Source organism: Lampetra planeri, chromosome 3, assembly GCF_965212315.1.
Source record: "Lampetra planeri chromosome 3, kcLamPlan1.2.h2, whole genome shotgun sequence".
Classification (NCBI taxonomy): Eukaryota; Metazoa; Chordata; class Hyperoartia; order Petromyzontiformes; family Petromyzontidae; genus Lampetra; species Lampetra planeri.
Genome location: NC_136109.1, coordinates 30,068,324 through 30,198,683, shown reverse-complemented (window position 1 = coordinate 30,198,683; position 130,360 = coordinate 30,068,324). Strand labels below are relative to the sequence as shown.

The 130,360-nt window shown below is 48.6% G+C and overlaps 3 protein-coding genes across 5 annotated transcripts; 2 read left to right on the top strand and 1 right to left on the bottom strand.

Moving 5' to 3' along the window:
- The first annotated feature begins 22,528 nt into the window (after positions 1 to 22,528).
- On the top strand, positions 22,529 to 34,178 carry LOC144717264 (tetratricopeptide repeat protein 1-like). 2 transcript variants are annotated; one of them, XM_078592675.1, is made up of 9 exons: positions 22,529 to 22,634; positions 25,074 to 25,459; positions 26,408 to 26,503; positions 27,333 to 27,393; positions 28,257 to 28,369; positions 31,287 to 31,323; positions 31,509 to 31,657; positions 32,669 to 32,723; positions 33,356 to 34,178. In XM_078592675.1, the coding sequence occupies exons 2-9, from the start codon at positions 25,094 to 25,096 to the stop codon at positions 33,481 to 33,483; spliced, it is 1,005 nt and encodes a 334-aa protein (XP_078448801.1). In that variant the 5' UTR covers positions 22,529 to 22,634; positions 25,074 to 25,093; the 3' UTR covers positions 33,484 to 34,178. The 2 variants fall into 2 exon arrangements, with proteins under 2 accessions (XP_078448801.1, XP_078448802.1); XM_078592676.1 differs by having other exon boundaries at positions 22,577 to 22,658.
- Positions 34,179 to 41,846: 7,668 nt separating this feature from the next.
- PRUNE1 (prune exopolyphosphatase 1) lies at positions 41,847 to 106,804 on the bottom strand. Of its 2 annotated transcripts, XM_078592672.1 has the most exons (9): positions 105,798 to 106,804; positions 96,727 to 96,906; positions 91,988 to 92,196; positions 90,317 to 90,501; positions 89,017 to 89,175; positions 88,392 to 88,486; positions 62,337 to 62,510; positions 61,691 to 61,839; positions 41,847 to 43,092 (listed from the first exon to the last, which is right to left on the bottom strand). In XM_078592672.1, exons 1-9 carry the CDS (start codon positions 105,834 to 105,836, stop codon positions 42,945 to 42,947), a joined length of 1,338 nt encoding a protein of 445 aa, XP_078448798.1. In that variant the 5' UTR covers positions 105,837 to 106,804; the 3' UTR covers positions 41,847 to 42,944. The 2 variants fall into 2 exon arrangements, with proteins under 2 accessions (XP_078448798.1, XP_078448800.1); XM_078592674.1 differs by lacking the exon at positions 41,847 to 43,092 and having other exon boundaries at positions 60,501 to 61,839; positions 105,798 to 106,793.
- Positions 106,805 to 124,214: 17,410 nt separating this feature from the next.
- Positions 124,215 to 125,600, top strand: LOC144717261 (forkhead box protein B1-like). Its single transcript, XM_078592670.1, has one exon. The coding sequence runs from the start codon at positions 124,512 to 124,514 to the stop codon at positions 125,598 to 125,600; it is 1,089 nt and encodes a 362-aa protein (XP_078448796.1). The 5' UTR covers positions 124,215 to 124,511.
- The last annotated feature ends 4,760 nt before the right edge of the window (positions 125,601 to 130,360 follow it).

Genomic DNA, 130,360 nt, shown 5'->3' with positions numbered 1-130,360 from the left:
ACGAGCTGGTAATCCACAACACGAGCTGGTAATGCACATGAACGAGCTGGTAATCTACATGAACTAGCTGGTAATCCACAACACGAGCTGGTAATCCACATGGTCGAGCTGGTAATTCACATGAACGAGCTGGTAATCCACATTAACGAGCTGGTAATCCACAACACGAGCTGGTAATCCACAACACGAGCTGGTAATCCACAACACGAGCTGATAATTCACATGAACGAGCTGGTAATCCACAACACGAGCAGGTAATCCACATGGGCGAGTTGGTAATCCACAACACGAGCTGGTAATCCACAACACGAGCTGGTAATCCACAACACGAGCTGGTAATCCACATGAACGAGCTGGTAATCTACATGAACTTGCTGGTAATCCACAACACGAGCTGGTAATCCACATGGTCGAGCTGGTAATTCACATGAATGAGCTAGTAATCCACATTAAGGAGCTGGCAATCCACAACACGAGCTGGTAATCCACAACACAAGCTGGTAATTCACATGAACGAGCTGGTAATCCACAACACGAGCTGGTAATCCACAACACGAGCTGGTAATCCACATGGGCGAGTTGGTAATCCACAACACGAGCTGGTAATCCACAACACGAGCTGGTAATCCACATGCTCGAGCTGGTAATCCACATGAACGAGCTGGTAATCCACAACACGAGCTGGTAATCCACCTTGAGGAGCTGGTAATCCACAACACGAGCTGGTAATCCACAACACGAGCTGGTAATCCACAACACGAGCTGGTAATCCACATGCTCGAGCTGGTAATCCACATGAACGAGCTGGTAATCCACAACACGAGCTGGTAATCCACAACACGAGCTGGTGATCCACAATACGAGCTGGTAATCCACATGGTCGAGCTGGTAATCCACATGGGCGAGTTGGTAATCCACAACACGAGCTGGTGATCCACAACACGAGCTGGTAATCCACAACACGAGCTGGTAATCCACATGAACGAGCTGGTAATTCAAATGAACGAGCTGGTAATCCACATTGTCGAGCTGGTAATCCACAACACGAGCTGGTAATCCACAACACGAGCTGGTAATCCACAACACGAGCTGGTAATCCACATGAACGAGCTGGTAATTCAAATGAACGAGCTGGTAATCCACAACACGAGCTGGTAATCCACATGAACGAGCTGGTAATTCAAATGAACGAGCTGGTAATCCACAACACGAGCTGGTAATACACATGAACGAGCTGGTAATTCAAATGAACGAGCTGGTAATCCACAACACGAGCTGGTAATCCACATGAACGAGCTGGTAATCCACCTTGACGGGCTAGTAAGCCATATGGACCAGCTGGTGATCAATACTTCCAGACGAATTCAATGATGCAACAAGAAACACGTCCACGCGGTGCCCAGCCGAGCCACCACGACCGCCACCGCCTCATCGGCCCACGTGCCCAGCAAGACGGCGCTTTGCATGGGGTGTCCACCCCCGCCCCGCCCCCCACTGTCTACGACGCTCCCCGCCCTCAATCTCCCCCCACGTGACGCCTCGCTCCGCACGCGCCTTCCCATCGTTCTCCACCTGGCCTCTACTGCTCGGTGCGCCCTCCTTCATTACATCCACAGTGCCGCTTCCTTCATTATTATCTCTCTCCCTTTCTAATTTCTCACGGCACCTGTGTTCTTCATGTTTTAAAAGTATTTAGTAACTCCATGTAACGTGTATTTTCTATTCAATCTCCTACACTTCCATAATACTTCTTCTTGGTTCTTTCGGTAAAGTCACAAAGAAGGGAAGTAATAAAATAATAAAAATAAAACATAATAAAATAATTCTCACGAAGTTTCGGCCACAACGCAAGCAGCCGTCCTCAGGTGAAAACCAGGTCTGTCGAGGCGACAGCGTCTGAATGAAACAGCACCATGCTTGGAGCATATATTTAAGCTGGGTTGGAAGGGGGGGAAGGGCACCTTGACAAAATAATTTGCATATCAAGAGGAATTTTGCATATTTATGGGAAATGCAGGTATGTGATTAGTCCTACTTATGCCCGTGCATTATGCAGGATTAGCAGCATCAAAGGGAGGGGATATGGGAAATGCAGGTATGTGATTAGTACTACTTATGTCCGTGCATTATGCAGGATTAGCAGCATCAAAGGGAGGGGATAGGGGTAGCATTAATAAAGGGAAGGAGTGTTAATAGTATGAAGCTGCAGTAACTAAAACCACCACGTAAACAACTAAAGTATAAACTACATATTATCATCAGTATACTAAATATACTCTACAATAAGCTGAGTTACTAAACAGTAAGTAATACATTACAATTCTACGTCGTAAAAAATATAATATGCTTCCATCTAAACTTTATTCTCTTACACCACACGAGTCTACACCGTACTATATACTGCCATAGACAAACCCAACATTAAATTATATACTGTATTGCTATAAACCACCCTATACCTTATACATTGTAATATTACACTATGTATTATTCTACCCACCCTAATGTATATCACACTGCTGTATATTCACTATACAATTACGATACTATATATTACTTTGTACAATGTATTAAGCATATAAATTTTATACTATTTGTTATTATACACTGTACCATTGACCGTCGTGTGAAAGATACTAAGAGGAAGCAACAAAATATGTCAATGAGTAGTGAGGGGAATCTTGCAGCGGAGCAAAGAATCCATTCCCTGCGGAGAATACAATGCCAGTGAGTAGAACACGGTGACTTTCAGACCGTGTTCCACTCACTGGCATTGTATTCTCCGCAGGGAATGGATTCTTTGCTCCGCTGCAAGATTCCTTCCCTACTCTCCCATTGACATATTTTGTTGCTTCCTCTTAGTATCTTTCACACGACGGTCAATGGTACAGTGTATAACAACAAATAGTATAAAATGTATATGCTTAATACAATGTACAAAGTAATATATAGTATCGTTATTGTATAGTGAATATACAGCAGTGTGATATACATTAGGGTGGGTAGAATAATACATAGTGTAATATTACAATGTATAAGGTGGTTTATAGCAATACAGTATATAATTTAATGTTGTGTTTGTCTATGGCAGTATATAGTACGGTGTAGACTCGTGTGGTGTAAGAGAATAAAGTTTAGATGGAAGCATATTATATTTTTTACGACGTAGAATTGTAATGTATTACTGTTAGTAACTCAGCTTATTGTACAGTATATTTAGTATACTGATGATACTATGTAGTGTATACCTTAGTTGTTTACGTGGTGGTTTTAGTTACTGCAGCTACATACTATTAACACTCCTTCCCTTTATTAATACTACCCCTATCCCCTCCCTTTGATGCTGCTAATCCTGCATAATGCACGGGCATAAGTAGTACTAATCACATACCTGCATTTTCCATAAATATGCTAAATTCCTCTTGATATGCAAATTATTTTGTCAAGGCGCCCTTCCCCCCCTTCCAACCCAGCTTAAATATATGCTCCAAGCATGGTGCTGTTTCATTCAGACGCTGTCGCCTCGACAGACCTGGTTTTCACCTGAGGACGGCTGCTTGCGTTGTGGCCGAAACGTCATGAGAATTATTTTATTATGTTTTATTTTTATTATTGAATTAATTCCCTTCTACGTGACTTTACCGAAAGAACCAAGAAGATGAATCCCTGCAGTCACGAAAGCTTTAAATCGAAATTCCATAATAATGTGAGGGTGGGCACAAGCCGGCGTGAGTAGGTTAAACGTTGAGTTTTATAAGGGCACCACGGGGTGACCAGCCCCTCCCCACACAGCCCCACCCATCCCACCCTCACCCTCCCCACCCAGCCCCTCCCCACCCAGCCCCTCCCTACCTTGCCCCACCCAGCCCCTCCCCACCCAGCCCCACCCCTTCCACCCCCACCCAGCCCCTCCCTCCCCTCCCCACCCAGCCCCACCCCTCCCATTTTTGGATGCACGACGGACGGACACAATAATCCCCTGTGGGCTGGTGGAACCAGGTGGTTCCTACCAGTATTAATGCAGCATATTAAGGTGCAGCAATGCATTGTGTTAATTAATCTCTTTTTTTGTTGTCACACTTATTTTCGTTAAAATACGCATCTTTGCTTTTCTCAAAAGGCAAGGCACATGATGTGGGTGCCTTTCATCTTTTCCTTTAAATTCATTTACCGACTACTTCGTGCAAATAAAAAATAGCTTTTGTTAATCCATCATATAATAGTGCCATTCGCAACTAGACCCCCAACATCTATATATCGTACATATACTGGATATAAAATAAACTCCTTCAAAAAATGTTTTTAAAAAGTTGTTATTCACAACTTAGTTCAACTCACGGTCGAGAAGTACGCCAATGATGCGGCGCCTGCTCCCACATCAACGCCGACTTGTGTTAGTTGATGACTTCATAACTGCGTCTTGAATGTCCAACTTCTGTGCTTGTGTCGAGTGATGGCGGCCGTAACTCGTCCACGCTGCGCGTGCGCGCCTGAATCGCGCGGTGCCTGATTCTTGTGCAAGCTGATTCCACAGTTTAGGGACCGCAGCGTTTTTTTACCTGAAATTATGCCGATTTTGATACAGGCATGCATTTTCTCCGGATCTGAGTACGTGTGCAATATTTGGAATTGATTGGACAACAGGAAGTAGACTAAATTTGTATTTCAAGATTTTACCACGACAAACACAAGTGAATTTAAATAAACTCCTTAAGAAAAGTTTTTTTTAAACGGTTTTATTCACAACTTCGTTTAACTCACGGTCGAGAAGTATGTCAATGATGCGGCGCCTGCTCCCACATCAACGCTGACTTGAATAAATTAGTTATTCTATAAATGAATCTTCAATGTACAACTTTTGTGTTTGCGTGGAGTGAGGGTGCCCGTAACTCGTTGACACGGAGCGTGCGCGCCTGAGGCACGTGGCGTCTGCTTCTTGGGCGACGCGATTCGAGAGTTTAGGAACCGCAGAGTTTTTTACATACACAATATATATATAAATAATATAATAAGGCGTCCAAACAAAATGTTAATTGCTTTAAAGTAGCGAATTAATTGATGCCGATTTTGATACAGGCATGCATTGTCACCGGATCTGAGTACGTGTGCAACATTTGGAATTGATTGGACAACAGGAAGTAGACTAAATGTTGATTACAATATTTTGACCACGACACAGGAATCAAGTTAAGTGAAACCGCTGAAAACCCTCTACTGTGTACTGTAGTTGTGCATTTGTCCACACGAGGGAAAAACGTGACTTGTGTGGAACCTATAGCCCTGACCATAATCTGTAATGCTCATACAGCCACCTCAACCCTATGGCCTTGATTGAATTGAATAATTGGCTTGCATGCCACAACGATTGTTATAATTTCAGTTGCTATGCTTAAGTTATTTGAGAAAAGGGATTTTGAAGAAAAAAATGTCACCCCCCCCTATGCTATCCGATGTTTGCCTATGTTTTTAGTACAATTCAGGGACGTATAAATTGCAAATGCTTTTTGGGGGCTCATTTCACGATGGAAATGTTTTTTCAAACCCTCGGGACAATTTGTAGCTGACATATTTTGAAATCAGGAAATGTAAAAACTGACTTCCTGGACCTTTAGATTGTTCAGTAGTCAATGCCCAACAATCTTTGATCTGTCAATGAAAGCCTATGAAAGCCTATGAAAGCGAATGTCATTTTGAGCACAGAGCCCCCCTTTTTGGAAAACCATTCAACTCAATGGCTCAAATGCCACTGTTTTTGACTCGGGGGGCTTCATTGAGACAAGGGGTGACTCGGTTAACATCAGTGGAGTATATACAGATCTTCCAGACCATGTTTAAGTATGTTTTTCGTACAATTCTGGGACGCAGAAATTGCAAATGCTTTCGAAATGTTTTTCGTCAAGCCCCTGGACAATTGGTCGCCTCCATATTCTGCAATTAGGAAATGCAACAACTAGCTCTCCGTGTCTTGTGGTTGCAGTGTTATTGACAAGCAAAATAAGGGCTTTTAGCAATGTTTTGCAACAATTAAACTTTTCCAATGGAAAATTGCATTGAAAAATGGTCAACTTTACATCTTCATAACCCCTAAACCTAAACCTACCCCTAATGAAATTGGGTTAGTGTGTTGGTTTTTTTCTCGAGAAAAAAATATATTTGTATAATCACCCAATTTTAGTTTATATATAGCATAGTATGCCTCAAGGCATTGGAAGAATGAGCTTCTAATTGAAAATTTACACGTTAAAATTGTGGCTAATATTTTGCAAAAAAACACGTAGTACGTTTAATTTTACAGTTTTAGTTTCATACATCACGTAGTAAGACTAAGGCAAACAGAGGAATTCACAGTGGCAAGAATGTAACTACCTTGCCTGGTATACAGGAGGTCGTAGGTTCAACCCCGTCCCTCACACCTGCTGTATATTTGTAGTTAGAATGTTCTTGCCATGGTCGTGTGGCTTTTGCCCTCCACATGTGTTTAGTGTATTTGACTGCTATGTCGATTTTTCACGCAGAAAAAATATACATGTTAAATTTCCCAGTTTTTATTTTATGTACAGCATTGTAAGATAAAATTAAATGGAGGAATTCACTTCTCATTGACTCCTAACCCTAACCGTTAACCATAACCCTAACTAGGCTAACAGGGTATATGGATTATTTTGGGAGTCCCTATTCCATTTCCGGGAGCCCCACAACCACTTCCTTGGTATTCACATTTCCGGATGAGGAATCGGAACTCCTAGATTTGGAATTGGGATTCCTGCTTTGGACTTAGGACCTCCTAGGGTTGCAAGTGAGATGCCTCAAATATGCTTTTAAACGCGTTTCAGAGAGATGAGTTGAATCGTATATGGCGCGACTCTGTTGAGTAGAGTCGAAGGGCATCCACCACTTGCTTGTATGACTTGTGGAACCGGGGCGGCATTTTGCATTGAAATCGATGACGGGTGTGATTGTTGCCGATATGAAGCGCATTCTTGATTTGAAGCTTTCGTGACTGCAGGAATCCATCATCTTTGGTTCTATCGGTAAAGTCACGTAGGTAGAATTTTTATTTTATTTCTACCTACGTGACTTTACCGAAAGAACCAAAGAGTATTGAAGCGCACTGTTTGGGAATGCAGTGCGTTTCACTATTTTAGCACCAATGTTCACCAAATATTCAACGGTATAAACGCATGGGACAGCTTGGAATGTCAATGCAGTAGTTTGTAATTTGAAAATCCGTGAAGAAATAAAGAATTGCAGTGCAAATCAGCTGCAGAGTTTAGTTTTTTGACATGTTACGTCTGCTATCTGGTGGACATGTGCAGTGTAGGCCAACAGAGTACGCCAGCAGTTGCCGCTGTCAGGCGTCACCCGCGCATTCCCCGCAGTTGTGAGTCGCTGGTGCTGCGGCGTCCTGGCGTTAGTCCCAAGCTGGTTGGCTGCGATGAAGCCGTGAAGACGCCGCACAGTGACACTGCTGCTGTCACCGTGCCAAGCACTGCAGTTGTACCACGTGACCACACGGTGACGCTACAGCACCATGTTGGTTAAGTTGTTGAGCGAGTGTCCATGATGGTTAGGGTATTTAGCGAGTGTCCATGTTGGTTAGGTTATTTAGCGAGTGTTCATGATGGTTAGGTTATTTAGCGAGTGTCCATGAGGAGTAGGGTATTTAGCGAGTGTCCATAATGGTTAGGGTATTTAGCGAGTGTCCATGTTGGTTAGGTTATTTAGCGAGTGTCCATGATGGTTAGGTTATTTAGCGAGTGTCCATGAGGAGTAGGGTATTTAGCGAGTGTCCATAATGGTTAGGGTATTTCGCGAGTGTCCATAATGGTTAGGGTATATAACGAGTGTCCATGATGGTTAAGTTATTTAGCGAGTGTCCTTGATGGTTTGGTTATTTAGCGAGTGTCCGTGTTGGTTAGGTTATTTAGCGAGTGTCCATGTTGGTTAGGTTATTTAGCAAGTGTCCATGATGGTTAGGTTATTTAGCGAGTGTCCATGATGGTTAGGTTATTTAGCGAGTGTCCATGATGGTTAAGTTATTTAGCGAGTGTCCATGATGGGTAGGGTATTTAGCGAGTGTCCATGATGGTTATGTTATTTAGCGAGTGTCCATGATGTTTTGGTTATTTAGCGAGTATCCATGATGGTTAGGTTATTTAGCGAGTGTCCATGTTGGTTAGGTTATTTGGCGAGTGCCGTTGTTGACTAGGTTATTTAGCGAGTGTCCATGTTGGTTAGGTTATTTAGCGTGTGTCCATGCTGGTTAGGTTATTTAGCGAGTGTTCATGATGGTTAGGTTATTTAGCGAGTGTCCATGTTGGTTAGGTTATTTAGCGAATGTCCATGATGGGTAGGTTATTTAGCGAATGTCCATGATGGGTAGGGTATTTAGCGAGTGTTCATGATGGTTAGGTTATTTAGCGAATGTCCATGATAGGTAGGGTGTTTAGCGAGTGTCCATGATGGTTAGGTTATTTAGCGAGTGTCCTTGTTGGTTAGGATATTTAGCGAGTGTCCATGATGGTTAAGTTATTTAGCGAGTGTCCATGATGGGTAGGGTATTTAGCGAGTGTCCATGATGGTTATGTTATTTAGCGAGTATCCATGATGGTTAGGTTATTTAGCGAGTGTCCATGTTGGTTAGGTTATTTAACGAGTGTCGATGATGGTTAGGTTATTTAGCGAGTGTCCATGATGTTTTGGTTATTTAGCGAGTATCCATGATGGTTAGGTTATTTAGCTAGTGTCCATGTTGGTTAGGTTATTTAGCGAGTGTCCATGATGGTTAAGTTATTTAGCGAGTGTCCATGATGGGTAGGGTATTTAGCGAGTGTCCATGATGGTTATGTTATTTAGCGAGTGTCCATGTTGGTTAGGTTATTTAACGAGTGTCGATGATGGTTAGGTTATTTAGCGAGTGTCGATGATGGTTAGGTTATTTAGCGAGTGTCCATGATGGTTAGGTTATTTAGCTAGTGTCCATGTTGGTTAGGTTATTTAGCGATTGTCCATGATGGTTAAGTTATTTAGCGAGTGTCCATGATGGGTAGGGTATTTAGCGAGTGTCCATGATGGTTATGTTATTTAGCGAGTGTCCATGATGGTTAGGTTATTTAACGAGTGTCGATGATGGTTAGGTTATTTAGCGAGTTTCCATGATGTTTTGGTTATTTAGCGAGTATCCGTGATGGTTAGGTTATTTAGCGAGTGTCCATGTTGGTTAGGTTATTTAGCGAGTGTCCATGTTGGTTAGGTTATTTAGCGAGTGTCCTTGATGGTTTGGTTATTTAGCGAGTGTCCTTGTTGGTTAGGTTATTTAGCGAGTGTCCATGTTGGTTAGGTTATTTAGCAAGTGTCCATGATGGTTAGGTTATTTAGCGAGTGTCCATGATGGTTAGGTTATTTAGCGAGTGTCCATGATGGTTAAGTTATTTAGCGAGTGTCCATGATGGGTAGGGTATTTAGCGAGTGTCCATGATGGTTATGTTATTTAGCGAGTGTCCATGATGTTTTGGTTATTTAGCGAGTATCCATGATGGTTAGGTTATTTAGCGAGTGTCCATGTTGGTTAGGTTATTTGGCGAGTGCCGTTGTTGACTAGGTTATTTAGCGAGTGTCCATGTTGGTTAGGTTATTTAGCGTGTGTCCATGCTGGTTAGGTTATTTAGCGAGTGTTCATGATGGTTAGGTTATTTAGCGAGTGTCCATGTTGGTTAGGTTATTTAGCGAATGTCCATGATGGGTAGGTTATTTAGCGAATGTCCATGATGGGTAGGGTATTTAGCGAGTGTTCATGATGGTTAGGTTATTTAGCGAATGTCCATGATAGGTAGGGTGTTTAGCGAGTGTCCATGATGGTTAGGTTATTTAGCGAGTGTCCTTGTTGGTTAGGATATTTAGCGAGTGTCCATGATGGTTAAGTTATTTAGCGAGTGTCCATGATGGGTAGGGTATTTAGCGAGTGTCCATGATGGTTATGTTATTTAGCGAGTATCCATGATGGTTAGGTTATTTAGCGAGTGTCCATGTTGGTTAGGTTATTTAACGAGTGTCGATGATGGTTAGGTTATTTAGCGAGTGTCCATGATGTTTTGGTTATTTAGCGAGTATCCATGATGGTTAGGTTATTTAGCTAGTGTCCATGTTGGTTAGGTTATTTAGCGAGTGTCCATGATGGTTAAGTTATTTAGCGAGTGTCCATGATGGGTAGGGTATTTAGCGAGTGTCCATGATGGTTATGTTATTTAGCGAGTGTCCATGTTGGTTAGGTTATTTAACGAGTGTCGATGATGGTTAGGTTATTTAGCGAGTGTCGATGATGGTTAGGTTATTTAGCGAGTGTCCATGATGGTTAGGTTATTTAGCTAGTGTCCATGTTGGTTAGGTTATTTAGCGATTGTCCATGATGGTTAAGTTATTTAGCGAGTGTCCATGATGGGTAGGGTATTTAGCGAGTGTCCATGATGGTTATGTTATTTAGCGAGTGTCCATGATGGTTAGGTTATTTAACGAGTGTCGATGATGGTTAGGTTATTTAGCGAGTTTCCATGATGTTTTGGTTATTTAGCGAGTATCCGTGATGGTTAGGTTATTTAGCGAGTGTCCATGTTGGTTAGGTTATTTAGCGAGTGTCCATGTTGGTTAGGTTATTTAGCGAGTGTCCATGATGGTTAGGTTATTTAGCGAGTGTCCATGCTGGTTAGGTTTTTTGGCGAGTGCCCATGTTGGTTAGGTTATTTAGCGAGTGTCCATGTTGGTTAGGTTATTTAGCGAGTGTCCATGCTGGTTAGGTTATTTAGCGAGTGTCCATGTTGGTTAGGTTATTTAGCGAGTGTTCATGTTGGTTAGGTTATTTAGCGAGTGTCCATGTTGGTTAGGTTATTTAGCGAGTGTTCATGAATGTTAGGTTATTTAGCGAGTGTCCATGATGGTTAGGTTATTTAGCAAGTGTCCATGTTGGTTAGGTTATTTAGCGAGTGTCCATGCTGGTTAGGTTATTTAGCGAGTGTTCATGATGGTTAGATTATTTAGCGAGTGTCTATGATGGTTAGGTTATTTAGCGAGGGTCCATGTTGGTTAGGTTATTTAGCGAGTGTCCATGATGGTTAGGTTATTTAGCGAGTGTCCATGTTGGTTAGGTTATTTAGCGAGTGTCCATGATGGTTAGGTTATTTAGCGAGTGTCCATGATGGTTAGGTTATTTAGCGAGTGTCCATGTTCGTGTGTATGTTGAACTTCTTTCACACCGTACATACCGTACATCCCGTAACCCCTAACCCTAACCCATAACCATAACCTCTAACCATAACCCATAACCCTAACCCCTAACACTAAACCTAACATTGACTCTAATCCTCCCCAAATCCTACCCTAACCATAACCCCTAAACCCTGAACCTCATCCCCTAGCCCTAACCTCTAACTCTAACCCCTAACCCTAAACTCTAATGCTAACCCTAAGCCCTAACCCTAAATGACCCTAACCCTAAACCCTAACCCCTACTTCCAACCCCTAACATTCACCCTAACCCCTAACCCCAAACCCCTTGCCCTAACCCCTAACCTCTTCCTCTAACCTCTTACCTTAACCCCTAACCTTCACCCAAACCCTAACACAATTTTGTCCAAAAACGGCATAGATTAGTATGACAATTTGCTTTTTGGCTAAAAAAGGTGTGCCGATTTTCTGTGAGTTGAAAATGTATCGTGAAATGTTTAATTTTGTACGTAATATGTAGAATACTACAGCAAACACAATGGAGGAATGCACTTGTTGTTGAAAAATAAAGCTATGGGAATTTGGCTCATTTTGGACATAAACAGCACAGGTTAGTATGTCGTTTTTTTTGGGACGTGAACATTTAGTCCTAAAATTTTCCACTTTTAATCTAATACATAGCATACTAAGGGTAAATACAATGGATGAATTAACTTTTGTCCAAAAATAAAACTGTAAAAATTTGGCCAATTGTGGCCAAAAACGGCAGAGGTTAGTATGCCTATTTTCTTTTTGTGGGACGTAAAATTTTCATTGTAAAATTTTCCACTTTTAATCTAATACATAGCATAATAAGGCTAAATACAATAGAGGAATGAACTATTGTCCAAAAATAAAGCTGTGAAAGTTTGGCCAAAAACGGCATAGGTTAGTATGCCGATTTTCTTTTTTTTACTTGAAAATGTCATGGTGAAATTTCCAACTTTTTAACGTAATATATAGGATATATAAGGCTAAACAACTCCGAGGATTGCACTTTTGTTGAAAAAGAAAGCTGTAAAAATTTGGCCAATATTGGCCAAAAACGGCATAGGTTAGTATACCGATTTGCTTCTCTTTTACATGAAATGTTCATGGTGAAATATCCCACTTGTAATGCAATATACAGTATAACATACTAATGCTAAACAAAAAGGAGGAATTCACTTTTTCTTGGAAAATGTAGCAGTTGCCGCTGTCAGACGTCACCCCGTGCGTTCCCCGCAGTTGTGAGTCGCTGCTGCTGCGGCGTCATGGCGTTAGTCCCAAGCACGGTTGGCTGCGATGAAGCCGTGAAGACACCGCACAGTGACACTGCTGCTGTCACCGCGCCAGGCACTGCAGTGGTACCACGTGACCACACGGTGGCGCTACAGCACCTAGTTGGTTAAGTTGTTGCCGAGTGTCCATGATGGTTAGGTTATTTAGCGAGTGTCCATGTTGGTTAGGTTACTTAGCGAGTGTCCATGTTGGTGTGTATGTTGAACTTCTTTCACACCGTACATAGCCAACCATGCTCCTCGGAGGTGCGGGGGAAGGACAACAACCTGAGCACAAAAAGCAGTTCTAAAGAAAATTTATTTTCAACCTAGATTTTAAAAATGCGTAGCTCCAGTGACTTCTAATATCGGAAGGAAAGACATTCCTGACGGCTGCAGAAGTGCATCTGAAAGCGTACAATGCATCGACCGTCTTTATTCGATGACTTGCCAGAAGCTGCAGCGAAGATAACCAGCGTTTGCGTGATGGTTTATGCTCTTTGATGATACCAGCAAGGTATTGGGGTTCACTTGTCGGCAAGCGCTTTGCATGTAATGAGGGCAACCTTATAATGTATGAGTTCGGCAACAGGAAGCCAATGCAGTTCGGTGAGCACTGGACAGACATGGTCGGATTTTGCAGTACCAGTCATGACGCCTGCCAAATAATTGTGTACACGCTGCAGCTTGTTGATGTTTTTGCCAGATGTGCCAGAGAGTACTAAGTCGGAAAAAATCAAACCCTGGCCCTATCCCTGAGCCTCAACCCTAACACCTAACCCTAACCCCTAACACTAACCCCTAACCTTAACCGCTAACCCTAACTAACCCTAACCGCTAACCGTAACCCTAAACCGTAACCCTAACCACTAACCCCTAACCGTAACCCTAACCTCTAACCCTAATCCCTAACCATAACTCCTAACCCTTACCCTAACCCAAACTATAACCCTAACCGCTAACCCCTAACCTTAACCCTAATCTTAACCCCAACCCTAAACTTAACCCCTAACCCTAACCCCTAACCCCTAACCTATCCCTAACAACCCTAACACCCCTAACCTTAAGCCTAAACCTAACCCCTAACCCTATTCAAATCCCTAACCCTAACCGCTAGCACTAACCCCTAACCCTAACCCTACCCCTGACCCTAACCCTTACCCTAACCCCTAACTCTAATCCCTAACCCTTTAACCCTAACCTTCTAACCCTCTAACCCAAACCCAAACCCTACCCCTAACCCCTAACTCTAAACCTTAACCAAGGAATGCACTTTTTATTGAATACAGCCTTAAAAAATCGTCCAATTTTTGCTTTGTTTTAATTCAAAATTTCATGGTGAAATTTCCCACTTTTACTGTAATATATAGGATACTCAGGCTAAACACAACCGTGGAATGCACTTTTTGTTTAAAAAGTAATACGATAAAATAAATAACCCTCACAGCCCTAACCCCTAACCCTAAACCTAACACCTAACCCTATTCATATCCCTAACCCTTAACCCTAATCCCGAGCCCCTAAGCCTAAACCTAACCCCTAACCCTATTCATATCCCTAACCCTAACCGCAAACACTAACCCCTAACCCTAACCCTAAACCCTAACTCTAAACCCTAACCCTAAACCCTAACCCCTAACCCCTTACCCTTAACCCTAACCCCTAACCCTAGCCCCTAACCCTAAACCTAACACCTAACCCTATTCAGATCCCTAACCCTAGCCCTTAACCCTAATCCCGAGCCCCTAAGCCTAAACCTAACCCCTAACCCTATTCATATCCCTAACCCTAACCGCAAACACTAACACCTAACCCTACCCCTAACCCTAAACCCTAACCCTAAACCCTAACCCTAACCCCTAACCCCTAACCCTTACCCTAAACCCTGACCCTAACCCTAAACCCTAACCCTAACCCCTAACCCTAACCCCTAACCCCTAACCCCTAACCCTAACCCCTAACCCTAACCCAAACCCAAACCCTAACCCCTAACCCCTAACCCTTCTACGTGACTTTACCGAAGGAACCAAGAAAATGCACTTGTTGAAAAATAAAGCTATGCAAATTTGGCTGTAAAAATTTGGCCAATTGTGACCAAAAACGGCATAGGTTAATGCCGATTTGCTTCTTTTTTTACATGAAATGTTCATGGTGAAATATCCTACGCCCCGGTTCCACAAGTCACACAAGCAAGTGGTGTGTAACCTTCGACTCTACCCGACAAAGTCACGCCATATACAATTCAACTCAACTCGCTGAGACGCGTTTAAAGGCATATCAATTAGGGTTTGGGAATAGGGTTAGGGTTAGGGTTACCGGTTAGGGTTATGGTTAGGGTGCGGGTTAGAGTTATGGTTAGGGGTTTAGGTTAGGGTTAGGAGTTAAGTTTAGGGTTAGGGGCTAGGGCTTCGGTTTAGGGGTTAGGGTTAGGGCTGAGGGTTAGGGTTGGGGTAGTTAGGATTAGGGCACCTATGCCGTTTTATGCCAAAATCAACCAAATTTTCATAGCTACATTTTCCAAGAAAAAGTGAATTCCTCCCTTTTGTTTAGCATTAGTATGCTATATATTGCATGAAAAATTTTGCATTGAAGTCAATGATGGGTGTGATTGTTGCCGATTTGAAGCGCACTGTTTGGGAATGCAGTGCGTTTCACTATTTCAGCACCGATGTTCACCAAATATGCAACGGTGTAAACGTATGGGACAGCTTGGGATGTCAATGCAATAGTTTGTTACTTGAAAATCCGTGAAGAAATAAAGAATTGCGGTGCAAATCGGCCGCAGAGTTAGTTTTTTTTACCCGGCGCTTGACGTGTTACGTGTGCCCTCTGGTGGACAAATGCAGTACCACAAGTCACGATTTACTACCACAAGCATTCAATTCGTGAAGTCTGCTATGTGGTGGACATGTGCAGTGTAGGCCAACACAGTTCGCCAGTAGTTGCCGCTGTCAGGCGTCACCCCGCGCGTTCCCCGCAGTTGTGAGTCGCTGCTGCGTCCTGGCGTTAGTCCCAAGCGCGGTTGGCTGCGATGAAGCCGTGAAGACGCCGCACAGTGACACTGCTGCTGTCACCGCGCCAGGCACTGCAGTTGTACCAGGTGACCACACGGTGGCGCTGCAGCACCACGTTGGTGAAGTTATTTTAGCGAGTGTCCATGTTGGTTAGGTTATTTAGCGAGTGTCCATGATGGTTAGGTTATTAGCGAGTGTCCATGTTGGTTAGGTTATTTAGCGTGTGTCCATGTTGCTTAGGTTACTTAGCGAGTGTCCATGTTGGTTCGGTTATTTAGCGAGTGTCCGTGTTGGTTAGGTTATTTCGCGAGTGTCCATGTTTCTTAGGTTATATAGCGAGTGTCCATGTTGGTTAGGTTATTTAGCGAGTGTCCATGTTGGTTAGGTTATTTAACGAGTGTCCAATGTTGGTTAGGTTATTTAGCGAGTGTCCCAGGTTGGTTAGGTTATTTAGCGAGTGTCCATGATGGTTAGGTTATTTAGCGAGTGTCCATGTTGGTTAGGTTATCTAGCGATTGTCCATGTTGGTTAGGTTACTTAGTGAGTGTCCATGTTGGTTAGGTTATTTAGCGAGTGTCCATGTTGGTTAGGTTATTTAGCGAGTGTCCATGATGGTTAGGTTATTTAGCGAGTGTCCATGTTGGTTAGGTTATTTAGCGAGTGTCCATGTTGGTTAGGTTATTTAGCGAGTGTCCATGTTGGTTAGGTTATTTGGCGAGTGCCCATGTTGGTTAGGTTATTTAGCGAGTGTCCATGTTGGTTAGGTTATTTAGCGAGTGTCCATGTTGGTTAGGTTATTTAGCGAGTGTCCATGTTGATTAGGTTATTTAGCGAGTGTCCATGATGGTTAGGTTATTTAGCGAGTGTCCATGATGCTTAGGTTATTTAGCGAGTGTCCATATTGGTTAGGCTATTTAGCGAGTGTCCATGTTGGTTAGGTTATCTAGCGAGTGCCCATGTTGGTTAGGTTATTTAGCGAGTGTCCATGTTTGTTAGGTTACTTAGCGAGTGTCCATGTTGGTTAGGTTATCTAGCGATTGTCCATGTTGGTTAGGTTACTTAGTGAGTGTCCATGTTGGTTAGGTTATTTAGCGAGTGTCCATGTTGGTTAGGTTATTTAGCGAGTGTCCATGATGGTTAGGTTATTTAGCGAGTGTCCATGTTGGTTAGGTTATTTAGCGAGTGTCCATGTTGGTTAGGTTATTTAGCGAGTGTCCATGTTGGTTAGGTTATTTGGCGAGTGCCCATGTTGGTTAGGTTATTTAGCGAGTGTCCATGTTGGTTAGGTTATTTAGCGAGTGTCCATGTTGGTTAGGTTATTTAGCGAGTGTCCATGTTGATTAGGTTATTTAGCGAGTGTCCATGATGGTTAGGTTATTTAGCGAGTGTCCATGATGCTTAGGTTATTTAGCGAGTGTCCATATTGGTTAGGGTACTTAGCGAGTGTCCATGTTGGTTAGGTTATCTAGCGAGTGCCCATCTTGGTTAGGTTATTTAGCGAGTGTCCATGTTTGTTAGGTTACTTAGCGAGTGTCCATGTTGGTTCGGTTATTTAGCGAGTGTCCATGTTGGTTAGGTTTTTAGCGAGTGTCCATGTTGCTTAGGTTACTTAGCGAGTGTCCATATTGGTTAGGCTACTTAGCGAGTGTCCATGTTGGTTAGGTTATTTAGCGAGTGCCCATGTTGGTTAGGTTATATAGCAAGTGTCCATGTTGGTTAGGTTATTTAGCGAGTGTCCATGTTGGTTAGGTTATTTAACGAGTGTCCAATGTTGGTTAGGTTATTTAGCGAGTGTCCCAGGTTGGTTAAGTTTTTTAGCGAGTGTCCATGATGGTTAGGTTATTTAGCGAGTGTCCATGTTGGTTAGGTTATTTAGCGAGTGTCCATGTTGCTTAGGTTATTTAGCGAGTGTCCATGATGGTTAGGTTATTTAGCGAGTGTCCATGTTGGTTAGGTTATTTAGCGAGTGTCCATGATGGTTAGGTTATTTAGTGAGTGTCCATGTTGGTTAGGTTATTTAGCGAGTGTCCATGATGGTTAGGTTATTTAGCGAGTGTCCATGTTGGTTAGGGTATTTAGCAGAGGTGTGGACTCGAGTCATGTGACTTGGACTCGAGTCAGACTCGAGTCATGAATTTGATGACTTGCGACTCGACTTGGACTTGCATAACAATGACTTTGTCCCACCTCTAAGATGTGGACTCGAGTCATGTGACTTGGACTCGAGTCAGACTCGAGTCATGAATTTGATGACTTGCGACTCGACTTGGACTTGCATAACAATGACTTTGTCCCACCTCTGGTATTTAGTGAGTGTCCATGTTGGTTAGGTTATTTAGCGAGTGTCCATGTTGGTTAGGTTATTTAGCGAGTGTCAATGTTGGTTAGGTTATCTAGCGAGTGCCCATGTTAGTTAGGTTATTTAGCTAGTGTCCATGTTGGTTAGGTTATTTAGCGATCGAGCAGGAGGCCTCCTCCCAGGATCCAGGTCCTATTCCTACCTCCACCACCAGAGGGCGCGGGACCAGGCCACGCACCGACCCAGCATCTCGGGCGGAAGGTCGTCTCTGAAACGTTGCCTGTTGGTGTTTTAAGGGTTATGGTTTTTTACGAATGTGTGGAGTTTAATGTAGTTCATAATAGAGGCTAGAACGGTTACAATGATGCACAAATCAACAGGGCATTGAATACTCTTTGGTTCTTTCGGTAAAGTCACGTAGTTAGAAATAAAATAAAACAAATCACGACGTTTCGATCGCAACACAAGCGGTCGTCATCAGGCAAAGAACCAAAGAGTTTGGATTCCTGCAGTCACGAAAGCTTCAAATCAGGGCATTGAATACCAAAACAAATAACACGAGCATTGAAACTGCCCAAGTAATTAAAACGATCAAAATACCGAACATTGCGGGAGTAACTGATAAATTAGCCAGATGTTTGGAAAAACATCCGAGTCAGATTTAGCACGGTACATAAAATACAGAATTTAATATCTGGAACAAAAGATGCATCACCGAAGCTATCAACAGAAAGTGTGTACAGGAGTAACTGCACGTGTGGTAAATGTTATTATGTTGGGCAAACAGGACGAATGATCAGCACGAGACTAAAAGAACATCAGAGAAATATTAAATTCTCCCAAATGTAACTGTCAGCAGTAGCAGAACACGCGTGCCAACAAGGACACTCAATTGATTTTTATAATTCTAGATTTGAAGCTTTCGTGACTGCAATGATTCATATTCTTAGGTTTTTTCAGTAAAGTCACGTAGGTAAAAACAATAAAAAAGTAAAATAAAATAAAAATAAAAATCACGACGTTTCGGAGGCAACACAAGCTTCCGTCTTTAGGTGGTACCGTCACAGCCACGACAGCTGTATCAAGTAAATGAGAGATTGCAGGAGCTACCACTCCGTTTATATAATGAGGATTACCGTTGGTCGGGCCCCACCACCTTCTCCAACCATTATATAAACGGAGTGGTAGCTCCTGCAATCTCTCATTTACTTGATACAGCTGTCGTGGCTGTGACGGTACCACCTGAAGACGGAAGCTTGTGTTGCCTCCGAAACGTCGTGATTTTTATTTTATTTTACTTTTTTAATGTTTTTACCTCCGTGACTTTACCGAAAAAACCTAAGAATATGATTTTTATAATGTTGAGTTTTGTGCAAAAGCATCTATTACTGGCCAAGACTAATTAGAGAATCTATCGAAATTGAAAGAAATCTAAATAACTTTAAGCATTCGGATAGCTACCGTCTTAGTGCTGCGTGGAAGCGAATCATAAAATAATACATTGTTTAAATGCTTGCCTACAAAGGGCAGCATACTTCAATAGGGATTACCGTTGGTCGGGCTATTTTAATAAACACAATAGACAGGAAGGACAAGTTGAAAGGGCTCGCATAATGCACACGCATAATGTACGTTGCCTCAGTAATCCCCCCTCCCCCATCATTGTGCAAGAGCACATCTACGCCTCTATATAAGGAAGGAAACAGTAAGACTTATTTACAAATCTGGCTGTCGCCTGATGAAGCTAGTTGTAATTACTGGCGGAACGTCGTAGTCAAATTGTTAATGTCGTGGCTTGGCTCTCCAACACACCGGTGTGCTGTACTAGTGACGAATTGGCCACATTCTGTTTACGTGACAACCCTTACTAGTTGGCTGTGTCGGGTGGTGGCGGGTTTTAACGACACATTTATATATTTACGCGATCTAACCCCAAAAAAAACCCTCTATTATGGATGATATTGGTCGCGAAAGCCCACTACGTGTCTTCATGTAGTTGACAACTGCGTTCGTGCACCGCTGTCAAGGCAGCTTCACCAAATAATCTGCATCCAGAGATTTGTCCACGAGAGGGCGGCGCTTGTCCGTGGAAGCCAGGCTCGAGCAAATCCGTTTAGGAGTGTGGTGCTAAACTAGGTCCTGAATGTAATAGAGTGGGTCCCTGCCAATAACATGGTGCAAGCGAGCCTGCACAGTGCTCGGCAATGATACATTACTGTAGCTATGCCAGTGTTGTTGCAAGCGAGCCTGCACAGTGCTAGGTACTGATACATTACTGTAGCTATGCCAGTGTTGTTGCAAGCGAGCCTGACTGCTGATGAGGCACGGAGTGTCGAAGTCTGGCCAGGCTGTTGCTCGTGTTGAATCAATGCACTCGCAGGAGGTCGTCCGGCTGACGAGATGAAACCACTCGCATTATTCATGTGGAGAGGCGACTGGAGAATGTCTTTCTTGCTCAGTTACTTTGTTCTTTGCAAGACAGCAGCTACAGTTATGCGTTTGTCCACAAGAGGGCATCACGTGACTTGTGTAGATCCACAAGTACATACAGAAATTTCAACCCTTTTCGCTTGCCCTGACCATTAACCTGGAATCCACATATCGCCATCTCAACCCTATAGCCCCAACCCTATTGATCTCCGCTCGTTACACGAAAATTTGGTCGTTTTGCGAAAACATTGGTGTAAATTCAAATGTATTGTTTTAGCGAGTTCTCATAGAAAGAAGACTTGTTAAGCAAGACACGCCTGCACAGTATCCTCGAGTAACCCTATATCCCTAGCCTATAATGCACATACAACCACCTCAACCCTATAGTCCTGACCCTATAGTCCGAACCCCGAACTCCGAATCCAGGGGTCGGCAACCTCCGGCTCCGGAGCCGCATTTGGCTCTTTAAGGACGTGACGTTCTTCACACGCATTGCGGCTCTTGAAATAGTGTTTTTTTACACTATATAAACAACCAAACAGCTTTTGTTTTACCGCAAAGACGGGGCTCAATGGGCGTGGCACAGGCAAGAGAAGAGCTGCACTGGTGTGGTACAGGAGGATGTGTAGTGGATTTGCTGATGACCCGGTACCAGTAGTGTCGAGATCAGCCTCTGTGGAGAAAGACATTTTTGAAGGACGCTACTGGGCATTGCCAGGCTAGGCGCACCTTGAGGCTACAGGGCCATTCGGAGGTATTTGTCTTCCAACAGCAGCGGCGGGCGAATGAGCGATGCTGACAAGGAGCGGCGCAGTGGGGAGCAGAGGTGGTGCATCTGCCAGTCATCCAAGTCAGAATCAGAATCTTTATTTAGACTTGAGGAATCCGATGAGCTATGAAGCTCTTTTTCACAGATGTCCAGTATGGGCGGGTCAGCAAGTTACATCAACGAACAATACAAAACCCGACAGGAGTGCACAATCGAGAAAAAGGTCATCAAGTTGGTCAACTCGTGACCTGCCAGCGAGCCTTCGAGCCTTCACGAGGCACCAAAGTGAGCGAGCCAGAGTCGCCGGGTCGCGAAGTGAGGGCAGCGCGCGGCACGGCGGGCTCACGGCTTGGGGGCCGCCGCGGTGGCTATGAGATGTTAACGACCTCGCCTGGTACACAGGAGGTCGTGGGTTCGATCCTGACACTGACGCCCGTATATTTGGAGTTTGCGTGTTTCACTCCCCGTGGTTGCGTGGATTTTTCTGTGGGTTCGCCGGTTTTTCCCTCCACATTTAGAAACATGCATTTCGAGTATTTGGCTGCTATTAATTTCCATATGCTAAGCCACTTTGTTGAACTATAATTTGTGGCTAGGTCGCTTCTGAAAAAGAGCTGTTTTGTATATCACAGTGGGCCTTACCTGGTAGAATGAAACAAAACAGTTTAGACACAGAGAGACGCACACGGTAAAGTGGGTGGGTGGGTGAGTCAGTGAGTTGGAATGTCGGCGACGTTTCGGGCAATGGGCTTTCTTCCGAGCACACAAGATGCTCTGCGTCATGAGGAAGGTGAGCTGCAAACATTGTATCGATAGTCCAATTTGAATGTGCAATTTTATTGAGGGACTGTGTATTGTCTTGCTGTGGCGTGGGGCTTTTGCTGTTGTTTTGCTGCCTTGCCAACGTTTGAATATATTGTTTTACATCAGAATGCATTGATATACCTTCGCAATTTGTACTTGATTTATTTTATTGACTTGCTTACCTTTCATATCCGTTGCACTCCTGTTGGGTTTGTATTGTTGTTGTAACTTTCTCACCTGACATTTGTGAAAAAAGAGCTTCATAGCTTATCGGATTCCTCCAATATCAACACATTCCTGCTGCGGAGGGAGCTGGTAGGAACGTTGTTTGGTTGCTCGGTCAATGGCCCGGGTCAACGGCGGCGTGGTGTATTCCGCAAATATGCCCGACTGTGAGGGCGGGCACAAGCCGGCGTGAGTAGGTTAAACGTTGAGTTTTATAAGGGCACCACGGGGTGACTAGCCCCTTCCTTCCCCACCCAGCCCCACCCTCTCCACCCAGCCCCTCCCCACCCTCCCCACCCAGCCCCTCCCCACCCTCCCCACCCAGCCCCTCCCTGCACGACGGACGGACACACTAATCCCCTGTGGGCTGGTGTAACCAGGAGGTTCCTACCAGTAGTCTGACTCTGAAGGGCTACTCTAGAAATAAAGCGGTAAAACCTCCGCTTTGACAACGCGTTAAGAGGCAAACTGACGCCGCATTACAATTACAAGGAGATTTCCGATCACGTGTCCCTTGTCCCGCTCCCTCATTGGTTCCGCGGGGCAGAAGTCGGGGCGCAGCGCGGCGCAGACGCGCGGTACGTGAGGTGGTGGTGGAGGCGGTGAGGCTCGACGTAGTGGTGGTGTTGTGTGTGTGTGGTGGTGTTGTGTGTGTGTGTGGTGGTGTGTGTGTGTGGTGGTGTTGTGTGCGTGGTGGTGTTGTGTGTGTGGTGGTGGTGTTGTGTGTGTGGTGGTGGTGTTGTATGTGTGGTGGTGGTGTTGTGTGTGTGGTGGTGGTGTTGTGTGTGTGTGGTGGTGTTGTGTGTGTGTGGTGGTGTTGTGTGTGTGGTGGTGTTGTGTGTGTGGTGGTGGTGTTGTGTGTGTGGTTGTGGTGTTGTGTGTGTGTGGTGGTGTTGTGTGTGTGGTGGTGGTGTTGTGTGTGTGGTGGTGGTGTTGTGTGTGTGTGGTGGTGTTGTGTGTGTGTGGTGGTGTTGTGTGTGTGGTGGTGGTATTGTGTGTGTGGTGGTGTTGTGTGTGTGTGGTGTTGTGTGTGTGTGGTGGTGTTGTGTGTGTGTGGTGGTGTTGTGTGTGTGGTGGTGGTGTTGTTGTGTGTGTGGTGGTGGTGTTGTGTGTGGTGGTGGTGTTGTGTGTGTGGGTGGTGTTGTGTGTGTGTGGTGGTGTTGTGTGTGTGGTGTTGTGTGTGGTGGTGGTGTTGTGTGTGTGGTGGTGTTGTGTGTGTGTGTGGTGGTGTTGTGTGTGTGTGGTGGTGTTGTGTGTGGTGTTGTGTGTGTGTGTGGTGGTGGTGTTGTGTGTGTGTGGTGGTGTTGTGTGTGTGGTGGTGTTGTGTGTGTGGTGGTGGTGTTGTGTGTGTGGTGGTGTTGTGTGTGTGGTGGTGTGTGTGTGTGGTGGTGTTGTGTGTGTGTGGTGGTGTTGTGTGTGTGTGGTGGTGTTGTGTGTGTGGTGTTGTGTGTGTGGTGTTGTGTGTGTGGTGTTGTGTGTGTGGTGGTGTTGTGTGTGGTGGTGGTGTTGTGTGTGTGGTGGTGTTGTGTGTGTGGTGTTGTGTGTGTGGTGTTGTGTGTGTGTGTGTGGTGGTGTTGTGTGTGTGTGGTGGTGTTGTGTGTGTGTGGTGGTGTTGTGTGTGTGTGTGGTGGTGTTTTGTGTGTGGTGGTGTTGTGTGTGTGTGGTGTTGTGTGTGTGGTGGTGTTGTGTGTGGTGGTGGTGTTGTGTGTGTGGTGGTGGTGGTGGTGTTGTGTGTGTGGTGGTGTTGTGTGTGTGGTGTTGTGTGTGGTGTTGTGTGTGTTGTGTGGTGGTGGTGTTGTGTGTGTGGTGCTGTGTGTGTGGAGGTGGTATTGTGTGTGTGGTGGTGGTGTTGTGTGTGTGGTGGTGGTGTTGTGTGTGTGGTGGTGGTGTTGTGTGTGTGGTGGTGTTGTGTGTGTGTTGTGTGGTGGTGTTGTTGTGTGTGTGTGTACGTGCTGTTGTGTGTGTGTGTGGTGGTGGTGTTGTGTGTGTATGAATGAATGAGGGGCGGTAGTGTAGCGGTTAGCGCGTTTTGCTCCGAACTCGGAAACCCGAGTTCGATTCCCGTTGACGGCCAATACCAGTGGCGATGATCTGAACCGGTCCTGGGCCTCCCTTAGGTCGACTCGGCCTCAATTGAGTACCGTCTGTGGTGTGTAAAAAGCATCGCCACTTGTCGGCTGTGGTGTTGGTCACGTGCCCCCTCGTGTACCATGACGCCCTTCATAGACACTCGCCAACAGCATTTCCCCCAAATCTATGATATTGTATTTGTAGTTTAACTTATTTCGTACCGTACGTAGCCAACCTTGGCAATCAAAGGTGTGTTCGTTAGTGGCGACTAGCGGTTGTTGTACGTGTTTGTAAATGTACATGTGTGTGTGTAAATGTACATGTTTGTGTATGTAAATGTGTGTATGCATGTAAATGTACATGTGTGTGTATGTATGTAAATGTACATGTGTGTATGTATGTAAATGTACATGTGTGTGTATGTATGTAAATGTGTGTGTATGGAGACAGTTTGCCCTTCATTAACGTAGGGCAGAGGGGCAACGCGCACAACAATGAGCAGAGCGCCGGACAGATGAAAGGTGGAAAGTTGTGCACAGTTGGTGCATCTGCCAGTCAACCAATGGCACCTCCTGGGTCTATCCCGTGCCAGCGAGCCTCGGGCACTTCACGTGGCCCTCAAAGTGCACCGGCACAGTCCAGTCGATGTGACACTGCCACCTGGTGACTGATGGTAGCTGTTGTTGCTCTGCCTTTTCAGGTCGTGTGGCGAGAGGCATTTGCATTGTTGATGGTGATGAGGCATGGCGATTGCAGTGGCAAAGAGTGCTGATGGAAAGTGATCAATACTGACTGGCGATGTTTTCAGTTTTGTGATGTCAAATTCCCATCGACTTACGTCACGTATTATCACCTCGTAGCCATGTTTGCGTACAGGGCCACTGCCTGCTACCTTGTCTCCAGTGCAATCCCTAATGCTACGCACGGTGTGTCTGCACCCAATGTAGTCTCGGTGTTGCCTTGACCAATGGAAGAGTACGAGTCGGACATTCAAGAGGAGGCATTTTACGACTGCTCTGCCTCATTAATGGAGGAAGAAAACGACTCGCGGGACGGCGCAGGACGTGACAAGGCCTTGACTGAGGAGGCTGCGGTGGGGATACCCGGTGGTAACGAGGTTGATGAGGTGGCAGCAGAGGAGGTGGGGGAGGGACCGGTGTTGCTGGACAGCTGCTTGGATGATGATTCAAACCATGGTGACATAGTGGGAGCGACGGGGAGCGGAGGGAGTTTGGAAAAAGAGCTTTGTTCAGACATGTTTTACAAGCGTGGGGATGAAGACGTGATCAAGGATGTGGAAAACAGTCAAGAGAGAATGAAAGAAAAATCAGAAGTGAGTTTGGATAAGGTGGTTGCTGTACATACAAGCTAAATGCAGAGTTTTAGAAAAAAAAGTAAAAATGTTAAAGATGAGTGAATCCATACTCCGTTGCAACTACAAAGTAACCACCATGCTGCTGCAGGTCACAACACCTCTTTATTATTCCTCCCCCTCACTGCACCATTTTCAAATTCCCTCCCATCGTTTATTTCCTCGACTTTGCTCAATTCAAGAAACGTGTTAAACCAGGCTGGTGAATGATTAAACAAGTGCAATGTTAACCTAATTGGTGAGAGGCTGGGTAGTGCTGATGCTGATGTGCCTGGATCATTTGTTGCTAGGCGCACTGCTGTATCAGCTCCACCAGCCATTGTCCCAAGACCTGCTCCGTGTTTGCGAACTTGATGAGTCAGTGGCGCTATGGCACTGCTGCCCCCAATGTGTAAGAGGGACTTAGGGCAGCTGCGCTGTCAGGTGAACTAACAGAAGTTCTATACAGATCCTTTCCTGCTTCTCTGGCTGATATAGGCCCTTTATATAGCAGGAGCTGAGCCAATAACCCAGCACCCCCTGGGCAATGAATGCCCTCTTGAGCAATATTGTGAGCATCGTTCCAATTTCACCATCCCTCAGCCCATTTGGTTGCCCCAGTTTCCAATCGATCATTCTCATGGCTTTACACAAGCCAACTTGTTTTTATTTTCTAAGTATAGAATCAGCTCGACAGGCACCATGTAACAGGTGCCTCACACCCTCTTAAAGCAACATGTTTTTTTGTTTAATTAATTTTGATAACTATATTTGCAAGTAATAAAGTATATCTTGCCAACACAAATGTGTCCTCTGAACCAGAGGTAAACGTTGACATGCCTGTGATTTTTAAGAATCTTCTTTCAACAACACTGGCCTTAAAATAAGTGAACATACTATACGTGTTGTGTGTTGCTGTGTGGAATGGAGGTGGTGGAGCCAGATGAAAGTGGAGATCTGGGAGAAGAATCTGATGCAGAATCTATTTTGGAGGAAGAGATGCGATTGAGCGATGAGGAAAAAGAGGTGAGACTAACACGGGGGTGACGAGGGTTCTGGGTTGTGTACACCGGAACACAGTTGTGTAACTGGTCTTGTGTTAATATTGTATTCAGTAACACAGTTGTGTAACTGGTCTTGTGTTAATATTGTATTCAGTAACACAGTTGTGTAACTGGTCTTGTGTTAATATTGTATTCAGGGACACAGTTGTGTAACTGGTCTTAATAATGTATTCAGGAACACAGTTGTGTAACTGGTCTTGTGTTAATATTGTATTCAGGAACACAGTTGTGTAACTGGTCTTGTGTTAATATTGTATTCAGTAACACAGTTGTGTAACTGGTCTTGTGTTAATATTGTATTCAGTAACACAGTTGTGTAACTGGTCTTGTGTTAATATTGTATTCAGGGACACAGTTGTGTAACTGGTCTTAATAATGTATTCAGGAACACAGTTGTGTAACTGGTCTTGTGTTAATATTGTATTCAGGAACACAGTTGTGTAACTGGTCTTGTGTTAATATTGTATTCAGTAACACAGTTGTGTAACTGGTCTTGTGTTAATATTGTATTCAGTAACACAGTTGTGTAACTGGTCTTGTGTTAATATTGTATTCAGGGACACAGTTGTGTAACTGGTCTTAATAATGTATTCAGGAACACAGTTGTGTAACTGGTCTTGTGTTAATATTGTATTCAGGAACACAGTTGTGTAACTGGTCTTGTGTTAATATTGTATTCAGGAACACAGTTGTGTAACTGGTCTTGTGTTAATAATGTATTCAGGAACACAGTTGTGTAACTGGTCTTGTGTTAATATTGTTTTCACTAACAGTAGTGTAACGGTCCACAGCGTCGCCGTGATGAGGCCATGATGCTCAAGGAAAGTGGCAACCAGCTATTCAAACAAGCAGGTAGGAGTGGTCACAGATGGAGCAAGACACCTCAATCGGTTTCCATTCGCCATCGTCAGTCATGATCAGTCAACTGTTGGACAAAGGCTTCCTTCAGTCGTCGTCACCTCTCACCATCTTGCAATTCAACATTCTATCGAGCACCTGTAGATGAACTGAATTAATTGATCCATCTCATCAGGGAACGTCTTCTCCGAAGTGTTTTTATTCTTGGCCGCCACTCCCATCATCATTCTTGACCATCGTCATTGTCCCTTCTAGCTATGACACATCCTACCCAAGCCCACTTTACTATTCTGTCCTGTTTGGATGCTACTTACCTATGTGTTAATGTCATCATGTTGTGCTCTCTATGTCTCTCAGTGTAAAACCAATTTTTTTTTTGTAAGACCAAAGATGCAAAATTAAAAATGTCTAGTGTAAACAACTGCAGGTGTTCAGCCTCTGAGCCACCTGGCTACCAACCACATTAAGTCAACGATTTTTACAACCGGCTCATAAAACGAGGCCATGTGTTTTCAGGTTTACAGTAATACCTCGATATACGAAGTAGATGCGGTCCTGGAGCTGTTTTTGTATATTCAAACTTCGTATATTGAATAACTTATAACGGTACTGAGGATGCGTTCCCAGCCTTTGTAACTTAACATGTCATACTATAAACACTTCATAACTTATTTCATTACTTACCATTCGTATTGTAAACAAAGACAATTTATATTAACATTTATATATTTTTGTACTGCATTAAAATTGTAAACTGACAGGAAGGAAACTGTTTACTGTAAAACAGGAGATTGCAGTCTTCGGTGCAGTCGTAGGGTTGCAATGCACTCACTCTAGATGTGTGTGTGTGTGACTAGAGTACCAACAGGCTGCAGATACGTACACACGTGCGCTCAAAGTTTGCCTGCGTGCCTATTCCAGCCACCGCGCCGTGCTCTACTCTAACCGCGCCGCCGCTCACCAAAAAATGGTTTGATACAACATGCAACGCGTTTGCGTACACACCGTACACACATAGTTACTGCCAGAGGAAACTGTATCTGAACAAATTTTGGTTGGGAACCGACTCTGCCCACCATTCCTCCGGAGAAGATGAGTACGGACATCCCTCAATATATGGAATGGATACTTTCTTGAAAAGTTGACCGTAAAGCCAAATTCCATATATCGAGCCCTATTTACCCATTGACTTCCATTATAGAACTGAAGATGCGTTCTTACGGAAATAAATTCGGCCCAAAGACGTAATAAAATCACACTTAAGAATGCAGAAAACCTTTTTGAAGCATGTACATAATGCAAAATAGATCTTTTTTTAATCAATATTAATAGTTCAAAATGAAGTGAAATAAAAACACCGTACCAAACTTACGCTCACGATAATTGCTTTCCAGTCTCTTTTTAATTTCTGCTGTAACTTGCACTTCATGGCCTCTGTAGACATCTTGACTTTACTGAATAACATTAAAAAGGGTGAAATCCTGCACAGTATAGTACCAGGCTCTTGTTGGTTCAACAAGAGCCTGGCACGGGGAGCGTGGGGAGTGAGCGCAGTGGGAAAGGCACGGGGAGCGTGGGGAGTGAGCGCAGTGGGAACGGCACGGGGAGCGTGGGGAGTGAGTGCAGTGGGAACGGCACGGGGAGCGTGGGGAGTGAGCGCAGTGGGAACGGCACGGGGAGAGTGGGGAGTGAGCGCAGTGGGAAAGGCACGGGGAGCGTGGGGAGTGAGCGCAGTAGGAACGGCACGGGGAGCGTGGGGAGTGAGCGCAGTGGGAACGGCATGGGGAGCGTGGGGAGTGAGCGCAGTAGGAACGGCACGGGGAGTGTGGGAGTGAGCGCAGTGGGAACGGCACGGGGAGCGTGGGGAGTGAGCGCAATAGGAACGGCACGGGGAGCGTGGGGAGTGAGCGCAGTAGGAACGGCACGGGGAGCGTGGGGAGTGAGCGCAGTAGGAACGGCACGGGGAGCGTGGGGAGTGAGCGCAGTGGGAACGGCACGGGGAGCGTGGGGAGTGAGCGCAGTAGGAACGGCACGGGGAGCGTGGGGAGTGAGCGCAGTAGGAACGGCACGGGGAGCGTGGGGAGTGAGCGCAGTAGGAACGGCACGGGGAGTGTGGGGAGTCGGCGCAGTGGGAACAGCACGGGGAGCGTGGGGAGTGAGCGCAGTAGGAACGGCACGGGGAGCGTGGGGAGTGAGCGCAGTGGGGACAGCACGGGGAGCGTGGGGAGTGAGCGCAGTAGGAACGGCACGGGGAGCGTGGGGAGTCGGCGCAGTGGGAACGGCACGGGGAGCGTGGGGAGTGAGCGCAGTAGGAACGGCACGGGGAGCGTGGGGAGTCGGCGCAGTGGGAACGGCACGGGGAGCGTGGGGAGTGAGCGCAGTGGGAACGGCACGGGGAGCGTGGGGAGTCGGCGCAGTGGGAACGGCACGGGGAGAGTGGGGAGTGAGCGCAGTGGGAACGGCACGGGGAGAGTGGGGAGTGAGCGCAGTAGGAACGGCACGGGGAGCGTGGGGAGTGAGCGCAGTGGGAACGGCACGGGGAGTGTGGGAGTGAGCGCAGTGGGAACGGCACGGGGAGCGTGGGGAGTGAGCGCAATAGGAACGGCACGGGGAGCGTGGGGAGTGAGCGCAGTAGGAACGGCACGGGGAGCGTGGGGAGTGAGCGCAGTAGGAACGGCACGGGGAGCGTGGGGAGTGAGCGCAGTAGGAACGGCACGGGGAGTGTGGGGAGTCGGCGCAGTGGGAACAGCACGGGGAGCGTGGGGAGTGAGCGCAGTAGGAACGGCACGGGGAGCGTGGGGAATGAGCGCAGTGGGGACAGCACGGGGAGCGTGGGGAGTGAGCGCAGTAGGAACGGCACGGGGAGCGTGGGGAGTCGGCGCAGTGGGAACGGCACGGGGAGCGTGGGGAGTGAGCGCAGTAGGAACGGCACGGGGAGCGTGGGGAGTCGGCGCAGTGGGAACGGCACGGGGAGCGTGGGGAGTGAGCGCAGTGGGAACGGCACGGGGAGCGTGGGGAGTCGGCGCAGTGGGAACGGCACGGGGAGAGTGGGGAGTGAGCGCAGTGGGAACGGCACGGGGAGAGTGGGGAGTGAGCGCAGTAGGAACGGCACGGGGAGCGTGGGGAGTGAGCGCAGTAGGAACGGCGTGGGGAGTGAGCGCAGTAGGAACGGCACGGGGAGCGTGGGGAGTGAGCGCAGTAGGAACGGCACGGGGAGCGTGGGGAGTGAGCGCAGTGGGAACGGCACGGGGAGCGTGGGGAGTGAGCGCAGTGGGAACGGCACGGGGAGCGTGGGGAGTGAGCGCAGTAGGAACGGCACGGGGAGCGTGGGGAGTGAGCGCAGTGGGAACGGCACGGGGAGCGTGGGGAGTGAGCGCAGTGGGAACGGCACGGGGAGCGTGGGGAGTGAGCGCAGTGGGAACGGCACGGGGAACGTGGGGAGTGAGCGCAGTGGGAACGGCACGGGGAGCGTGGGGAGTGAGCGCAGTGGGAACGGCACGGGGAGTGTGGGAGTGAGCGCAGTGGGAACGGCACGGGGAGTGTGGGGAGTGAGCGCAGTGGGAACAAATAATGATTTAGAGATTCAGAATTCTGTAAATGCGAATTTAACGTAATGTATCTCAAATGTGTTCTCTAATTTACGAGTGCAATTGCATGTTTTGAGTTGCCGTAAAACAAGGGATAAACCTACCACTTTGCGGGGATATCTAAGAGTGGTTGGCGTACGGATATACTTTGCCACCCATAGGAATGTGGAACTTATACCACTGGCTCAGGGCTATAAACAGGAGATAAGCACCAATGCCTCTGCTCATTTGAGCAGGAAATCACTTGACATTTTTTTACAGTAGCCTGAAGCAGATATGTACTTGCGCATATGTTCACAGGGCAACACGGACAAAGCCATTCAAGACTGTACCAAAGGTTTGTGAATGAAAATTTGTTAATTTCCATGATCGTGGCATTTCAACTGGAAACGATGTCTCGCCTCTCATATTTCATCGCAGCATGTAATGCATACCTATTGCTATAAAAGATGAATGAATTATATCACTTGTGTCTCCGGGGTTGCATGTGACACTATTTGTGTTCCCCGGCATTATGCATAGCGGTGGGGCTCGACCCCGGCTATGCACGAGCACGGGGTCGTCGAGCGGAGCTGTACGAGGCGAGCGACAAATTGGACGAGGCATTGGAGGATTACCGAGCGCTCCTTGTGCTGGAACCTACCCACGGCGCTGCGAGGGAAGCCTGCGTGGTATGTGCACACACTTGGGGTGTTAATCATTTAGCGTTTAGACGTTTCAGTATGAGCAAAGTCTGAAATAATTTTGATTTTGCTCAATGTTTAAAATATTTGTCAGAAGTGTGCTGTGTCCAGCGCCACCTACAGCACGTGACTTACAGCAAGGCATCACGAGCACCGTGGGTGGCCCTGTTTCGAAACTTTCGCTTTGTGTCTCCATGTTTGTCTCTCTTTTAAGTAAGTAAATGCTTAATAGTCTTGTATGTATGTTGAACTTTATTTGCACCATACGTAGCCAACCATGATAATCATCTAATGCAAAATTCGCAAGCACAAATACAATAAGGGGTCGCTCGTCCGCGTGGAGTAGCTCCTTGGCAGCAGCTTTGTGATTAGCGAGGGTTGGTGGATCACACTAATGTTGTGAAACTCCCTTCCCATAAACGTCGGGGTGCCATATCCTGGCTCGCCAGAAGGTGTTAGAGCAAATGTGACCTTCACCTGTTCCATCGCTATGGGATAGTGTTGCCCCTTGATACTTCTGGGTTTTCTTGGGGTGCTATGAGTTTCCTCCCTTATTGACGGAGTTCCAATTTAAGGACAGATCTTGGGCAGTTGTTGGCACTTGTTCTGGCTGCCACCCCCCTTGTCTATGGAAAAAAAAATTAACACCGCTCCAGAGCAAAAAGCAGGCAGGGAGGGTGTACGTGTCAAGCCGCCAACAAGGCTTGTAATGGCACAACAATCCATAGAAAATCATTCAAAATGAAAGCAAAATGTTTCTCTTGCTTTATTTCAGCTTTTTATGTCTCCTGCTTTAAAGGTTAATATATTGAATGGAAATTAGCATCTAGTACATATGTAGAGGTGTAATTGTGTATGGGCGCGGATGGCTAACAAACACAGGGGGCGTGGTTAGGGCCATACACAGAGGAGGTGCTAATACATACATACATGCACGTGAAATTCATCACCAACATACAGTATCTGTGTGTGGTTGCAATTACATGAATGTGTGTGCAGCGCTTACCAGAGCAAATCCATGTGAGGAATGAGAAGATGAAGGAGGAAATGCTGGGTGAGAACGCACACACAGCGCGCGCAGTGCTCGTCACATGAGGTGTGCTTGCTGTCATGAACATGCCCTGGTGTTTACGTCACTCACCAATTCACTCGTGGTCTGGCGCCCCGGTATCGCACTTCTATCCATACTACTGTGGTTACTGTTCCTGTGAATTGTAATTGTTGATTCCTCTGCCCACGTTGAGGACTCGGTCAACCAGTCACTGCCTATTTTGTCTCAACCACCACACTTTGTTCAACTACTATCCTGCAGGTCACAACAACACACGAACTCATTCACTCACTTGCCACACTGCAGGTCACAACACTTATCTCCGCTTCTTCCCTCACACTCTTCCACTTTAGGATTCCCTCCCATAGTCTCTTTTCCCAAAGTTCTTATAATAACCTTGCTCAATTGAAGAAACGTTCACTATTATCCATTACAACTCCACACCATCTCTGGCCTTTGTGCTATGTAGACGGGCCATTACCCAAATTGTTGCCAATACTATATTATTCCATTTAATATGGTGTTTATTGACAAATATGAGTTTTTATTGCAACTTGGATAGTGCTTTTTGTTGCTGGCTGCTTGACATTTGGGGCTGTACTCAACAACTGTTTTGGTTTGCCTCGTCTTCGCAGGCAAACTTAAGGACCTGGGAAATCTGCTTCTGCGGCCATTTGGTCTCTCCACTCAGAATTTTCAATTTCAGCAAGACCCAGACACCGGCTCCTATTCTGTGAACTTTAATCAGAACAAAAATAGCTAGAAGATTTAGCAGTAACAGCCAGCCATGTTGACGTTCGGCATGGTACACATGCATTTACAAGCAAAATACCATTGAAGACAAGTTGTCTTGATCGGTAATAGTGAGTTTAATGCTATTGGCATTTCTGAATTATTAAGCAGCTCCTCTAATTGTTGCTTTTCCACAACCACTGCAACAAGGCTCTGGAATCCAGTACCTCTTGTTCGAGAATCAGCAGCAGCACACGGCACTGGCATCATGTCCCAAATATTAAAGTGGTCACAATTCATAACGCTCTGTGGGGGATGAGTCCCTCTGCTCCTCCAACTGCCCCCTACCCATCCCCTACATGGCCAGCTCGGAGAGGCTTAGGAAGCAATCTAAATCAATATTTGCGTGGATCGTTTTACCCAGGATTAGTTCAAGCAAGCCTGGCTCTCCTGATGAGACCGTAAATATCGGACCAGGTGCAGAGTTTTGCTTGTATTGAACCAATGGGATGTGTGAAACGTACTTGTATTTTTATGTGGAGGGACAGATATTGGATAGAGGTGATTGTCTGCTTATTTATTGTTACATTCTCCACAACAATGCGAATTACTTCGTGTTAACCCAGGGTTAAGTTCAACTATTTGAAGCTAAAGATATTATTTTGTAATTTTATTTGTTTTAAACATGGCCCTGTGTGAAATAAACAAGATCTGCCATTGACCAAGTATTTGAGTTTCACGTTCATTATTGATACTTGATTATTTTTCATATGTGTCAGCTATGTATGTGTCGAACACCATGTACACCCTTGAAAACGGAATTGTTCCATATAGGGATTTTGCAGGTGAAACATTTAAAAAAGCAATTCACTAATGGTTCTGAGATCAGCCCGACTAAATGTGTGCTTCCTTAATCAAAGGTAGTTCCTGGGACCATTTTACAAGTGTGCTTAATGTTGGGTTTACGGGGCTGCCAATGGAAGCACGGCTCTGAGTAGCAGGTTCACAGACTAAGCAGCACCCTCTATGGTTGTGGAAACGTGGCACATGACCCTGGTTTATAAGTTTGGGTTCCTGTGATGGGCCCAGACAATTTTTCTTATATATGAATGTAATTTTTGTCTGTGTGTGTGTTCGCACACTTGCGAAGGATTTGGCTCTCAAAAGGGGTTTACATAAAAAATAATATATCCAGGTACCACGCCGTAAGCCCCGTGGTGAGCAAGCGCTATTCCGTTTTATCATCCCTCAACTTAAAAGTACTTAAATTAGCGATTTAGTGAGATTTATTTATTTATTACGCGCGCTCGACCATACCAACTCAAACGCCTTCGATGGGGGGGACGGACCCTACCAAGTCACGCGTTCAGTGGAGGTGAGGGGGACATTTTCTTTCACGTTAAAAATGCAATAAAATACACAAAACGCTCAGATAAATTATTCACAGTGTGATGTCCCCCCCAGCCCAATGCGTGCAGTTACTACTGTAGTAACGCTCACGACTCGTTCACACCGGAGTTGGAGGCACACTTGTTTATTTAACACCAACGTTGTGACATACACATTGAGGGGGTATCGGCCCCCTCACCCGTCTATCTGAGGACACACCTCTCTAGCTAACCCTAGCCTGCCTCTGAGTCCTCCACTAATGGGCTAGGGGAGGCTATCTTGGCCCGACACTGGTCAGTCGGGCCCGGTACCCAGAGTCCAGACCAGCACTGGCTCTGGCTCTGGTACCACGCCACTGGCTCGAGCCTGCGCGGTCCTGATAAGGACGGCGTACCAGGGGGAGTCCAGGGCTCTATCTCAGACGTCTTCCGCCTCCTCTTCTTTAGCTAAACATCACTCCCGAGCCCTTCGATACAATCCCCTTTTATACCCAACCCCTCCCTGAGGGGTGGGGCCCCGGGGGATCATAACGACCGAATCGACCCCCCAGGGTGTCTGGCGCGGACGTCGCAGAGGGCACCTGCTTGTGCACACATGTAGCCCCGCCTACTGTGTTTGTTTACCATAGGCTGCCATGCATAACGGGCTCTCTGTAACAGCCCTACATCACTCCCCCCCACATAGCATGCAGCCGTCCCGGCTGCCAACATACAAAATTTGACAATAAAGGTGCCTTCACCCCCTGACGTGTGCCTCACTATTTTTGAACCATAACAGGAACCAGAACAAGACACAACAACAAGATGAGAAACAACCCGTCGCACCCCCCCGAATAAATACGAATTCCGTAAAAAAACAGCTTATATACAACCAGCAGGGAACCCACCCCGCACACACAACAAACGGTGAACCCAACATATGTACATCCGAGGAGCGGGAAACACACCATCCACACAACAGCCAATAAACACAACAGCTATGTACACATTTTCCGGCCTCACAACAGTTTGCGCATTTTAGCGCGCGTCCTTGCAGCGGGCCCCTCACACGGGGTAACCCCGCGTGGCGGACCATCAGGTGGCGACTGTCCGTCTTGAGGTGAGCATTCCTCTGACTCCGCGTGACCCTCGGTATCCGCAGGAGGGGTGATCGGGCGTGAGCCCGTCACTCCTGATGCTCCTGAAGGTGGCACAGCCGGCAAGGCATTTGGTGAGAGCGACAGAGACGGACCCAGCAAGTCGGCCGACCCCCCACATGTTTGGCCACGCGCGTGTGAAGTGGGGTTGTGTACCGCAGCGAAGGGTTTTAATCTGGAGGGGTGCACGAACCATCGCCGCTTCCCCCACTTGATGCGCACGCACTGCGGACGTAACACCTCCACCACTTCCACAGGGCCCCGCCACGGCCGCACAAGTTTAGAGGAGGTTGCCAGTGGCACCTGGGGGCAGTGCAACCATGCCTTGTCCCCCGGCTTCCACTGCAGCATGTGCGCTCGACTCAATCTGAGGCGCTCATTTGCCTTCTGACGGAGGTCAGAGTTTTGCATTGCAGCATCCCGTGCCTCGGTCAATTTGTCCAGATTAAATTTAACGTGGTCAGCCAGATTAGTTTTTCCCTGCGGCACGGGGATCCGCAACTGGGCACGAACAGGCGGGTCTGGTTCTCGGCCGTACATGAGGTAAAAGGGAGAAAACCCCGTAGCCGCATGGGGTGCCATCCGGTACGCCGCCAAGACCCCCTGAATTTGTAGGTCCCAATCCGTTTGCGAGTCCGAAACTTGTTGTGATAACATGGACGAGATGGTGCGATGCAAACGTTCGACCATCCCGTCAGTTTGTGGGTGATATGGGGAGGTCCGAATTTTCTTTGTGCCCAGGAGATCGCAGACTTGTCTGAGTAGTTTACCGGAAAAATTTCTGCCCTGGTCGGTCAGCAGCCTCTCCGGAGCACCTTTGTCCAGGACATAACCCTGAACAAAGGCCTCCACGATGGCTGCTGCCGACTGGTTGGCCAAAGGCCAGGCCATAGGCCAGCGTGTAAAATACTCGACACCCGTCAACAAATATCTATTCCCTCTGGGGGTGGCGGGGAATGGTCCCAAAATGTCCAGAGCGACCAGCTCGTTTATCCTGGACACTTTGATCGATTGCAAGGGCGGGTTAGACTCCCGTGCCGGCGGTTTGCGTTGTGCACATTGAGGGCACGATCCCAACAAATCCCCCACATCCCTCGTCATGCCAGGCCAGTAAAAATCAAGTTGCAGCAAGGCGAGAGTCTTTTGGGTCCCCAGGTGTAGGAGGCGCTCATGAGCGGCCCATACCACCCTACCCCGCAACCCAGTAGGGACAACCAGCCGATGTCGACGTGACTTCCCGTCCCAATGCATTAGCAGACCTTGGCACATTTCCCATGCGTCGGAACCACCTCTTTTTCCCCCCGCCGCACCGCCAACGCGACGTCGCCACCCGAGGAGGGAGACATCCTCCATCTGGAGGCGCCCCCATTCAATGACGGGCAACCCCAACAGGGAATCTTTGCCCTGTTGTTCGATCGAATTAGGAACCATTGCATCGTCGTCGTTGGCGGCCGCCAAGACAGGTACCGATGTGTCCCCTGGAGGCCTGCAACGTCCAGACCCCAGGAGGCATGCACACTCGGAGGTGGTTGGCAAGCGTGACAGAGCGTCCGCGTTGGTGTGGCGAACGCCCTTACGGTATGTGGTTTGGAAATCGTAATCCTGGAGGACCTCCAACCATCGGGACAATTGTCCCGATGGCTGTTGAACCCTCAGGGCGTACTGCAGTGCCGCATGATCTGTGCGGACGGTGAAATGCCGACCGTACAGATATGGGCGATACTGTTGGACGAAATGGACAATTGCCAACAGTTCCCTACGGGTGACACAATACCGTTGCTCCGCTGGAGACAACACCCGACTGCCGTACGCAACCACATGTTCCACGCCGTCAACCACCTGGGAGAGCACGCCCCCAATACCCGTGTTGCTCGCATCGGTGTCGAGCAAGAACGGTTTTGAAAAATCAGGGTAAATCAGGGGAGGAGCGTTTACCAAAGCATCCCGAAGGGAGCAAAAAGCAGCCTCCTCCTCCTGACCCCAGCAAAACCGAACCCCTTTAGATGTTAAAGCATGTAGGGGTTTGGCGATAGTCGCAAAATTAGCGACGAAGCGTCTATAATACGACGCAAACCCAATAAAACTCCTAACCTCTCCCACTGAGGTGGGAGTCGGCCAGGAGCTTACACACTGCGTTTTGGCGGGATCGGTAGAAATACCTGAGCGCCCCACGATGTGCCCCAAATAACGCACCGACTCGCGTAACAAATGGCATTTTTGGGGCTTAAATTTCAAATTAGCAGCCCGCATCTTTAGGAAAACCGCCCGCAACCTCTGGAGATGTTCCTCAAAAGTTTTGCCAAAGACAATGACGTCATCCAAATAAATCAGGCACGACTCCCATTGCAATCCAGCCAAAACCAATTCCATCAACCGCTGGAAAGTTGCCGGCGCTGAGTGTAAGCCCATCGGCAACCGGTTGAATTGAAACAGGCCGTGCGGAGTACGGAAAGCAGTTTTAGGCTTTGAATCATCGTCCAGAGGAAGCTGCCAGAATCCCGAAAGTAAGTCCAATGTGGAGAAGAATCGCGCTCCCGCCAAGGCGTCAAGCGATTCGTCCATCCGTGGGAGCGGGTATGCGTCGGCAACCGTAATTTTATTAAGGCGCCGAAAGTCAACGCAAAACCGCAACGAACCGTCCTGCTTCTTAACCAGGACGATCGGCGCTCCCCAAGGGCTGTTGGAGGGAGAAATTATGTCGGCGGCTAGCATGTCATCAACAGCCGATTTGACATGGTCCTTTTCGGCGGGACTCAACCGAAAAGGATTTTGGCGTATTGGCGCGCTGTCACCCGTATCAATATGGTGACGCAGCAGATGAGTGCAGCCCAAATCGTATTTATCCCGACTGAAAACGTCGGAAAATTCCCTCAGTAGTGTCTTAAGACGTTGGCGCTCTAAATTTGACAGGTCCGTCGATCCCGCGCAAAGCGCCTCGAGCCACCCTTCATCGCTGTCTGAATGTGGTCGCGGTGCAGGGGCAGCGCCGACATGACTCGCGACGGGTTCCTCACAGGGCACCGGCGTTGCGTGAGCAAGCACGGTCCCCTGTGGGACCACCACCGTCTGCGAGCCCACATTGAGGACCGCGATGAAGGGTTCTCCATCCCCTCTCACTATGGTCTGGGCCGGGAGTAAATTAGGTCCACTGACCCCGGCCCTAGACGGTCCCAGCAAAACCCCTTGAGCCCCAATGCCCTTAGCGAAGGGCCGCCGAAGTCTCAAAGGAATTAACATTTGCGCCCCCGGAGGAACGCGCACCGTTCTATCTACGAACGCCGGCACCGTCGCGAACGCCGTCCGGCTCGTAGCGGGGGATGGCAAAAACGCCATGCGTCGGCCCGATGGGAGCTCAATGCATCCCTGGTCGATTAATATCCTAATCGGCATTTTGGCCAGGAAATCCGTCCCCAGCAGGCACGGAACCGCCAGCGAGGAGGAAACAAAAATCGGCCCAGATAATTTAATATCCCCGACACAAATTTGGGCTCGAATTTGTCCGATGATGCCAAGTGAACCCCCGTTAGCAGCAAAGAATGGCACGTTAACAGGCATCAAAGGACGGCTTTGGGCAGGGAGAATGTTATAAATCAACTCCGAAATAATGGTCGCCGATGCTCCTGTATCGACCAGGATGCGCACCTCGACCCCATCGATGTGACCCACAACGGCCGACGACCCTGACGACGCGGCTACAACCCGATGGGCCAACACGGACCACTGGCTGGGTTCAATCTGAGTACCCAGAGCGGTGCGTGTTGGTGCCATGGTACGCGATATTGGCCCCCCCTTCGCTGCGGTGTTTAAGTGTGCGACGGGCGTGTGCGTGGGCCAAACGTGAGGGGTGCCGCGACTCGCCGGATTATGATGGTGGAGCTTGTGACGAGGGCCGGCGTCCCGTTGAGGTGTCGTCCTGCGCTGCCCAGGAGAGCGGCACCCCGAGGCGACGTGGCCCCGGATGCCGCAGTTGTAACAGCGTGGAAGCGCTGGTGACGACGATGGATGTTGTAGACGGCTTGAACCGGCCCGGTCCTCCCGTACTCCCGCTCCATGCTGCCGTTGATGGTCGATGGCGCAAACCTCTTCCGCCGGGAGGGTGGCTGCAGCGACGGCACGCCCGCTCGCCACCTTGCTGGCCTTCCGTCGTTGAGAGGACAGGTTTGCGTGGAGAAGACGGGCCGCTTGGAGGGAGCACATCTCTGCATCGTCCTGTGCGACAATGACGATGTCTAAGTCGTCCGCCAGCAAAAGTATCTTCTCTGTCACCATGGCGTCGACACCCTCGTCATCCATTCGTGGAAAGGCCTCCTTCGCCAGTGCCAGGAGGCTTGTGCGGTACGCCAGGGGCGACTCCTTCGTCCCCCGCTGGCGATCGTAAAAGAGTTGGCGACAGTCCGATGGTGGACCATATACCGCCGACAGCACCTGCATCGCCTTCCGCAGCGTGGAGCGCCTCTCCTTCGAAGCCGATGTTAGAGTGGCGAGGGCGTCGCTGTCGAGAAGTGCTGGCAGCGCGCGGAGAGCCTCGGCGTCTGTCCACTGTGCCATCTCCTGGTGAGCGAGGAAGCGCCGCTGGAAGCCGCCCCAGTCGCCATCCTCGCCCACAAATTCCTTGAGTGGAGGTAGCCGCTGATGTAAGGCAGCGGCTGCAGAGGAAGAACGCACTCCCTCGTCCGCCTCACTCAAGTCAGCGTCGGCACGAACCAGCGATGGCATCGCCGGTCGCACCCGTGGTGACGTTCCGCCCGTTGGTGGTGACGCGGCAGGTACTGTACTCCCGCCGTTGGACGCGATGCTTAGAGCGGCCACGCCCTCAACAGCAGCTGCGGCGATGGCGGGAGTTTCAAAATGTTGCTCCGTGGAAATGGCGGGAAGGCGCTGTGATCGTCGGCTGCCGTTGCCCCGTGGCGGTCCCGCAGCCCCCAGCTGCGTGATGGTGTCGAGCATGGCGGCTGCGGCGTACAGCAGCTCGGTCAGCTTCGCGTGCGCCTCCCTCAGCCCCTCCATCGACGGCTCCCCTTCCTCCAGCTGCTGTGGCGTGGATGCGCCCAGCCCCGGCTGGTCGATGGCATCTTCAGCCGTCTCGGGCCCTCCGACTGCAGTGGTGTCTTCTGCCTCTGGTACCCCGACTCGAGTCGTCCGGCGTGTATCCATGTTCGTACTTTGTTTCACTTCTGACGCCAGATGTAGTAACGCTCACGACTCGTTCACACCGGAGTTGGAGGCACACTTGTTTATTTAACACCAACGTTGTGACATACACATTGAGGGGGTATCGGCCCCCTCACCCGTCTATCTGAGGACACACCTCTCTAGCTAACCCTAGCCTGCCTCTGAGTCCTCCACTAATGGGCTAGGGGAGGCTATCTTGGCCCGACACTGGTCAGTCGGGCCCGGTACCCAGAGTCCAGACCAGCACTGGCTCTGGCTCTGGTACCACGCCACTGGCTCGAGCCTGCGCGGTCCTGATAAGGACGGCGTACCAGGGGGAGTCCAGGGCTCTATCTCAGACGTCTTCCGCCTCCTCTTCTTTAGCTAAACATCACTCCCGAGCCCTTCGATACAATCCCCTTTTATACCCAACCCCTCCCTGAGGGGTGGGGCCCCGGGGGATCATAACGACCGAATCGACCCCCCAGGGTGTCTGGCGCGGACGTCGCAGAGGGCACCTGCTTGTGCACACATGTAGCCCCGCCTACTGTGTTTGTTTACCATAGGCTGCCATGCATAACGGGCTCTCTGTAACAGCCCTACACTACTATACACTTTAGGCCATAGATATTACTGCACAGCGGGCTGGCCAATCTAGGCGAGTCCGGAGGCTCTGTACGGGACTAGGCCTCACCACGGCGATGTACTATTTTCTTGTATCTTTCGCTAAATTCGCTTTGATAGAAACCAATTCAAATAATTACCTTCCAAATATTACATTTATGTTTTGTGCAGACAACTAATATTTCTATTTCTTGTTTCTTTCGCTAAACTCACGTACATAGAAACCTATTATTTTAATAATCACCTTGGAAATATAAAAATATTTTTTTTGTGTGTTGACAACGACTATTTATAAATTTACTTGGCAATTGTTACTATAGGGGTTGTTCGGGGGCGCTTTTGGCGCCCCGCGCAACCATTTACGGCCTTCGGCGAGGAAAGTCACGAAAATAATTGCACATGAACGACACATTCGCGCAAGCACCCAATGCCCCGTTTAGAAGTTTTAAAATGAAACATCTTTGAATTGAACAGGATGTTTTAAAAAGATGGGCCCGATTTAAAATCACTATCTCTGCAACCACGAACCGCCCATGAATGAAACTCTTACCACTTGAAAGGGCGGGGCATAGAGGGGGCGGGGCATAGAGTTTAAAATGATGACTGCTCGATGCCTCTCCCAGCGCACAAACAGCCCCTAGCCTCAGTCATTCGCAAGACACACAACGTTGGATAGGTCGCATGGGACCCCAAGACTTGGCGCTACACTCTTTGGCCCCCAAGATCCCCAGACATCACACCCTGCGACTTTTTCTTATGGGAATACGTCAAAGACCGTGTTTTTGTGCCACCATTTGCGACTAATCTGGATGACCTCAAAAACAAAATCACGGCAGCGGTGACTTCAGTGGAAGAAGACACTTTGAGAGGCGTTTGGGGCGAAATCAACTATTGTCTCGATGTTGTCCGTACAGCAGGTGGAGGGCACATAGAGCATTTATAAAAACTTGATGACTCATTAAACTGTTTGTAGCTTTTTGTGTAATTGTAACATGTTGCAATCGTGAAATATACTGCTTTGAAATTGTGTCCAATCTTTTGAAACACCCTGTATTATGTTTTTAAAATTGTATTTCATGAAAAGCTTATATCATTTTACATCTGGAAAACTTCATTGAATAGGACATTTCGTGTGAATTTTCTCTCGTCGTTAAGTAGATGGCCTTGCTGGGGGTTCGGCTCGACGTGGACCTTTACCTGTTTGGGATTGTGGGATCGAGATAAGGCGACAGAGCTGGCCGTGCGAGAAGACCACCGTCTGCAGATCGATTCCAACGTAATCGAACGTCTGTCCCTGCGCCTCCGTCGTTCATGCAGGAGCGCGTAGGTTTGCAGCGCCCCCTGCATGAAAACGACAGAAAGTGCAGCATTCATCACAGATAAAGTTTTGCGATTATATAAGAGTATCATTCAAGTGTCTAAGTCCTGGTGTGTGTGTGAGTACATGTGCGTGTCTGCGACGATGTTAGTGTGTCTGTACGTCCGTGTGTGTGTGCATAAGTCTATATGTGTGTGTGTGCGTGAGTCCATATGTGTGTGTGTCAGTCGATGTCTCTGTGTGTGTTAGTCAATGTGTGTGCGTGGTGTGTGTGTGTACACAACTAATATTTAGCTGCTAAATATTACAATATTAATGTGTGTCTATGTGCGTGTCTGCAACTGTGTGTGTGTACGGCCGTGTATCTGTGTATAAGTCGATGTGTGTGCGAGTCGATGTGTGTGTGCGTGAGTTCATATGTCTGCGTGTCAGTCGATGTGTGTGTGTTAGTCAATGTGTGTGCGTGTGTACACAACTAATATTTAACAACTAGGTTACATAATTTTACAATAATGTGTGTCTAAGTCCATGTGTGCGTGTGAGTCCATGTGCGTGTGCATCGATGTGTGTGTGTGGGTCGATGTGTGCTTATGACCGGCTCCAGTTTAACAGCAGAGGTCTCACTCCGAATCAGTCGAGCGGCAATATCTTTTCATCGGTTGCATAACGCTGTGTGGAAGCTACCGGGTCTGTCGCTCCGCACGAAGCTTCAGGTCTTCTCGGCCACAGTCATTCCCTCCCTTCTCTACGCTTGCGAAACGTGGACCCCCCTAATGGAGCATCTTCGCCGGTTGGAAACATTTAGGCTGGCCTGCCTACGATCCATCCTGGGTTTAACCAGGCTGGATTGTGTGAGGAGCTCACAAATTCTCGAAAAATCTGGGCAAAGTCCCATCGGTGAGCTCCTCCGGCAGGCAAGGCTGCGTTGGCTGGGTCATGTAGCCCGCATGCCCAGCTACCGCATGCCTAAACAGCTTTTGTTCGGCCAGATCGAGGGGGCTAAACGGGCACGGCATGGGCTAGAGAAATGGAGTGATGTGGTACAGGAGGACGTGGAGCTGAGTGGACTTGCCGATGACTGGTACCAGCGGTGTCAAGATCGGCCTTTGTGGAGGAGGCTCGTGAAGGACGCTACTGGGCAGTTGGAGGCAGTCGCCCTCCAACAACAACGGAGGGCGGAGGAGCGACGCTCACAACGAGCGGAGCGCTGGGTGGCTAAAGCACAGCAAGTTAGCACAGTAGGGGGCACAGGTGGTGCATCAGCCAGTCATCTCAGTCATCTCAGTCAGTCGACCTTTGACACTTGGGTCTGCCCCGTGACCTGCCAGCGGGCGTTCGACACTTCACGTGGCCTCAAGGTGCACATAGCCTGGCACAAGCGTCGTGGTGACGTCACCACCACTTAGTGGCGAATGGCGGTTGTTGTTGTTGTTGTGTGAGTCCACGTGTCAGTCGATGTGTGTGTGAGTTGATGTGTGTGTGTGTGTAAGTCAATATGTCTGCGTAGTGGAGCGGTTAGCGCGCTGCACTATTAACCTGGCGACCAGGGTTCGATTCCCACTCACGGCCAACACCAGTGACGATGATCTGAACCGGTCCTGGGTCTCCCCTAGGTCGACTCAGCCTCAAATGAGTACCTGGTGCGGTGTGTAAACATCGCCACTGGGGAGAAAAAGGCGGTCGGGCGTGGCGCTGACCACCCACCCCCTCATGTACCGTTCCGGCCTTCATAGTTTCTCGCTAACAGCACTTGCCCCTACAGTCTGCTAAGGCTATATGGGGGATCTGTGTCTTTGTGTGTGAGTCCATGTGTTAGTCGATGTGTATGTGTGAGTCGCGATGTGTGTGTGTGACTCACTGTGTGTGTGCAAGTCGATGTGTCTGTGTGTGGGTCGATGTATGGATGTGTGCGAGTCCATGTGTGTGTGTAGGTCGATGTGTGTGTGTAAGTCGATATTTCTGTGTGTGAGTCGATGTGTGTGTAAGTCCATGTGTGTGTGTGAGAGAGTCGCTGTGTGTGTGAGTCGATGTGTGTGTGTGGGTCCATGTGTGTGTGTAGGTCGATGTGTGTGTAGGTCGATGTCTGTGTATGTCGATGTGTGTGTGTGCGTAAGTTCATGTGTAGTAGGTTCAATTCAGGCGCACATTGGAACTTTGGAGGCAACACTATTTATTAGCTAAACACAACGGGTAACTCTTAACATTAGCAGGATAACGACATAGGGTGGTGGTAACCACCGTTCCTAACTTAGCGAACATACGGGGATACTACATTTCTGGACCGGAGACCGAGGATCGTAGATGGTGGCTTCATCCCAGAGTTGACCCAGCAGAACCGCACAGAACAGCCCCAGCTCTCCGTCCACGCCCCGCTTAGAACCACTCCGGCACCACCCCAGGCCATGCCTTCCTTCCCGATCCTTCGGGAAGGCCCGAACCCCAACCACGTGGACCCCCCTGGGGGCCCTGGCCCCCCTTTATCCGGTCACGTGTCCTGTTGGGTTCACGCAGAGTGTCACGGCCCGACACGACCCCCGTGACACCTGCCTGCAGCCCCCATTCTACTACACTACACATGTGTGTGTGTGTACGTCGATGTGTGTGTGTTAGTCCATATGTGTGTGTGTAGTTCGATGTGTGTGTGAGTCTATGTATGTGTGTGTTTAAGTCGATGTGTGCGTAAGTCGATGTGTGTGTAAGTCGATGTGTGTGTAAGTCGATGTGTGTGTGAGTCGCTGTGTGTGTAAGTCGATGTGTGTGTGTACATCGATGTGTGTGTAAGTCCATGTGTGTGTGTAGTTCGATGTGTGAGTCTATGGATGTGTGTAAGTCGATGTGTGTGTCGCTGTGTGTATGTCGATATTTGTGTGTATAAGTCGATGTGTGTGTGTGAGTCGATGTGTGTTTGAGTCCATATGCGTGTGCGTGACAGTCGCTGTGTTTGTGTGTGTAAGCCCATGTGTTTGTGTGCGTGAGTCGATGTGTGTGTGTGTGAGTCGATGTGTGTACGTTGATGTGTGTGTGCATCGATCTATGTGTGTTTCTGAGTTGATGTGTGTATGTGAAAGTCGATGTGTGTCAGTCGATGTGTGTGTGTGAGTCAATGTGTGTAAGTCGATGTGTGTGTGTGGCTCTATGTGCGTGTGTGAGTCCGGCAAAACAACCTCCTACCTTCCTCGCGGTGCCGGACGGGCAACACTGTCGTGGGCAGTGCTGTGTGGGGAGGTCCAATGCCCATTGGCCTCTCCCCTCATGGCGTCTGTGACCACCACAGTGGCTAAACGGGGGCTCTGGACGGGTGCGAGGGGCTAGTAACCCCTCCACCTTCAATTAATTACCACTAAACTACGATATAAACATAAACATGAAACAAATAAGCTTGTGCCTGAGGCCCTGGGGGGACAGGCTTTTATGACGTCTCCTGGCCAAACCCCATTTGGCGGAGCCAGGAGATTGAATCTTCACCCTCGGGGCTCCTCCAGAAACAACGAAAAACCATTGCGGATGGCCACGTGGAATGTTCGAACGCTCACTGCGGAGGAGAGGCTGACACTCCTTTGTCGGGAGCTGGACCGGTACCGCCTGGATCTCTGTGGCATTCAGGAGGTCCGGTGGACCGGTTCTGGCTCCTGCCACCATGATGGGTGGACAGTCCTCCACTCGGGGCAGGAGACTGCCAAACAACAGGGTGTGGCTCTTCTTCTGAACAAAAGAATGAAGGGGGTGTGGGAGCGTGGCGGTGAGGTGTGGGAAGCTGTAAGCCCCAGGATACTTTGGGCTCGCCTTCCCATCAACCCGAGGCAAGGAGTGGTGGTCGTGGTTACTTATGCCCCCACCGAAGACGAACATCCGTGGAGGGATGCAGGCAAAGCCGATGAGTCAGATGCCTTCTATGACCTCCTGTCACAGGTGCTGGCTAAAGTGGCCACTCGGGACAGAGTCATCTTGTTGGGTGACTTCAATGCCCGAGTTGGTCATGATGCTGGCACCTGGTCTGGAGTGATTGGAAGGCATGGGCCAGATCAGCTCAATAACAACGGTAGGAGGCTGCTAGATTTTTGTGCAGCCCATGGGCTTGTAATTACCAACACGCTCTTCCGGCATCGGCGCATCCACACAACATCATGGATGCATGCCGGGTCCAAGCAAGAACATCTGCTGGACTACATAGTGACGGACCAGCGGATGCGAGCCCATGTCCTTGACACCAGGACCTACCGTGGAGCTGATCTGCCCTCTGACCATCGACTAGTCATCTGTAAGATGCGCCTGCCATTCTTCCACTCCGGTGGTGGGTGTACACCCAGGACCCCATTCCAACCAAAAGTAGCCTGGTCTCAGTTAGCTGATGAAAGTTGCAAGCGAGAATTTCATCATCGCTTGCAGCTGGGGTTGGCATCATCCCCACTCCTCCTGATGTCGAGGGTAAATGGGCGAAGTTTAGGACTGACTCATGCAGCTGCAATGGCTGCTTTGGGTATGCGGTCCAGACCTCCCCAGAAACCCTGGCTGACAGAGGAGGTGTTCAGGTTAATTGAGAAAAGTGACAGGCCCACTCTCATCGGCTACAGCATCCCACATCAGAGAATGAGGTTTACCGCAGCCTTCGCTCGGAGGTTCGGAGAGCCGTAAGGCGCTGCAAGGATGGGTGGTGGTCGCGGGTTGCTGAGGAGATGGAGTCTGCCTCAGTGGCCCGCGATCACAAATCACTATTTAACTCCATCAAAAAAGTAACCTGCAGCGCCACACCTATTACCATCATTAGGGGAAAAAACGGTGATCCAATCTCTGACCCCCAGGAACAGGTTTGCAGATTTGCTGAGCATTTCTGTGAGGTCCTGGGGGAGGGAAAATCTCTCAGTCAGGAAAACATCATGGCACAAAGTGGGGATAACCCTGCTGAGGCTGCGGTGCCTCAAATAATGGAAGAGGTCACCCCCTGTGAGTGGCTGGCTGAGGTGCCATCTGTTGAGGAAGTACTGAAGGCGATCCGGAGTCTGAGACCAGGAAAGGCACTGGGCAGAGATGATCTCCCAAGCGAAATGCTGAGGGAGGGTGGCGTTTGTGCACAGACTGCCCTATATGACATCATAACAACAGTCTGGACCACTGGACGGGTTCCGCAGGATTGGAAGGATGCCCTGGTGGTCCCCCTCTTTAAGAAGGGGGACCGCACAGACTGTAACAACTACAGGGGAATCTCACTCCTCAGTGTGCCGGGAAAGGTCCTGGCAAGGATTATTCAACATCGCCTTGCTAGGCACGCTGAGGAGAGGCTTGCAGAACCCCAATGCGGTTTCAGGAAAGGGCGGTCCTGCACAGATGCCATATTTTCTGTCCGTCTGCTACAGCAGAGGTGTAGGGAATTCCAACAATATCTACATCTCTGCTTTATTGACCTGGTCAAGGCCTATGATACCATCAGTAGGCCTGGGCTCTGGGTTGTTCTTCGTGCTTTCGGAGTCCCTGACCCTCTGCTCACGATCATTAAGGACCTTCATGATGGTGAGCGGGCCCGGGTAAAACTACGTGGCCGGGAGTTGGAGCCTTTCCCTGTACACCTTGGGGTGCGACAGGGATGTCCTTTGGCTCCCACATTATTTAACATCTATTTCGACTGCGTAGTTCGTGAAGCCTTCAATAACTGTACCGGGGGAATTTCCATTTGGTACAGATATAATGGGAGGCAGATCGACGCCCGGGTGCAATCAAGGGATGGCTCCATATTGGTCAACCACGTTATGTATGCCGATGATTTGGTAATAGCTGCTCATTCAGAAGAGGAGTTGGAGACGCTGCTGCTGAGACTGGAGCGTGCCACTAAGAGGTGGAGCCTTACCATCAGCCCCACCAAAACTAAGCACCTGCCTGGGTATTTTGTACCATTGGACACTCCACCCCCACAACTCCCAATCGGTGATGGGGCAGTTGTGGAGAGAGTGGAGAGTTTCCCATACCTGGGCAGTGTGCTTATGAGCGGCTCCAGTTTATCAGCAGAGGTCTCACTCCGAATCAGTCGAGCGGCAATATCTTTTCATCGGTTGCGTAACGCTGTGTGGAAGCTACCTGGTTTGTCGCTCCGCACGAAGCTTCAGGTCTTCTCGGCCACGGTCATTCCCTCCCTTCTCTACGCTTGCGAAACATGGACCCCCCTAATGGAGCATCTTCGCCGGTTGGAAACATTTAGGCTGGCCTGCCTACGATCCATCCTGGGTTTAACCAGGCTGGATTGTGTGAGGAGCTCACAAATCCTTGAAAGATCTGGGCAAAGTCCCATCGGTGAGCTCCTCCGGCAGGCAAGGCTGCGTTGGCTGGGTCATGTAGCCCGCATGCCCAGCCACCGCATGCCTAAACAGCTTTTGTTCGGCCAGATCGAGGGGGCTAAACAGGCGCGGCACGGGCTAGAGAGGAGATGGAGTGATGTGGTGCAGGAGGACGTGGAGCTGAGTGGACTTGCCGATGACTGGTACCAGCGGTGTCAAGATCGGCCTTTGTGGAGGAGGCTCGTGAAGGACGCTACTGGGCAGTTGGAGGCAGTCGCCCTCCAACAACAACGGAGGAAGGAAGAGCGACGCTCACAACAACGAGCGGAGCGCCGGGTGGCTAAAGCACAGCAAGTTGGCACAGTAGGGGGCACAGGTGGTGCATCAGCCAGTCATCTCGGTCATCTCGGTCAGTCGACCCGTGGCACCTGGGTCTGCCCCGTAACCTCCTGCCAGCGGGCATTCGACACTTCACGTGGCCTCAAGGTGCACTTGGCCTGGCACAAGCGTCGTGGTGACGTCACCGCCACTTAGTGGCGAATGGCGGTTGTTGTTGTTGTGAGTCAATGTGTGTGTGCGTGAGTCTATGTGCGTCAGTCGATGTGTGTGTGTGTGTACGTCGATGTGTGTGTGTAAGTCTATATGTGCGTGTGTGTTGTTGGATGTGTGTGAGTCGATGTATGTTTGTTTAAGTTGATGCGTGTGTAAGTCGATGTGTGTGTGTGTGAGTCGCTGTGTGTGTGTGTGAGTCACTGTGTGTGTACGTCGATGTGTGTGTGTGTAAGTCGATGCGTGTGAGTATGTGTATGTTTGAGTCCATATGTGTGTGTAAGTCGATGTGCTTGTGTGTGTGTGGGTCGATGTCTTTGTGTGTAAGTCGATGTGTGTGTGTGCCTTTTTCGCCCGGGCAGCGCCGGGTGCTTCCTGCGAGTAATATGTAATTGTTGACCCAGGAAAGCCATACTGAATCCAAACACTTTTGGTGGTAATGTGTTTTACTTTCATACCGTATCTTGCACAGTTTAGATAGTCTCAGGCTGGTTGAGAAATATATCTGGGTGGTTTGCTGTGGAAAAGCTAGCGACCTGGCTAGACCCACAAGGCTGAACAATCATTGCGTGATCGCTAACGGTGCCATCGTGCAAATCTTTCCCAATGTACCAATGGAACTACAAGAGCAAACTCCATGTCCACTCAATTGGCAAATGCAGGGCAGTTTTAGAGCCACAACACAGTTAAATACTAGTTTTATAGGTAGACGTTCATAACCAATTTTCATGGTTTATAATTAGTTTATTTTGGGTTAAATGGTCATGTAGGTATTGTCAATGTTAACCATAAACCTCCGCCCGACAGATCCAATCATATCAAGTTGTCACGTGGGGCAAATATGCCGAGTGATTTGGTTGACCAACAAAACTAGAAAAGCCCAAGCAGAATGCTAACAATGCTTATATGACACTTTGCTGGAGATTACACCCAGCATCATCAAGCGTTTAACAAAAGCTCAGCTCTTGCATAAAAGAGCTTCCTGATGTGGGTCTTCAAAAGCTGAGCTGTTATTAAATGCCTGATGATGCTGGCTGTAATCTCCAGCTAAAGGTCGAATACAAATTGTAAACATTTTACTTTTTAATGTGGCACATTAGGAATGGATCACTCTTTTAAGTATGTCCTTGTGCAGCAAGGGAGCAAAGTGTGGTTCTGTGAAAGTCCTGATGGGCTGTGCAGTGCATCAATGCATGTGTGTACAGCAGCATGTGATGACTGAGTTGGGCCTGTAAGGTGGCTGGCAGGGTTATTGAATTGTAATGCGGGCATAAACGGCTTCGCGGATATGACGTCATGGGGGGGAGGAGTTAGGTCACGTGTGAGAGAGGGGTGAGGTCTTAAGGGAGAGATACCGGAAGAGACGGGGGAGTGTGGGAGACAGAGTTAGAGTGAGGCCACGCAGGGCGGAGGTCGAGGAGTGGCGAGATCGCCACACACACGGGGGAGTAAGACTTGGCACCGTCGGCCAGCGGTGACCAAGCGCGGAGGAACGACGGGCAGCGGTGGAGCTGCAGTGAGGGCAGCCGGAGGACTGCACAGGGGATCTGCAGCGGAGCTGCAGAGGTGTGGAGGCTACAGGAGCGAGAGCAGCTATGGAGCTGCCAAGGGGAGAGCTCTGAGCGAGGGCCGTGTGGGAAAAGTGTAAGAACCCGAATAAAGGACAACGGAGACAGACCCAGGATCGAGTCCTTTATTACACTGGTGTCAGAAGTGAAACGGCATGCCAAAACAGCTCAGAAGAAAGAATATTCCTGCGCCATCATCTGCTACATCATCCGACGATGACGACCTTCCTCGGGCGGTCGACCTGCCTGCGATGGAGGAGGAGATCCGTGCGGGAACAAGTGTGGGTCCGGGAGTCCAAGATGTCGCCGCGTCGGTGGACCCGTCTGCACCAGAGGACGCGGATTGGCGATGGAGGCAGATGGCGGCGCAGCTGGAGACGCTGAAAATCGTGCTCGCGCAATTGTGCGAGCTCGTCACGCCGAGGACGGCGTTGGGGAGAGCCGATGGAGGTCCGCAGGTCGCTGCCTTGCCTCCGCTGTCGGCGCCATTGGCCACGCGGCAAGAAGACGCCATCTTGGGCGTGGCAGGAGAAGAACGGCGGGAAGCCGCCATCTTGCGCTCTCCGCGGCGAGAGGCCGCCATCTTGAACACGTTGCGATGCGACGCCATTTTGAATATGCCGCCTGGTGAGTCATCGGCTGAGGACGGTGCAACAAGGAGTCGCAGTCGTCATCTCACGACCGTCAAAGAATTCTCCATCGGGGGCGATTGGAGTGCTTTCGCCTGCAGATTTCTGGCGGCGGTACGCTCAGCAAGGTGGACGGACGCTGAGGCATTGGAGATTTTACCGACTCTTCTCGATGACGAGTCGGTGAGATTCTTCCGCTCCATGAAGGCAGAGAAGAAGAAAACATTGAGAGGAGTTTTCGACGAGATGGCAGATGCATATGAGCCACCGGATGATGCTCATCGCCGGTTTGTTCAATGTCAGCGAGCACCCGAGGAGTCGCCGGTGGCATACAGGGGTGCGGTATTGGAGTTGGCCATGGCTGCATACCCGGAGACGGAGCCTGACCTGCTCGAACCTCTCATCTTGGGTAAGATGCTCGAGCTGTCCCGGGATTTGGGGATTCCTATGCCGGTGTGTGGCCACGAAAAGCTTAAATACTAGTTTTATAGGTAGACGTTCATAACCAATTTTCATGGTTTATAATTAGTTTATTTTGGGTTAAATGGTCATGTAGGTATTGTCAATGTTAACCATAAACCTCCGCCCGACAGATCCAATCATATCAAGTTGTCACGTGGGGCAAATATGCCGAGTGATTTGGTTGACCAACAAAACTAGAAAAGCCCAAGCAGAATGCTGACAATGCTTATATGACACTTTGCTGGAGATTACACCCAGCATCATCAAGCGTTTAACAAAAGCTCAGCTCTTGCATAAAAGAGCTTCCTGATGTGGGTCTTCAAAAGCTGAGCTGTTATTAAATGCCTGATGATGCTGGCTGTAATCTCCAGCTAAAGGTCGAATACAAATTGTAAACATTTTACTTTTTAATGTGGCACATTAGGAATGGATCACTCTTTTAAGTATGTCCTTGTGCAGCAAGGGAGCAAAGTGTGGTTCTGTGAAAGTCCTGATGGGCTGTGCAGTGCATCAATGCATGTGTGTACAGCAGCATGTACACACATGCATTGATGCACTGCCACAGAGATCCAGGCGGTACCGCCTGGATCTCTGTGGCATTCAGGAGGTCCGGTAGACCGGTTCTGGCTCCTGCCATCATGATGGGTGGACAGTCCTCCACTCGGGGCAGGAGACTGCCAAACAACAGGGTGTGGCTCTTCTTCTGAACAAAAGAATGAAGGGGGTGTGGGAGCGTGGCGGTGAGGTGTGGGAAGCTGTAAGCCCCAGGATACTTTGGGCTCGCCTTCCCATCAACCCGAGGCAAGGAGTGGTGGTCGTGGTTACTTATGCCCCCACCGAAGACGAACATCCGTGGAGGGATGCAGGCAAAGCCGATGAGTCAGATGCCTTCTATGACCTCCTGTCACAGGTGCTGGCTAAAGTGGCCACTCGGGACAGAGTCATCTTGTTGGGTGACTTCAATGCCCGAGTTGGTCATGATGCTGGCACCTGGTCTGGAGTGATTGGAAGGCATGGGCCAGATCAGCTCAATAACAACGGTAGGAGGCTGCTAGATTTTTGTGCAGCCCATGGGCTTGTAATTACCAACACGCTCTTCCGGCATCGGCGCATCCACACAACATCATGGATGCATGCCGGGTCCAAGCAAGAACATCTGCTGGACTACATAGTGACGGACCAGCGGATGCGAGCCCATGTCCTTGACACCAGGACCTATCGTGGAGCTGATCTGCCCTCTGACCATCGACTAGTCATCTGTAAGATGCGCCTGCCATTCTTCCACTCCGGTGGTGGGTGTACACCCAGGACCCCATTCCAACCAAAAGTAGCCTGGTCTCAGTTAGCTGATGAAAGTTGCAAGCGAGAATTTCATCATCACTTGCAGCTGGGGTTGGCATCATCCCCCACTCCTCCTGATGTCGAGGGTAAATGGGCGAAGTTTAGGACTGACTCATGCAGCTGCAATGGCTGCTTTGGGTATGCGGTCCAGACCTCCCCAGAAACCCTGGCTGACAGAGGAGGTGTTCAGGTTAATTGAGAAAAAGTGACAGGCCCACTCTCATCGGCTACAGCATCCCACATCAGAGAATGAGGTTTACCGCAGCCTTCGCTCGGAGGTTCGGAGAGCCGTAAGGCGCTGCAAGGATGGGTGGTGGTCGCGGGTTGCTGAGGAGATGGAGTCTGCCTCAGTGGCCCGCGATCACAAATCACTATTTAACTCCATCAAAAAAGTAACCTGCAGCGCCACACCTATTACCATCATTAGGGGAAAAAACGGTGATCCAATCTCTGACCCCCAGGAACAGGTTTGCAGATTTGCTGAGCATTTCTGTGAGGTCCTGGGGGAGGGAAAATCTCTCAGTCAGGAAAACATCATGGCACAAAGTGGGGATAACCCTGCTGAGGCTGCGGTGCCTCAAATAATGGAAGAGGTCACCCCCTGTGAGTGGCTGGCTGAGGTGCCATCTGTTGAGGAAGTACTGAAGGCGATCCGGAGTCTGAGACCAGGAAAGGCACTGGGCAGAGATGATCTCCCAAGCGAAATGCTGAGGGAGGGTGGCGTTTGTGCACAGAATGCCCTATATGACATCATAACAACAGTCTGGACCACTGGACGGGTTCCGCAGGATTGGAAGGATGCCCTGGTGGTCCCCCTCTTTAAGAAGGGGGACCGCACAGACTGTAACAACTACAGGGGAATCTCACTCCTCAGTGTGCCGGGAAAGGTCCTGGCAAGGATTATTCAACATCGCCTTGCTAGGCACGCTGAGGAGAGGCTTGCAGAACCCCAATGCGGTTTCAGGAAAGGGCGGTCCTGCACAGATGCCATATTTTCTGTCCGTCTGCTACAGCAGAGGTGTAGGGAATTCCAACAATATCTACATCTCTGCTTTATTGACCTGGTCAAGGCCTATGATACCATCAGTAGGCCTGGGCTCTGGGTTGTTCTTCGTGCTTTCGGAGTCCCTGACCCTCTGCTCACGATCATTAAGGACCTTCATGATGGTGAGCGGGCCCGGGTAAAACTACGTGGCCGGGAGTCGGAGCCTTTCCCTGTACACCTTGGGGTGCGACAGGGATGTCCTTTGGCTCCCACATTATTTAACATCTATTTCGACTGCGTAGTTCGTGAAGCCTTCAATAACTGTACCGGGGGAATTTCCATTTGGTACAGATATAATGGGAGGCAGATCGACGCCCGGGTGCAATCAAGGGATGGCTCCATATTGGTCAACCACGTTATGTATGCCGATGATTTGGTAATAGCTGCTCATTCAGAAGAGGAGTTGGAGACGCTGCTGCTGAGACTGGAGCGTGCCACTAAGAGGTGGAGCCTTACCATCAGCCCCACCAAAACTAAGCACCTGCCTGGGTATTTTGTACCATTGGACACTCCACCCCCACAACTCCCAATCGGTGATGGGGCAGTTGTGGAGAGAGTGGAGAGTTTCCCATACCTGGGCAGTGTGCTTATGAGCGGCTCCAGTTTATCAGCAGAGGTCTCACTCCGAATCAGTCGAGCGGCAATATCTTTTCATCGGTTGCGTAACGCTGTGTGGAAGCTACCTGGTTTGTCGCTCCGCACGAAGCTTCAGGTCTTCTCGGCCACGGTCATTCCCTCCCTTCTCTACGCTTGCGAAACATGGACCCCCCTAATGGAGCATCTTCGCCGGTTGGAAACATTTAGGCTGGCCTGCCTACGATCCATCCTGGGTTTAACCAGGCTGGATTGTGTGAGGAGCTCACAAATCCTTGAAAGATCTGGGCAAAGTCCCATCGGTGAGCTCCTCCAGCAGGCAAGGCTGCGTTGGCTGGGTCATGTAGCCCGCATGCCCAGCCACCGCATGCCTAAACAGCTTTTGTTCGGCCAGATCGAGGGGGCTAAACAGGCGCGGCACGGGCTAGAGAGGAGATGGAGTGATGTGGTGCAGGAGGACGTGGAGCTGAGTGGACTTGCCGATGACTGGTACCAGCGGTGTCAAGATCGGCCTTTGTGGAGGAGGCTCGTGAAGGACGCTACTGGGCAGTTGGAGGCAGTCGCCCTCCAACAACAACGGAGGAAGGAAGAGCGACGCTCACAACAACGAGCGGAGCGCCGGGTGGCTAAAGCACAGCAAGTTGGCACAGTAGGGGGCACAGGTGGTGCATCAGCCAGTCATCTCGGTCATCTCGGTCAGTCGACCCGTGGCACCTGGGTCTGCCCCGTAACCTCCTGCCAGCGGGCATTCGACACTTCACGTGGCCTCAAGGTGCACTTGGCCTGGCACAAGCGTCGTGGTGACGTCACCGCCACTTAGTGGCGAATGGCGGTTGTTGTTGTTGTGAGTCAATGTGTGTGTGCGTGAGTCTATGTGCGTCAGTCGATGTGTGTGTGTGTACGTCGATGTGTGTGTGTAAGTCTATATGTGCGTGTGTGTTGTTGGATGTGTGTGAGTCGATGTATGTTTGTTTAAGTTGATGCGTGTGTAAGTCGATGTGTGTGTGTGTGAGTCGCTGTGTGTGTGTGTGAGTCACTGTGTGTGTACGTCGATGTGTGTGTGTGTAAGTCGATGCGTGTGAGTATGTGTATGTTTGAGTCCATATGTGTGTGTAAGTCGATGTGCTTGTGTGTGTGTGGGTCGATGTCTTTGTGTGTAAGTCGATGTGTGTGTGTGCCTTTTTCGCCCGGGCAGCGCCGGGTGCTTCCTGCGAGTAATATGTAATTGTTGACCCAGGAAAGCCATACTGAATCCAAACACTTTTGGTGGTAATGTGTTTTACTTTCATACCGTATCTTGCACAGTTTAGATAGTCTCAGGCTGGTTGAGAAATATATCTGGGTGGTTTGCTGTGGAAAAGCTGGCGACCTGGCTAGACCCACAAGGCTGAACAATCATTGCGTGATCGCTAACGGTGCCATCGTGCAAATCTTTCCCAATGTACCAATGGAACTACAAGAGCAAACTCCATGTCCACTCAACTGGCAAATGCAGGGCAGTTTTAGAGCCACAACACAGTTAAATACTAGTTTTATAGGTAGACGTTCATAACCAATTTTCATGGTTTATAATTAGTTTATTTTGGGTTAAATGGTCATGTAGGTATTGTCAATGTTAACCATAAACCTCCGCCCGACAGATCCAATCATATCAAGTTGTCACGTGGGGCAAATATGCCGAGTGATTTGGTTGACCAACAAAACTAGAAAAGCCCAAGCAGAATGCTGACAATGCTTATATGACACTTTGCTGGAGATTACACCCAGCATCATCAAGCGTTTAACAAAAGCTCAGCTCTTGCATAAAAGAGCATCCTGATGTGGGTCTTCAAAAGCTGAGCTGTTATAAAATGCCTGATGATGCTGGCTGTAATCTCCAGCTAAAGGTCGAATACAAATTGTAAACATTTTACTTTTTAATGTGGCACATTAGGAATGGATCACTCTTTTAAGTATGTCCTTGTGCAGCAAGGGAGCAAAGTGTGGTTCTGTGAAAGTCCTGATGGGCTGTGCAGTGCATCAATGCATGTGTGTACAGCAGCATGTGATGACTGAGTTGGGCCTGTAAGGTGGCTGGCAGGGTTATTGAATTGTAATGCGGGCATAAACGGCTTCGCGGATATGACATCATGGGGGGGAGGAGTTAGGTCACGTGTGAGAGAGGGGTGAGGTCTTAAGGGAGAGATACCGGAAGAGACGGGGGAGTGTGGGAGACAGAGTTAGAGTGAGGCCACGCAGGGCGGAGGTCGAGGAGTGGCGAGATCGCCACACACACGGGGGAGTAAGACTTGGCACCGTCGGCCAGCGGTGACCAAGCGCGGAGGAACGACGGGCAGCGGTGGAGCTGCAGTGAGGGCAGCCGGAGGACTGCACAGGGGATCTGCAGCGGAGCTGCAGAGGTGTGGAGGCTACAGGAGCGAGAGCAGCTATGGAGCTGCCAAGGGGAGAGCTCTGAGCGAGGGCCGTGTGGGAAAAGTGTAAGAACCCGAATAAAGGACAACGGAGACAGACCCAGGATCGAGTCCTTTATTACACTGGTGTCAGAAGTGAAACGGCATGCCAAAACAGCTCAGAAGAAAGAATATTCCTGCGCCATCATCTGCTACATCATCCGACGATGACGACCTTCCTCGGGCGGTCGACCTGCCTGCGATGGAGGAGGAGATCCGTGCGGGAACAAGTGTGGGTCCGGGAGTCCAAGATGTCGCCGCGTCGGTGGACCCGTCTGCACCAGAGGACGCGGATTGGCGATGGAGGCAGATGGCGGCGCAGCTGGAGACGCTGAAAATCGTGCTCGCGCAATTGTGCGAGCTCGTCACGCCGAGGACGGCGTTGGGGAGAGCCGATGGAGGTCCGCAGGTCGCTGCCTTGCCTCCGCTGTCGGCGCCATTGGCCACGCGGCAAGAAGACGCCATCTTGGGCGTGGCAGGAGAAGAACGGCGGGAAGCCGCCATCTTGCGCTCTCCGCGGCGAGAGGCCGCCATCTTGAACACGTTGCGATGCGACGCCATTTTGAATATGCCGCCTGGTGAGTCATCGGCTGAGGACGGTGCAACAAGGAGTCGCAGTCGTCATCTCACGACCGTCAAAGAATTCTCCATCGGGGGCGATTGGAGTGCTTTCGCCTGCAGATTTCTGGCGGCGGTACGCTCAGCAAGGTGGACGGACGCTGAGGCATTGGAGATTTTACCGACTCTTCTCGATGACGAGTCGGTGAGATTCTTCCGCTCCATGAAGGCAGAGAAGAAGAAAACATTGAGAGGAGTTTTCGACGAGATGGCAGATGCATATGAGCCACCGGATGATGCTCATCGCCGGTTTGTTCAATGTCAGCGAGCACCCGAGGAGTCGCCGGTGGCAAACAGGGGTGCGGTATTGGAGTTGGCCATGGCTGCATACCCGGAGACGGAGCCTGACCTGCTCGAACCTCTCATCTTGGGTAAGATGCTCGAGCTGTCCCGGGATTTGGGGATTCCTGTTGCGGACATTGTCCGCAATGTTGTGTCACACCGTGAGTGAAAAACAATCGGATTGGGATTTGCATATCCCTGGGGTACTTTCGGCATACCGAATGACGCCGCATGCGGCTACAGGATATTCGCCGTTTTTCCTTATGTACGGTCGCGAGAACGTGCCGCCAATGGATGTGCAGTTGGGAATTGGAGTGAGGGGACCTGCTAAGCCTCTTCCTGATTACATTCGGGATACCGTTCGCCGGGTTACTGAGGCACGGGAGGGGGCCCGCATGGCTACTGCCAAAGCCCAGGCCCGGAACGAGCGGTGTGCTCGACGCTCGAAGGGGGAGTGCCCCTGGAAGGTGGGGGACATGGCCTGGCTCCATTGCCCGCAGGTGCGGCCAGGTACCTCTCCTAAATTACACAAACCATGGCAAGGGCCGGTCCGCCTCATCGAGGTTCCCAACCCACAGTCTGCACGTGTTCGGTTTGGATCTCGGCGTTGGTTCGTTCACACGTCGCGCTTGAAACCATATGTGGCCCCTCGAGACGATGCGTCATCTCCCGATGTTGCCTTGCCGGGGTCTGTGGCTGCCGACTCATCCTTGCCTGTGCCTGTTGACCTTGCAAGAGCACCTGTCGTGCCTTTTACAGACAAGCCGGCCGTGACATTGCTGGAGACAGGAGACTCTGCTCGGGGTGTGCCTACCACGGCTGCGGGGACTCCGAGCCCCGCCGCCCTTCCGACCCCGTCGCAGACACGATCGCGACGCACCCCCGACGCTGGGCCTTCAGGGACACGGGACCGGGACGTTGACGGGCCTCCAATAGCGACAGGAGGACTTCATCCTGTCGCTCCTAAAACCCCGTCACGTTCCCGGTCTGCAGGAGGGCCGCCGCCCGTCCGGGACGGCCCGGCGACCCGAACGCTCTCAAAGTCCCTTACATTTCGTTAAATTTTACTGTTGTGTTTTGTTGTTGTTGTTGTTATATTTATTGTATGCTTCGTTGTCCTTGAATGTGTGATGGTTGTGTTCGCTCGCATTACTTGTCTCGTTATTGTTCAGCCGAGGTCGGCTGGATTTTCTCTACGGGGGAGGGTGGTGTAATGCGGGCGTAAACGGCTTCGCGGATATGACGTCATGGGGGGGAGGAGTTAGGTCACGTGTGAGAGAGGGGTGAGGTCTTAAGGGAGAGATACCGGAAGAGACGGGGGAGTGTGGGAGACAGAGTTAGAGTGAGGCCACGCAGGGCGGAGGTCGAGGAGTGGCGAGATCGCCACACACACGGGGGAGTAAGACTTGGCACCGTCGGCCAGCGGTGACCAAGCGCGGAGGAACGACAGGCAGCGGTGGAGCTGCAGTGAGGGCAGCCGGAGGACTGCACAGGGGATCTGCAGCGGAGCTGCAGAGGTGTGGAGGCTACGGGAGCGAGAGCAGCTATGGAGCTGCCAAGGGGAGAGCTCTGAGCGAGGGCCGTGTGGGAAAAGTGTAAGAACCCGAATAAAGGACAACGGAGACAGACCCAGGATCGAGTCCTTTATTACAGAATGACCACGCGGATATACCAGTCACATGGTTAATGGCGACTCGGACGCAAGGCTGGTTGTAACACACGTGTTGTTGCATTTTACAGGTAAAGGACCCAAAGGTTGTTTTTGATCGTTATATAAATGTTCTAGACTTGTTCTAGACTTGTTCTAGACTTTAAGCCTTTGCTTTGAATTGTTAGTTTGTGATATATGCAATTAGAGGCGTTTTAGCACTGTGCATTGTAAAGGGATGACGCACTGTAATTAGTTACTGTCATTGTAATTCTCTGACTCTAATACTGTTTAGTCTATAACCATGCCCATGTACCCAGAGTATGACTACTTGCAATGCTATTGAGAATAGAACACATGTAAAGTAGTAAACTGTACAATGGTGAGATACAGTACGTATACTGTACACATACAGTACATATAATGGGTGTAATATACCGATATAAGTGGATGGTATAGATAGACATACAGCTTAGGATTAAAGTAATAGTCGAATAGTGATGTGCAAATGTGATTGTCAAAGACAAGGATGGTTTATCAGTAGTAGAATTGGGTTTAAGAGAAAGGGTTAATGAATAACCGTACGTGTAAACCAGTCACATGGTTAATGGCGACTCGGGCGCAAGGCTGGTTGTAACACACGTGTTGTTGCATTTTACAGAGTGACGGTGCTGTTCTTCCCAAGATTAATATTAACCACAATAAATAAATGTGCTTGCCCTCGATTTGGAGCACCTGCCCACGTCCTTCATTTCGAGTGTGCAACATTAACATTCCTCCAGTTTTGCTGATAAACCAAATCGATTGGCACATTTCCACCCATGTTACAACATAATTTGATTGGCTCTCCGGTGGTGGAGGGCTATATTAAAAAATGTACATACCAATACGATCTAACCCAAAATAAACTAATTATGAATCATGGTTAAACACAATACAGTATAATAAAACTGGCACTGTTTTAGGAAAGAAAAATAATAATAATAACACTAGTATTAAAGTGTGCATAGATATGTTCACAATATTGATTTATGTACTGGAAGAGGTATAACTTGGCAGTAAAACTTTGTCCGGCTTTAGTCTCTGGACAAGGTGGCAGCCCTGGTCCACCCCAACCAGCAGGAGCCAACGCGGTGTCTGCAAGGCGGCAGAGGGACGGCGACTGCTGCTACCTCTGCAGGAAGCCTGCGAGGATGGGCAGCACGTGCTTGCGGGTAGCAGAGTGTGTGCCTTGCTGGAAGCTGGACACCACGGGGCACCTGCTCTCCATCGCACGCAGCTGCAAGTCGGGGCTATCGGCCGCCTGCAATGCCCCACAGATCTACACGAAGAAAAACCATGAGTCGGTGAGAGAGAAACATCATAACATATATATGAAGTTTAATGTACAACTAGAGTGCATTATATATGAACCAGCGATGTATACCATCTAATTATGTATTTGATTTGTTTGGGTACGATGTTCATTGCATAAATGCATACTGTGTATGTTATAGATTTAACACATTAATAGATGTGTCAGTATGTGTTTGCCAAGTATGTGTGAACGGATACCATGGACACCCCTGAAAATGAAATGTTCCATCTCAAAGAGAAATTTCAGATGAAATATGTACACATATATTTCCCAACCAGGTGAGAACGAGAGCGACCAAGACCTTGACTCAGTCGTAAGAGTGACATTGGTCACCAAAATAAATCAAGCAAATATCACACAGGTCACTTGGCAAATGAGAAGATCCTAACCTCGCAAATTCCCAACTGGTTAGACTAACTCCACTTAAGACTACATTTGAATCTGCGGTTACCCAGACACACCTGCGCCTGCAGTGCTCCACAGCAGCTGTACACAGCCACCTGTCGAGAGGGCACGGGGCTCCCCTCCGGGAAGGAGACCGCCATGAGCACGAGTGCAGCGTAGCCATCAGCCGGACCCCGGGCCTGACAGAAAGCGCGCAAGTCTTCCTCCAGTTGCGCTCGCCCCAGGTATTCCTGTCGCAGAAGAGAAACCGACGGTTGGGAGAGGGGGCTCAGCTTTGGGAGGTGGGGGAAGTCCTATTCTCAATTAGAATGAAAAATGATTGCACCCGTTGCATAGCTTCCGTCTCGCAGTGCGCTCACCTACACGTAGCTCAATCTATTACTTGGCTGGTTATTAATCCTGGGCCAGGTGACTTTCCTGTGTGTCACTGTGCTGGCTGTGGGTCGTTTGTATCCCACTCCTGCCATAAATTTTCATTAAAGTCACCGGTAATCGACCGCCAACGGTGCTATTCCACACCGTGTGTGCATACGTGCGTTGTGTGCGTGTGACCGAATGAACGAACTCGTTTCATGTTTTGAAATTGAAGTGAAGCGAATAACATCAGCTGTCTGGCATACTGTGAACATTTCACAGGCCCAGTGCATTTCACAAATAAACTCAAAGAGCTGTCCTCTTCAAATTGCTATTAAAGTGGTGTTCAACATCTGTTTGCAGACCTAAACCTGTGGTGGAAATTCTGCATTTTATGGTGTGGGCGAGTCTATCCACAGGACAACCACTGTTGATTTCCCCACAAAGTGGTACTCATTCTATCACTCTGAGAGGGATGATGGGCTGACTTATCCCACAACCAGTATTTGAACCCACGACCTCCTGCATACCAGGTGCGGCTGACGACGGCACAAGCGTGGTTCACAGGTGTCCCGCGTGCAGGCGATGTCAGCGGGGTGATGCACATTCAGACAATTACAAGGGCTAGGTGTGACCCAGGTTTGACCCAGACAGTCCCTTGGGTTGCCAGTCAGTCCAGGACTTGGCATCTGCGTTCAGGTGCCAAAAGTTGATTTGTACCGTGACGGTATTGTGTTGTACTTTTCTACAGTATTCTTTACAATTTAAAAAGACCCAGCTGGCTGAGAAATATATCTGGGTTTGCTCTGTGGAAAAACTGGTGACCTGACCCACAAGGCTGAACAATCATTGCGTGATCACTCACCCCACCATCGTGCAAATGTCCTCTCCAAATGTACCAATCAAGTGCAAGAACACTCATTTGGCAAATCCTGGGCAGTTTCAAAGCCACAAGACAGTTAACATTGTATATTAAAATGTAATACTGTTTTAGTTAATATATATAACGACACCACTATTAAATCGTGAGTTGATATGTTTGCAATATTGACTTATTTACTGGAAAGAAATAAGAAATAACTGTAATAAAACAATGCTCAACTTTCACATCAACAGCCTAAATGCTCCAATTAAGCAGCATAACAGTACAATGATCAACGTGACTCCACGTCTCCGCAGCACCGAGTGCTCGTCTGGTATTAAAGAAACTTATTGTGAATCGGAGAGATGCACAGCATATGCTCGTTCCTACAGCGGTGACTCACAGCATGCATATGTAGAATGAGACGATGACAAACTACTTCAAGGAAGTTAAAATCTCGTTATTAATTTAATTTGACTCAATTTCTTAAATCCTCAGGAACCCAATTTGTCATTTTTACTGTAGCGCAACTTTCATTTTAACTGACGATATTAAAACCTTTCCCGGCATAGCATCATTCTGAATTTAATGGAGCCCATTAAAGTTGATTAGTAGGCCGAGCAGAAGAGGCTGGGTGAGCACAGTATCAGGCCAGCTGGGTCGCAGCAGCTACCAATGAATCACCTCCGCCCAAACCCAACAACACCCATCACCGCACCCCCACCGTACCCCCACCATACCCCCACCAACACCCCTACCCCTCAAATCAAAGCCAGCAAACTGTCAAAAGCAAACCGAGGATCTAAAATATCACTCATTCCCATCCACCACCAATAACACAGTCACTCCCATCCACCACCACCGCCCCTATTTAACATAACACTCACTCCCATCCACCACCAATAACACAATACTCCTCCAACCTAGCATCGCCACCACTATCTTAGCAAGAATCATTCCCATCCACCACTACTTAACACAACACACACTTACATCCACCACGACCACCTAACTCACACTCCCATGCACTACCAGTAATTAAAACATCACACGCTCACAGCCACACACTCCCATCCAAAACTGCTCAGAAAACACTATTGAGATCCTGGGATGAAATGCAAGCCCAAAAGCACAGCTCTCGAGCCAATTTGGCTTAGGGTTGACACGCTGCCAATGGAATGTAGGCTCAAGAGTCAGCCCCTTTTACAAACGGAGCCAGCACACTTTTTCGTGATTATTGCCTGGTATGGGTAGGTGCCCCTATATCAGTGTTGTTCATCGCAAGGCCCGCGGCCCACTGGCGGCCCCTGGTAGCTTTTAGTGCAGCACCTGGCGTGCGGCATCTGACAATACACAAATGTGAAAACACCCCATCATACTGTTAAACCCAATGGGGTTTCAAATGTATAGCGGTCCTCAAACTGATGTCTTATCTGCGAAATTGCCCCCCCTCTGAAAATGAGTGAAGAACACTGCCCTATACAGGATAGCTACTCTGCTCTTTAAGGCACTCACGCCTCTTCACCCCAGAAAGTCAATGCCGTGTTGAAGAAGAGAGATCATTGAACAAAGCATGAAAGATGGTAGAAACCAAGGACTGGCCCGAACGCAGGTATGTCGCTCGTAACATACAACATGCCACGTACAACATTGCTCATCACCCTGCCATACGAGGAAGAAGATGGCATTAAATACCTTAGCGTCCATTACTGAGCCCCTCCGGAGCCCTCCACTGAGACTAAAGCGCAGGCCACAGGTGACCTTGCCCAAGCTCGGCTACACATCGCTGCTTCCGCACGCCGTCTCGGTTTCACAACCCTAAACCATAGGCGTCTTGTCTGCTTGTTTGTTGTTACATATATTTTCCACAACGATGCTCATGATTGCTTTGTGTTATGTATAACAAGCATTTCGTCATCATAAGGAACCACTTGCTGACTGGGAAGAAAATGTGCTCCTAAGAGTAGTTCACCTGCACAGGTTGAGTGGTCGCCGTGTGGAGGTATCAAAAGGAAGGGAAGAGAGCGTTGCGCGCTCCTGCACCACCACTCGTCATAAACAGGTGTCGTTTAGGCGCGTCTTGTTATAACGAGCTCGTGCCATGTGTAGATTTGCGTCGATCTCGGACCCATTTTATCTCCGACTTAAAACAGTACAAGCATTAATGACAATAATGGGTGATGCAGTCAATGCCCTTGATTGGTGTCCACCCTAACCAACAATTTAGTCCACCATAACTATGGCTGTGGCATTCTTTGTGAAAAATATTGAGCAGTAAATCCAACAAATTACCTCTTTGTGGAACTTGGAATTCTCAAAGATCCACTTTTACATGTCTATATGTATATACAGTAGAACCTCGGAGATCGAACGCCCCAGAACTTGAACAATTCGGTGATCGAACACAGTTTTGGAACGAATTAAGTTCGATCTCCGAGGTACCACTGTATGTTGAACTTATTTCCAACCGAATTTGCCAACCACGCTAATCAGGGGTGCGGAAATTGAATAAAATATATATTTTTATAACAGAATTGGAATTTTGAATATTTGTATATAAAGGCACAATGCTTATGATATATACTAATCATTAAGATGATAAAAGCACAAGCAATACTGGTGAGGGCTGTGTCTGAATCAACAGACATGACTGTGATGCATGAGGCAGCGTTGTCATGGTCCCTGTCCTCACCAAGGCCTCCCTGGTGCACGGCCACTCACTCCCATCCCCATGCAGCATGTACAATATCTTTTCGCTTGTTTCGTGACGGGTACTGCAAGATCCGACCATGTCTGTCCGGTCCTCGCTGAGCTGCATTGGCTTCTGGTTGCCGATCGGATACATTGTAAGGTCGCACTCAGTGCACACAAAGTGCTTGCCACAAATGAACCACGACACCTCGCTGATCTCGTCAAGGAGCATAAACCATCATGCCAACTCTGGTTATCCTCGCAGCGGCTTTTGGCTAACGATTGCACAAAGATGGTCACTGCATCGCGAGCCTTCAGATTCGCTTCTGCAGCCATCTGGAATGCTCGTCCTTCCGATATTAGGAAGCCACTGGAGCTAAGCACTTTTAAAAGCAAAGTGAAAACTAATTTCTTTAGTACTACTTTTTGAGTCTAGTTTGTTGTCCTTCCCCCACACCTCCGAATAACACGGACAGTAGGCTACGTACGGTGCAAGAGAAACCCAACATACACGCATACAACAGCACGGCCACTCCAGTGTAGCCCCACGAATCCAGGCGCCTTTTAGAAGCCGCTCGTTATATTAACCACTAAATAATCGTCAGCATCTTAGTAGAGAATATAAGCAACAATAAATGAGCAAACAATTCACCTACCTCCCATATCTGTCCCTCCACAAGAAAAGATTAAGTATATTTTTACAGATCCCATCAGTCACATGTCCTGAGAGTGCATAATTTCAGCAGCATTGGTTATACACAAGCCAACTCTGGGCCCGGTTTGACATTCGAACTAATCCTGGATAAAACTATCCACACAAATATTTAGATTGCTTCCCAAGCCTCTCTGCCCTGGTCACGTAGGGGATGGGTAGAGGGCAGAAGGAGCAGGAAATTCTGACAATGGACCTCCTCTCTCACCACCCACTTATACGCTCAACATCTCTCTTCTTACCTTACATTTACACTGACACCATTTGTTTCAGCGTACATTTTTATATGTGCGTGCTTCTCTGTCTGTGCCCTTGGAGTGCACTGTGCATTTAAATGCTTACGGAAAAGAAGAAAATAGACACAAGCCGACTCTGGACCGGTTTCAACATTCAGTGCCTCATCAGCAGTCAGGCTTGCTTGGACCAATGGTGGTGAACTATCAGACATTCATAGGCAAGGATCCTCTGTTAGATGTCGGTCACAGTTCGACGCAAAACGAATGCACAACACAAAACAATCACTAGTGTCACTATGGAGAACATTTACATTGGCAATGATGCTTCAATGCTTTTTGAATGCAGTAATGTATCTAGCACACATCCAGGGCATTGAAATAATAAATAAGTCAACGTGATTTCACACTCAAAAGAGCATTGAGGTGGTGCTCATATCCCTGAGCCAGTGGTAGATATTCCACATTCATATGGTGGGCGCGAGTGTCTCCACTTTGAGTTGATTTGCCAGCGACTGATGATATTTCTTGTTTCTTTGTATCCGACTTGGATGCTCAGCAGTTGAGCAAGTGGCGAACAATCCGAAGGTTGTGAGTTAAAGTCCCGGCTGAAGGGTTGTTGATATTCACTACAAAGTGGTATATCTTTTATCGACCACACCGGGATTATGGACTAAGGAAATCCCCACTCCCAACATTCCGATTGATTGCAAGCCGCTCGCCCTACCGCTGAGCTACGTGGCCGGTTGCAATGAAACTATGGATAGAATTAATATCGGTGTTTCAATTTGCACGTCTTCCATATTTCACTAATGCTCAGAGTGGATGCTGTGCACCGGGATGTGGCTATTGCTGCTTGCTGTGTCGTCTCAAGAGCACTGTACAACCTCCCGGGGACACTGCTTTCCAGCAGCAGCTAACGAATGCTCATGCGTACAACTGAACTTCACAACACACATTTGTATTTCCAACTTTCCACACTTGCAAAAGTTCCTTGCCAGGAGATTAGTGGGATAATCAGCTTTTGTTGTGGTTATGTAATTAAGCCTAAAAGCATGAGGCCTTGTATCATGCTGTGTCTCAATTAAGCAGCTTTTTATAGGAATAATTTATGGTTTACATTACGGCGAACTCTGCACGGTTTGTAATGGTGGAATGTAATTAGCGAATGCAAATGAGGCAGGAACAACACGGCGGGCTGCGGGCGTAATGGTGCTGAGGGATGACGTACGGCCACACGCGCGCTCACGGCACTGCGTGTTTACCAGAGAGGGTGACAGCGGCACTCTCTCTTCTGCCACACACACACACACAGGCGTGCACACACACAGGTACGCACATATATACACAGGGACATTAATATACAATCAGATATGCACGCACATCTACATAAAGGAACATATTATTACGTACAACAAAGACCCGCGTTGTAGCCTTTATCTGACTGAAGGGGCAAGTGCTGCTAGCGATCATCTATTAAGGCCGGAACGGCATATGAGGGGGATGGGTGGCCAACACCACGCCCGGCCGCCTTTGTCTCCCCAGTGCTGATGTTTACACATCGCATTAGGTACTCATTTAAGGCTGAGTCGCCCTAGGGGAGAACCAGTTCCGATATTCCTTACCGATATTGGCTGTGAGCGGAAATCGAACTCGGGTCACCGGGTTTGTTGGCAGTGCGCTAACCACCACGCCACTACTATGTACATGCACAGGCACACAGGCGCACAGACACACACACAGGCAATTGCACACATACATGTATACACACATTGGAATAGATACATATATATTCGTGCATACACGAGATTGCACATACAGGCACACAAAAAGCACGCACATATAAACATATACATTAGATATACATGACGGTAAACATATCCATGTTGGCATAAAAACATTCATAATGGCACAAACATACTGCCACAATCCACGCTAAGGCACACAACCACGTGTATGCAGAGTAGTGTACACACATTCTTAAATGTATCCTCTAGCCAATGGACACACACGTGGAAGTGCACCCCCCACCACAACCCCACGCAGAGGAACATTTAAAAGCCTTTTTCTGGATTCACAATAGTTAACAGTGCGACAATGCATGTATTTGATACGCATAATAATACTGTGATATATTATTGACTTTTTTGTCAGAATTCGCAACCTTCTGTAAATGAGCTGTGGTGAAGGCCCTTGTATAATTATTCACAAGCTACAGGGAACCCATTGGTTGTCTATTAATCATCCCCAGCCTTGGGAATTTACAAAGGTAGGAAATGCATATTGATCCCCAATTAGGACTCTGCATATCCTTGTATGGCACCACTAATGGGATTTAAATGTTTGAGGTGTTTGTGGGAAAATTAAGTAGGCTGTATAATTTCTGGGGAGATGGGAGGGAGGAGGTAGGATGATTAAATATGCTTCCTTAATTTGAGGGTTCTGGTCGTGACCGAGTTTCAGGCACAATGCTTCTGGAGGCCCAGATGGCTCCAGAGACTCGCGGAGGGCAGCGCTGGCTCGAGGAAGGCGTCAAGTCAAGCGGTGGCCGTGCGGTGTCGACACACGTGCTGGGTTCGATACGACATGAAAGTTGAGTCGCCGGCAGCCGTTTTGGCATTAACAAAATAAATAAAATCAATACTGCCTCCTTCCCATATCTGTCCCCCCCCCACATTACCAAAAAAAAGACACATCCCATCAGCCACCACAGCCTTTTGGGAGTACATTATTTAATACGCATTGAATCGAGTAATATTTTTGTTATTTATATTCTCCACAATGACGCTCATGATTGTGTCGTGTTATCTACTTTCTGTTGCTGGGCTGTAGCACCGTGAATTATTCCTATCTTGGAAAATACCACGGGAACCCGACCAAAAGTGTTTGTTCCAAATATAAGCGGCAATCAAATTAACGTCGCTTCAGATGAAAGACGAGCAAACAACGGATCTCGCCAGACACCTTCTCGGTACACGTGTACACAACAAACGGCAGTGGCAGAACTTACGTGCCCACTCTTTGCAAATGATTCAGATCCTGTTAATGAGATTACTTCAAGATTCTTCACCATGAGTTGCCACGGCGGTGTCGTGGTGAGCACACCAGGTTTCCAATCTTAATTTTGGAGCTTTCGTGACTGCAGGAATTATTCTTTGGTTCTTTCGGTTAAGTAGATTTTTGTTGCTATAGTTAGATTTTTGTTGCTATTTCTGTTATGCCTGATGATGATTGCTTGTGTTGCAATCGAAACGTCGCTATTATTTTAATTTATTATTTTATCTTTAGACCAGGTTTCCAACCTAGATCACCAGTTCAATTACATCTCCTGGCAAAGCACTTGAAACATCGGGGCAAATGTCTTAAATCCCCCGTCACCACCCCGCCTGTCCACCCAGCACTATCAATGGATAAATGGGTACACCACAGTCAACTGGCAGGTCACGTGACAAGGATAAGTGTGGGTACACCCACTTCTTCCAAAGAGCAGACAACTACGATATAGACAGAGTTCACTCTAGATTTTAAGCTTTCGTGACTGCAAGGATTCATACTCTTAGGTTTTTTCGGTAGTCACATAGGTAAAAAATAATAAAATAAAAAAAGAACAAATTGAAATTTAGTTATTTTCATGTAGTTATTTTAATTTATTATTATTTAATTTTATTATTATTTTTTTACCTACGTGACTTTACCGAGTTCACTCTGGTGGAGGCTCACCCACAACCATATTGTTGAAATGTAAAATGTTAAATATTTTAGCAAGTAATATTAAGATATTAAATTAATTGCATAATATACCCACTGCACACACAGCTCAGCGAATCTCACAATAGAAAGTTCTTGAGTCAATCCCCAATCACATCCTGGCTGGGGATTGACTCATCCCACCCTGCAGGGTCAATTATATGAGTAATGTACCACTTTATGGAGAAGTCAACAGTGGTTGTCCTATGGATAGACTCACTTCCACCATGGAAATGTGGAATTTCCACCACTGGCTCAGGGCTGTAAACGGGAGATGAGCAATGCTTGTTCTCATTTGAGCAGGACATCACACATACCAACACAATGAATACACTTTGCTCAAATGTCTGTCATACAATGTTTATGTCTTTACAAGAAACGTCTACTTCAAAGTGTACCCACACGTTTCTGATCTCTTTACCAATGTATTTCAGTTGTTTTCTTGATACTGTCTTGACGGAAAACCCAGTCGGAATTTAAGTCAAAGCACACAAGTGGTAGAACGACATATACATTTCTCCTCCTATGCAGACTACATTGACTTGTAATTTCACTGTACAAAAATCTGGCATATGATACTTACTTTGCTCAAGTCGAGTAAAGGTGATTTCCTGCTCAAATTAGCATGGAGGTGGTTCTCACCTCCCATTTGCAGACCTGATCCAGTCGTAGGAACTTCCACATTTCTATGGCGGAGGCAAGTTTATCCATAGGATAACCACTATATTCTTGGTTCTTTCGGTAAAGTCACGTAGAAGGGAAATAATAAAGTATGTGAAAAAAAAGATTTATTTTATTATTTCCCTTCTACGTGACTTTACCGAAAGAACCAAGAATATGAATCCCTGCGGTCACGAAAGCTTTAAATCAAAAGGATAACCACTTAAATATACCCTGCCAAGCAAGGTGGTGCTCATTCAGACGCTGTCTTTCCAACAGACCTGTTCTTCACCTGAGGACGGCTGCTTGTGTTGTGGCTGAAACGTCGTGAGAATTGTATTTTATTATGTTTTATTATATTATTATTTCCCTTCTACGTGACTTTACCGAAAGAACCAAGAAGAGGATAACCACTGTTGATTTCCCTGCAAAGTAGGACTCACCCCCTGGAGGGACGGTGGGCTGAGTCAACCCCGGAACGAGGATTCAAACTTGCAACCTTCATATTGAGAGTTGCGCTCTCCACCGCTACACCACTGGGCTGGATTCCTCTGTTGCACCGACAGAAGTATGAAATACACAACCAACTTAAACTCCACACATTGGTGCCCCGACCCAGCGCCAACGCCTTGCGATGCCCCCGTGCGTGGGGACACACGTCAACCCCAAGTCAAACGCCCCTGTGCGACACTCAGCTTGGTGTCGTGAGTCCACAGCCGAGCCAAGGATCACTGTGTTTTGGTGACGATAGAGCATGTGCACATTTGATGCGACGGACACAAAGCTTGAGAGGGGAGTGTTTTTTTTAACAAGCTCAGCAAAGCTCGCTTGTCATGCAATCGGCGCGGCTGGGTGGCGACGTCGGCAGGAAATTTTAATTAGCCGAGGCGTCTGACCAGAGCCGGCTCCTGGCTCGTTACAAATGGGATGTTCCGGCAGAGCGGGCGTGATGAAGCAGCGTTTTCATGGCTCCCGACACCAGGTGTCAGCCAAGGGTAATGGATAATGGCAAATAAAAACTGACTCTAACCAGCTCATCATTTATGTTGCTTCTGCCACCCGTGCCTTCCATCACAGCCTGATAAAGTTATGTTGCTACAGATTAACAGTTAAAGAGGTTGCGACAGACATAATCAACGCCAGGCATGGGACGTCTGCGTGCCAAAGCCTCCACACGCTCATGCTGTGTGCTGTGTACACTTAAAGCACCAATATTTACAATTTAAGTTTTTCACGTTCGTACATCTGCAGGATATTATCATGAAAATATAACGATGCACAATATAACAACTATGGTTGCCACCTGTCTATAGACAGTTGTTTTAACATCAATGCCATAACCTGAACGGTCCAGGAATTGCCATCTGTGTGCCAGCAGCGTGGATTAATTTGATCTGAAATGTGGTGGCTTTGTGTTGTACTCGATTACAGTATATTGCACAGTGTGATAGACCTATTGTGAAGGTCGATCTGGGTTATCAACTCTAAGAGGCAAGACTTGAGATATGTCTGGGTTTAGTCGGCGGAAAAGGTGGCAACCCACGCTATAACTCACAGCCTCTACGATGCATAAAGATCTTCATCTTACCGCAGCAACGTCGCCAATCCTTCGCAATGCCACAGGAAATTGCGCTGCTACTGAGAGCAGGGGAGGAAGAGTGGGATAGGTCGGAGCAGGGGTGGGAGGTTGCTGTGAGAAGGGGTGCGGTGGGGGGGGCGGCTAGAGGCGGTGGGGATGAGCCCCACATGAGGGCGACGCGAGTGTCTGATCCATTCATCAGGCTCCGGGGGGAGACGCCGCGCTTCCCGCTGCGCGTCCCAGCCGTGAATTAATTACTGCACTTCGCAATCTCTAAATGTACCATTTAATACACACCGCCAGCGTAATTAAATCAGCCAGCCTGCGACCTTGATAACACTTCCTGTGGTAATTGATGAGGTGGCGTGTGTATTCCCCAAGGCTCCCCCCTCCCTCCTGGGGTGGGCATGAGTTAGCTGCGACAGACGGAGAAGGTCACGGCTAATCTGGAATCATCTCCAAGCCAGGAGCACAACTTCAAACTTTCGCCATCCGATTGCCATCGCTAATGCCCAGAGATGAGGATCATGCACCTGCTTCACTTTGCAGTGCTCTTTAACAAATAAAATAACTATTAACTTTTGTTAAAATCAATGCAAAGTCCACAAGTGCATTCTTTAAGTCCCATTAACAAATGTTAAAATGAAGCACAATCCGCAGCAGATTGCCATAGCTATGCCACATCACCTCCACATGGGCCATCATCACTACTCGCACACATACGTACATTTAACACTCAGTTCTCCTTGTTTCATATGGCCTATGCAGTGCATTATAGATTCACTTGCAAGTGATTAGCATGGTTGGCTACGTACGGTGCGCGAAAGAAGTTCAACATATATATATATATAATAGCTTCGTCTGAGAGTTGGTGCATCGCAGATACAACACCCCCACCACCACCACCACCTTCACATGGGGCAGTGCAAAGTTGTTTGGTCCATGGTTTGGAGTTCCACTTGCGCATTAGGGATCCGCATCTTCTGTGGTTTGCGCTGATCTGTTTGAACTCATTTCTTGAGAACATTTTTTGGGTTTAGTTTGTTCTCATTCCCCTTCACCTCTGATGAGTACGGTTGGCTATGTACGGTGTGAAAGAAGTTCAAGATACATACAAACATTGCTATTTTTTCTGCGTTATACTCAGAGCAACCCGACTTTGTCAGAAATCTCAATCTAGGGTGCTGCCACTCTGCTTATGCCTCCACGAGACTAGGAACTGATGTCAGTGGCAAGAGCAGTGAAGGTGGGCAGGTGAAGCTTGGGAAAGGCCATTAACTCAGATGACCCTGCAAGAGGAACATAAATCTGTCTCAAGACACGGGAGACAACTCCATAAACCAATGATACGGGTCAATGCAAACACCGAACGTATTAATGACATACTTACCACAGGGACACAGGAGGGGCATGAAGGAGTTTGGGGAGAGTGGGATGCATGCTATAAATCTGCTGCTTAAGCAACCAGATTTGGAAATGAAGCAGCGAGTTGAGGTACCGACCTGCCTCATCTACGTTGGCATTGAGGGTGACAAGTCAATTTCGTTTAACCAGGTGGTGAACTCGAGAGACCAGGATCAGTCTCATTTGCAAGACTCACTGGGATCACCGCAAATGACAAAAACATAAACATTGAGGACAACAATTAAGTAAATAAAAATTAGTTCAAAAACAACCACATACAAATCAGAGCAAAACAATCACGTTACAAATTTTAAACTATTATTGGTTCTTTCGGTAATGTCACGTAGAAGGGAAATAATAAAATAATAAAAAGAAAACAATACAATTCTCACAACGTTTCGATTGCAACACAAGCAATCATCAGGTGTGAAAAGCACAGAAAGAAAATTTGAAAAAAGTAGCGTTTTTTTCTTAATGTTGTGAGAATTGTATTGTTTTATTGTTATTGTTATTATTTCCCTTCTACATGACTTTACCGAAAGAACCAAGAATATGAATCCCTGCAGTCACGAAAGCTTTAAATCGAAATTTTAAACTGTTCACAATTATGAATCATTATTAAATAGAATATATTTCCTATACAAAAGATTGACTTAAACAAATTATTTCAGAAACTATTCAAAGTAAAACTGAATTACAAATCACTGACAATTTCCGCAAGCAGATGCAATGCATCAACATTACGCAACATCGCAGCAACATCTACTGAAAATTCCACTTCGGCGTAAAGGTGTGTGTATGTACACATTCACACAATGTCAGTATTCGTGTATTACTTGCTCACTAACCATAAATAATAACGCTTAAGTTTAGCAGAGCAACAAGGCACACACATAATCGGCACACTACTGGAGGCGACACTCAAGGTAATAAATGAGAATACAACCGGTCCCAGTGAAGCGCACGTGACAGGAAAAACTCACAAAATAAACACACGAACCCCAAGTCAAAGTGATATCTTGCTGAAATTAGCAGTTAGGCGGTGTAACGTCTCCCGTCTACAGCCCTAAACCAGTGGTGGAAAATCCGCATTCTTTTGATGGGGGCGGGTCTATCCATAGGACAGGCACTGTTGACACCCCACAAAGTGGGACTCATTTTATTATCGACTCCAGAGGGACAGTGACCAGGGGAAGTGATTCCTGGAACTGTTGTAGATACCATTATTGAGTCATTTTAATAAAAAAAAGTGTTATCAGTCCATTGTGGTCCATGAAAATGTGTCTTATGGTTGCCAGTTTTTCACAAGTCCAGATAATGCTCCACATGACGATTACAATTATTCTGGTGTTCTCGATTTGATTGAAAACAAACACTAAAATATACCATTTCCATGAGGAGAATCTCTACCCATTTGCAAATCCTTGTGATATGGCTCTGTATATATCCGTTCCTCCATATGAAAAAAAATTCACATCTCATTGGCCACACAGCCATCTGGAAGTACGTATTTTTTTGTTATCAGCATTAGTTCGACATTCAATGTCTAATCAGCAGTCAGGCTTGCTTTCACCAATGCTGGTGAAATGTCAGATGTTTACATACATATCCTCCCTCGATGTTAGACATGGGTCCTAGTGTCAAAACTAGGACACTCAATATTTTAACAATGTTAAATTATGAAGCCTCAATTACATGGAACGACAGTGTTTACCCTTCACTTATAAACCACCATCACCACCGGGATTCCCAGTTCAGGTTGGATCAATGCAGTGAGTGGTAAACATGAGCACGATTAACTACACTATGGGAACCTCATTTGCCAGTAAAAATATGATAATTGGTTCTTTACCCTTCTATCTGGCAACAAAACTGACACCTTTTTACAAGGAGTCATGTTTGAATAGACCGCAATACCTGCAGTCATAATACAAACAAAAGAACATAACTCTGATAATGTGCACTGTCCTTGAAGTTGATTGGTCCACACCCGAGACAGCTTTCCTTAGAGCCTAGTCTCACATGGGTTGGACCAGATGACGCCAAAAGGCGCACATGTAGATGCTTGCCCCGAGCTCTCATACTCTGATGGTGCATTGTCGTTGAGTTGTGCGCCTTTTGGCGTCATCTGGTCCAACCCATGTGAGACTAGGCTCTAAGGAAAGCTGTCTCGGGTGTGGACCAATCAACTTCAAGGACAGTGCACATTATCAGAGTTATGTTCTTTTGTTTGTATTATGACTGCAGGTATTGCGGTCTATTCAAACATGACTCCTTGTAAAAAGGTGTCAGTTTTGTTGCCAGATAGAAGGGTAAAGAACCAATTATCATGAGCACGATTCTCATTGATTTGATGCAAAAGTAACTCACGAGTTCAAACCCCCTTGACTATTCAATTAACTATTACAATTCAGAATCATGATTGGATTCAATCATCAATTACTTTGTTGCTGTGCTAGTGAATATAGTGTTTCTTCTCGTCTCTGCAGGACTTATGTAAACCAATGACATAATACATACAGATTGGAAATAATTGATTCTCACACACATGCTTTGATACACATGCTGAGTGCAAGGATAGCATATAATAGATTAATCAATGCATTGTTATAAAACAATTGTTATAAAACAATTCATTGTTATATGCTTCCAGAAATTCTAGATTTGAAGCTTTCGTGACTGCAAGGAATCATCTTCTTAGGTTTTTTCGGTAAAGTCACGTAGAAAGTAAAATAAAAAAAATAAAAAAATAAAAAAAAATAAAAAAAACGTCGTGATTTTTGTTTTTTTTATTTTACTTTCTACGTGACTTTACCGAAAAAACCTAAGAAGATGCTTCCAGAAAATTAAAAAATTTCCCCCAAAACTTTTAGGTTCATTGTTATAATCAATGTTTTTTTTTTTGCAACTTAAAACAATATTTAACTGAAGACTAAAGTGAAAGGTACAGCCTTAAATTGTAACTTTGTAGTCGGTTATCTTGGATGTAATTGTTATTTTTCTACTCATAATATTAAGAGTTTGTAAATCTCTAACATATTACGCATATCTCTGCTATTTCCGGCTGCTGTATGTGCCAAAGTTATACCTTGTTCGCTTTTGCAATTGCCATTTTCTTTGTTTCACATGGCCCCCCTTGAAAAACTGATATATTTTCTCAAACAGGTTTCACCCACATTCAAAAAAATATATTAATACATGCCATTATTAAATATGCATCCTTTAACATTTACACCAAAGCCATTGCATATGGACAAAGCACAAAGTGTGAGCAGCATCACAACTCTGAAACCCATACCGCAACAGAAGCTCCATCCATTTGTATTGAGATTTGAGATTGCAGCCCAAGTAGCGCCTCCCCTCTTTCACCTCCCTCCAACACCAATCGGATTTTCCCCGAGGACAACGGACATCTTCAAACAATCCTCGCACCTCACTACATGTCTCCCCACCCCCTGGCCTGTCTCCCACTCAGCTGCCTCCATTCCTTCTCCCCACCCTCAGGACAAGGGAAGCCTTCAAACATCCGGCTCAGTGCATTATTCCTCTGTAAAGCCATTCACTCCCGCGGGCGCAGAGATGCACCGTTGCTGCAAATGTTGTCTTGTGCACCTGTGTTGTTGTCTGTCTGTGTGGCGATGCCGTTAGATGCACAGACTTGGAGATGCTGATGTGGGAAGACACACATCTGTGTCCCCATGTCTGTATGCTGTGACCTATCTGTAAACCTGTGGTTCTACCCACAGCACATTGTAATTAACAATTAAATCCTTGCACAATCAAATATAGTGGTAATTGCTGCATGCTGTACAAAACCATACAAGGCAAGACAAAGGCCAACGTGATTTCTGCTCAAATCAGCATCGAGGCAGTGCTCTTTTCCTGTGTTCAGCCCTCAGCCAGCGGTGACAATCCCACATTCCTATACTGGTAGCGACAAGCGCTGTTAACTTCCCAACAAAGTAGTACTAATTGTGTAAACCTCGGAGGCACGATGGGCTGAGTCAACTCCCAACTAGGATTTTAACTCGAAACCTTCGACTTTTGAGCTGCTTGCTCTACTACTGAGCCTCTTCATCACTCTACTATCACTATTAACAGTCACAGTTCACATTCACTTCACTCGTTGATTTCTCCACCCATGTTCAGGGCTCGGGTCAACAAACACTGTTTTGTCTCATCCACACTGTGCTCAACCACCACCAAACAGCAGTCCCCTACTGACAGTGGGCTATGTATATGGAACTACAACTCTCCCACATGTGCCCTGTCCTCTTTGGTTGTCTATTAACTTGCTTCCCTTTCTCTAACAGCCATGCCACCCAGTGTTATCCATACATTCCTGTGTCCCAGCAGCAAGTCCCACACAAATCACCAGTTTGCCTTTATAGTGATGAGGGTTCAGCTTTCTGCTTTGTTTTCTATTTCTTAGAATGTTGCCACGATCTCTGCATTTTCTTGCAAGATCAGATCTCTCCACATACTCTTGTGGTTACAATTTTCATTAAAAGAATAAAATTGGCACTGTTATTGCCAAACTATAACGTGCACATCATGCATTAAATTAAATTAATATCGCACCCAGTCACACCCATAATACGTCAATAATTACATGATGCACACTACTGGTTCACATGCCATGCGCTCTAGCTGCAGCAGCTGCACACATCGCGTAGCGAGTGGAGCTGCACACATTACGTAGCGAGTGTGCGATCGCCGTCGCCAACTCCAGCTGCACGGATGCCTGGAAGAGGGGGTCAACACAATGGCTGTGCAAGTGCTGACAGCACTTCTTATCTGTGCTCACAAAGTCAAGGTCACAGTGATCTCCTGCTGCTCAAATGGGCACTAAGGCGGTGCTCATCTCCTGTTTATAGCCCTGCAGAGCCAGTGGTTGAAATTCCACCATCCTATGGCAGGGGCAAGCCCATCCATACGATAACCACTTTGATATTCGTTTAACCGACTCCGGAGGGAAAGATGATGGGCTGAGATGACCCCCCAGCCAGAATTCGAACTCGGTGTTCTTTTAAAAAAACTCATGAAGGAGTTTGTCAAACATCTTTACTGGTAATGATCATTGAAACTCATTTGAGACTTTGCTGGGTGAAGAAAATGATATTATTATTTCGTTTTAACACTGTATTAAATATTTATTCATCAATGTTTCAAATTATAAGGCAATGTTAATGACAAAAGTGGTGAATTAAGCATTTCGGCCTGTGCATGTCCACCACTGCTGAAACAGTTCTTTAGGTTTTACATGCAGCTAACATGATATCCGTTCCTCTGCAAACATGTGTGCTAATGGGTATTGTGAGGAACGGTCGTGTAGCAGTTAGCACCCTGCGCTACGGCCCGAGTTTGATTACAGCTCATGGCCACCAAATCCAGTGACAATTATCTGAACCAGTCCTGGGCCTCCCCTAGATCGACTCAGACTCAAATGAGTACCTGGTGTGATCTGTAAACATTTCCACAAGGGAGACAAAGAAGGCTGAGTATGGTACTTGCCATTCACCCCCTATTGTTCTGTGCCAGCCTTCATAGGTGCGACCTAATGACAATTACACCAACAGTCTATTAAGGCTACATGGGGGATCTTTGTTTTGTTGTACAGAACTGTTACTGACAGACATCATAAACACTGCAGTATAGATGATTTCTAGCATATTAACTGTAACCGGTCAGTAACTGGCATATGGATGGACTCGCCCCTGCCATATGAATGTAAAATGTTCACTGCTGCCTCCACAGGGCTGTGAATGGGGGTTCAGCACCACCTCAATGCTCATTTGAGCAGGAAATCACTTTGACTTTTTGAACGGTCACAAATGTTAGTTTTATTAGCCCCGATGCTTCCAACAACTACAGTACAACAAAAAGTTTTTACAATGAAAAAAATATAAACACGGCACACAATGAGAACTTCTTCTAATCAGCTATTTTGCCGATGTGTGTGTGTGGCCAAATTCGGCATCTCGGAGTGAATAATGCTGTTTAATCTCCCGTGCACTAAACAATGTCCCCGGGCTCCGCGGCCGCACACTACGGCAGGCAGGCCGCGTGACAGCAGGACGCTCTTCAAAGAAAAAAATCCCCAAATAATGATGCGTGACACTCTGTGTGACGAGTTGTGCATGGCGCTCGCATTGTACACAGACAACCACAACTTGTATCTAATCCCATCAGTGGCGACACGCCGCTCAGGTGTAAACTTGCAGCCGCCCTGTGTGCAGATTTACGGCGCAGCTGAGTTTTTTTAGGTCAACCTTTCATCCTCTATAAAATACACGTAGACTAACATACTGCTTACATAAAACAGAAGATAATCAGCTAAATTAAAACACCCCTTTGACACATCATCAATACGCTTTATAGCAGCACTGACACTGCAGTGACCCACGAACACGGCTGCGGGGTTTTATGGCCGTGCAAGGGTGGGGTGGTGGGTTGTGCGCGCGTACGCGACACAACCGCAATGGCGCAACACCACAGAGGGCCCACTACCTCCTCACTGCCACGTCAACTCACGCGAACACCACTTCACTCCACTCAGTCGCTTCTCATGAAAATATTATGTTTTGACATCATATACATGTTGTCCTATAGAGAAATTCTCCGTTATAGGAATGCAGAATTTCCACCACTAGCTCAGGGCTGCCAACAGGAGGCGGCACCGCCTCAACGCTCATTGAGCAGGACATCACTCTGATATATATGCATTTTCTTCAATCAACACTATATTTCACAACTGCGGTAATTGATTGGTTATGTACACTGGCAACTCACTCTAATCACTGAGATCAAAGATGGGGAGGAGCGAAGCGGGGCTGTATGTTAGGTGACACTATCTAGACACTCAATGGGTGTAAGAGCTCGAGGCTTCAACGTATTCACTGAATATGATCATTGGTGGACACGATGCCGTAACACAGTGGTTCTCAACATTTCATCCTTTTGGTATAGAGGCTTTCCAATCAAGACCAATGGTCACCCATGTCCTCAATATACATGGACAAATCAAAGAGTCAAGTTCACTGGAACAGTAACCTTGGTAGTAGCGCTAGAAGAGTCATAAGGAGGCGATGACCGTTGGTGAGCGAGTGAATCGTAATGTCATGTAAGGTGCTTTGGGTTACTGAGGAATTTGACAAAGTGCCACGATATAGAATATGCATAGACTTATCCTTATGTGATCACACACATTTTGGCAGCTCTGATCACACTCCAGCCAAACAAATGGGAACCTCTCCAGGATCTGCAGCCCCCAGCCATCACAGCCACTTTTCATCATAAATTATTATGCTCGTGCAGAAACCTTCAATATGCATGGATTGCGGCAAGGCTAATGGACAGATCTGACTTATGTGAGCACATGAAATATGAATGTTTACCCTGTACTCTGTTGATTACTCAAGAATTCACGTTAAAAGCGCTCATTATTGTGATCTTCGGGGCAAACAGATATAAACAAAACAATAGCCTCTTGCCAGCACACAAGAGTGAAGCACATTGCAATCGTGACCCTGCAGACCCTTATAGAACACACTTCAGCCTGGCTTTCTTTGCTGTCCCAAAGCCTTGCTTTACTCCAAACAGCTCTTATAATCACATAAAGCACAACTTTGACCAGTGGAGAAATGTTCTATCTGGGGTGAAGCGTTCCATTCCTACCTCAATGTACTTGATAGACTTCAATGTAAAGCAATAAGGATGATTCCTAATCCAGCACTCACCGATTCACTCGATGCAGTTGCTCAGCGGTAGTCCGTCAGCCCCCTATCACCCTTCTATCACTACTACCATAATTACTGCTTCAGTGAATTAAATTTTGATTCCTCCTCTGATGTTGAGGAGCCGCTCTACCAGACACTGACTGTTTCGTCTCATCCACTCTGTGTTCAGCCACCACGCTGCAGGTCACAGCACTTCACTCGCACTGATCCACTTTGGAATTCACTGCCATCATCTCCTTTCCAAAGACTCTTATAATGACCTTGCAGAAACGTGTTAATTATTATCATCAATTACAACTCTAAGAGCACTGTTTGTTGCTGGCCACTTGGACATATCAGGCCTTTGAAAATGCGCTTAGTAACTCTGTTACTAAGCACTTTTGCTAATCATGAAACACACCAAGCAGATGCAAGCAGATGCACAGAGACCATTCCATTCAGATCCTCTTGCTTCACAATTCGAAATAGAGATTTAAACTCGAGGCACTGTCAATGAGCAAAACGCTGGAACAAGTGGGTACAAATCTATTTGAAAGAAGCGTGCTGCATAATGAGCCACCGTTAAGTGTGTGCGTGAGTCCGTGCGTGCTTGCGAGTGTCGGCCTGGGAATGGCGGCCTGGCTGGGCGGCCACAACCCTGCGCCTTTATGGCGGCGCTCGGGATTAGTTAAATGAGGCCGTGCAGCGCGCGACACAAAGGGCACTGCAGACGGAGAGGCACCCTCGCTCCCACACGCAGCCAGCGGGGACTCGATGCATTATTCATGCAGGGAGTTCCATTAATTCGGAAACACACAAACATACATCACACTATCCAAATGAAACACTTGACCTCCTGTGAAAACACTGTAGGAGATTGGTTTTAAAGGGGGCTGATCCAGTGACTGAAGCATAATCTTCGTCTTTGGGAAGGGCCCAGGGCAAACAGTGACACGAGGGCATTGGTCCTGAACACATTCCCATGCACAAACCTGGAAATGGGTGCCAGCTCGTACTATCTCCCGTCCTTGTGCCAACAAGTATCTTGATCATTGATGACACATTTAACAGTATGTACCAATTACACATTTAAAATTAAACGTGACTCAATACTTTTTTGATTCAACTGCTATTTAAAAAAAATATATATTCACCCATGATTTTCACCAGGGTGTTGTATATATATAGGCATCTACAACTATGGAGATCAAGAAAACCAAGTGGCTCACAATCAGAAGATTTTCAGTAAAAATCTTGGTCGGGGGGGTTAACTCGGCTCATCATCCTTCCGGGGTCGATAACATTGATACCACTTGATGTAGAAATCTACAGAGGTTTTCCTATGGATAGATTCATCCACACCATAGGAATGTGGAATTTCCACCACTGGCTCAGGGATGAGCACCACCTTAATGCTCATTTAAGTAGGAAATCACTGCCTTTTGACATCAGTGTAAAGTGTGATCTATAACTCTAAGCCAGCCAATCTTTATGCCATCTCGGCTCTGAAAGGATATGGTCCACATCGTCTCCATATGTTTGTACATGTTAAGGCAGTATTAACAAGGAACGTGGTGATTTTCAAATATTGATTGTACCTGTGATACAACTGCTAAAGCGGTTCTCTAATTTTGTTGTCAAGCATCAGGGTTTCTGATTTTAATTCTCCGTGTTGAAGATGTCTGGAGTGTATAAATACTGCACCACAACTGAGTGCGATGACTAAACGAATCCGTGTCCTAATTGTGAGATATATCCAATGGTGATTGTGTGATCTGGCGAGACAAAGTCATATGGGCAGCCATGTACCACTGCTGCAGCGCACACTGTAACTAGGAGAGGGCGCCCCTGTCTATGCAGCCAGCATGCAAGCCAGACAGAAGGGCCGTGCATGTGGCATGTTGTGGAAAGAGCCGTTGGATTTTTTTTAGGGTCATTACCTTTTCCACAGACCAAACTCAAGACATACTTCTCAGTCTGCCAAGGTGTATCAGAACTGTGCACGTGTTAAACTGACAATAATACCACAACCACATCTCGGTAGTCAATTCCTGCCACCTGAACAGTTGCGGTGAATCGTGGATATTCGGGTTGGCACAAAGGGCCTTCATTACCTTTGTGACTGTCCCAATCAAACCCAAACAGGTCACAACCATAGTAGCTGAGCACAGGCCCAAAGGCCCCCCCAAACTTCGAGCGCCCAGCAGCAAACAGCACTATCAAATTCATAATAAAGGTTTTTGGGTCAGATCGTGTTATTTATAAATGTGTCGCAACCCTCCACCACCCGACACGGCCAATCAGTAAAAAATGTGTCACGTTGACAAAAGATAAATAGTCCACTACTTTAGCCCACCAGTGTGTTGAAGTGTGGATCCACAACATTTACAATTTTAGTACGACGTTTCGCTGGAAATTACATCCACCATTTTCGTGCGATTTGGCGATTTGCCAGAATAGCGAAGCCATCCACCTGCTTCCGGTCTGAAAAAGTGCAGGATGACGTCATCATTGTTAAATCCCATCACGTTTCGAGATTACAGGCGGAGGTGGGGGTGTATGCAATTATGTAATAGATCAGTAATCAGCCACTTAGCATGTGACTCACCTGTAAGGCATTGCAATGTGTTGTGTATTTACTACTTTGACCCAAGAATGTCTGTGTCCCGCGCGTGATGTCACTCCACGTCGGCCAGCCCCCTCATTAATAATCATGAACAGGTGACGACCTCCACATGGACCCCCCCCCACCTCATTAATAATCATGAGCAGGTGACGTCACTCCACATAGAAGAGCCCCCCTCATTAATAATAATGAAGAGGTGACATCTTTCAAATGGACACCCCCCCCCCATTAATAATAAGTAGCGGGTGACGTCACTCCACATGGGGAGGGGGGGCGAGGCGCCTCCTCCCCCCTCGTCAACTGACAACCCTCACTACAAAGGCAGAAACCCTCACGTCATGCAATCTCCGTCACGCTGTTGAGACATAGAAGTAAAAAGGACGTCATGATGAACAAGGGATTATAACTTTCTAGAATGGATTATAACCTTAAAATGAAATAGGTCTGTGTCACCGCGGCCTTATAAATTGCACACGAATTGATGTAATGAATATATCACGTTGCGGTCTGCTTTTCGCTTGCAAGTTTCAAATTTACTGAAATACACCCGTCCTTGGACGGGCAAAAGGCTAGTTACTTAATAATACGCTTACAGTGTTAAACTGAGCACTATCAAAGTCGCAAGAGGTAAGAGGTAACACATTTCTTAAATTTCGATTTAAAGCTTTCGTGACTGCAGGGATTCATCTTCTTGGTTCTTTCGGTAAAGTCATGTAGAAGGGAAGTAATAAAATAATAAAAATAAAACATAAAATAATTCTCACGACGTTTCGGCCACAACGCAAGCAGCCGTCCTCAGGTGAAACCAGGTCTGTCGAGGCGACAGCGTTTGTCGAGGCGACAGCGTCTGAATTCAGACGCTGTCGCCTCCACAGACCTGGTTTCACCTGAGGACGGCTGCTTGCGTTGTGGCCGAAACGTCGTGAGAATTATTTTATTATGTTTTATTTTTATTATTTTATTACTTCCCTTCTACGTGACTTTACTGAAAGAACCAAGAAGACATTTCTTAAATTCAGCAAGGTTGTAAGACTTAACATAAATTAATGAGCATCAATGTGGAGAAATAAGCTTCAAAATCAATAAGCAGACAATATACCTCCTTCGCGTATCTGTACCTCCACAAAAAATATATATAAGCAAGCCTTATTCTGCTGATGATGAATTGAATGTCGAAACTGGTCCCGAGTTTGCTTGTGTTGAACCAATGCTGCTGAAACTATGGAAGTGGAAGTGATGCGCCGCTTCCCTGTGGGGGCATGTTTATGACATCGCACCACCTGTTTAAGGCCTAAGACTGGAGGTTTTCACAATTCTGGTAATCGCCAGACGAACAGCAAAACGTCAGACTACCCAATTGCTAAATGTGTGGATTACTCCCCAACATACCGGTGCTCTGAAGCAGTAATACATCGCCATGGTTATTCATGGCACGCATTTGATTTGGCTGTGTTGGGTGGAGGAGGGTGTACGACACACATTAGCATTTTACTCCAACGATAAAACCAACATTTTTCATGACTCAAATTGGTCACAAAAGCCTCCGTGTTAGAGTGAGCAGTGTTGTGATATGCACTATGGTGGTTAAACACAGTGTTTATGAGATGAAACAGTCTCATAGTCCTCAACATGGGTGGAGGAATCAATTATTGACGTTCGTGGTAGTAGCGACAGAAGAGCAATAGTGAGGCGACTGACCGCCGGCGAGTGAGTGAGCGAGGAAATGGTGTAAGTCAGCGAGTGCCAGATCATCAATCAATCTGACTGCTTTACATTGGATTATATCAAGCTATCAAGTATAGCAAGGTAAGAATTGATACTGTATAGCCAGAACTGGCACAGAAATATAAACCAACATAAATATTGCCTTCACTCTTCACTTCTTACATTGTGGCACTGATTTTTTTTTAATCCACAAATGTAAACAACTACACAGCTGTAGAGTCTCCGGGGCAGCACTTAAATAAGCCACGTATTCTCAAAACATTAATCACTTTCCAGCCCTTGGTGGCTGTACACTGAAAGTCACAGGAGAACACAGCTCTAATACACATAGAGCAAGACAGTTAAGTGGCCCATGGTTGTACAGGGGTTGAGGCATCCACAGGGGTTAAGGAAGCCTAGTTACACATCACATAGGGGTTAAGCAGAGGCACTTATACAAATGCTATGTAGCATGACGGCCAGATATCCATTACACAGATGGCACAGGAGTCAACAGATATACAACATCAGGGACAGCAAAGTATTTTCTGCACAAAATAAACAGAACACTTAAACCAAGGCTCCATTCTTCACAGCTCCTTTTGTGTCTGAATACCTGTGCTCATGCCCTGCCACAACAGAGCGCAGCTAAATCCAGCATTTTACAGTGGGGCCATTAAATTTGCATGCTGCACCACATGAATATGCAGGAGGTTCTGCAAAACATTCATTTGCATAACCACTGCCAGGGCCATTTAAATAAGGCTCTCATTTGCACATCACTAATTCGGCCAATTAAGCGTGTGGCAGCAGCACTACAACTGGAGGTCCGAATTAAAATTTAACTAACCCCGGCGCAACACGGGGACCCTCTCACAATTAAATAAGAGTGATGGCCGCTCTCGAGCGCACAGCCGCCGCTGCTGCTGCTGCTGCTGTGGGCACGCCCTGGCGAACGGGCCGCCGGGGCCCTGCTGCCCGCCGGGATTGGCCACAGAAAGCCGCCCACGACTCGGCAGAGCGCTCATTAATTCTTATTTATTGCCATAAGAGGAAATGCTTAAACATCTAAAAGCCCATCAGTGCTGCATGCCACAAGAGGCTCAACTTTCGTTCCCATTGAATAATAGAGCAACGTGGATTGTTTAACCTGAACTGCACTTGAATGTTCGCGGTGGAAACCGCACAATTAGAGGCCAAAAGTGAAGGCAAGAGAATAATAACATAACTAAGCAAACAATATGCCTCTTTCACAATGTCTGTCCCTCATCATAACACATTTAAGTACTTTTTTACACATCCAATCAGCCATCAAGCCTTCTGGGAATGCATCAATTCAGCAGCATTGGCTCAACACAAGCAAACTCTGCATAGAATAATAATAAAACACATTGTAAGCAGTCATGCATCTGCCCTCCCACTGCTCGACTTTGGAACTCCCTCCCATCATCATCTCATTCCCCAAGCTCCTATAGCCTTGCTCAATTCAACAAGCAAGTTACACTCTTCTCTATTACAACTTTGATAGGAAACTCTTTGGTTCTTTCGGTAAAGTCACGTAGGTAGAAATATAAAATAAAACAAAAAATAATATATCACTACGTTTCGATCGCAACACAAGCGGTCGTCATCAGGCGTAAAACAATATCCAGCTGGATTCCTGCAGTCACGAAAGCTTCAAATCAAGATTGAACTTTGATAGTGCCGTTTGGGTATTTGGGCCTATGCTCATCAACTGTATAAATGTCCCCACATCCTGGGCACATCCCTGTACTCACCACTGCCCTATACCTGTACAGATAGTGTGCAGTGCACCCTTACCTCTAGTGGAGTGAAGAGTGCACACACAGCCACACTGATATCACCACTCTTCAGCACCTTCATGTCCTTATGTAGAGTCTGCTCCACCGTAAGTCCTGCATGTACACAATGCCCGACCATTCGTGGTTGAGTGAAATTCCTGTACGCATCGTAAAGAAGTACTGTACTCTAGCTGCACTGCTTACAATGATGCTTGCGCGAAATAATACACACACACACCATCTTCCCTCCATCTTGTCTCCCACGCAGCCCATTGGGGGCCCCATGTCCCCAGCATCAGTCAGGCAGTCTCAGGTTCAGTTGCTCAATTTCTCTTACATCTACTTTTTTCATTCTATACATTGACTGTATAAGTTATATTCAACACTGTAGAAAATATAAATCATATTTTGCATTAAAAAATACTTACTCTTTCATGTTTGCATTCATAGTGCAAACCCTATTTTTCCCACATGGCTTTGAGTTTGCAGATTTCAGATCTACCCATTGTGGCTGTTTTTCAAGAAATTAACTACCTGCGATGGGTAAGGTTTGGTGTACTGTACTAACATGACTGTGTTCACGCAGTTTGCTAGGAGAGTTCTGCAGGGTGTATGGGAAGGCGGGCTGGCTGGGGGGGGTGTACCAGACACGTCAAACTTGGCAGCGTGGAGCGTGATGAAGGTGTCGTGGCTTGGAGGCAGCAGTGGGAAGCGGCGCCGCAACTCAGCAAGCACCTCCCGGTCACGCGTGGTCACGCGCCCAGCCTCCACCCTCATGTCCACGCAGTCCACCACGATAGCAGCTACAGCAGCAGCAGCACATAGAACCACAGCAAAGCGCAATGGTAACGCAAACGCACTACAGCAGACGCCTCAGTGGGAGAGCGAGCAGCTTGCGATCAGAAGGCTGGGAGTTAAATCAATCAATCTTTATTTTAAGTGCCAATATCGCCCTCAATAAAGTAAGCATCAGTGCACATTACAGCAGAACGTGAACAGTACAGGAGCATGCAGCAACAAGAATGAAAAAGACCTGTAACGACCTCGGCGGCTAACACCGACTAAGCAAAATCAAGTGCAACCACAAGAAATACAAAGTGTAACCGCGTGCAACAAATATAAAATAGCATAAGATAGTTCACATCCTCATTGGGGAGTTGACTCCATCCATCATCCCTGCAGGGTCATTAAATAGGTACTACTTTGTGGGGAAGATCACGGTGGTTGTGCTAAAGAGAGGCTTAACTCTAGAATAAGAGATAGGTACTGCCTCAATTCTCATTTGAGAAAACATTACTTTGACTTGACTTTTGTACACCACTGAACAACATGATGGCTATCAAATTACTTTTTTGAGAAAATGTATATTGGACAATGTATTGTACACTATTTTACATTCACTTCAGAGATTGTTGTCCATGCTAATTTTATTAAGAGATAGATATAGTTCAAATGAACTGCATTAACTCTACAACATTTAACTAAATTGTAATTACCCTGGACTCTTGAAAATTAATAGATGGATCTTCAAGGGGTGCCACAATTCTTTATAAACCAAATGTGAGTGAATAGTTACTATTACCAGCTCAGAAAGCACACCAACAAGTTCCACCACAATGGGAATACTATCACAGTGGACAGAGAGGAGATATTGTTACCAATGCCAAATTACAAACATCTGGATATGTGAATAATTCGGTTTTAGACAAAATAAATAAGCAGCCAATATATATTTTTATAAAAATATAAAAGTATATTTTACACATTCCATCAGCCTTCTGGGACTGCATAAGTAACACGTAATTTTACACACAAAAAAATCATAATTTGTCATCACAAACTTGGCAGCAATACAAAGCTGCCGAGTCGAACCAGTGGAGACGTAGTGCCAAGTGACTTTGGGGTGATGTTGTGCATGGTGTGTGTGCTGGGCTGGGTAGCTACCGGCCAGCATGGTGGCACACGTGAGGTCAAGGAGGTGTGGGGCTTGAAGAAGCATGGCTGCCCCCACTAGGGAGGCGCAGGACCCTACAGGCTCCACCGTAACACAGCAGCCTGGTGAAGGGGGACGCTCCAAACGATGGTGGTCAATCACCTCCACCACGGCAGGTTCCAGCTCTGTGTCCATACTGGTCACACACCACAGCAAAGCAATCATCCAGCATGCCATCGTGCATCGCCGTAACCACACACCACACCATTTACACACTGCACCAGCCATACACTGCAACGGATAAGCACCACAGCAACCACACAGCATTAGCCATACACCATATCAGCCACACACTGCATGGGATACACCCTACACATTGCACCAATTACACACCGCATCAACCACACCCCGCACCAACAACACACTCCACCTATCATATACCACACCAGCTATTCACTCCACTGACCATACACCGTACCAACTACATGTAACACTATTTACACACTGCATCAGACCTACAATTCCACCAGCTTAACACCAGAGCAACCACGCACAGCATCAGCCATAAACTACACCATGATGACGACAAACCACATCATGCACACCACACAGCCAACACACCAGACCAGACACATGACCAGCCATAAACTACACCATGATGACGACAAACTACATCATGCACACCACACAGCCAACACACCAGACCAGACACATGACACACCCTCACACAACCCAATCTAAGAAGCCCTACACCAGTCACACAATAAACTCGAGAATACGTAAACAAGAGGAAACTATTTAATTATAATATGTTGAAATGGAAAAGCTCCAATATAATAAAAGACATGGAATACAGATAGTACCTTTAAATTTACAACAATGAATGCAAGTTATAAATTAGCATAGCATCATATTTCGGAACAATACACACGAGTTGAATTCAAAAGATTTCCTGCTCAAATGAACATTGAGGACATGCTAATGTCCTGTTCACAGCCCTCCTGAAGCCCTCTGAGGGCTAGCAGACTTCGAAATTGCCATTTAGCTCCTGCACGTATTGCCATACGTGAGAGTAGAATATCCAGTGGTGGAAACGGCACATTCCTATGGCAGGCGAGTCTCTCCCTAGAACAACCACTGTTGACTTCCCTACAGAGTAGTTCTCATACTGGTAGGAACCTCCTGGTTACACCAGCCAACAGGGGATTATTGTGTCCGTCCGTCGTGCAGGGAGGGGCTGGGTGGGGAGGGTAGGGCTGGGTGGGGAGGGGAGGGTGGGGAGGGGCTGGGTGGAGAGGGTGGGGCTGGGTGGGGAGTGGGAGGGGTGGGGCTGGGTGGGGAGGGGCTGGTCACCCCGTGGTGCCCTTATAAAACTCAACGTTTAACCTACTCATGTCGGCTTGTGCCCACCCTCACAGTCGGGCATATTTGCGGAATACACCACGCCGCCGTTGACCCTGGCCATTGACCGAGCAACCCAACGTTCCTACCAGCTCCCTCCGCAGGAATGTGTTTTAATCGAGCCTGAAGGAATGATGGGCTATTGAACTCACAGCCTTCCGACTGCAAGCGGCACGCTCTACCACTAAGCAACAATACCGGATGGTAACGTGTGCAGTTTCTTTTGGAAAACCATTGAACGTTTATGATGGTGCGAAGAGTCCGTATGGATCACTGCTCACTGTGGAAGGAGGTTGTGGTCGACGAGAGTGAGGGTGAGCTTCTGGCGAGCGTGCAGGGTGTGCAGGCTGGCCTCGTCGCGGAAGGTGAGGGCTGCGAGAGACAGACCCAGGCTCCCGAGCAGGCGACACACATCGGGGCGCAGCAGGAGGTCTTCGCGTGAAATGTTCAGCACCGGCATGTGCACCACATGAGTGCCGGCAGGGCGAGTCTGGGCAGTGGTAAGATAGGGTGACCAGGCCAGTGTGTAGGATGTGCTATATTCATGTGGACCACATGGTTTTGTTTTGTAAAACAGTTTCTCGGCACGGGGCCCAAAGGCCCAAAACATCAAGCAGTGAAACACGTTTCCTGAATTGAGCATAGATTTCGATTTCAGACGCTGTCTTCTCGACAGACCTGTTTCTTCACCTGAGGACGGCTGCTTGCGTTGTGGCCGAAACGTCGTGAGAATTATTTTATTATGTTTTATTTTTATTATTTTATTACTTCCCTTCTACGTGACTTTACCGAAAGAACCAAGAAGATGAGCATAGATATTCTAAGGTTTTGGAGGCAGTCACCATCCAACAACAGCAGAGGGCGGAGGAGAAACGCTCACAATAAGCAGCGAACCTGCGGGTGGCTAAAACGCAGACAGCTGGCACAGTGGGGGGCACAGGTGGTGCATCTGTCAGTCATCTCAGACAGTTAATCCAAAATATTTATATTTGATCCGTGAGCTCCTATCAGCAGGCCTTCGACATTCCGTGGCCTCAAAGGGCACCTAGTCTGGCACCAGCGCTGTGGTGACATCACCGCCAATTATTGGTGAATGGCAACTGTTGATATTGAACACATTATTGTAGAAGTCTCGTAGGCCGAGTCCTCATCATGGATGGAGGAATCAATAAGTAAACTTAACATGCACAGTAACCATGATAGTAGCGATAGAAGAGTGATTGTATGAGTGATTAAGTGGGTGGCTGATTAAGTGGACGAATGAGTGGGTGAGTGTGTTGTTTTGACTTGCAATATTGTGGTTGGTTGAAGACACTGTGCATTAAATGAAACAGTCATTCTGGTAGACCGATATGTCTGATATACCAATGTGATGAATATCGAAGTGCATTGGAAACCAGTGTTCTTAATTCACCAAACCCTGATCTGAATGCCCTCAAGAGTAATGCACACTGTTGAAACTTTGTGTCACAAACTTCTCAACACTATAGAATGTTAATGGCTTAGCAGCAGCTGACAGCCAAACCAAATGAGTGTTGGCAGATATAATTTATGTTTTTCTTGAAATAAGATTTAAATGTTTTGGACCACAGCATAACTTTTTAATTTTCTTTGTCGGCACCCTGCCTCGTTATCTAATTAGAGCCTGCAGCAGTAGTCAGGCCTCATTACCAGCCTTACTACTGTACACGCACACAGCCCAGCTCCGGCTCTATGCGGTACATGCAAACACACCCAAAATATACACACACACATTCCTAGCAAGACAAAGATCTCCCATATGACCATAACAGTGTTGGGGCCATATGAGAGCAGCAATAAATGCTAACACGGTGCATGAAGGGGGTGGTGTGGCTAATACCATGCCTGAACACCTTCGTCTTCCGAGTGGTGGTGTTAACACACCGCACCAAGGAGTCATTTCAGGCCAAGTCTACCTAGGGGAGGCCCAGGACCAGTTCAGATATTCCTCACCGATGTTGGGCATGAGTGGGAATTGAACTCTGTTTGCCAGGTTCGTAACAGTGCACTAACCACTGTGCTACCGCTCCCAAAACGCACTCAAACGCACACACTATATACATAAAAACATACACGTGAGTGTACCTCAAGTATACACACAGACACGCAATTTACATACATGTATGCCATAAATATACAGCACGTATATCCAATACACACACGTGCACACACGGACAAAGATGCGTGCACATGCCGACATAAAACAAAGTGTCTGTCCCATAAACAATCACAACAAGCACGAGTGCACACACCATCAATAAAATTATGCGAACAATATACACACAACCCTGCAAACATGTAAGGCCATTTGGAAGCATAAACAATTTCGCAAATAGCTTAACCAGGCCCTATAGCAGCCGCACGCGATGATTGACAGCATTCCGGAGAAAGCTATACACCTTCTGAAGAAATAACTAATGTAGTGTCTCAATAAACAGTTCCATCTCAGCCTGATTAAGTGGCTTACACTATTACTAACTCTATCTAGAAGCAATTTAGCTTCATCTCCTCCCATCTCTGATCAGGCACTGCGATCACTGCAGCTAATGGGGCTTGAAAACACTCGTGGGGCTTTTTAATTTTTTTGCTACAAAAACCACTTTGTCTCCTTCAATCAGTCTAATTTCCCAGAAAAGTTTTCCCTCGTAAAACATCACATTCGACTAATTATAATGGACGTGATCGGGATGTTGCCAGCCCAGTGAAATCTACACCACAGTATCATGCACACCACACCATGCTGCATGATGCACCCACCCCATGCTGCACCATGCACACCACACCATGCTGAACCACACACACCACCCCATGATGTACCATGCACACCACCCCATGCTGCACCATGCACACCACACCATGCTGCACCACGCACATCATGCTGCACCATTCACACCACACCATGCTGCACAATGCACACCACACCATGCTGCACCACGCACACCACACCATGCTGCACCATGCACACCACCCCATGCTGCACCATGCACACCACACCATGCTGCACCATGCACACCACACCATGCTGCACCACACACACCACCCCATGCTGCACCATGCACACCACACCATGCTGCACCATGCACACCACCCCATGCTGCACCATGCACACCACACCATGCTGCACCATGCACACCACCCCATGCTGCACAATGTACACCACACCATGCTGCACAACACACACCACCCCATGCTGCACCACACACACCACCCCATGCTGCACCACGCACACCACACCATGCTGCACCATGCATACCACCCCATGCTGCACCACGCACACCACACCATGCTGCACCACACACACCACCCCATGCTGCACCACACACACCACCCCATGCTGCACCACACACACCACCCCATGCTGCACCACGCACACCACACCATGCTGCACCATGCATACCACCCCATGCTGCACCACGCACACCACACCATGCTGCACCATGCACACCACCCCATGCTGCACCACACACACCACCCCATGCTGCACCATGCACACCACCCCATGCTGCACCACACACACCACCCCATGCTGCACCATGCACACCACACCATGCTGCACAATGCACACCACACCATGCTGCACCATGCACACCACACCATGCTGCACCACACACACCACCCCATGCTGCACCATGCACACCACACCATGCTGCACCATGCACACCACCCCATGCTGCACCACACACACCACACCATGCTGCACAATGCACACCACCCCATGCTGCACCACGCACACCACACCATGCTGCACCATGCACACCACACCATGCTGCACAACGCACACCACACCATGCTGCACCATGCACACCACCCCATGCTGCACCACGCACACCACACCATGCTGCACCATGCACACCACCCCATGCTGCACCACACACCCCATGCTGCACCATGCACACCACCCCATGCTGCACCACGCACACCACACCATGCTGCACCATGCACACCACCCCATGCTGCACCATGCACACCACACCATGCTGCACCATGCACACCACCCCATGCTGCACCACACACCCCATGCTGCACCATGCACACCACACCATGCTGCACCATGCACACCACCCCATGCTGCATCGTACAAACCACACCATGCTGCACAATGCACACCACACCATGCTGCACCATGCACACCACCCCATGCTGCACCACACACCCCATGCTGCACCATGCACACCACACCATGCTGCACCATGCACACCACCCCATGCTGCATCGTACAAACCACACCATGCTGCACCATGCACACCACACCATGCTGCACCATGCACACCACCCCATGCTGCACCACACACCCCATGCTGCACCATGCACACCACACCATGCTGCACCACACACACCACACCATGCTGCACCATGCACACCACACCATGCTGCACCATGCACACCACACCATGCTGCACCATGCACACCACACCATGCTGCACCATGCACACCACACCATGCTGCATCGCACAAACCACACACTATCATGCTTGTAGAAAGAGGGCAATTATTAAAGGAAAACGAAGATTAACATTACGAAATAAAGTGGAGAATAAAGGCAGAGTGATTGCTTTTAAATATAACAAAGATCATAATAAGCACATGAATTATTGCAGCAGCATGTGCAGGTTCGTAACATCATCCAAACTGTTCAGAAAAGTGAGTGGGCTTGTGCAGGACATATCATGGCTCGAAGGGATATGATCGACGATAGTCAATCATGACGGGGTGGCAGCCAAGGAATGGAACGAGAGCAAGTCAGCTTAGAAAATGGAGTGATGAGATCAGTTCATGTGCAGGTCCTAGTTGGATTTGTTGCACTGCGAAATCTTGAGCAAGACAATGGCATCAGAGTTGTATATACCTTCGTGTTTACAGCAGCCTGTCCACAACAATACATGTCAATACAATCATGACGGTGGCACCGTGGATAGCACTGTACGGAACGCACGTAGATGACGGGGCCAAGGCAGAGTCAGCGTGGCGTTGTCAGCGTGGCGGTGTCAGCGTGGCGAACCTTGGCGAGAAAGTGTGCGTAGACGAGCGCACACACGGTCGAGTCCAAGTCGCAAGCCTCATTTCCCAGCACAGCGTGCACACGCACCGCTCCCCCACTCGCTGCCACGGCCTCCCCGTCGTCCCCGGCGTTTGTCGCGCGTTTCTCTGCGCAACCGGCTCCACCTCGGGCCAACACCTCCTGCAGGGAAGGAGGCGGCACACGCGACACTGGGATTGCAATCAATGGCACATTAAAAAATAAATGAGTCAGGTAATGAAATGCAAACCGTCGTCGTCAAAGACAAGAGAGGATGAAACGACGACGGATGAGCAAAGACCGCGTGAGCAATACAAGAGGGAGAATGGGGAATGATAAAGAGGCTAAACGAGATAATGCACCAATAACACAAGGCACACTCACACACTTGCGTTACCTTCAATTTAATACCAATCACGGAATAGTGTGAATTATGAGAAAAAAGAATCACTCATATCTTAGATGGATTTTTCTCGACATAAACTATGCATGTCAAGTAGAGTTTCTCTTGTGTAAGTAATGAGGTTTGGTTATGGGACTAAAAATAATATAATTGACACCATCGTAAGAAATGTGTGGAGGATCATAGACATTTGATTTAAGCTGGAAGAATAAATGAGTTGCGAAGTTCTTTTTCATAGGTGTCCAGCGCAAGCTGGAGTCAGCATTGGTGGAAAATTACAGAGGAAGTCACATAGGCAGATCCATTGAACTATCACATAAATTCATAACAAAAAACAGAATATAGCAAAACAATTCTGGATTTGAAGCTGTCGTGACTGCAAGGATTCATACTCTTTGGGGTTGTTTTCGGTAAAGTCACGTGACTTTACCGAAAAAAAACAAAGAGTATAGTCAAACAAATTACAGCAATAGTTAAAACAATATACAAAGAAATGATACATTACAATTGCAACATTCTCAAACTTTAGAATGCAAACTCACAGAGAGCTAGCGAGGAAGTGCTTAGTAATAACAGGGAGTGAGGGACACAGAAGACACTCTAGTAAGCAAGGGAGAGACACAAAAAGTCATGACGAACCTGAGATGTTTGAAGAGAGATCATCATAATAACTGTCCTTCATACGGTGCCAATTATGCAAATTGAACCGGTAAACGATGCAGGATTTGTAACGCGCATGGAGGTTTGCACCGCGGAGAAGCAGGGAAGGCAGCCAGAACCAGAGCCAACAATTGCTCAAGCTCTGTTTCCTATCTTGGGATGTTTGGTGATCTCCGTTCACGAGTGTTTATACACGTGCGAGGAAACCACAGTCACCAGAGAAAACACACGCTCGGGGGGGGGGGGGATAACACTCAATCCCCATCGTGATGGAAGTGAAAAGACTTCCAGGACTGTCATATCATGGGAAGGCTGAAGATGACAGCCGTCACGCCCACGGGCAGGGAGGGAGTTTGACGAAGTGGTGTGATCCACCAACCCTCCAAGTACCAGACGGAAATGGAGAATTGATGACATCCAGCATAGCTGGAGATAGCAAAAGATAACAAGAGATAGCCAGAGCTGGCCAAGGATAACTGGGGATAGCTGGGGATAACCATGGAGAGTCTGATAACCAGGATAGCTGGGGATAGCATGGAGAGTCTGATAACCAGGATAGCTGGGGATAACCATGGAGAGTCTGATAACCAGGATAGCTGGGGATAGCTGGGGATAACCATGGAGAGTCTGATAACCAGGATAGCTGGGGATAACCATGGAGAGTCTGATAACCAGGATAGCTGGGGATAGCTGGGGATAACCATGGAGAGTCTGATAACCAGGATAGCCGGGGATACCATGGAGAGTCTGATAACCAGGATAGCCGGGGATAACCATGGAGAGTCTGATAACCAGGATAGCTGGGGATAACCATGGAGAGTCTGATAACCAGGATAGCTGGGGATAGCTGGGGATAACCATGGAGAGTCTGATAACCAGGATAGCCGGGGATAACCATGGAGAGTCTGATAACCAGGATAGCTGGGGATAGCTGGGGATAACCATGGAGAGTCTGATAACCAGGATAGCTGGGGATAACCATGGAGAATCTGATAACCAGGATAGCTGGGGATAGCTGGGGATAACCATGGAGAGTCTGATAACCAGGATAGCCGGGGATAACCATGGAGAATCTGATAACCAGGATAGCTGGGGATAGCTGGGGATAACCATGGAGAGTCTGATAACCAGGATAGCTGGGGATAACCATGGAGAGTCTGATAACCAGGATAGCCGGGGATAACCATGGAGAATCTGATAACCAGGATAGCCGGGGATAGCTGGGGATAACCATGGAGAGTCTGATAACCAGGATAGCCGGGGATAGCATGGAGAGTCTGATAACCAGGATAGCTGGGGATACCATGGAGAGTCTGATAACCAGGATAGCTGGGGATAACCATGGAGAATCTGATAACCAGGATAGCCGGGGATAGCTGAGGAGAGCCAGATGTAGTGTTCAGTGTGTCGTCCTTCCCCCACACATCCCAGTAGCACGGTTGGCTAAAGAAGTTGAACATACATACAAAATATAGTCAGGGATAGCTTGGGATATCCAGAGATAGCCGGGGATAGCCGCAGATAGCCAGGGAGAGCTGGGGATAGTATATTGCTGTGAGATAGTGAGATATAGCCCCAGATCGCCAAGGAACGTGAGATACAGTCAAGGATATCCACATATCACTACGGATCGCCTCTGACAACCAGGGACAGCCATGGAGGGCCACGCAGCTCCCCCCCAACTCATCCCAGCCCAGATCAGCACTCATTTGTCACGACATACGGCAGCCTTCCGGGAGCGGATTCTGATGATGGCGTGAAAAAGTACCTCCACTCCCGTTAATTATACTCATCATTCACGGGCGACGGAGGGGGAGCGTAAACTTTACAAGCCCCGTGACAGCCTAAAACAATTCACTCACAACAGGAGTTTGACAAGATGAAAATGACGCCTCCATCTCTGCGATCACGGCACCATTGGAGCAATGCGCTTACAACTTTCACCAAAACTAAAATGATATTTCTTTTAAATATCTAATTAGCACACTGGGCCAAAAGCCTTCATTTTATTGGCATTAGGGAAACAAATATTACGTTTATGTAATGTATTTAATATCGGAAAACAAACACATAGCACTGTATAGTCCTCACTTGGGATATAATTTGTCCTTCATAATTAACTACTCATTGCCCAATTTTCCTTCACTATATGTCCATCCAATTTACATCATGTGTTACATGTGCTGTAAATTGTACGGATAAAAAATACACATTTGTACATTTCAGCCGAAACCAACAAAATAATTCTCATTCATAGTTCCACTAATAACATAAACAAATCTATCATAAAAGACACCAAGTTAATGTACAAAAATAAATTATAGTTAAACCTCTTGGTGATGAAGTCACCATAGCCCATTCTTTGCGGCGCACCACTAAATGGCTTCGTGAAGAGTGGGGAATGAATTGGCGTTTATGGATTATTACCTCTCCAGCCAGCTAGAAAATGTCCTCCCACAAAACACATTATTAGTACCACAAACATCCTAAGTCGGGCATTTGTCACTGTTTATTTAGATTTGCAAACAGACAACATGGAAACGCCACGTGGGAACGGCAAACAGCATCTAGGAAACCAAAAGCACCATTGTGCACTTCCATGTCAGCGTTCCCCACAGTGAACGCACGCTCGCATACTTTATAATAATAATTCAAAGTAATCATTCGTGCCGTCATGGGGAATATAAGTAAAATAAAATTCAATCCGAAGACAACACGACTCCTTGAGATATCTGAAAATACATTTTATGTTGTGTTTTTTTTTTGCATCGAACTAAGACCCATATTTACCAGAGGGTCCTCACCTATAAACATCTAGCGGTCCACAGGCCGATGTCGGTTCAAGCAAGCGTGGTTGTTGGTGACACTGTCAAAGCCAGTCTCGTGTTTGGCTTGTTTAACGAGCACTGTTGATATTGTACACTCCCTGCAGGCCATGTGGATGGCAGGATGTGTAAAAAATCGATTTGTTATGTGGCGGGACAGATATGTGGAGGCATATTATCTGAGTCCATACTTAATACAACTGATTCTAGATTTGAAGCTTTCGTGACTGCAAGGATTCATACTCTTAGGTTTTTTCGGTAAAGTCACGTAGGTAAAAATAAATAATAAAAATAATAGAAATAATAATAGAAATAAAATTATAAATCACGACGTTTCGGAGGCAACACAAGTCTCCGTCATCAGGTGGGACCGTCACAGCTAGATTTACTGTATCAAGTGTTTATTTTTACCTACGTGACTTTACCGAAAAAACCTAAGAGTATTAATACAACTGCTTTTGTGTTTAGTTTGTTGTCCTTCCCCCGCACCTTCCATTTTCAGGGTTGGCTACATACGGTGCGAAAGAAATTCAACATATATACATAATACTGCATTTGGGCTTGAATGCATTTCAATATTATTTCCACTTGTTCCTGTGAAATATCAAAAGCTAAACTGCATTAAATTCCCAGACACTGTCGTTATGTAGTCATTACAACCATGGTAATCTAACCGCACTAAGCCTCCAATATTGTGACTTAAAAATTAATTAGCTAACAAAATGCAACCCACTACTAACCAATAAACATAACAAGGCATATTTACTCTCCATGCCTTCAGCTGACGCTCAAAATGACCCAGCTCACGTACTCAGGAATTGAACACACACACACACCTCACTCACCATGCTTCTACAAGTAAACATCACACAATGCCCACTTATACTGTATCTATGGTAATGACCAGTTTGTGTAACTGTTGACTTTTTAAAAGGATAATGAGCCCAGATAGAATAAAAGCTATCAGAATTATGTATAAGCAGTCAATGTTTGCATATGTGTAATTACATTTTTGGTATGTATCTGTCAATCGAGATCCTAGACACTCTTCCAAATGAGTTGTTCTATCTCAAGGGATTTTCCAGGTTAAACATTTTATTCATGACCAACAAATCCACAAAGTATTTGATGCAATTATTATGTTTGTACTTGTTTTAATTGTTAAAACAAAAACCAATCTCTTTACATCACACCAGCATCACCAACCCCGCTGCTCATCAGTAGCCTCACCCCTGTTACATCACGCGCGTGCTACGAGGTCCACACGTTCACCAACACCCAACTGTTTGGACATATGAGGAAGCGTGACACATGCAGGAAGTGGCAGGGACAGGCGCCCTGCCTGGCGGCATGACCAACAAACTCCTGCTTAAATTGATTCACGCAGCTGAGTGCCATCTATCACGGGACGGGAGTCATTAAGAAGCGATTGCGTGGCGCGTGTGGATGATGGGAGGTCGGCGCGCCTGGCTGGTTCGGCGCGAGGCCTGGGGTGGTGTAATCAGCCAGCAGCTGGCAGGGAGCGGCAGTCTCTCTACCCCCCACCAAAAACCAACCCACCCGCCCATCAACCTCACATCGGTTTGCTTGTCCACCTAAACCCACCACCAGGCACACACGCCTCATCGACTTGTCTTGCACCACCAGCCATTCACATACAGTCAGCTGAGCGCACGCCTTTTATTTGCTCCTGCAATTGCACGTGCACTCAAGCTATTTCAAGGAATCCTTCCTGAAGATCAGAGGCTGTGAAGATCACACACAAGGGCTTGTGCATTGCGGACGATGGGACCATTAACTTCGTGACATCTTGCATTGGGGGGCACGGGCAGTTGCTTAACAGTGTTGGATTTCAATATCATGATCAAGACATGATTATGGCCAAAGTCGTTGATGCAACCACAGCTCGCCAACTATTTATAACCTCTGCCAGATCCCGCATCCGGGTTGGATTTATTTTGAAGGCACCTTTTACGACAAAGCACATGCGAATGGTTCACAGTGCAGTTCCTCCAGGATTCTACAATAACAAGACGCGTGTGCACATTACACACCCGAGATGGATGTCATCACCTGGCAAAGAGAAGATGCCTCCTTGGTTGTGTTCAAAATGGTCTTAAATGCGCAACAAATTTTGTACTCTCAAACCAAATAGTACTTAATCACAAACGATCCCTGAAGTGGTGCTGCACTGTTTGCTCTTCGGTCTTTTTCTTTTGTATGGCACTTTTTGGGATTGCAACATATTACAAATAAAGGGCGTTTCAAAAAGATGGACCCGATTTGAAATCGCTATATCTCTGCAACCACGAACCGCCCATGAATGAATCTCTTACCACTTGAAAGGGCGGGGCATAGAGGGCGGGGCATAGAGAGGGCGGGGCATAGAGTTTCAAATAATTACCCCTTGGTGCCTCTCCCAGTGCACAAACAGCCCCTAGCCTCAGTCATTCGCAAGATGGTGACCCGGCAAACACACAAGGGGCGTTTTGCGTTCTGCAGTTTAGCAAGACTGAATCCGTAATTGCGGTGCAGCGTGCGTTTCAACGGCGTTTTGGCATTGATCCGCCAATGTCAAAGAGCATTCGTCCTTGGTACCGGCAATTTGAGGAAACACGCTGTTTATGTAAGGGGAAAAGCACAGGGCGACCACGCACCTCAGAGGAAAACGTGAGAAGAGAGGCGTTTGGGACGAATTCAACTATCGTCTCGATGTTGTCCATACAGCAGGTGGAGGGCACACAGAGCATTTATAAAATGGTTAGTAAAACTTGATTACTCATTAAACCGTTTGTAACTTTTCGTGTAATTGTAACATGTTGCCATCGTGAAATATACTGCTTTGAAATTGGGTCCATCACTACGGAACACCCTGTATATGTCGAGATGCGATATCCATTTGGCTGCTTCAGGAGTAGCTGCGTGGATTTGTTTCAGATCGCGCCGTTGCATGATCCGATTGGGCAGTCGTTCACGATATGTTGCATGGCCTGAGATGTCGCACCAGTCACAAACTGGACTCTCATTAATTTTCCATTTATGGAGAAAGTGTCCACATCTTCCATGCAGTGTCCGGAATCGATTCAAGGAGAACCAGATCTTCCTCGGTAGGCCAGATCCTGGTTGGAGGATTGTTGAGTCACTGACGATGGATTTCTGCAGCAGGTTGGTGTTTAAATCTTGACTTGAAGCTTTCGTGACTGCAGGAATTAATACTCTTTGGGTCTTTCGGTAAAGTCACGTAGATAGAAAATAAATATAAAAAATCACGACGTTTCGATCGCAACACGAGCACTCGTCTTCAGGTGAAAAAATACAGCCGACAAACTGCTGATCATCACCACCTAGCCAGTGAACTGGAGCACGTACACCAAGCCCTCAAGATGAATGGATATTCGGATTGCACAATCCGTAAAGCTGTCACCCCAACCGTTGGGAGAGAACCACCTGAGGACCCAATGAAAACCATCACCTTGCCATACATAGCAGGGGTCACCAAAAACATTTCCAAAATCATGAGAAAACACAATATCCAGGTTCGATTCAACACAGTAAATAAAATTCGTGATCTGATCCCATCTATGAAGGATGTGATCCCTGACATGCAATACCCCGGTGTCTACAAACTAAGTTGTGCCTGCGGCAGTAGTTACATTGGAGAATCCAAGCGACATGTCTCAGACCGTGTTCGTGAACACAAGGCGGATCTGAAACACGGTAGGCCTAATACCTCTGCCGTGGCTGCTCATTGTTTTAAAGCTGTGGGCACACATGAAATTGATTTCTCCAAGACGAAGGTACTATGCAAACCCACTGGCTATCAACAGAGATATGTTCATGAAGTCATCCAGATATATAAACACAGACACAATTTCAACCGAGATTGCTTGTTGCGATCGAAACGTTGCGATTTATTTTTTCTATCTACGTGACTTTACCGAAAGACCCAAAGAGGTTGGTGTTTGCCCGGGCTTCCCTCCATTGTGCTTCAGTGGTCTCGTCGTCGTGGAGGTGCTCTGCATATTGCCAGAAATGTTTTCTGGATTTGAGCCTGGAGACGTCCTTGTTTATTGAAAGGTTTGGCTTTCTGACGGCCTTACAGCACTCCCTCCCTCACACACGCGGCATCGCAATGTTTGCGAGGACCGGAAGCCGCGGCAGCGCGGTGCTCTTTAACTTGCCTGAGATGATCCTCCTTATGGCTGCATTTAGCTCTTCGGTGTAATTGTATTATAATGGCGAATCCTGTGCTCATGTACAGGACTGATAATGGGAGGAGCTATGGATATTTCAAGGCACATACCTGGTATCACTGGTCATTAATGCTAACGTTATGGATATCACAGTACAGTAACTTCAAGTCGTTTGGAACCGCGCCTTACACAAGTAACCGACCATGAGGTTGGGGGAGTTCTCTCAGCCCATCGTCCGTCCAGGGTCAATCAAACAATAACCACTTTGTGTAAATGTTAACAGTGGTTAAATCATTTTGAAAGACTTGCTCCCGCCCTAGGAATGTGGAATTTTCACCTTTGGCTCAGGGCTGGAAACAGGAGATGAGTTCCGCCTCAATGATCGTTTGAGAAGGAAATCGCTTTGACTTTTGACCTTACACTGTTATAAACTATCCATGGTCAACGAGACCCACGAGGCTGAGATACGTTTAGAGAAACCTGCCATGATAATGGCGATGCTCTGCAACTCGGGATGTCTGTACGGCGTGGAGTAAAACAAAATTGTCAAGTTGTATCACTGCAATCGCAGCTGGCAGAAGGGTCCCCACTGCAGCAAACTCGAGACGGTATTTAGTCTTAAGAGGTGGGCGTACCCACACTTCACCCCACCACAAGCAACCTGCCGATTGACGTGTGTGTGGTGCACCGTCTCACCTAGTGCGCCAGGCATTGCACTACGGCAGTAGCAGCAGCGGCGTCCTACTCTACAGTACTGCAGCGCGGAGTGGCAACGGGCCTCCATCGCCGCCTCATTGTGCGGTCGTCGCTCCCCTGGCGAGAGACCGTGGCCTTCAGCGATACGATATCAAAAAACAAGCACACACACACACCCGAGGTGGGCTACGTGATGCCGGGAAGAATTAACGCAGCGGACGAAAGCGGCCCTCGAGGCACGAGTGAACGCTCCGACCCAAGGCCGCGGGAACTCACCGCCAGGGCGTTCTTGTTTTCCCACAGAAATTGCTCCATCTCCTCCACACGATGGTTACAGCGTCACTGTAGTGCCCAGCGAGGCGAGACAACGGCAGCCTCCACAGCACGCGGGAGCCTCTTCTTGAGTCGAGAGCGTGGAGCCTGACGCGGCCTCGGCCCGCAGGCTCGCGAGCCTCGGTCTGCCTTGGGGCTCCGCGCCGTCCCCTCGGTCCCCCTGACCTTGCACCCGCGCCCCTCTCAAGGGCCTCGGTTCCGCCTCTAAGCGCAGTCGATAGAGATCTCGAGTGCAACGCCCTCAAGTGAAACCGGACGCCAACGCCGACCTCTCTTCACCCTGAGCGGGAACTTGCGCCGGCAGCATTAGCCGAGCGCAGGCTCCATCTCCGCGCATGTAAACTAGGCCGCGTTGCCCAGTCAACGCGTGCCATTCCCATTGGCTGATGAAGCCACGTGATCGTGCCCTAAAGCAGCTGTGGGGAGGTGAGGTGAACGAAACCTGGGCAGCTGTGACTGGTCACGTGACAACAGGTGTTTCATTGGTAACGTCACAGTCAAGTGGGCGGCAGTCTCTGTGCAGAAGGGGTGAAAAAACTAAAATGTGCCTTTGAATAAAGCATTTCACCTGGATAATCCCTCGAGACATGCATCTCGCTTGCAAGGGTGTGCTGGCAGAGCGATGGACACATCACTGCGTCTCAAGGGTTTTTTTTAGGAGGGTCTCGCTATGCTTCTGCAGTCGGGGATGATGTTAGTTCGTCAGCTTAGCACGCAGATACTTGCTACGTTTCCCAATCAAGTGATTTGTCATTTGCGAGTTCTGTTTTTTATTTTCACATTTGACCGTGACGCCGGCACACAATGGTCTACCTTCTTCCATGACGTCAGGGGATCTTTATGGTTCACTGGAGATGACCGCGTGCAGTAGTTTGCGGTTAATACATCCACATCACTAACCAAGGCGAGGCCTGCCTGTCGGGACCAAGCCGCGAACCTCACGTGGCGCCCACGCTGCCGCAGGGCAACGTCACTGCCCCCATCGACAGGCTTCGCGTGTTGCTGATCAATGCCGGAAGCGAACGCAGGAACCTGGGAGAGACGCGTCGCGTTCTCCGAGCTCCGAAGTTCGTGTGGGAGGCAGGCGGGGGGGGTCAGTTACAGCTGCGTCGTAGACGAGTTGTGATTGAGGCTGCGTGGCGTCATTTGGTGAGGGTGGGGCGAGCGCTGGCTGCTGGTTAGCGAGAGAGCCGGGGCTGGCGCCGTGGTGGTCAGGTGCGCCCCCTTCACAGCACTCGCGCCCGTGGCAGCGCCTCGTGGTTCAGTCTCGTCCACGCCGCGCCGGTCGAGGCTGATGTCGCCCCCAGGACCCTCACCGCGCGTCAATGGGCGGCGGCTACCACAGGCCCCACGGTGCCTCCTGCAATATTAATGATCGCGCTCACACACACACAACGATGTGCTGAGACAGCGCCTTCTTTGATCTGAATTCCATTTTAGGCTCAATTATGAGGCCGATTAATTAGGAGTCACTGTAGGCGCTTTTGCAAAGAGAGCAAACCCCCGAAGAGGCACACTCTCATCCAGACACGTGATTCGGTGATAGCAGTGCATGGTGCGCATCCACAGTGGACTACATAATCAACACGTCCCGTGTCTATAACACTGTGCCATTAAAAGGTGACGTAGATATAATAGGCAACGTTTCGTAAAATTGACTCTTTCATAATACGTAAAAATGTTAATGAACTTCTTCACAAGGAGCGATCTCCCAGTGAAATAATGGGCAGCTTAACCGAGTTCAATCTCCGAACTCGCACCCCATCCGCAACTGTGACAGCTGAAGTTACTGCTTGAGGACATGTGGCCATACGCGAGAAGAGAATAGCCAGAATGCATTCCGCGTGACCCGGTGGTGTGCACCACTGCATTGCCCATGACACAGATATTTACCTATTCCCCTGTCTGTGACGGTCATTGCATAACTGCGTACGGTGTGAGCTGTAGGTTTACCACGCGTGTGCGCGCGTCGTCACCACGCGTTTTCTTTGCACGCGACAATCGACACCCTGGACGCTCCGTCTCAAGCGCCGTTCCAGGTGAAATGTTTGATGCGGTTCGCGGAGCCTGTTCCGGAAACAGAGGTGTGAGGTTTGCATCGCATCTGAGTAAACGCATTTAGAATTGGTCACGAATGCATCACCGCTGCCCATCAGATCAAAGTGAACACCTCCGCAGATCATCACGTGGGCAGGGGCTTGCACATGGCGCACCGTCCCCGGCGATCCGAGGAATTGTCACGATTCAGGCCCAAGGTCATTGCGCCATCGTTGACCAAAGCCGGCCATGCCACCACCGCAGCCCCTCCTCTCCGCCATACCCCGCAGCTGCTGCTGCTGCTGCAGCTGCTGCTGCTGCAGCTGCTGCTGCTGCAGCTGCTGCAGCTGCAGCTGCTGCAGATGCTGCGGCTGCAGATGCTGCTGCTGCAGATGCTGCTGCTGCTGCACAGGCGACACGCGGCCATCCGCTCTTTACAATCAAACTGTACGCGATTGAGGCATAATTCAATCCCTTCATCCCGAGTCCCTGACCCCGAGTTCCTGGCGCCGAGGCCAGGAGAGGAGACGGGTCGCAAATGTCGCGGGTGGCCGAGGATGTCTGACCCTGCGGGCCGCGGGGTCTCGGCGCCCCCTCGTGGTGGTCGTGCCGGGTCCCCGCGTGTCCATCCCAGGGGTCGGAGATATTCTCACGCACCCCACTCGCATCCCATCCCCTCTCGACCCCTTCTCTCGCTCTGTCTCCTGACTGTGATCCCAGTCATGTAATTAATAGGCTCCTAATGAGAACAAAATAAGCAAGCAGATCATTTGCCTCGGTCCCATATCTGTCGCTCCACATAAAAAAATAAAGTATATTCTTTGGATCTTGCGGTAAAGCCACATAGATAGAAAACATATCAATAAAAAATAATAAAATATCACGACGTTTCGATCGCAACACAAGCAATTGTCATCAGGTGAGAAAAAATGTTTGCCTCAGCAGCTCTCCCGCTATATTTTTGTCCGGCCTCAGCAGCTCTCCCGCTATATCGTTTCACCTGATGACGATTGCTTGTGTTGCGATCAAAACATCGTGATATTTTATTATTTATTATAATATTTTATTTTTATCTACGTGGCTTTACCGAAAGACCCAAAGAATATGAATTCCTGTAGTCATGAAAGCTTTAAGTCAAAAGTACTGTATCTCTTACGCATCCAGTCGGCCCCGTGTTTAATTTAAGCTGCATTAGTTAAACACAAGCAACCTCTGGACTACATTCGACATTCTAAAAGCTAAACTATTTATTTTATTTTAAAATATAAGGCCCACTGAGCTGTATACCTATTTTTCAGAATCGACCTGGCCACAAATGACAGCTCAACGAAGTGACTTATTACGTGGAAATTTATAGCAGCCAAATACTCCAAACGCATGTTTCTAAATGTGTAGGGAAAACCCGGAGGACCCGGAGAAAAATCCATACTATCATATTTTAGAACATACAAACTCCAAATACACAGGCGTCAGGGTCGGCGTCTAAATCACGACCCCCTGTATACCAGGCGAGGCAGTCAACATCTCGCCACTGGGTCGCCCCAACAGGGTCTCCAATGCGATGGGAGCTGTGAATCCCAGACTCTGAGTCTGCTCTGTTGGATTCCGCGCTCCGCGTTTAGTTTGAACATCATATTAATTACACGAGTCCCGAGTCCCTGCATTACAAAGCCCACCCCCCAATCGTCGAAGGGGGTGCGATCCCCTTTCTCCGTGAGCAGCGGCGGTGTCTGTGGGGGCTGCTGGGAGGCCGACCGGACCTCGAGCCCCGGGGGTCCCCCCGTCGCCCCCGAAATCTGCCCGCGGGGACCGATGGCTTTCATTTCCATCCCCTCCACGCAGTGTAATTTATGCAAAAATAATTGAGATATCTTATATAATTGATGTGCTGTAAAATTAATGAGTAATTTATGTAATTAGTCAATTAAGTGTAATTCCAGCTTATGTTCCAAATGCCCAGAAGGGCTTTCCGTACACGCGCTTATTTGTCTGGGGTTCTGATTTCCCGAAAGCCGCCTAATTCATTTTACATGCATATTAATTCCAGTGCAGATTAGCAGCTCCCATTGTGCTCGCAGGTTAATATTTATCTTGAAACCTTTGGGGGGGGGGGCGCTCCTCCCCCACATTTCACCTGTGCACGTCCTCCCCTCACCTGTACACTTCACTCGTATCCGTGCTCCTCACACCTGTACACACCTCATCCACACACGAGCGCCCCTCGTCCACACACGTGCTCGCCTCACCTGTACACATACACACGTCACCTGTTCATGTGCTCCCCTGACCCATGCACGTGCACACCTCACCCCTTCCTACGAAAGGTCGGGAAAGCAGTTCAACATACATACGTAGACGTGCACACCTCTCAGCAGGAGCGACATGGAGTGCTGCATCGCGGGGAACGTGCAATATGGCGAGTTGGGGAGTGCCTTCATTCAGCAGCATTTAGATCCAAACTGACGGTGAATGACCAAGAATAATTATCACTCCAGTAACTACCAATCAAACGAACTGTTGATCCCAGAGTTCGCAACTATGTATACTATGCTTGTGTAAGGCAATACGGTTCGGGAGCTGGATGTCGAGGTCTGCTGCTGTTGTTTTGCCGTTCCCCCTCCTTCGTTAAAGGAGCGCAGACCATATTGGGTTTACTGTATGGTCCATAGTTTGGGTGGCATGTCCACTATCGCACGACTGTGGCTTTGTCTTTGATTTTCCATTCATCAAGATGTGCGCGAAGGCCTGTTGATGTTCTGGTACGGTTGAAGGTTCCACCGGTGTCTTAGACGAGCAGGAATGTCAAAGCCAGGAGGTGGTGCGGCGATATTTGGGTCTCAGACGAGGGGTTCACTCTGGACGGCCGCGTTGTTCCACTGTTCGCTAGCAGCGTCCTTGCGGATCTGGGAGGGATTCTGGGATGGTGACAGCAGCAGCAGCAGCGCGATCACACAAGGGATGGGGTCGGGACTTGAGCAGGCGGTGTAAGCGCGGCTCCTGTGAGTGCCGCTCGACGCACTCATCCGTGCGCGAGTGGGGGGCGAGCAAGGCGAGGAGTGGCGACGGCCGCCACCGCGGTGCTGCTGCTGCTGACGCCGCCGCCGTTGTGTCCGGGGCCATTCACCAGCCCCCACCGTCCCCCGGCCCGCGTCTCCTCTCCCACTCTCCGCTAATTACCGCGCGGTGCTTGAATATTCAGAAAGAGACGCGGCGCTGCCGCCGCTAATTGGATGCGCGCCACACAGTCGCTCTTGTCAGAGACTTGCAGCCCCCCCCCCCCCCCCATTACGCAGATAACGCCCCCTCCTCCCACCGTTACCGAGACCACGCGCCCCCCATTACCTAGATCGCCCCCCCCCCGTTATCCGCTATCAGATCACGCCCCCCTCTACCCGTTACGCAGATCGGCCCAGCCTCGGCGCCGCATCACGTGGCCGCACCTGAGGCTCCTTGTGGTGAGGGGCGGGGTTTGGAGGTGCGCGGGTGGGGGGGGCCAGGGGGATGGGGAAGCTCGCGACCTCCTCACCGACCAACCCAGGCACGTAAAGAGCTCCCCCCCGCTCCCCTCTCCTCCCCGCTCTCCCCCCCCCCCCTCTTCTTCTTCTCTGCTTCCCCTCCTCTCCCCTCTACTTCCGTCTCTCCTCCCCGGACAGAGGCCACACGATTCGGGGCGGTGACGCTCACTCATCACCACGTGTACACACAGCGCAGTGCACACAGAGTGCGCGCACACGGTATCGATAGCCCGACGGGAGCACACGTAACAGCAGTACGCACAACAACCTGCATATTCACGGGTACAATAGAGTGCACGTGGGAGCGAGGTGCCGACGGGAGAGAAGTCACGGATAGGACCTCACGCCACTCTCCATGATCCAGACGGGAGCCCGGCTGGATCAATGTGACGATGTGGGAGAGATAATGATGGGAGAGATGTAAGAGACGTTGAGAGATGCCAAGAGATCGAGTATGTGCCCCAACTGCGCCGCCTTTCAAGCCACTGGAGTCGCACCCAAAGACGCCCACACGACGCCTCGTCACAAATCATCAATTCTTACAATCCATTCCTGGTTCTAAGCAGCATCAGTGAGGTTTCTGTTACAACCACCACCACCACCGCCGCACGGCATGGTGCTGTTGTGTTGGGTGGTGCTGAAACGCGCGAGCGCCGCTCTGTGTATTTGTCACGCCGACTGTCGTTCCCAGCACCCGCGATGCCGCGAATATGCGACGTGTAATCTGTGAAGTTCTGTGAAGTTCGATGTGTTACCTGTGAAGTTCGACGTGTAATCTGTGAAGTTCGATGTGTTATCTGTGAAGTTCGACGTGTAATCTGTGAAGTTCGATGTGTTATCTGTGAAGTTCGATGTGTAATCTGTGAAGTTCGACGTGTAATCTGTGAAGTTCGACGTGTAATCTGTGAAGTTCGATGTGTAATCTGTGAAGTTCGACGTGTAATCTGTGAAGTTCGATGTGTAATCTGTGAAGTTCGATGTGTAATATGTGAAGTTCGATGTGTAATCTGTGAAGCTCGACGTGTTACCTGTGAAGTTCGATGTGTAATCTGTGAAGTTCGATGTGTTATCTGTGAAGTTCGATGTGTAATCTGTGAAGTTCGATGTGTAATATGTGAAGTTCGATGTGTAATCTGTGAAGCTCGACGTGTTACCTGTGAAGTTCGATGTGTAATCTGTGAAGTTCGATGTGTTATCTGTGAAGTTCGATGTGTAATCTGTGAAGTTCGACGTGTAATCTGTGAAGTTTGACGTGTTATCTGTGAAGTTCGACGTGTAATCTGTGAAGTTTGACGTGTTATCTGTGAAGTTCGATGTGTAATCTGTAAAGTTCGACGTGTAATCTGTGAAGTTCGATGTGTAATCTGTGAAGTTCGACGTGTAATCTGTGAAGTTCGACGTGTAATCTGTGAAGTTCGATGTGTAATCTGTGAAGTTCGACGTGTAATCTGTGAAGTTCGACGTGTAATCTGTGAAGTTCGATGTGTAATCTGTGAAGTTCGACGTGTAATCTGTGAAGTTCGACGTGTAATCTGTGAAGTTCGACGTGTAATCTGTGAAGTTTGATGTGTAATCTGTGAAGTTCGACGTGTAATCTGTGAAGTTCGACGTGTAATCTGTGAAGTTCGATGTGTAATCTGTGAAGTTCGACGTGTAATCTGTGAAGTTCGATGTGTAATCTGTGAAGTTCGACGTGTAATCTGTGAAGTTCGACGTGTAATCTGTGAAGTTCGATGTGTAATCTGTGAAGTTCGACGTGTAATCTGTGAAGTTCGACGTGTAATCTGTGAAGTTCGATGTGTAATCTGTGAAGTTCGACGTGTAATCTGTGAAGTTCGACGTGTAATCTGTGAAGTTCGATGTGTAATCTGTGAAGTTCGATGTGTAATATGTGAAGTTCGATGTGTAATCTGTGAAGCTCGACGTGTAATCTGTGAAGTTCGATGTGTAATCTGTGAAGTTCGATGTGTTATCTGTGAAGTTCGATGTGTAATCTGTGAAGTTCGACGTGTAATCTGTGAAGTTCGACGTGTTATCTGTGAAGTTCGATGTGTAATCTGTGAAGTTCGATGTGTTATCTGTGAAGTTCGATGTGTAATCTGTGAAGTTCGATGTGTTATCTGTAAAGTTCGATGTGTAATCTGTGAAGTTCGACGTGTAATCTGTGAAGTTCGATGTGTAATCTGTGAAGTTCGACGTGTAATCTGTGAAGTTCGACGTGTTATCTGTGAAGTTCGATGTGTAATCTGTGAAGTTCGACGTGTAATCTGTGAAGTTCGACGTGTTATCTGTGAAGTTCGATGTGTAATCTCTGAAGTTCGACGTGTAATCTGTGAAGTTCGATGTGTAATCTGTGAAGTTCGACGTGTAATCTGTGAAGTTCGACGTGTTATCTGTGAAGTTCGATGTGTAATCTGTGAAGTTCGACGTGTAATCTGTGAAGTTCGACGTGTTATCTGTGAAGTTCGATGTGTAATCTCTGAAGTTCGACGTGTAATCTGTGAAGTTCGATGTGTAATCTGTGAAGTTCGACGTGTTATCTGTGAAGTTCGATGTGTAATCTGTGAAGTTCGACGTGTAATCTGTGAAGTTCGATGTGTAATCTGTGAAGTTCGACGTGTAATCTGTGAAGTTCGACGTGTAATCTGTGAAGTTCGATGTGTAATCTGTGAAGTTCGACGTGTAATCTGTGAAGTTCGATGTGTAATCTGTGAAGTTCGATGTGTAATATGTGAAGTTCGATGTGTAATCTGTGAAGCTCGACGTGTTACCTGTGAAGTTCGATGTGTAATCTGTGAAGTTCGATGTGTTATCTGTGAAGTTCGATGTGTAATCTGTGAAGTTCGATGTGTAATATGTGAAGTTCGATGTGTAATCTGTGAAGCTCGACGTGTTACCTGTGAAGTTCGATGTGTAATCTGTGAAGTTCGATGTGTTATCTGTGAAGTTCGATGTGTAATCTGTGAAGTTCGACGTGTAATCTGTGAAGTTTGACGTGTTATCTGTGAAGTTCGACGTGTAATCTGTGAAGTTTGACGTGTTATCTGTGAAGTTCGATGTGTAATCTGTAAAGTTCGACGTGTAATCTGTGAAGTTCGATGTGTAATCTGTGAAGTTCGACGTGTAATCTGTGAAGTTCGACGTGTAATCTGTGAAGTTCGATGTGTAATCTGTGAAGTTCGACGTGTAATCTGTGAAGTTCGACGTGTAATCTGTGAAGTTCGATGTGTAATCTGTGAAGTTCGACGTGTAATCTGTGAAGTTCGACGTGTAATCTGTGAAGTTCGACGTGTAATCTGTGAAGTTTGATGTGTAATCTGTGAAGTTCGACGTGTAATCTGTGAAGTTCGACGTGTAATCTGTGAAGTTCGATGTGTAATCTGTGAAGTTCGACGTGTAATCTGTGAAGTTCGATGTGTAATCTGTGAAGTTCGACGTGTAATCTGTGAAGTTCGACGTGTAATCTGTGAAGTTCGATGTGTAATCTGTGAAGTTCGACGTGTAATCTGTGAAGTTCGACGTGTAATCTGTGAAGTTCGATGTGTAATCTGTGAAGTTCGACGTGTAATCTGTGAAGTTCGACGTGTAATCTGTGAAGTTCGATGTGTAATCTGTGAAGTTCGATGTGTAATATGTGAAGTTCGATGTGTAATCTGTGAAGCTCGACGTGTAATCTGTGAAGTTCGATGTGTAATCTGTGAAGTTCGATGTGTTATCTGTGAAGTTCGATGTGTAATCTGTGAAGTTCGACGTGTAATCTGTGAAGTTCGACGTGTTATCTGTGAAGTTCGATGTGTAATCTGTGAAGTTCGATGTGTTATCTGTGAAGTTCGATGTGTAATCTGTGAAGTTCGATGTGTTATCTGTAAAGTTCGATGTGTAATCTGTGAAGTTCGACGTGTAATCTGTGAAGTTCGATGTGTAATCTGTGAAGTTCGACGTGTAATCTGTGAAGTTCGACGTGTTATCTGTGAAGTTCGATGTGTAATCTGTGAAGTTCGACGTGTAATCTGTGAAGTTCGACGTGTTATCTGTGAAGTTCGATGTGTAATCTCTGAAGTTCGACGTGTAATCTGTGAAGTTCGATGTGTAATCTGTGAAGTTCGACGTGTAATCTGTGAAGTTCGACGTGTTATCTGTGAAGTTCGATGTGTAATCTGTGAAGTTCGACGTGTAATCTGTGAAGTTCGACGTGTTATCTGTGAAGTTCGATGTGTAATCTCTGAAGTTCGACGTGTAATCTGTGAAGTTCGATGTGGTGTCTGTGAAGTTCGATGTATAATCTGTGAAGTTCGCTGGCGACTTTATGCGCTTACTGTCTATCGTGGCGCGTGCAGTCTATATCTAGACTGTGCTATATCAACTGTAATATATGTATGTTGAACTTCTTTCGTACCATACGTCGCCCACTGTGCTATCGATTGTGACCGGGGCCGGTGAGTGAGCCGGTCTGCATGCGACTCCTCTCGGGTCTCGGGGTCCCGGTCTCACTCGGGGAAGACTCTCGCCCTCTCTGTGTGACTCACCCCCACCCCCACATTCTGTGACTCACTCTCACTGTGACACCCTCACCCCTCACTGTGACTCACTCTCACTGTGACTCACTCTCACTGTGACACCCTCACCCCTCACTGTGACTCACTCTCACTGTGACACTCTCACCCCTCACTGTGACTCACTCTCACTGTGACACTCTCACCCCTCACTGTGACACCCTCACCCCTCACTGTGACTCACTCTCACTGTGACCCTCTCACCCCTCACTGTGACCCCCCCCCCCCACTCTGTGACTCACTCTCACTGTGACACTCTCACCCCTCACTGTGACCCCCCCCCTCACCGTGACTCACTCTCACTGTGACACTCTCACCCCTCACTGTGACTCACTCTCACTGTGACACTCTCACCCCTCACTGTGACCCCCCCCCTCACCGTGACTCACTCTCACTGTGACACTCTCACCCCTCACTGTGACTCACTCTCACTGTGACACTCTCACCCCTCACTGTGACTCACTCTCACTGTGACACTCTCACCCCTCACTGTGACACCCTCACCCCTCACTGTGACTCACTCTCACTGTGACCCTCTCACCCCTCACTGTGACCCCCCCCCCCCCCACTCTGTGACTCACTCTCACTGTGACACTCTCACCCCTCACTGTGACCCCCCCCCTCACCGTGACTCACTCTCACTGTGACACTCTCACCCCTCACTGTGACTCACTCTCACTGTGACCCTCTCACCCCTCACTGTGACCCCCCCCCCCCCCACTCTGTGACTCACTCTCACTGTGACACTCTCACCCCTCACTGTGACCCCCCCCCTCACCGTGACTCACTCTCACTGTGACACTCTCACCCCTCACTGTGACTCACTCTCACTGTGACACTCTCACCCCTCACTGTGACCCCCCCCCTCACCGTGACTCACTCTCACTGTGACACTCTCACCCCTCACTGTGACTCACTCTCACTGTGACACTCTCACCCCTCACTGTGACTCACTCTCACTGTGACCCTCTCACCCCACTCTGTGACTCACTCTCACTGTGACCCCCCCCCCAACACTGTGACTCACTCTCACTGCGACCACTCACCCCTCACTGTGACCCCCCCCCCAACACTGTGACTCACTCTCACTGCGACCACTCACCCCTCACTGTGACCCCCCCCCCAACACTGTGACTCACTCTCACTGCGACCACTCACTCCTCACTGTGACCCCCCCCCCACACACTGTGACTCACTCTCACTGTGACACTCTCACCCCTCACTGTGACCCCCCCCCCACACTGTGACTCACTCTCACTGCGACCACTCACCCCTCACTGTGACCCCCCCCCCTCACTGTGACTCACTCTCACTGTGACCCTCTCACCCCTCACTGTGACTCACTCTCACTGTGACCACTCACCCCTCACTGTGACCCTCCCCCCCACACTGTGACTCACTCTCACTGTGACCCCCCCCTCACTGTGACTCACTCTCACTGTGACCCTCTCACCCCTCACTGTGACTCACTCTCACTGTGACCCTCTCACCCCTCACTGTGACTCCTCCCCACTCTGTGACTCACTCTCACTGTGACCCTCTCACCCCTCACTGTGACTCACTCTCACTGTGACCCTCTCACCCCTCACTGTGACTCACTCTCACTGTGACCACTCACCCCACACTGTGACTCACTCTCACTGTGACCCTCTTACTTCCCACTGTGACTCACGAACTCTCGCTGTGTAAGACTCCCCTCTCAATGTGAGACTCATTCCCTCGACGAGACTGACTCGTTCGCGCTCGCTCGACTCCGCTGTGACGGGCAAGTGGGGGCAACACAGCGACACGCGGGAAATGTGAAGCTGCGAATTGATTTGTAAATTCACTTCGGACCGCATCGTTAAAATCACGAACGAATCATTCTCATTTGTTTACTTCAAGTATTTCAGCTGGAGAATCCCTGGAGATGGAGCATGACACGTGTGCGTCCAAACACAAGCGACTCTCATGCTCACACATAGACACAGACCCTCCCGACTGGCTTGGTAGACCGCTGGGGCGAGTGCTGTGAGCGAGCACTACCTACGAAGGCCGGAGCGGCACACGCAACAGGGTGGAGTGGCCAGGAACACATCAGGACGCCTTTGCACGTATCTTGAACTTCTTTCGCACCGCACGTAGCTAACCGTGCTAATCGGAGGTGCGGAAGGACAACAAACTAAACACGAAACCATCCACGTCCAGGTTGTCCCCCCAACGTTGATGTTCATCACAACCCAGGGGAGGCCCAGGACCGGTTCAGGTATCACTCGCCACTGATGTTCGCTGAACTCGTAGGGGATTCCGCGACGCTCATTCAATGTGCTAACATATACAGTACACACATACACATAACACACATGCACATAACACACACACACAAGACATACCACGCATACACATAACACACACACATACACGCCGAACACAGACTACGCGCGTTCATATGCCAACACCACGTCATGCCCATGCAAACTGGACGACACCTGACTCCACATGCCCTGTGTGTGCGTGTGTCTTTGTATACGTGGGGGGAGCGGTGGTGTAGCGGTTAGCGCGCCGCTACACGAACCCGGCTTCCAGAGTTCGATTCCCGCTCACGGCCAACATCGGTGACGAATATTTGAACGGGTCCTGGGCTTTACACACCTCACCAGTGCATCTGCTGAGTACCGTGGGGTGTGAACATCGCCACTAGGGAGACAAAGGCGGCCGGGCGTGGTCCTGGCCACCCACCCCCTCGTGTGCTTGCTAACAGTCTGTTAAAGGCTATACGGGGGATCTTTGTATTTGTAGTGGTTATCTGCTGGTCTCGAGTTTGATTCCCGCTCACGGCCACGAACATTGGTGACGCGAACAGCACTCGCCCCGACAGCCACGTGACGCAGCGGTTCGCGCACTGCGCTACGAACCCGGTGGCCCGAGTTCGGATGAGTGTTTGGTGCGATGTGTGAACATCGCCTCGAGGGGACAGAGTCGGCCGGGCGTGGTGCTGGCCTCTTGTGAACATGTTTAGGCTATCTGGAGATCTTTGTATATGTGTGCGTGTGTACATTTATGGGGTAAATATAAATATTTAATCGTCGTAAAAATACACAAAAATACTCTAAAAAAATACACACGCACAATGCAAACCACACATATACATAAATACACAACACGTATACACTTAACACTTACATACAAATATCCCCTTATAACTGTTGGTGCATGTGTTGTTATCGAGCACCTATGAAAGCCAGAACAGCACACACGGGGGTTGTGTAGCCAACACCACGCCAGGCCGCCTTTGTCCCCCCAGTCTTGATTGTTACATAATCCACCAGATACTCGTTTTGAAGGCTCGAGGAGGCCCAGCACCGGTTCGATATTCGCTGTTAGTGAGCGGAATGGAACTCGGGTCGACGGATTTGGAGCGCAGCGCTAAACTGCCGCTCCCCACGACGCACACTCTGGTGTGCACACGTGACGCTTGCGCCGGCGCTTGTGCCAGGCTGGGTTCACCTTGAACCCACGTGAAGTGTCGAAGGTTCGTTGGAAGGTCACGGGACAGACCTAGGTGTTTTGGGTTAACTGAGATGACTGAGGAATAGACCACCTGTGCTCCCCACTGTGCCGGCTTGCTGCGTTTTATCCGCTCGGTGCTCCGCTTATTGTTGTGAGCGTCGTTCTTCTGCCCTCCTTTGTTGCTGGAGGGCGACTGCCTCCAACTGCCCAGTAGCAGCGTCCTTCACGAGCCTCCTCCACAGAGGCCGATCTTGACACCGCTGGTACCAGTCATCGACAAGTCCACTCAGCTCCATATCCTCCTGTACCACATCACTCCATCTCTGTTCTAGCTCTTGCCGGACCCGTTTATATATACTGTACATACACACACTATACGTACACAGATATACAGGCCACGCACATTAATAAACACGTAAGCGTCAGATAATATGCGTGTGAGTTTGTGTACAAATGCATGAATGCGCCTGTGTATACGTGCGGTGTGTGTACGTGCGGTGTGTATACGTGCGGTGTGTATACGTGCGGTGTGTATACGTGCGGTATGTGTACGTGTGGGGTGTGTACGTGCGGTGTCTCTACGCGTGATGTGTATACGTACGGTGTGTATACGTGCGGTGTGTATACGCGTGGTGTGTGTACGTGCGGTGTGTATACGTGCGGTGTGTATCTGTATGTGAGAGTGTATACGCGTGGTGTGTGTACGTGCGGTGTGTATACGTGCGGTGTGTATCTGTATGTGAGAGTGTATACGTGTGGTGTGTATACGTGTGGTGTGTATACGTGCGGTGTGTATACGTGCAGTGTGTGTACGTGCGGTGTGTATACGTGCGGTGTGTATCTGTGTGTGAGAGTGTATACGTGTGGTGTGTATACGTGTGGCGTGTGTACGTGCGGTGTTTGTATGTGCGGTGTGTATATGTGCGAGGTGTATACGTGCGGTGTGTATCCGTGTGTGAGGGTGTATACGTGTGGTGTGTATACGTGCCGTGTGTATACGTGCAGTGTGTGTACGTGCGGTGTGTATACATGCGGTGTGTATCCGTGTGTGAGGGTGTATACGTGTGGTGTGTATACGTGCCGTGTGTATACGTGCAGTGTGTGTACGTGCGGTGTGTATACGTGCGGTGTGTATCCGTGTGTGAGTGTATACGTGTGGTGTGTGCACGTGTGGTGTGTATACGTGCAGTGTGTGTACGTGCGGTGTGTATACGTGTGGTGTATGTACGTGCGGTGTGTGTACATGCGGTGTGTATACGTGTGGTGTGTGTACGTGCGGTGTGTATACGTGTGGTGTGTACGTGCGGTGTATATACGTGCGGTGTGTATACGTGTGTGAGGGTGTATACGTGTGGCGTGTATACGGGTGGTGTGTACACGTGCGGTGTGCATACGTGCGGTGTGTATACGTGTGGTGTGTATACGTGTGGTATGTACACGTGTGTATACGTGCGGTATGTGTACATGTGGGGTGTGTACGTGCGGTGTCTCTACGCGTGATGTGTATACGTGCGGTGTGTATACGTGTGGTGTGTATACGTGTGGTGTGTACATGTGCGGTGTGTGTACGTGCGGTGTCTATACGTGTAGTGTGTATGCGTGCGGTGTGTATACGTGCGGTGTGTATACGTGCGGTGTGTATACGTGTGGTGTGTGTACGTGCGGTGTCTATACGTGTGGTGTGTATACGTGCGGTGTGTGTACGTGCGGTGTGTATACGTGTGTGAGGGTGTATACGTGCGGTGTGTGTACGTGCGGTGTGTGTACGTGCGGTGTGTATACGTGCGGTGTCTCTACGCGTGCCTACGACCTGGGACGAGTACTCGTGTGAAGAGCTGTCACCTGCGGTTGTGTAGCGGACCCGGCAACGCGGGTTCCATTTTCCCTCGCGTTTAACACCAGTGACAATTATCCTGGGCCTCCCCTAGGTCGACTCAGCCTCAAATGAGTGTCTAGTGAGGTGTGCAAACATCGCCACTGGGGAGATAAAGGCGACCGGACGTGGTGCTGACCACCCACTCGTGTGCCGTGACAGCCTCCATAGGCGTTGCTTGCTAACAGCACTTGTCCCAACAGTCTGTTGAGGCTACACGGGGGATCTTTATCTTACGCACACAGGCGGACCCGAGTCTTCTCATCCCAGCGCCACGCACACCGTGCCTGCCTTTGTCTTCCCTGTGCTCATCTTTACACCGCCCCGGGTACTCAGGTAAGGCTGAGGAGTGCGATAGTCAAATTCTGGTGGTCGGGTTCGTAGGACGAACTCGTGACACGCACAGAACACACAAATATACTCGCGATACAGTAAACCGCCGTTGTCTGCGCTCCTTCAACGGAGGAACATCGTTAAGACGCGAACTCTCTCCTGAGCCCCTTTCGTGGCGAGCAGACCTCGATATTGGCATTTATCTCCAGAATATACTGGCATACGAAAGAAGATAACGAAATGTACAGAGACAATGATCTCCCATATACCTCTTTGTTGGAAAAGTGTTGTTAGCGAGCATCTGTTAAGACCGTCACGGCGAACGAGGGGGTAGGTGGCTAACACCACGCCAGGCCGTCTTTGTCTCCCAAGTGGCACCAGGAACTAATTTTAAATTGAGTTGAGGAGCGCCCCAGGACCGGTTCAGATAATCATTACCGATGTTGGCTTTGAGTGGGAATCATAGTGGAGTCGCCGGGTCCCTGCGCCCAGCGCCCTAGCCTCTAAGCTACCGCTCCACGCACACGCACACAGACATACCGAGACACATTCACACGCACACAGACACACGCACATGTTGTGTACGGGGAACGTTAGCGCCGTGGTCAGTGCACTGCGCAACAAACCCGGCCACCTGACTTGCATGCCCTGCTCGCGCACACAAAGATCTCCAATAGAACCTTAACAGACTCGTGGGTTACGTGATGTTTGCGAGCACCTAATAAGGCCAGAACGGGACACGAGGTGGTGGGTGACCAACCCCACGCCCGCCAATGCTGTTCCTTTAGACACGGCACCAGGTACTCATTTAAGGCAGAGTCAATCTATGGAGGCCAAGGACCGGTTCAAATATTTGCCACTGTTATTGGTCATAAGCAGGAATCGAACTTGGTTCGCCGGGTTCGTAGCACAGTGCGCTAACCACTGCGCCACCGCTCCCGACGCACACAGATACGCACATTTTAAATACCGCGTGGTTATATATACAAAGACAAATATTCCCCCTACAGCCTTAACAGACTGTTGGGGCAAGTGCTGTCAGCAAACACCTATGAAGGCCAGTACGGCACACGAGGGGATGGGTGGCCAGTACCACGCCCATGCCGCCTTTGTCTCCCCAGCGACGATGTTTTGCACAGCGCTCCAGGAACTCATTTGAGGCTGAATCGACCTAGGGGAGGCCCGGTTCAACACAACAGTGTTGATCGTGAACGGGATTCACCAGGTTCGTAGTGCAGCACGCTAACAGCTACACTACCGTTGTACACGCACGCAAATACAAAGATGCCCCGTATAGCCTTAACAGACTACTGCGGTAAGTGAGCGAGCACCTATAAAGGCCGAATTGAGGCTGAATCGACCTAGGGAAGGCCCAGGACCGGTTCAAATAATCGTTACTGGCCGTGAGCGGGAATGGAACTCGGGTCGCCGGGTTCGTAGCGCAGCGCGCTAACCGCAACCCTACACAAAGACAAAGATCCCCCATATAGCCTGAACAGACTGTTGGGGCAAGTGCTGTTAGCGAGCACCTACGATACACGAGTGGGTGGGTGGCCATTACCACGCCCGACCGCATTTATCTCCCTAGTGGCGATGTTAAAATACACCGCACTAGGTACTCATTTGAGGCGGAGTCGACCTAGAGGAGGCCCAGGGTCGGTTCAAATAATCTTCACTTGTGTTGTCCATGAGCGAGAATCGAACTCGGGTGGCGGGGTTCATAGCGCAGCGCGCTGATAACGACACGACCGCTCTCCATACCCACACGCGCACATGTCCAGAGCCGTTCACACAGACACGGGGGGGGGGGGGGGCATCGTGCTCAGTGCCGCGGGGCGCGAGGCGCGCGGTTTCACGGGTCTCGGTGACGGCGCCGAGCCACCACGAGACTCGCGAAGCTCCTCCCGTGTCCCTCACGGCTCCCGTATCGTAGAGCTTCCAGTGGCTTCCGTGTCCCGTGTCCCCTCGTGTCTCAGTCTGCCGTGTCCCCTCGTCTCACAGTCTACCGTGTCCCCGTGTCCCGCATTCCAAAGTCTTTGGTGTCTCCCATGTCCTGCATCCCCATGCGCCGTGCCGGCTATCTCCGTGTCCCGCATTCCCATGTCCCGTGTCCCAGTGTCCCGGAGCGCGCCTTACAGATTGGGGAGCGCAGGATGATGGGGGAAGGGGTTTAGAAAGGGGGGGGCGGGTAAGGCGAGGGGTGTGGGTGCAGGGCCGTGCGTACCCCCCCCCCCGTAACGCCCCCAACCTCGCGCGCCCCCCTCTATTGTCCTGCGCTCCGCCCTCCGCGCGTTGCGATGCAGCCGATTGGCCCAAAGGTGTCCGAGTGAAAAAGGTGCAAATGAACCCAGATGAGGCCTTCGCGGGGCCATTGTCCTGTGATTATGGAGTGAGGAAACATTAATGAAGCCACTCCGGGGGTGAGCGCGACTCGCGAACGCCAGAGACGCGGAGAGGCGGACGCGCCCCGTGCTTCCTGCGAGGCACCCAGCCCCGTCTCGCGGACCGCGTCTCGAGTCCAGGCAGTCGATGCAGTCCATGCAGCGCAGCCTCGCGGGTCTGGTCTGCCCAGAGCAGAGAGCCGAGTCCACAGAGGCGATCCGCGACATCGTGAGGGGAGAAGCGACGTCGAGTCCCCGCCGTGCTGCGCGTCGTCTCCCTCTGTCGCCGCCGTTCGCACCGTAGAGGAACTTTCACTCGAATCCCGAGAGAGCGAGAGGGGAGAATCGGAGTAGAGGGGAGGGAGCGGGGGAGCGCACGGCTCTCGGCTGCGCGGAGAGCGGCGACTCTCCTCCTCCTCCCGAGCGCGAAGCGAAACTTGGACGCGCGCGGGGCCGCGTCCCGGCGCGCCCAGAAGATGCCGAGGCCCGGGCGGAACACGTACAGCGACCAGAAGCCCCCGTACTCGTACATCTCGCTCACGGCCATGGCCATCCAGAGCTCGCAGGAGAAGATGCTGCCGCTCAGCGAGATCTACAAATTCATCATGGAGCGCTTCCCCTACTACCGCGAAAACACGCAGCGCTGGCAGAACTCGCTGCGCCACAACCTCTCCTTCAACGACTGCTTCATCAAGATTCCGCGGCGACCCGACCAGCCCGGCAAGGGCAGCTTCTGGGCCCTGCACCCGGCGTGCGGGGACATGTTCGAGAACGGCAGCTTCCTGCGACGGCGCAAGCGCTTCAAGGTTCTGCTGCACTCGGCCGGCAAGGAACCCGCGCCCTCCCCATACTTCCAGCACCACGCTCACCACGCGCACCACGCGCACCACGCGCACCACCAGCAGCAGCAGCAACAACAGCAGCAGCAACAGCAGCAGCACGCGGCCAAGCTGCGTCTGTCCCTGGCGGCCAGCGGGGCCCACCTGCCGCAGTTCGCCGCCGCCGCCGCGTACGGCATGCATGGGCTGCCGCCCGCCTCCAGCTTCAAGCACCCGTTCGCCATCGAGAACATCATCGCGCGGGATTACAAGGCGATGATGGCTGCGGGCGGCCTGGCGCTCTCCGCGGCTGTGCAGCCCGTGCCCACCAGCTACCCAGTGGCGGCCGGGCTGGCCCCCGTCGTGGGCTCGCTGGCCCCGGGGTGGCCGCACATGTACGCCACGGGGGTTCTGCACGACGCGGCGACCGCGGGCCCCGTGGCCGTGCCGGGCCTGCGCACCAGCGACTACGGCGCCTACGGAGTCCCCATCACGCCGCTGGTGTGCGGACACGCGGCGCAGGGCCTCCCCGCGGTGCCCGTGCCCATCAAGCCCGCGCCTCCGCCGCCTCTCCCGGCTCCCGCGGCCGCCTCGCTCCTCCTCGCCGGGGCCTCCCCGCGGCCCTCCGGGCCGGGGGGTTCCCCGACCTCTCCCGCCGCCGCCGCCGCGCACAGGAGCCCCTCGCCCGGGGGGCACCTCCCGTCGTGTCCCCCGCCGGGTGCCCTGCGGTCCGTGTCGGTGCACTGAAGGAGCAGCGCGACGGGGAGACGGGGACACGCGAACTCTCGCCTCGCCCCAACACACGCGGGTTTGGAGTGCGGGTTCATGGAGCGTCACCACCACCACCCTATCATCCTCATCACCACCACCACCACTCTCATCAGACACCATCGTAATTGTCATTATTATTATTTCTCCGTCTGCCTGTAGCGATATTTGGCCGGCAAACAGTTTCGCAAGAGATGCTAGGGCGACGCAAGATATACGATCTGAGCTGATGTAAAATGTGATACGTGACATGCGAGGTGTCAGGCGAGAGGTTTAGCACGTGAGATTCGATTCATGAGACGTGAGATGGGAGCTTTAAGATGTGAGGTCTAGGATGCGAGGTGTAAGACGTAAGTTGTTTATTGTAAAATGTGAGCTGTATGGCTGTGAGATGCAGAGAAGTAATAAGTAGGGCTGTAAGATATAAGGTGTCAGATTTACAATGTGAGATGTGAATTGTAAGAGGTCAAATGTTTGGTGTAAATCTGATCTGAAGTATGCGAGTTGTACAATGTGAGATTGAGATGTCGGAGATTCAACCAGACGCACTTTTTTCGTGAGTCCCACTTCCTCTTCGTGAGGTCTCGGCTGCTGTAAATAAAGGAGGTGTAACGTATAAAGCACGTGACTATGTGTGTGCGTTACACGTGTGTGTGTTGTACAGCACGTGACGATGTGTGCGTTACACGTGTGTGTGTTGTACAGCACGTGACGATGTGTGTGCGTTACACGTGTGTGTGTTGTACAGCACGTGACGATGTGTGTGCGTTACACGTGTGTGTGTTGTACAGCACGTGACGATGTGTGTGCGTTACACGTGTGTGTGTTGTACAGCACGTGACGATGTGTGTGCGTTACACGTGTGTGTGTTGTACAGCACGTGACGATGTGTGTGCGTTACACGTGTGTGTGTTGTACAGCACGTGACCATGTGTGTGCGTTACACGTGTGTGTGTTGTACAGCACGTGACCATGTGTGTGCGTTACACGTGTGTGTGTTGTACAGCACGTGACGATGTGTGACGAGGAGGTGTGTGCACTGCACGCGCGTGATGTACATGACGAGGTGTGTGCACTGCACTGACCTGTACCGTGAGTCTATTAAACAACCGCTGCATGCATGGCGCGACCGGGCCCGTGTCTCCTTCTCACACAACAGCTGCTGCTGCGGAAACAACCACAAACACTCAGCCACGGGGTTGATGATCGTGGAGGCGAGAGCCAAACTGCGCTCGTTTCCCGTTTCATACTCATCACCGATATCAGACGAAACCATCACTCGCGACTTCTGGAGAGCGTGACTCTCCAGAGCGATGCGAGTGATTCGCCTGCGCTGTGTATTGCAGAGTTTGTCGTCGAACTCGGACCCGTGTCTAACCGAGAAGGACCCTTGCCTATAAACATCCATCCGGCTGTTGACCAGGATTGGTTCAGGCGAGCCAGACTGCTGCTCATGGGACAATCATTGGAGAACACTGGTCGGGAGTTTTTCTTGAATGGAACAAATTGTCTTGAAATTGTGCACTCCCAAAAGCCCCGTGTGGTTGATGGAATGTGTAGTCACGTGTTTATTTGGAGAGACAGGTATGTGAAGGAAGGCGAATTTGCGTTGCTATTCGAGGTGAGAGCTCGGGACGGAACGGGTGCGAATTCGCGCGGGCTGGGCGCATTCTCCTGGAGAGTAGATCTCGAGAGCGCACGCGGGGAGCGCAGCCCCGACGGCGTGTAACGTGCTCGCCGCTGTGTGCGCACGGTGCGCACACACTCATAGCCACACACACACACACTTTATGACTCGCGGTGGTTATTAAGAAGTGCGCGTGATTAATAGCAAGCCTACAGTTACTCTGTACACACGACTTCAGTAAACACAACTTCAGTCATCACGACATAAATATTCACGGCATCAATAAACACGAATCTAGTAAAACACGACTTCAGTAAACACGACATCAGCGAGACAATCGCTGCGTTGTGTTACGAGTTCCTGTGAGGTATCACGACGCCGCAAACGTAACGCAACATCCGAGCGGGCATCAGCCTCCTCCTCGTATCTGTCCCGTGCGCGGAGTACACACGGGGAGCGTACACACAGAGTACGCACAGAGTACACACAGAGCACGCACAGAGTATACACAGAGTATACACAGAGTACGCACAGAGTATACACAGAGTATACACAGAGTACACACAGAGTACGCACAGAGTACACACAGAGTACGCACAGAGTATACACAGAGTATACACAGAGTACACACAGAGTATACACAGAGTACGCACAGAGTACACACAGAGTACGCACAGAGTACACACAGAGTACGCACAGAGTATACACAGAGTATACACAGAGTACACACAGAGTATACACAGAGTACGCACAGAGTACACACAGAGTACGCACAGAGTATACACAGAGTATACACAGAGTACGCACAGAGTACGCACAGAGTACACACAGAGTATACACAGAGTACACACAGAGTATACACAGAGTACGCACAGAGTACACACAGAGTACGCACAGAGTACACACAGAGTACGCACAGAGTACACACAGTACGCACAGAGTACGCACAGAGTGCACACAGTACACACAGAGTACACACAGAGTACACACAGAGTACACACAGAGAGCATTGCCACGGAGAGCACTCGTCGGCAGAGTACGTGCAGTGCAGAAGAAGAATAAGAAGAATTCCGCACGCCTCTCCGCGGCGTGTGCCCGCGGAGACGCGGCACACGCCGCGTGTTCTCGAGGCATACGATCACACAAAGATCCCTCCCGGATAGCCTTAACAGCCTGTTAGAACAAGTGCTATTAGCAAGCCCCTATGAAAGCCCGCCCGGCACACGAGGGGCTGGGTGGCCAGAACCACGCCCCGGCCGCCTTTGTCTCACTAATGGCGATGCTGACACATCACACCAGGTACTAATTTGAGGCTTAATCGACCTAGAGGAGGCCCAGGACTGACTTAGATCATCGTCACTGGAGTTGGTGGCCGAGAGGGGGAATCGAACTCGGGCCACGGGTTCGTAGCGCAGCAGGGTAACCGCTACACTACCGTTCCCCAAATACATATGAACGCATACACTTACAGGCACACATACATATTCTATATACACAGTATACATACACACATATATGCAGACATACACGTATGTACAGTATATAAAACAATATATATGTACAGACGGTCGTTACTAACTGATGCCAATTCTAATGCTGTTGCCGATTCTTCCATCAGGTCTCGAGAGCTGAGCATTGGCACTGATCTCGACGCCTCTGTACTGATGCCGAGAAAAAAAAAACACGAGAATCAACTTCGTCCAAATGCCCGCGACTGCCGTGCACGCACGCGCCGCGGTGCGTGACACGAGGCCGAGGCCGTCACGCGTGCACCGCACTGCCAATGCTCAATGCGATTCTCGTGTACAAACTCGCGTTTATGAATGTGTCTGGGTATGTATATATCTACTTATGTGTGTGTGTAACGCATACACAGGTCTGCGTTAGTGTTTCACGCGTGTGCACATGAGTGTGAGAATACTCGCATGAGTACCACTTGTGTCAGGAAGCCAACGGTCACTTAAGCAGGAAATAACGACCTGACTCTCACTATGCATGTACATGGTACCACTGATGTATACGTGATACCAATATTTACCTATAGTATAGTCCTACTGTGTATGTTGTGCAGGCTTCTAATATACATTCGTGCAGTACCGTACGATACATGCGTATCGGCGCCAAATATGTACACACCGCGTATGCATTTCACGTGTGAGAGACAGTAAATATTAATACGTGGGCGTCGTTTGACCATACTTCACCACGCTGGTCAGAACGAGTTGCTGACGAGAGGGGGCGGGGGATGCAGCACCAGTTCAGATGTTTCTCGCCACTGACGTGCGCCGGGCAAGTGGGAGCGAGGACGCGACTCACCGGGCTCTGAGCGCAAGGGAAGCGACCGGCACTCGCCACTATGCATCTATCTACGCACACGTATGTATATGTGGAAGTGTATTGTATGTCAGAAAATACACAAACACACGTATGTGCGTGTGTGTGTGTATATATGTGTGTATATATATGTGTGTATATGTGTGTGTGCGTGTGTGTGTATATATATATGTGTGTGTATATATGTGTGTGTATATGTGTGTGTGCGTGTGTGTGTATATATATATGTGTGTGTGGGGAGCGCTAGCGCAGCGCGCTTACCGCTGCGCTCCGAACCCGGCGGCCCGAGTTGTACTCCCGCTCACGGCCAACACCGGTGACGATGATCTGAAACGGTCCTGGGCCTCCCCGAGGTCAATTCAGCCTGAAATGAGTACCTGGTGCTGTGTGTAAACTTCTCCACTGGGGAGACAAAGGCAGTCGGGCGTTGTGCTGGCGACCCACCCCTTCGATACACGTGCCGCCCTTCAAAGGTGCTCGCTAACGGCACTTGCCCCAACATTATGTTAAGGCTATACGGGTATCTTTATATTTGTATATATGTGTGTGTATATATGTGTGAGCGAGCGATATATGAATCGGTCCTGGGCCCCCTTCGGCAAGCCTAACTGACCAGAGTGGTGAAGTATGGTGAAACAACCCCCACGACCGACGGCGTGGAGAGGGCTTCATCCGGCAGCGGAGTAACAAAGAGCTGTAAATTAATGTTCATACTGTATGTGTACGTGCGTGTATTATGCATACCTATGTATACACACAGCCAGCGTATATATTGTGT

Bases quoted from the DNA above. Each gene is read 5' to 3' on its own strand.
- LOC144717261 (XM_078592670.1), top strand. From the start codon at position 124,512: ATGCCGAGGCCCGGGCGGAACACGTACAGCGACCAGAAGCCCCCGTAC.
- LOC144717264 (XM_078592675.1), top strand. From the start codon at position 25,094: ATGGAAGAGTACGAGTCGGACATTCAAGAGGAGGCATTTTACGACTGC. The intron at 26,504-27,332 runs GTGAGACTAACA...AACGGTCCACAG, and splicing joins TGAGCGATGAGGAAAAAGAG to CGTCGCCGTGATGAGGCCAT. The intron at 32,724-33,355 runs GTGAGAACGCAC...TCGTCTTCGCAG, and splicing joins GATGAAGGAGGAAATGCTGG to GCAAACTTAAGGACCTGGGA.
- PRUNE1 (XM_078592672.1), bottom strand. From the start codon at position 105,836: ATGGAGCAATTTCTGTGGGAAAACAAGAACGCCCTGGCG. The intron at 90,502-91,987 runs GTGAGCAGTGAT...GTGTGTGACCAG, and splicing joins GACCACAACCTCCTTCCACA to TATGGACACAGAGCTGGAAC. The intron at 89,176-90,316 runs GTAGCTACCCAG...CTGCTGCTGTAG, and splicing joins GTGTGCCACCATGCTGGCCG to CTGCTATCGTGGTGGACTGC.